The sequence below is a fragment of the Malus domestica genome, chromosome 05 (assembly GCF_042453785.1).
Source record: "Malus domestica chromosome 05, GDT2T_hap1".
NCBI lineage: Eukaryota > Viridiplantae > Streptophyta > Magnoliopsida > Rosales > Rosaceae > Malus > Malus domestica.
The window spans coordinates 20,727,639-20,870,776 of record NC_091665.1 but is presented as its reverse complement, the minus strand read 5'-3'; the positions used below and the strand labels follow the sequence as shown (position 1 = coordinate 20,870,776).

The 143,138-nt window shown below is 37.1% G+C and overlaps 9 protein-coding genes, 2 long non-coding RNA genes and 3 other non-coding genes across 26 annotated transcripts; 10 read left to right on the top strand and 4 right to left on the bottom strand.

The window, feature by feature from the left end:
• Positions 1-15,887: 15,887 nt before the first annotated feature.
• LOC114819099 (nucleobase-ascorbate transporter 4) lies at positions 15,888-25,079 on the bottom strand. 3 transcript variants are annotated; one of them, XM_070822362.1, is made up of 17 exons: positions 24,758-25,039; positions 24,107-24,204; positions 23,802-23,978; positions 23,482-23,582; positions 23,301-23,376; positions 22,968-23,027; positions 22,646-22,821; positions 21,855-21,951; positions 21,431-21,517; positions 21,284-21,342; positions 20,873-20,964; positions 20,698-20,775; positions 20,360-20,520; positions 20,148-20,262; positions 19,230-19,285; positions 16,935-17,138; positions 15,888-16,034 (listed from the first exon to the last, which is right to left on the bottom strand). In XM_070822362.1, the coding sequence occupies exons 1-17, from the start codon at positions 24,864-24,866 to the stop codon at positions 15,936-15,938; spliced, it is 1,845 nt and encodes a 614-aa protein (XP_070678463.1). In that variant the 5' UTR covers positions 24,867-25,039; the 3' UTR covers positions 15,888-15,935. The 3 variants fall into 3 exon arrangements, with proteins under 3 accessions (XP_070678463.1, XP_070678462.1, XP_028957972.1); XM_070822361.1 differs by lacking the exons at positions 15,888-16,034; positions 16,935-17,138; positions 19,230-19,285 and having other exon boundaries at positions 19,766-20,262; positions 24,758-24,958; positions 24,993-25,079; XM_029102139.2 differs by lacking the exons at positions 15,888-16,034; positions 16,935-17,138; positions 19,230-19,285 and having other exon boundaries at positions 19,766-20,262; positions 20,360-20,454; positions 24,758-25,046.
• Positions 25,080-40,478: 15,399 nt separating this feature from the next.
• LOC139196126 (uncharacterized) lies at positions 40,479-40,991 on the top strand. Its single transcript, XM_070821786.1, has 2 exons — positions 40,479-40,608; positions 40,774-40,991. Exons 1-2 carry the CDS (start codon positions 40,479-40,481, stop codon positions 40,989-40,991), a joined length of 348 nt encoding a protein of 115 aa, XP_070677887.1.
• A 13,020-nt stretch (positions 40,992-54,011) lies between these two features.
• On the top strand, positions 54,012-55,339 carry LOC103419998 (cysteine-rich and transmembrane domain-containing protein B-like). 2 transcript variants are annotated; one of them, XM_029103640.2, is made up of 3 exons: positions 54,012-54,282; positions 54,446-54,824; positions 55,069-55,339. In XM_029103640.2, the coding sequence occupies exons 1-3, from the start codon at positions 54,147-54,149 to the stop codon at positions 55,121-55,123; spliced, it is 570 nt and encodes a 189-aa protein (XP_028959473.1). In that variant the 5' UTR covers positions 54,012-54,146; the 3' UTR covers positions 55,124-55,339. The 2 variants fall into 2 exon arrangements, with proteins under 2 accessions (XP_028959473.1, XP_008356297.1); XM_008358075.4 differs by having other exon boundaries at positions 54,024-54,273.
• Positions 55,340-62,163: 6,824 nt separating this feature from the next.
• LOC114825223 (uncharacterized) lies at positions 62,164-63,079 on the top strand. Its single transcript, XR_003773876.2, has 2 exons — positions 62,164-62,312; positions 62,656-63,079. It is a non-coding gene; the product is annotated as an uncharacterized lncRNA (long non-coding RNA).
• A 6,108-nt stretch (positions 63,080-69,187) lies between these two features.
• LOC114825094 (glycine-rich RNA-binding protein 8-like) lies at positions 69,188-73,513 on the top strand. Its single transcript, XM_070821785.1, has 3 exons — positions 69,188-69,271; positions 73,169-73,242; positions 73,318-73,513. The coding sequence occupies exons 1-3, from the start codon at positions 69,188-69,190 to the stop codon at positions 73,511-73,513; spliced, it is 354 nt and encodes a 117-aa protein (XP_070677886.1).
• A 1,716-nt stretch (positions 73,514-75,229) lies between these two features.
• Positions 75,230-78,393, top strand: LOC103420000 (cysteine-rich and transmembrane domain-containing protein WIH2-like). Its single transcript, XM_008358077.4, has 3 exons — positions 75,230-75,630; positions 75,790-75,961; positions 78,145-78,393. Exons 1-3 carry the CDS (start codon positions 75,579-75,581, stop codon positions 78,188-78,190), a joined length of 270 nt encoding a protein of 89 aa, XP_008356299.1. The 5' UTR covers positions 75,230-75,578; the 3' UTR covers positions 78,191-78,393.
• Positions 78,394-85,651: 7,258 nt separating this feature from the next.
• Positions 85,652-93,118, top strand: LOC103419999 (telomere repeat-binding factor 1-like). Of its 7 annotated transcripts, XM_070822355.1 has the most exons (7): positions 85,653-85,980; positions 86,608-86,813; positions 86,927-87,113; positions 88,363-88,424; positions 90,644-90,704; positions 90,797-91,544; positions 92,590-93,118. In XM_070822355.1, coding segments are annotated over exons 6-7 (312 nt in total). In that variant the 5' UTR covers positions 85,653-85,980; positions 86,608-86,813; positions 86,927-87,113; positions 88,363-88,424; positions 90,644-90,704; positions 90,797-91,233; the 3' UTR covers positions 92,591-93,118. The 7 variants fall into 7 exon arrangements, with proteins under 7 accessions (XP_070678459.1, XP_070678456.1, XP_070678455.1 ...); XM_070822358.1 differs by lacking the exon at positions 90,644-90,704 and having other exon boundaries at positions 85,652-85,980; positions 91,150-91,544; XM_070822354.1 differs by lacking the exon at positions 88,363-88,424.
• A 2,352-nt stretch (positions 93,119-95,470) lies between these two features.
• LOC103428067 (uncharacterized) lies at positions 95,471-101,668 on the top strand. Of its 4 annotated transcripts, none has more exons than XM_008366160.4 (18): positions 95,471-95,759; positions 96,033-96,108; positions 96,379-96,472; positions 96,626-96,734; positions 96,809-96,847; positions 96,947-97,030; positions 97,153-97,214; positions 97,496-97,598; positions 98,023-98,163; positions 98,553-98,621; positions 98,713-98,769; positions 98,914-99,123; positions 99,369-99,452; positions 99,534-99,644; positions 100,143-100,213; positions 100,357-100,578; positions 100,728-100,821; positions 101,000-101,668. In XM_008366160.4, the coding sequence occupies exons 2-18, from the start codon at positions 96,048-96,050 to the stop codon at positions 101,315-101,317; spliced, it is 1,929 nt and encodes a 642-aa protein (XP_008364382.1). In that variant the 5' UTR covers positions 95,471-95,759; positions 96,033-96,047; the 3' UTR covers positions 101,318-101,668. The 4 variants fall into 4 exon arrangements, with proteins under 4 accessions (XP_008364382.1, XP_008364384.1, XP_008364383.1 ...); XM_008366162.4 differs by having other exon boundaries at positions 95,578-95,759; positions 96,631-96,734; XM_008366161.4 differs by having other exon boundaries at positions 95,602-95,759; positions 95,999-96,108.
• A 356-nt stretch (positions 101,669-102,024) lies between these two features.
• On the bottom strand, positions 102,025-103,985 carry LOC103428069 (LIM domain-containing protein WLIM1-like). Its single transcript, XM_029102137.2, has 5 exons — positions 103,526-103,985; positions 103,085-103,181; positions 102,920-102,966; positions 102,535-102,618; positions 102,025-102,416 (listed from the first exon to the last, which is right to left on the bottom strand). Exons 1-5 carry the CDS (start codon positions 103,661-103,663, stop codon positions 102,189-102,191), a joined length of 594 nt encoding a protein of 197 aa, XP_028957970.1. The 5' UTR covers positions 103,664-103,985; the 3' UTR covers positions 102,025-102,188.
• Positions 103,986-105,997: 2,012 nt separating this feature from the next.
• Positions 105,998-108,542, bottom strand: LOC139196425 (uncharacterized). The gene is made up of 2 exons (XR_011581331.1): positions 108,244-108,542; positions 105,998-106,361 (listed from the first exon to the last, which is right to left on the bottom strand). It is a non-coding gene; the product is annotated as an uncharacterized lncRNA (long non-coding RNA).
• Positions 106,103-106,174, top strand: TRNAP-UGG (transfer RNA proline (anticodon UGG)). Its single transcript has one exon. It is a non-coding gene; the product is annotated as a tRNA-Pro (tRNA).
• On the top strand, positions 106,771-106,842 carry TRNAP-UGG (transfer RNA proline (anticodon UGG)). Its single transcript has one exon. It is a non-coding gene; the product is annotated as a tRNA-Pro (tRNA).
• On the top strand, positions 107,966-108,037 carry TRNAP-UGG (transfer RNA proline (anticodon UGG)). The gene has a single exon. It is a non-coding gene; the product is annotated as a tRNA-Pro (tRNA).
• A 2,100-nt stretch (positions 108,543-110,642) lies between the features above and the next one.
• Positions 110,643-113,289, bottom strand: LOC114824828 (ADP-ribosylation factor-like protein 8a). Its single transcript, XM_029102135.2, has 6 exons — positions 113,028-113,289; positions 111,925-112,006; positions 111,785-111,817; positions 111,510-111,631; positions 111,122-111,283; positions 110,643-111,046 (listed from the first exon to the last, which is right to left on the bottom strand). Exons 1-6 carry the CDS (start codon positions 113,063-113,065, stop codon positions 110,929-110,931), a joined length of 555 nt encoding a protein of 184 aa, XP_028957968.1. The 5' UTR covers positions 113,066-113,289; the 3' UTR covers positions 110,643-110,928.
• Between the last annotated feature and the right edge of the window lie 29,849 nt (positions 113,290-143,138).

Below are 143,138 nucleotides of genomic sequence, written 5' to 3'. Positions count from 1 at the left end.
GCTCCCACTTTTGTAATCGCACCATTGAGGCACTGTTTAAAAAATACAATGTGAAGCATCGGGTTTTCACGCCATACCACCCTCAAACAAGTGGCCAAGCCGAAGTCTCAAATAGAGAAATCAAGCAAATCTTGGAGAAGACTGTTGGGCTAAACCGGAAGGATTGGAGCTTGCATTTAGATGATGCACTGTGGGCATATCGCACTGCCTACAAAACACCTATAAGGATGTCTCCATTTCGACTAATCTACGACAAGCCGTGTCACCTACCTGTGGAACTGGAACACAAGGCGCATTGGGCTGTGAAAACATTCAATTTGGACTTAGATGCTGCTAGAATGAATAAGAAGCTCCAACTGAATGAACTTGAGGAGATACGGAACGAAGCCTATGAGAATGCACGAATTTACAAGGAGAAAACAAAGGCATTTCATGACAAAATGATTTGGGGAAAAACGTTCTCAATTGGACAGAAAGTGCTATTATTCAATTCCCGTCTACGATTGTTCCCTGGTAAGTTACGGTCTAAGTGGATTGGGCCATTTGTTGTCACTAATGTTTTTCCCCATGGTGCAGTCCAAGTAAAAAGCGTAAGGAACGGCGATGAATTCAAAGTAAACGGGCATCGTCTGAAGCAATACTATAAAAGTGATGTGGGGCAGATTGTGGAAGAAATCCCACTCAGTGACGTGGGCCCTATCCAAGCTTAGAAGGAAGTTTCGTCGGTTGCAAGACGTTAAAGCAAGTGCTTCTTGGGAGGCAACTCATGAATTCAAATAAGGAAGATCTTTGAATTGCTCTACGATTAGTTTTGCGTTCCTAAAAACCTTCCATTTTTTGCAGTTTTATTTTGCCATGATTGTCATTTTTAATTGTTGCTTGTTTAATTGTTTTTGGTGTGGGTTTATTTTTGAAACATTGACAGATATGCAAGGTATTTTTACATTAAAATTCGTGGAAAATGAACAGGAGGCAGAAAAATACAAGAGGGAGCCGTCACAAAGGCTGCTTAGGAGAAGTCTTAGTAGTCGACAGAGCCCAGAAAGAAAAGGCACCAGAGGGTGATCATTCGGAGCCTTAGCAGTCGGCGGAGCACCAGAATGAGGAGACATCGGAGGTTGATCATTTGGAGCTTCATTACTTGGTACAGCCCCAAAAGACGAAGGCAACTGTTTTTGGAACAAACCCACAAACCTCTGATGATCAAGTAAAATCTGACCATCAGATTCCTGCATCTAGTCAATCTTTCTCTTCATGTTTGTAGCGTAGTTATGTGCGAGCCTGTGAAACTGTTTATTCTCGTGCTTGAGCCCTCTAATCTCCTGTTTGAGACTCATCACTTCAGCCGCCAAGGATTCAACTTGATGGGTTCGAGCAAATAGGCGTTGGGCCATATTAGACAAAGAACCTGCACACTGCACACTGAGATCCAAAGAATCCTTAACAGCTAACTCATCAGACATTTTGGAAAGTAGTCTGTTATCTTCGGGAGTGACAAGGTTCCTGGCCACTACCGCAGCGGTCATATCATTCTTCATCACCGAATCCCCAACGGTAAGAGGACCAGTAGAGGATATGAAGGATGGGTGCCATATGTTGTCTTGAGAAGGCATGGCTGCCTCTTCACTAAGGTTCAAGTCAAAATGACGGTCGGAGGGGCTAGACATTTTCAAAGGTGTTGAAGAAAGAAGAGGTCGGACAAATCAAGATCATAGAAGTGCAAGAAGGGAGTTTCTACAAGCAGAAATTCAAGTGTGCTTTGAAACGTACTGCGTGCCTCTATAAAAATCAGCACTCGACGAGATTTCAGAGATCGAAGAGGCGAGTTCAGAAATCGAAAAGGCCAATTCAAAAATCAAAGAGGCGCTAGCTTTCTCAAAAGCTGGGCTTGCTCAGAAACCACAGGCCAATCTTCTTTTCCGGACTTGTCCGCACTTGTCACATGCAACCTCTGCACTCGACGGAGCTCAGAAATCGAAAAGGCATTTGCTTTTCCAAACGTGTCAACATCTGTCACATGCACACTCAGCTTTACGGAAATCACGGGCAATTTGTCGAAGCGCCGATTTAAGATATCGAAGAGGCACCTGCTTTTCCAAATGTGTCAGCACCTGTCACATGCACACTCATGCCTTGCAAAAATTACGGGCAATCTGTCGAAGATTTCTGGTGAAGTAGAAAGCACGTGAAGTTTACTGTTCAATCATCCAACGGTTGCCGACAAGAGTGAAGAATATTACCGATTATTAATTCATATAAATGTCAACCTTCACCCTCCATAGCAAGGCAAACATACATAACCTTTCTTCATCTACGAGAATGCTTTCCCAACGAAGCCTCTCGAGTCACTCAGTGTTCCTTATTCCTTGGGGTACCTCTGCAAACAACTCATCAAAAGAAAAATTATTTCATATCATGAAGGTTAAAAGCCAGAGTATCTCATATCATGCTTTCTCCCTGTCCTTCTCCTTGTCGTTGTTTTCACCTACGGGACAAGGAGAAAGAGAGCAATCAGCCAGCACTTGGTATCAATCTTCCGATCTGGAACCAACTGCCTGGAACACCTTCCCGATTGCTTACCTAAGCTTGCTCTCGAGTACTCATTTTCAACATCTTATGCTTCCTGAAAAGCTACCACATCTGCCTGCAGAACAGATAAGGGAAGTGAAAATGATACCTCGAAGCATATGGAGACAATGTGCTAATTCATCCTCAGCTAGGGACAAGGAGAAAGAAAGCAAATGGTCGGCACTTGGACAGATTGAACAAAGAAACAGACCAACACTTCTACCGCGTGCCTGCCTGCCATGCAGAATAAACAAGCAGAGAAGAATGCAGACTGCACAATCAAATCAACCGAGCAGAAGGAGTCTGATTTGAAACCAAGGAACTCTCATATTCCTCGCTCAGAATTCCAAACCAGTTCGAGATCAAAGCTGTGGGAAAGTCAACAAAATCATCTATCTCCATAACCAGATTTGCATTCTTAAACTCTACTCTGTCTTATTTTTACTTTGCCATACTTGTCATGTTTATTCGTTGTTTGTTTGTTTGCTTGTTTTTGTGTGAGTTTATGCTTGAAACATTGAGGACAATGTTTGATTTAAGTGTGGGGGGGGGGGGTAACCAAGTTATTTTGCATGAAATTCGTGGGAGTTTATCACCCATTACTTCTAAGTGTTGTTCCTTGCTGTTTTTAAGTGTTTTTAAGGTGTTTTGGAGTGTTTTAGTGTGTTTTGACATAAAAATCCGAAAATCTCATAAAAATTTGAAAAATTGTTTTGAAAAACCCAAAAAGAGTTGTTTTTGTGTGTTTGTTTGTGTCTTAGGGTACCTTCCAACACAATGATGAAGATTTGGTTTTTAATTACATGACTGTTAAAGATAGTTATAAACATGGATGAAAATTTGATTTACTCTTTGGTGTATGCTTGGTTGTGGTTATAATTTATGAATTCACATGCAATCATAAAGGAAAAATCAGTTTTTGTAACAAGCTTGAAGGAAGGAACTCAAATGAACGCTACAACCTTGAGAGACTTGAGCCTAAACGTTTATTTGGAGAGTTAATAATCTGTGCACCATTGTTTTCTAAGGTCGTTGTATGATCTCATTATTCTTTGCTTGGTTGCTACTTAGAAGGCGTTTCATCATTTAGTTCCAAATGCTAGAACTCATGCCTATTTCATTCAAAGCATGCTATTGATTTGCATAACACATATTCAAAATGAAGTTGTGTAGTGACCACCAAAGCCAAATTGTCGTGACCCTATTTCATTATGTGTTTAAGTTGAACCCCATTGAGCCTTGTTAAGCCTATGTTCTTTGTTAACCCATACTATCCTTACCTAGCCTAGTTTTAGGACCATCCATACCTTTATTCTTGAAGCATAGTAAAGCATGACTTAAAATGAACTCCTTTTTTATCAATGTATTGCAAAAAGCAAGTGTGGGGGAAGTGATTCTTGTGTGTGTGTGTGTGGACCAAAGTCCTTAATAAGGCACGGGTAGAAAAGAAAAAAAGAGTGAAAAAAAGAATTGAAAAGAGTATGAAAAAGAGCTCTAAAGTGTTGTTTGTTAAAGAAAGGGTCCAAAACATTGAATTCGGCTCTAAGTGTTGCATGAATCTTCCCTTTGTATTTAAAAGTTGATTCATGCATTCTAAAGTGATTTCCAAGTGTCTATTTCATTGCTTTGCTTGCTATCGCTTTAAGCACGTATGTTATCCCTATCATTTCTTTGTTAGCCATTACCCCCAAGCCCTGTTACAACCCTTGACTTCAATCTTGAGTGTTGTGTGTTTCAATTTGTGGAGTTCGAAATTGGTATGAGCATATGGTGTCACTGGTTCTCGCATCTAAGTAGTAGCATTCCATTCATGAGATCATATCTAAACATGCTTAATAACTCTAGAAAATTGCTTTCTTTTGTGTTTACATCAATCTTCTCACATATAACTAGTGTAGGGTGTGTAGTCAGAAAATGTGTGTGAAAATAGAGAGTATCTTCTAAGGAATTGAGCAAATTCTCTAAGGCATGTTACTACATTCAAAACATCATTTTAATTGGTTAATTGTGAACTAGTAAGTGGTGACTGTGATTAAGTATGTGCTCAAGTGTAAAGATGACCAAAATATGTGGGAATGATGATTTTTAACATGTCATGTTTCATTCAAAATTCCTGAGGCAAATGTTGGAAGGTCTAGGTTGTGTTTTGTTTGTTTTGTTTGTTTTGTTTTGCTCGAGGACTAGCAAAAGCTAAGTGTGGGGGAATTTGATAGCAGCATATTTATGCAACTTAGTTTGCTTGTTCTTGTGCATTTATGTTGTTATTTCTTAGTCAATTATGTATTTTAAGCTATTTTCATGTGTTTGTAGGTCCTAATAACAAAGTTGGCAAGAAAGTGCATTTTGGTGCATTTTGGAGCAATTTTCGGCTGAAATGGATTGCATGCATATGGAGCAAGTTAGATGGATGTTTTTGGTGTTTTAAAAAAGGTTTCAACATATGCAAAAATCTGAATAATGAAGTTGAAGTGTGGAAGTGTGCAGATACATACACGTAAGGAACAATTTGAAAGGAAAAGAAGTGAAAGCTACCATTTGTTGGATTGTTTTACAAGATGTATTCACATTTCCAACAACTACAAACATAATTGCAAGCTGAAATGATGCATAGCATGTGGGTGAAAGTGTCTAGCAGCAGGTGCATGTGTGAAGAGGTGTAAAGTGGCCAAAAGTTGGTGTTTGCAAGATGAAATGATGAAAACATGCGTGTGAAAGTTGTCTAACAGCTAGTACATGTGGAATTGAGCTGGAACACAAGGCAAAGAGTGTAGAAAATCAAGTTTGAAGGCACATGGACAGCTCATTTGCTTGCACTCCATCCATTGTTGCAACAACCTTTCACATTTCCTTTGTCTACCATGTGCACAATATTCTTATCCACTCCTTGCACTCAATTGCTACACCATTCCTTGTTCCCTTCACCCATCAGATTTCATACAACTTTTACCTCCACTACATGCACTCATTGATGCACCATCCACCACATTTGGACTCTCATGTCGTGCATCATGACTCTTGCTGCACCTTTGACTCATTTCTGCACCATTCCACCTCCCTTTCCTTTCTCTACCATGTGCACAATCATTCATGTTCCCTACTTGCATTCATAGTTGCAACACCACTCCATTTTACCCCCATGCTTTGAATCATCACTTCACTTTAACCTTTCAATCATTTCAACACCACTCCATGCACACATTGCTGCAACACCACTCCATTTTACCCCTCCATGCTTTGCATCATTACTTCATTTTCACCCTTGAATCATTGCACACACCACCAATTTCCCCTCATTGCCGTCCACTTCCTCTATAAAAGGAAGTGTGTGTGGAAGCCATAGAGTTGAGTTTTTGTTAGAGCATTCACCACCATTTCAACACAACCTTCATCCAAACACATCCATTCATCTTCACATCCATTCCTCCATACAAACAAACCTTCAAACACTCACCAACACCTTGTGCTGTAGCAAAGGAAGGGAAGGAAAATGCTTAGACATGCTTGCTGTCCAACTTGGATCGTTGGAGCGTTTAGGTGTTTTCTTTCTTTTGTTTCCAATGTTTAAATTCATTTCCTTTCGTTTTGTTGTGAACATGAGTGGCTAAACCCCTCTTGGCTAGGGGTGATTTCAAAGCCATGATTATGTGTACAATATGATTTGATAAATTCCAGTTATGAACTCTTGAATCGTGAATGCAATTGGCTTAACTATATGATTGATAACTTATTTGTATTTGTTAATTAAGGGTCGACACTTAATTGGCATGCATAAATCCGATGCTAGAATATAAGAAAGTTTCACATAATCGTTACAAACTTATATTCATAAGTAGTGGAGGTCGTTTATAAACAATCACGTTAAGTTTAATTCTAGCATGAGTGACATGATGTCATAGTTGCAAGTGCTTTGTCAATGCTTATGATTTTCATTAAACGTAATGATCTTTGATTGTATCTCTATTATGTTGTCATGTAGAGAACTTTTGAAGAATGTTTTGGGTTGTCGAATGATGTCATCCAATCCAATAAAACAAGGGAAATCTAAGGGTTAACTAGTGATGTCACAGTTAATTTGGGGCATTGTCGTTCATAATTCAATGAAGTAGTAACTGGAAATCGAGTTGTTTGCATACATGTCATGTGTGGAGAAAAAGCCTCTAGCTATCACATCCATCATCTTATTTCTCAAATTCGTTTTACAATCTGTCTAGTTTTTCATACTTGTTTGTTTGTTTCAACTTCATCCAAATCAAAACCCCCTTTTAGTTTCTTGTTAAGTGTTTTTAAGTTTAGTTTTATGTTTTTGAGTCAATTTAGAGGTTATTAGCAAGCCCTCCTAATCCCCGGTCCAGAACGATCCCTACTTATACTTATACTACAATTGTCAAAAGAGGGTTAAATTTGTGTGTTAAGTTAATTTTCGCATCAATGTATCACCATTGTTTCGTATTACCTCGAGCAAACTGTTCATTTTTTGGCTAACTGTATGTTCAACCTATCGAGATTGCTCTTCAAGTCGTCTTCGAAGAAACGACCTAGTTGGGGGATCAGAGCCTTTACCACTATCTTCATCGCAGTCTTCCACTACTCCTTCAAGGAAGACACCTACGGTCTTGTTGGGAATTTCTGTGTTGCGAGGCTGGGTATCGAAACAAACTTCCTTTTCTCAGTGTGTTACACTTGCAGCCTCCGGCATCACAGCAACAAGAGGGTTTTGTGCATATGACAAATTTTGTCCGAGGCTCTGAACTGGTAGGTCGATCGTTGACTTTCCCATGATTGTTTTATTTTGAAACTATCGTGTTTCAACGGGCATGAACTTCGTAGTTTTAGCACTTAGTCCCACTAGGCGTGCCAAAATGTTAACCCAAAAAACTACCAAACCTACGTCGCACGCATACCGAGTAACTAATGAGCTAACTACGTCCTTCGGTTGTATACGGGCGTGCCAACTCGTCGGCTGATGAGTAAAATATGTTGATGTTGCGTTGAACGTACTGCTGACTTCTCGATCTCGCGATTACGACCGAGGAAGGAACACGTATCGGCCTTCAGGTTCTAGAGCCTGAAGACAAGACTGCTAGTCTTGCGAAGTTCACGGATTGTCAGCATCGGGTTCGGTTATGGTGATTATATTCGTAAGAGTATAAACACGTCGAACCGACTCCAAACTATATGGACACAAGTACTCAAAGAGATGTATGTCTTGATGGTGAATGTGGTTCGGCCGTCAAAATGCCGAACTCTGAAATTTACTTGTGAATATCTAATCATAAACAACTTAGCGTTCAATGTGTTGAGCCCAGTAATCTGTAACACCTTACTTCACCGAGAAGGCTAATGAGATGACCTCTACCAATAAGGATTCGAAAACACTTCTTGACCAAGACTTGGATAGGTAACCAGTCGGCCTCGATGCAGTGTTGTTTATCGAAACTAAAGGTGCTCCTCGATCAGCTGATTCTACGGTAACTGTGCTATTTATCCAAACTGAAAATGCCACCGGTTGCCTTCACAATGCTGTTTATCCAAACTGAATATGTGTCAGCGAAAAAGGAAAATAAAAGTCTTAAAGGTGTTTGAGAAGTTTGCGCAGGGCAATTTGTGTGTTGAACTAGGGGTTTTGAATGACGCACCCTTCCTATTTATAGCAGTCAATCTCATCTTGGCCGAATCAAAACTATACTCGGATTAGGATTCTTTATCCTAATCCAACCAGGCCTCGGCCAATCCTACCTCCACTAGGATTTTGAACCAAACTCCTTATCCAACCACCTTCACTTCTCAAATCTCAGCATCCTTATTCTATTAAGACTCCTTATCATACTAGGACTCGACGCATTCGCTCTGATCCATATTAATCATTCTTGCAATAAGACTTGACCGCCCTGACTGGGCAGCCCATGACCCCTGGCCGGCCCACAGTATTTTCGGAAAAGCTTCGGAAAAGCTTTGGACCAAACATAAACCTAATAATATTATTTTGGGCCCAAACAACTTATTGCGGATCAGAGCTATGTTAAAAAATAGACCAATTGCTTTGAAAACAATTTCCACAAGTCAAAAAATAGACCAAATGTTACAAGAATTAAAACTAGATAAAACAATCAATGTTTTACAACACCCAGAAGAGTCTCATGTGGAATCAATTTCTACAATTTGGGATTCAGAAAATGAAACTGAAACAGATTCCATTAGGAAAGTAGAACAAGCTTTTCAAAATCTTGAACTCAAAAGAATCACAAATAAACAAGTCAACCCAATAAATCTTACCAAAAATTGGTATCCACGGCCAACACCTCCGGATATTCAGTATGAGGAACGAAACATCCAAAATCAATTCTCAGTCTCGGGTGATAAACTCTATGAATGGAATATAGATGGTTTATCAGAACAAGAACTTTAAAAAAAAAATACAACACATCTCTATGGTTGCTAATAGTTATATTGCCAATCATAATCTCAGCCAGACTCAAGTTGTTGACCTTTTGGTCACTAAATTCACAAGAATGCTTCATTCCTGGTGGGAAAAAGATCTAATTAAACAATCACAAAATGAAATTAAACATGCAGTTAAAAAGGATGAAGATGGAACACCCATCTTTGATGAGCATATAGGACAAGGAGTCCCAGATGCAGTCAACACCTTACTCTTTGCCATCATAGAACATTTCATAGGTACACCCAGCAATGCACTTCCAGAATTCATGACCAACTTAGCAATCTAAGATGTCCAACCTTAAGTGATTTCAGATGGTACATAGACGTTTTCATGTCTAGGGTCATGCTTAGATAATATAGTAATCAACCATTTTGGAAAGAAAAAATCATCAATGGATTACCAAACCTTTTTGCTCACAAAATTAGAAATGTTTTAGTCAACAACGAAGGTATCATACCATATCATACCCTTACTTATGGAAATATTATTAATATTATCCAGAATGAATGATTGCAAATGTGTATTGATATGAAAATTTCAAAACAAGTAAATAAAGACAAATCAATAGCCAAATATGAATTAGGAACATTTTGTGAACAATACGGATTACCTCCTATTGCTCCATCCAACAAAAAGAAAAAATCAGAAGCCTACAATAAGTATCCAAATAGATACTCAAATAGGTATTCTAGTAGGAAACATCCCAAATACAACAAATTCAAAAACAAGAATTTTGAAACAAACAAATTTTATGAAAAACCCAAGTCTGGCAAGTGGAAGAAGAAACCCTCAGGAAAATCCCACTTCAAAAACCAAGAACAAAAATGAAATTGCTACAAGTGTGGCAAATTAGATCATTATGCAAATAAATGTCGAGTCAAGAAAACAATTAATCAACTGAAAATCTCTAAAGAAGAGAAACTACAGTTAATTCAAGTCTTAGAATTAAGGGACACAGACCGTAGTCATTCCGAAGACGATTTAAGTTCTAATTCGTCTTCTTCCAACAATTCTTCAAGTAGTCTTTCATCCCCCGACATTAAAATATGATGTATTGATACTTGTTGTAAAAAGATTTTAGTCCTCAATAAACAAGAAGAACAAGAAAATATTCTTATCGAATTAATCAATAAGTAGATGATCCAGAATTGAAATCATTCTACTTACAGAAGCTTAAGAAATTAGTCCCACAAGAAGAAACCAATACCAGTCAACCCCAAGTTTCCCAAAAAGTTAGCCTTAGCACAACCTTGGAAATGTTCAATAAGTCTAAAAAGGAAATTACAGTTAAAGATTTACAAAGAGAAGTCAATAAAATCAGAAATGAAATTAGGTTTCTAAAATCAGAAAACCTAGAAATTCGCACACATCTCAGTAGAGTCCAAACACAAATACTTGAGTACTTGTCACAATAATGACCAAAAACATAGTGGTTCTTCCTCAAGTCACAATTCAGACTCTCCGTCTGAAGAAAAATCATCAGAAAATTTAATCTTAGGACTTCTAAACAAGATATGAATCCAGAAATTGTATTCTAAAATCAAAATAATAATTGAAGACTTTTCATCTAGACACAATTGGTTTGATTGACTCAGGAGCAGACTTAAATTGTATTCAAGAAGGATTATTTCCTACTAAGTATTTTCATAAATCAATAGAAATACTTAGTGTTGCAAACCAGTCGCCAATGCAATTAAAATATGAAATTCCAAAAGCTCATGTCTATCAAAACAATGTTTGTTTCAAAACCCCAATTGTTTTAATCAAAACCATTTCAGACCCAGTTATTTTAGGACTTCCTTTCATAGCTCTCCTATATCCTTTTAAGGTACACCATAATCAGATAACTACTAGGATGTTAAGACAAAAAATCATATTTGAGTTCTGCACGGAAACAGACCTCAAAAAATTAAGGCAATTACAAAAGGATAGTATTTCAAAAATCATCAATTTAGTCACCAATAAATCACAACAAATTAATTTCTTAAATGAAGAAATTAATTACAAAAGAATTGAAGAACAATTAACAAATAAAAATTTGTTACAAAGCATTGACAATTTTCAAAACAAACTTGCAAAGGAAATTTGTTCTGATATTTCTAACGCCTTCTGGCACAAAAAACAACACATTGTCAAACTTCCTTACAATAAGGATTTTGATGAAAAGAAAATACCCACCAAAGCTAGGCCAATTCAAATGAGTCAAGAAGTTATGGAATTCTGCAAAACAGAGTTTCAGGAACTTCTTAATAAAGGAATAATTAAAAAAAGCAAATCACCATGGTCATATCCTGCTTTCTATGTCCAAAAGAATATAGAATTAGAAAGAGGAACCCCTAGATTGGTCATCAATTATAAACCCCTTAATGAAATCTTGGAATGGATACAATATCCAATTCCTAACAAAAGAGATTTGATTAAGAGACTAAGTCAAGCAGTAATTTTTTTCAAAATTTGATATGAAGTCTGGATTTTGGCTGATTCAGATTCATGAGGATGATAAGTACAAAACAACATTTGTCACTCCTTTTGGTCATTATGAATGGAATATAATGCCTTTCGGTCTTAAAAATGCACCCAATTTTCAAATTATCATGAATGAAATATTTAATCAATACAACTATTTCTCAATTATTTACATTGATGATGTTCTCGTTTATTCCAAATCGATAGATGTGCATTGGAAACACTTAAACATGTTTGCTAGGATAATTAAGTCAAATGGATTAGTTGTCTCAGCATCTAAAATTAAGTTATTCCAAACCAAGATTAGATTTTTAGGATACAATATCCACCAGTCAACCATTCAACCAATAGATAAAGTAATTCAATTTGCAGATAAGTTTCCAGATGAAATCATTGACAAAACCCAATTACAGAGATTTCTAGGATCCTTAAATTATGTTGCAAAATTATATCCCCATCTCAGAAAACAATGCAAACCTTTATTTGATCGTCTCAAAGAAAATCCTTCACCTTGGTCTTATACTCATACTTCCATTGTCAAACAAATCAAATCTCATGTTAAGACTTTGCCCAGTCTTGGCATTCCAACTCCCAATTCATTTAAAATTGTTGAAATTGATGCCTCTGAAATTTGTTATGGAGGTATTCTTAAACAATCAATCTTATCCGAATCTCCTGAACAAATTGTTCACTTTCATTCAAGAGTATGGAATCCAGCACAAAGTAATTACAATACCATTAAAAAGGAGATATTTTCTATGGTATTATGCATTAGCAAATTTCAAGACGATTTATTATATCAAAAAGTTTTAGTTAGAGTCGATTGCAAATCTACAAAATATGTTTTACAAAAAGATGTTCAAAACATTGTATCAAAACAGATTTTTGCACGATGGCAAGCCATATTAAGTATTTTTTATTTTGACATTGAATATATTAAAGGCAACCAAAATTGCATTCCTGATTTCCTAACCAGAGAATTTTTGTAGGGGAAGAATAACAGACAAAAGAACTTATCAAAGAAGGCTTCTAGCCACCCTACCACCATCAGTAAAATAAGAACCAAGCCCAGATTCTTCATCGGTTTTAGCCATTACCAACCGTTTTACTCCATTAGGTTCCACAATAGGAAACCTCAGGCCAAACTACCAAACACCACATCCAAATTATCAAACGACATTAGTCAATCAATATGATCCATATTCAACTTCAACTTTCCAATCTTCATCATCCCAATTAGCCAGTTACATTAAAACATCACCATATGTCAAGAAAAATCACAATGAATATCTTTTTAGCATCCCTTTCAACATCCAACAAGAACAAGCACCAGAAAAAAAAAGCTAAACCATTTTTTCTACCCAATTGTCATTTTCAGCCTACCAAATCATATAAAACTCTCAAATATTGCCAAGCCATTCTCAGTGAGACTGAATCCATTTCAATAAAACCACTTTATAGCAAACCCATGAAAACAAAATCCTTTACCATTCTCTTTATATTGGAAAGTTTTTAATAACCAGCATGTTCTCATTCCCAATAACCATTACAATTATTTTGATTACATTCAAGTATGGACTAACATTTTCCTCCATCAAATATAAGACTTTAGTCATTCATGGTTAATCAATTTTGACAAGAGTTTCAGGTTAAATTTCTCAGCATGGTTCCCAAAATGGTGGTTGGTTCATGGCCCAACAGCTAGCCTCTTACCAGAAGAACTCATGCAAGTCTTATCAGCTGGTTTCCAGAAGAAATTTGACAAAAGCCGATTTAACTACAGGATTACACTTCTGCCATTATTCATGGCCAAGTACAAAGTCCTATGAATTTTGAAGTGGAATTATGAAGTTGAAACCGGTGAAGTCTCCAGATCAAGATCAGTCAAGTGGTGGGATAAATTCAATCATCAGAAGATCATCAATCTGGTCCTCTCAGAGTTTCCCATCACTCCAGTTCCAGCTATTCCAGCGCAACCAATAATGGCATTACCAACCATTCCAGAACAATCTTTATTAGACATTAGTCTGTCTTCATCCCTCAAGGGAACAACTAAGTCATCCAAATCAACAAGTTCAAAGAAGAAAGAAATAATCCCAGCTCAAAGATTTAGCCCAACGGTTAATGGCAGAAGCAGCTTTGCGCATCCTCATAGCATCCAGCCAATTCAGCAAGTAAAAAATCTCAAGCAGCATATTATCAGGATTCCATGACCCATTCGATCTTTGAATAATTCAAACATGTGAAGACACAGTAACAAGGCATGTGACCCCAATAGGAAACATGTCATTTCCAGCACCGAAAGCAGTAGCCATCATTCCAGATTCCAGACAATTCACTATTCATGAATAGTAAAATCATTTTTTCACTATTCATCAGCAGTAAAAGCAAGCCATCATTCTGCTTCCCAACAGGAGCCGCGTGATTCAACAGTCATCAACTTTAATCATCATCTTTCAACTCAGAAGACAGCAAGATTCTCGGCCTCAATCATTCCACTCAATTATTTCCAGTCTATTAAAAGAAACCTCAAGTCTCATTCCAGGAGGGCTGAAACTTCTGCGTATTCTCCAACAACATAACAGAAGCAAAAATCAGCTTGTAATTTCCCAGTTTAAATTTGTAAACACTTTTAATTTTCAAATGTCAAGGATGCCTGCGTGCACCAATATCCTTTTTTTCCATTCAAATTTGCTGACTCAATCGTTAGTAAATCAATTATAAGTTTCTAAGTAAGTTTTCAATAAAACTTATTTTCAAATATATCTGCATCATTACTTTAAATTCATTATTTTCATTACAACTGATTTTGAATGGTATAAAATTCTTACTCACAGTCAATTCATCGAGTATCTCAAGTTCAAGGTAAACACCGATCAATCATTTGTTCAATTCTTTCTATTTGTTTATAACAGTTGGTTTCATGGCACGAGTAATTGGCATTAGCTCAATTGGTAAGAAATGGAGCATAAGTATAGTAGAATATAGTTAGTATAACCGAACTTGGTCAAGAAAAGAACGATAAGTTGGGGTAAAATGAGACAATAAATATGCTATCATTCTATCATTCGTCGCCCACTACCATGTGGGTGATGCGAGTGGCTAATGCAGCGTGGGATTAATGTGCATCAATAGATCCCTCCCTAATTATGTACATTCATTCTATTTTGAGCTATTCAATCTACTAACTAGGAAAAACATAAAAATGCTAAAAGTGAAAAGAATAGTGCAGGAATAACTCGTTTAAAATGTAAGCAAAATGTGCAGCTTGAATGCAAAAGTGAAACACAAGGGTTAGACCATCTCCAAATAAGATGTCAAATATGTCAAATATGGTTAAAAGACATTCAAATGTTCTCTAATGAATATGTCATATATGATGTAGCAGTTGAGTTATTTGACTCCTTACTCCTTAACTGTCTTTTTTTAAGCAAACAAAGGAGTTAAATATATTTAATTTAATTTTTTAATGCATGCGTCTCATTAACAACCAATAGAATAAAAACTAAAATTAATTTTGATTACTTTTTAGAAAAAATTACACATAGAGTATACTTTTAATACTTAATTATATATTGAGACAACACTTTTTAAACATTTCAATGAGAGACAAAAGTTAATAATGACATCATTAACTTATTTTCTTTGGAATGTAAATTACAAAATTACCCTTTAGAATGACAATTGTGTTAAAAATGCTTAAAAGATGAAATATTTTCATACCCATCTCTGTTACTCACTCCTATCTCTGTCCTTTTGGCTCACTTTCTTTCTTTCTCCTCTCTCTCCTCTCATATAGATTAATGGGTGAATCTCAGTTTACTACCCTCAAGTTTCATGGTTTTCAACATTTAGTACATGAAGTTTTTTTCATCCCAGAGTCATACCTAAAGTATTAATTTTAGGATAGTCTCGTATATCTGTTAAGTTTTCCGTTAGAACTTCTATTAACTGATGACGTGGTGCCCACGTGGATCATTATTGGGCGCCACATGTCAATATGGGCCCACTTCAATATTAAATAATTAAAAAAATACAAAAAAAAAAAACACATCCATCTTTTACCTCCCCCCACCCCCACCTCATCCCTTCCTTCTTTCCTCTGCAACCCCCACCCTCTCTTCTCTCATCTGCAACCCCCACCCACCCTCCCTCCCTTCTCTCCTCTGCAACCCGCACCACCCACCTTCCCTTATCTCCTCTGCATTTATCATCATCTATCATCCACTGTCAAAGAAAGAATTCGAAGATTTCAATTGGTATAAAACCAAAAACCCTAATTTCAAAGAAAACAAAATGATGAAATGAGAGGAACATGGCTAGAGAACACGGAACGAACGCGCAACCATGGAGGACCATTAAATGACGACGCCTCACACTCAGATCTCTTGCAAGGGAAGTGAAATTTACGTGATCGAAACGTCGCAATGGCGGACCTCGCGTCAAAGCTTCTTGACCCTCAGCCTTTGCAGCTCATCAACCATCGCACCCAAGCTCCCGGACGAATCATTATCGTCTCCCAGTTGGAATCGAAATCCCGGAATCCTGGAATCCAAATCTAAAATTACAAATTGGGATTCAAACATCAATCACATAATAAAAAAGGCCAAAATGGGCAAACCAAAAAAATAAATGAGGGAGTAACTACCTTGAGCTTGAAATAGAGAGGAGGAAGAATGACAATGCCCTTTTTCTGAAGAATTTTGCCAATGTTGTTTCTGGCCGTCGCTACCAACGTTAGGAAGATTGACTCCCACATCCCTCTCTCCCTTTCTCTCTCTAAAACTTTCTCTCTCTAAAAACAATAAAATTTGAATCTTTGATTTTGGTTTTGTGTTATTGTTTTGGTTTTGGGTTTAGATTTAAAAAGATGATTTGTTTGGGACCTAACAGCAAAACAACTCTGGGAAATGTCAAGCAAGATGGGTGGTGCGGGTTGCAGAGGAGAGAAGGAAGGGAGGGTGGGTGGGGGTTGCAGAGGAGAGAAGAGAGGGTGGGGGTTGCGGAGGAAAGAAGGAAGGGACAAGGTGGGGGAGGTAGAAGATGGGTGGGTTAATTTTTTATTTATTTATATATATGTTTTTTTTTTTTGTGTTTTTTTTTTTTTTTTTTAATATTGAAGTGAGCCCATATTGATACGTGACGTCCAGTAATTGTCCACATGGGCATCACGTCATCAGTTAATAAAAGTTCTAACGAAAAACTTAACATGTATGAGACTGTTCCAAAATTAACACTTTAAGTATGACTCTGAAACGAAAAAAATGAGACTATTCTAAAATTAACATTTTAGGTATAACTCTAGAACGAAAAAAAATGAGACTGTTTCAAAATTAATATTTTAGGTATGACTCTACGATGAAACAAAAAATTCATGTACTAGATATTGAACATCACGAAACTTGATGGTAGTAAATTGAGATTTACCCTAGATTAATTGACAAAAAAAATTCAGAACCTTACGATCGCTAAGATCGCTGCTGCCCCTTTCAAGCTCCTCGTCGTTGTTATTTTCCGAATCGAAAGAAACTGTTTCACTCCGCCGCCGGTCCATTGCGACACTTACAAAGGTCTTCATTCCTCTCCCTCTTCCTTTCTCTTTCGTCGCGAGAGCTTCGTTGCTGAACGGCTTGATTTGCTCCGCGTCATAGTACACCGATGGCTACGGATAATAACGATTTTAATGGTAAAAGTTAATCATGAAAATTGTTGAAATATTGTTTAATTAATTATTGAAAGTAATTCTGTAAAGTTATGCAGTCAACCGAAGGATGGTATGCGTGATGGAAGTAAATTGCTTCTGATTTTGTACCATCTTATATTTTACAGGTTCGAAAGATAATTTTCTCAATGGGTATTGTTGAGTCTTCCTAGGATATTGATGAAACTGCTAAAGAACCTTCTTATAAGTTGGTGATTTTTGCTTCTGTCTATTTCTATTTTGGCTTGCTTGATATATGGGTTAACAAACTTTTGCTGCTAGACGGGTTGTGGGGGTTGAGTTTTCAATGCAAAGTGTTTAAATTTAGCACTTGATTGAGTTTCCAAATTTGTTTTTATATCCTTATTTGACTAATCCTAATTGCGTTCAGTTTTCCGGGGTATGAAGTAGAAGCCTAGTTAATGTACCTTATTGTTATTATTCCGAAGGGTTTTTTTGTGTGCCTGTAGCATCAGTTATTTAAAATTAGACACTATTCGGAAGAGTAGAAGTATAACTAAATGAATTCTTCTTTCTAGGTGAGAACCCTTGTAATGTTAGTGGTGTACATTACAAATTAGAATCTATTTGCATTCTGTTTAAAAATTCTCATGAACGAGAGTTCATGGCAATTTTAATGGTTAATATCGACGGTTCAGATGCTTAAGAGGTAGCAATGAACTCAAAGTAAAAGTGTTTTTTGTTTTTGTAGGGAACAAATCCGAGTTTGGAGGCGATGATAGATACCAGCCTTGGTCATTAACTCGCCAAAACGAGTGAAATTATAACGCTAGCCCTTATCTATGGGACCTTGGGTTCAAAATTTATGTGCTCATCCATAATTGGTTGTAAATTGGTAAAAGCAATCCAGTGTAAATGGAAATTTATTGGACACACCCACGACTTGATAAACCAATACATAATCAATGAATTTTTGTAAATATTGTCATGTATGTAGTTTTATTGAACTATACAAATTAATTCTACTTAAAGTCTAAAATTATACAAACTGATTATACTAAAAATTATACAAAACTGATTTTGCAAAAATGATCGATGACTGAAATGGTTGAGGATTGATTGAACTAATTCTGCAAAATGGTCGAAGATGAGTTGAATTGATTATGTAAAATAGTCGAAGACGGGTTGAATTGATTTTGCAAAAAATGATTGAGGACTGATTGAACTAATTCTGCAAAAATTGTCAAAGACGGTTGAACTGATTCTGCAAAAAAAGTCAATGACTGGTTGAACTGATTCTACAAAAATGGTCGATGATTGATAGAACTGATTCTGCGAAAATGGTCGATGACGGGTTAAACTGATTATGCAAAATGATCAATGACCGATTGATCTTATTCTGCAAAATGATCGAAGATGGGTTGAACTAATTCTACAGAAAATGATCGATGACTTATTGAACTGATTCTGCAAAAATGATCGAAGACGGGTTGAATTAATTCTGAAAAAAATGTCAATTATTGATTGAACTGATTATGTGAAAATGGTCGAGAACGGGTTGAATTGATTCTATAAAAGTGGTCGAAGACGGGTTGAATTGATTATACAAAAATGGTCAATGATTAATTGAAACTAATTATGCGAAAATGGTTAATGACAGGTCGAACTGATTCAGCAAAAATAGGCGAGATCAGGTTAAACTGATTCTGCAAAAATGGTCAATGATTAATTGAACTGATTCTGCGAAAATGATCGATGGCAGGTTGAACTGATACTAGTAATAAAGGAAACAAACTGATTCTACATATAATTTCAAAACTAATTCTACAGAAATAGTCGAGCTTATGACACATATTAATTTGGTTGAGTGATGAGGGTTGAGTTTTATTAATAGCCCTAAAGCCTTAGGGCTATGGTTGGTATTTTAAAACATTGTTTCCATGTTTTTGGGCTGGGCTTTAGATGTTTTTGTGTTTTTGTCTTTTCTTGATATGTTTAAAAACTAGTGGAGTTCTTTGAAATATAGTGAAAGTTTTTGTGAATTTCACTGCACCTCCTTTGGCAGCAACAATAAGAAGCAAAACTGCTGACCACAAGAAACACGGAATTGACACCAGCGGCCCTGTGACCTGGATACCACTTCACCCCTGGAATCAAGAATGTGATTTTTTATTTTTTTTAAATACTTTATCAAAACAGAGAGATGAATTCGAACTTATAGCCTCTTTCAACTTTGGAACAAGAATTGCATATATTGATTTCTACGTAAATTTAGTTGATTTTTCTTTTTGGATACCAAAGTTCACCGCTAGTTTTGGGTTTGGATTCTTCTTCTCAATTGGTTACCTGGATTCTATTTTGCTTCCTGGGTCTGATACATGTAATCAGGACGCTAAGTAAACAGCCTCCCAATCAAATCATGCAACATCATGTGGAAAGTTAAAAACGTGGTGACGCATGATGGTTTTGAGACACTGGCACCTTACATCCTCAATTCATGCAAGTCTCTCATTTTCCTTGTTCTGGTGTAAATGTTTCACACCAGAACAAGGCAAAGGCATCAGATTAGTAGATCTCTAATGCCATAGAAAATAAATCCAAAACAGAAAGAACTAACAATTCCAATATATAAATTAAGTAGTTCTCTTTATAACATATCAAATTCTTGAAATATCAGTAATTAGATGTTTTCCATGATAAGTTTTCAGCTGTAAGAGCATAATTACAAGCTTAGAGTGTGTTCAACTACTGAATGGTATCCCCATTCTAAAACACTCCGGTACGTATCATTTTTTTCCTTTGTCACGCTCGACATCAAAACAAAAGATCCTCTTCCTTTTTAGTTTCCGCTATGAGAGCTTTTCATCGATCAGAAGTATCGGATGGAGTGGAACGCTGCTCAGCATCAAACTGAAGGGAAATGCCTATTGAGGTTGTAGGGCAGTGAGTAGAACTCTTCACTCCTGGTATCTGTGTTGTAATTCTGAAATTTTTCCCACCAGTGCCTACCACTGTCTCTCCGAGTTGTGCTGTGTCCACGGCTGACAGTTAAGTCCAAGAACAAAGCGACAATGATGCCAACGGTTGCTGGAGACGAGAAAATTACTTCAACGATATTGTTGAACTGCAGTTTCAAATAAGCAACATTCATGAGTTAGCAGAGAGTTATGTGTAAGACAACTTTTAAGCTGTGCAGATAAGTTGCAATTAAAACTACTCACCCAAATGGAACGAGTGTGAACAGGACCGCGATCAGAAATCAAGTGGTATTCATGAAAGTATTCTGTCACCGAAAGACCCATGAAGATAGAAAAGCCTACAATGAACATCGTCCTAAAGCTGTTTAGGTTGCAGAACTGGAGCAAACCAAGGCCAGCAGAAGCTGCACACCACTCAACGTATATCACTATCGACATTTCAAAATATAAATCTAATATGTGAACTCTGAAGGAGCATAGACACTAAACTGAGATATATTAAGTATTCAGTCCACATATACTCAAAAGTGGAAAATCAACAATACATAGTCATAATTATGATTTAGGAACGAAATGCTTACCAACATAGGCGAAGAGGACGCAATACAACGCTGCGAAAATTGGCATTGGTATCGAAGCAAGAAAAGCCCCAAATTTTCCTGCGCATGACATAATTAGTGATACACTCATACTAGATAATGCAAACAAAGTTATGAATAGTTTGTATTGTTGAATGAGTAAAACGGAATACTCTACCTAATACAGAGAAGAAGAGCATAAAGGCTGCTGATATCTGAATTACTCTCCGACTTCCAACCCGTGTCATTCCCAGAAGGCCAGCATTTTCACTAGAAAATAGGGTAGGATCATTAGATCACAGTTGCTTTCTCTTTTTCTTTCGGTTAACGATTATAGTTTCTTTCTTCTTTAGATGAGTTTTCTGTTAACGCAGAGTTCTACAAGCCTACAACTAAGGTGCCCACGCCGTCAATGCCTAAAACTAAGCAACCATGGGGCACTTGTAATATGGATTCAGAACAGTGATTCATATTATTGTTCTTCAAAATTATATGCAGACAAACTGTAAAATTGAGTCAGAGAAGCATAGGTCCTTATTCCATAATTATACAACAAAAGACATCATAATTGCATAAGTTAAATACTCACACTGAAGCAGTGGAGCCAGATACTGAGCCAAATATTCCATCCAGAAAAGTGCTTACGCCCTGAAATTTTACAAGACGAATTAAGTTTTTCATTGCCACAACTATAAAGATGTGAATAACATTAGAATTCAATCGGACCACTTCCTACCAGCCAGCCAACACCTCTGCTGATAACAGAAGGTGGTATAGGGGTGGCACTCCCATATCTTGACGCCGCAATAAATGTACCTGTAGACTGCCCCAAATGAATGGGGAGTAAAAATATGTCAGCGCGAATGAAAAGCAATGCGTATTCATTTTATAAACCTTTCACTGAGAAACATATTTCAAGTCAAAAGATAACATTAGCTTAAGATGAGAATGTCATATTTATTCTTCGCTTAAAACGTCAAGAGAGCCATCTATGAAGGCATATTAATACAAGTTTCCTCAAGAAATCGTAATAAAGATGTCTGGTCTACTTTATGTGTATATGCAAAATAAACATCTGCCTTTGTAAATTCAGTCTTGAATTATCAAAACTAGAATATGCAATTCATTAAAGAAACAAGAAAGAAATTCATAAGTCTTACCTCAATAATGGCAACGAAAGCCGCAGCCATCATTGCAAAAATATCTCCAGCATTAAAATCAGGACGCCCCCATTGAAACGGATAGGGAATCCTTATCCTGCATATGGTGGAAGAGAAACGTTATTGAATGGCATACTGTTTTATTAAAATCATGAATTACGTTACAATGATCCAGCATCTAGCAATGCAGGAGTAAACTTCTGGAGCATGAAACCAAGAGATAAGAGTGGACGTAATTGTTTATGGTGCCTCAGCAAGTGCACTATGATAATTAGGCTTAAGTTTGATCTTATAGTAACTCAAAACAGGAAGTTTTCTTCAGAACATGGAAAACACCCACAACATAATTGCGGAAACACGGTATAACTAGAACAGCTTTCTCTAACAGATAAAGGAAAATAAGATCCCATGGTTACTCAAAACAGGAATTGTTCTTCAGAAATATTGAAAAGCACGAAGATCATCATTGCAGAGTGCATAACTAGAACATGTTTGATTCTTTCAAATAATCCACCTCCAACAATTTCTCTATTGACCGTATCCTGTATTTGGGCTTATATAATTGCACATCTCAATTTTCATTGCAAACAAGTATTTCCCGCTGAAGTAAACTGTTATCGACAACTCTCTTACAGAACATTCATATGGGGAAACAAATCCATTAGCATTAGCCATGAATGGTTGAGCACTAACATAAAAAACAAAATAAAAAACATGAATGATCGATTGAAAATGTCAGTACAGGTGCTTCTTGCATGAAATGCAAATGCTAGCTAGAAGTTGAAGTTTACCAAGGAGCAGCGCTAATCAGCCCTGAACGATCAGTGCGGCAACTAATTTGAGTTGCATAAGATCTTTTCTTATACGCACCAGCTGCTGTCAAAATTTCTGCATATGTCCATACAATCGCAACTGTAAACAGTACGGCAAATCGACCAAATATAGGCGGTTTTAACCTCATCGTGTACTGCAGTAACGATAGTCAAATATCAGAACAGACTATTAGTAAGAGTAGATATGCATATTTTACATTCTATACATAATATAACATGAGATATTGAAAATTAAATTGAAGATGTCAGCATGAAAATGATCATTCAGGACATTGCCCACCTGTGATATGAAAACCACAAGGATCAGTGCTGGTAATCCAATTTCAACACATTTTGCCAGCTACAACCATCAAACAAAAAGAAAAAAAAAATCAAAACAAAGTAATGCCGACATGTAGTTGACAGAGAAGCTTAAAGGAGGTCTGAGTTAATATCAAACCCAAGTTTAAAGTAGTGCCTAAAAGCTCCCGTGATTAAATACTATATTTTTTTCGTAGAAATGACATTTGAGATTTAACATCATGAATTGACCACTAAAGGTTCCAACTTCCACTTTCTTACAAACCAATTATTTGCACTGAGCAGTAACACAATGATTGGTTCAGAATGTTACCTGAGGGAAACCAAATGCAAAGAACCCAAGTCCAGTAAGCGTTACAAGAGGAACTGCAGAGAGAGGACTAAGATACCTGCATCAAGCCACATCAATAATCAAGTTCTTTCTTAGACAAAGTAATAACTACAAAATCACATCAAGAAATTCTAACTTTGGCTTCACCGCCGATGCAGCTTACCTCCCAAAAATTCTCACAAACCCAAGAAAACCAAAGATCACCTGCAAGAGAGATGCAATCACAATTGCTCCTTGCACTGCTTTCATGGTTTCCTTAAACCTCTAAAGAAAACATTCGCAGATAACAATGAGCATATGTATGAAAAAACTCAAAACCCCAGAAATCATATGCATTAGACTCCCTCTATGTCAAAACAAAATAGTAAACTGTAGCCATTTTAATGCAAACCCTTCTTTACCATCCACACATTCTGTCCTAGAGTCCAACAGAAAGCTAAAATCAACGAAAAAAGGAAAATGTAAAAATTGTGGGACACCAACCCGGTGGGGGTCTATGTAGACATCGAACCTCCTGGACAAGGCAATGGAGACAACAGGGATGATGAAGGCATATGAGGCCCCCATGACCACTGGAAGCCGAGTCCCGAACCAAGTCTGCAAGAGTGTGTTGATCCCAGCAACAAAGAGGATTGTTTCAATCACTTTAGCCTTCTCCACCTATTAACACAAAAAACATAGAAATTTCTGTTAGAAATATAAACACTACGAGCAAATAAATCAGAAGTAGGAAACAAAAAGGTAACAACTTTTTTATTTGTAAATGTGGGGGTATAAGGAGGTCTTACATTGCCACCACCCATGAGAGGGACAAGTAATGTGGGGATGAACACAGTGGTCCCAAGCATTACCAGGAAATGCTGGAATCCCAGAAGTATGGCTTCAGCTGCATTCAATCAAACAAGTGTTAGCAAATAGTGCAACAAAATACAAACTTTTTAGCAGGAAACGAAGAAAAAATAGGAGGGAAAAGGAAAACAGAATATAAAATACAGGGAATCATAGCCAAAAACAAAATGCTTTAATGGGTGATTGGTTTCCCGGAAAATGCAGGAAAACGAGAAAAAGAGAGGGGTAAACTGAGAAAATTTTAAGAGATTCTAGAGAAAACACTGAAACACAGAAAGGGTAATTCATGCGATTATCGAGAGAGAACAAATAGCATGTTAGTATAAAGGAAGCATCTTTATCAGAGTTTGTTTCATTTTATTTTCTCACACACGCAAACTAATCTCTGGAAAACCATTTTCTTTTCTTACAACCCATTTTTTTACTTGGCAACCAAACAAAACTGACATTGCCCAAAAACTCAGAAAATGTAAAAATACCATCATAGAAAAAAATGGAAACTTTCTCCTATGATCCATGGTAAATGCAATGTGATGGAAACAGGTTAGTGCTCTGTGTGTGTGTGCACGTTAGAGAGAGAGAGGGGGTACGCCATGGGGGAGAGGATGTGACACAGAAGTCGACACCGGGAAGCTGGTCCTTGATGGGGTGAGGCTGGAAGTCATCTGTCTTTTGGGGGCCTCCTCCGCCGCCAGCCATGGCTGTTGATGGTGGAGAGGAAGGAAAAAGCTTGAACCTTCGAGGGGGAGGGGGAGCTCAAAAACTCAGAGGCTCTCTCTCTCTCTCTCTCTCTCTCTCTCTCTCTCTCTCTCTCTCTCTCTCTCTGTTTGCTCAGAGCTGTGTGCTGCGCGCTGTTGTGCGTTTCGGTCCTGAAAGCGTGACAAGAGTGTCGATGATCATTAAGTACATGCAATTAGAGGGAGAGATGTTAGGCACATACGTTATGACTTTTTATCCAAATCCCAAAACCATTTTTATCACCAACTTACTTACCAAGTTACAATTTTCTTTCAAGTTTCAAGACTAACACCAATGCTTTTGTATCTGATTTTACACTAATTACTTGGTTGACTATCACTCAAATAAAGTTGGATTTCATTCATGCGGATCTTGTGTATGTGGGACCTATCTTTATAATGGATAGAGATGTAACTGGTAAATATGAATGTAATTAAAAATAAATGTATGCACTCACTCTTTAATAATATTTAACTCTAAAATAAATACAACTGATTTGTAACTTCGTTGATTAAGAGTTTTCGTCCTTGCACCCGAAATTTCATGTTCAAATCTACTAAGTAAACATGCCATAGATATTTATCACAGTTTAACATATTATATAAAAAAATATTTATTTTCAAACTTTTCGTAAGCCATTTATGCATATTTGTGAATGAGAAATGGAGTATCGCTAAGCTTAGTTATACCTTGATCAGTTGTATCAAACTCTTGCAACAATGTCAATGGGTGTGATTAGTCTTCTAATTGACAAGGAGTAATGTTAGGAAAACTAATTTTGTAAACTAAATGATATTGAAGTTGATGTTTCTTAAGTATTGATTAACGTACTTATTTTTTATTGGTGACATGACACAAATTTAATCAATACAATTAGTATCCCTAGTATTATCCAATTTACAAGTAATGTATGATGCATACATTTTTACATTATATATTCTATTACGAGTATTAATTTGTTCCTTGTATTTATTTGACAATGACACAAATTTACACAATAAAAATTCCCATTAGCTTTTCAATTCCCACAAAATATTTTCATGATCCCAATCATTATTTTCTATTCTGAAATATGACCAGCCGGAATTGCAGAGCCAAATCAGTTTGCTTGGAGGGCCAAGAACTTTTCATTTTCTTCAAACTTCTGTGTTTGCTGGTCACGTGACCTGCACGCTTCCCTGAGAGAGCAGCCCTAGGGTTGTACGACTAGAGACCATCAGAGTCGTATCTCAGTGACAGACAGGAACTGTACGTTGCAGCAGTATATCATATCCTATTACCATGTCGGGGGACTTTTGGACTTTTATTGTCATATAATCCAGTAATTAATCATTAATTTCCTTTTTACTGGAAGTTTTTATTGTAATTTTTTATTTTGGGTAAATTACATAGTAGCCCCTCAGGTCTGAGGTCTATTTGCAATCTTATACAACATCTTTAAAACATTTCACTTTCATACCTCAAGTACTATTTTATTTCAATTTCATACAACCGTTACATTTTCCATCCATGGATCTGTTAAATGCTGACGTGGCTGCCACATATATGTCATGTGGCTGCCACATATGTCATATGGCTGCCAAATGTCTGCCATGTGGCAAATAAAATAATTTTTTAATTTTTTTTTAAAAAACCTGAAATTGGAAGAAAAAAAAAGGGACCGAACCCCTGCAACCTAAAAGAAGAAGGAGGAAGAAGAAGAAGAGAAGAAGAAAGAGGAGGAGGAGGAAGAAGAAGAAGAAGAAGAAAAAGAAAAAAAAAAGGACCGAACCCAAAAGAAGAAGGAGGAAGAAGAAGAAGAGAAGAAGAAAGAGGAGGAGGATGAAGAAGAAGAAGAAGAAAGAAAAAAAAAAAGAGAAGGGGACCGAACCCATAAGAGAAGAAGAAAGAGGAGGAAGAGAAGAAGAAAGAGGAGGAGGAAGAAGAAAAAAAAAAGGGACTGAACCCAGAAGAGAAGAAGAAGGAGGAGGAGGAGGAGGAGGAAGAAGAAGAAGAAGAAGAAGAAAAAAAAAAAGGGACCGAACCAGAAGGAGGAAGAAGAAGAAGAGAAAAAGAAAGAGGAGGAGGAGGAGGAAGAAGAAGAAGAAGAAGAAGCAAAAAAAAAAAGAATGATCGAACCCCCTGCAACCCAGAAGAAGAAGGAGGAAGAAGAAGAAGAGAAGGAGGAGGAGGAGGAGGAGGAGGAGGAAGAAGAAGAAGAAGAAGAAGAAGAAGAAGAAGAAGAAGAAGAAGAAGAAGAAGAAGAAGAAGAAGAAGAAGAAGAAGAAGAAGAAGAAGAAGAAGAAGAAGAAGAAGAAGAAGAAGAAGAAGAAGAAGAAGAAGAAGAAGAAGAAGAAGAAGAAGAAGAAGAAGAAGAAGAAGAAGAAGAAGAAGAAGAAGAAGAAGAAGAAGAAGAAGAAGAAGAAGAAGAAGAAGAAGAAGTCGGAAGAAGAAGAAGGAGAAGAACAGTCGGAAGAAGAAGAAGAAGAAGAAGAAGAGGAAGAGGAAGAGGAAGAGGAAGAGGAAGAGGAAGAGGAAGAAGAAGAGGAAGAAGAAGAAGAAGAAGAAAAAAAAAAAGAAAGAAAAAAAACCGAATCTGCAACCCAGATTCGGAGGAAGAAGAAGAAGAAGAAGAAGAAGAAGAAGAAGAAGAAGAAGAAGAAGAGAAGAAGAAAGAGGAGGAGGAAGAAGAAGAAGAAGAAGAAGAAGAAGAAGAAGACAGGTTTTTTAAAATATATATATATTTTTTTTTATTTGCCATGTGGCAGACATTTGGCAGCCACGTGGCATATATGTGGCTGCCACGTTAGCATTTAATAGATCCATGGATGAAAAATGTAACGGTTGTATGAAATTGAAATAAAATAGTACTTGAGGTATGAAAGTGAAATGTTTTAAAGATGTTGTATAAGATTGCAATAGATCTCAAACCTGATGGGCTACTATGTAATTTACCCTTTTATTTTTGTTTCTTAATTGAAGGAGAAAGAAAGAGAGTGAACGAGAACGTAAGAGTGAGGAGACAGAGAGGTTTAATTTTTAAAATTAGAGATGTTAAAATCACATGTACGTGATACTTAAACAAAAAATAAAAAAAAAGTTTGTTTTGTAAAATTAAATTACTGTCTTTAACACTAAAGGAATATATTTAAATATTTTTGTTTTTTAAATATAATACCATTTCTAATAGTATTATAATGAGGGATTTTAAATTTATAGAATTATAAATTTCATAAAATATCAAACAATTAATGTCAAAACTACAAAAATATTAATATTAATTGTAATATAATGAGGTGTACAAAGTCAATGGACTTTGTTCAAACTTTGAATACCATTAAGGTTTTAGTCAAAGAATGTTAAGGATTATGGACCGCATCCAAAGTATTCATTTCTTTTTTATTAAATTTTTTAATATTATTATTATTTCTCAATGTTATACATAATACCATTCAACTCCATAAAGTGTTATGGAGGGGGAAGAAATCTAAAAGTCTAATGACATATTATAGTGGTGGTAGCAATATTTTGGCTTGGAATATAAATTAGATTTTCATCATTGACTCGACAGGATTTAAGGATCTCTCTTTGTTTACTATTTACCTAAATTAGCGCAGCTGTGTTAACTCAATAATTTTTACTAGGGTCAAGTTATTTGAAACTGATTCTGCAAAAATGGTCGAATATAGTTTGAACATATTTTGCAAAAATTTTCAAAGACGGATTGAACTAATTCTACAAAAATGATCAAAGATAGTTTGAACTGATTCTGCAAAAATAGTCGATGACGGGTTGAACTGATTCTGCAAAAATAGTCTAAGGGTTGAACTGATTCTACAAAAATGATCGAGAATAGGTTGAATTGGTCGAAGACGGGTTGAACTAATTCTGCAAAAATGTTCGAAGACGAGTTGAACTAATTTTGCAAAAATGGTCGAGGATGAGGTTGAATTGATTCTGCAAAAATGGTTGAGGACGAATTGAACTGATTCTACAAAATTGATCGAGGGCGAATTGAACTGATTTTGCAAAATGGTAGAGAACGGATTGAAATGCAAAATGGTCGAGGATAAATCAAACTAATTCTGCAAAAATGGTTAAAGACGAGTTGAATTGATTTTGCAAAAAAATGGTAAAGGACAAGTTGAACTGATTCTGCAAAAATGGTCGATGACGGGTTGAACTTATTCTGCAAAATGGTTGAAGACGAATTGAACTGATTTTGCAAAAATGGTCGATGACGATTTGAACAGATTTTGGAAAAATGGTCGAGGACGGGTTGAACTGATTATGAAAAAAATGGTTGAGGACGGACGAGTTGAACTGATTATGAAAAAATGGTTGAAGACGGGTTGAACTGATTTTGTAAAACTGCAAAAATTGTCAAAGACGGGTTGAAATTCTGCAAAAATTATCGAGGACAAGTTAAACTAATTATGCAAAAATGGTCGATGACGGATTGAATTGATTCTAGTAGTAAATAATACAAACTGATTCAACATATAGTTTCAAAATTGATTCTGTAGAAATAATCGTGGATGTGTTGAACTTATGGCGCACATTAATTTTGTTGGAGTTGTGAGGGTTGAGTTATATTAATACCTTAAGGCCTTAAGGGTATGGATGATATTTTAAAACATTGTTTTTATGTTTTTGGGCTTGGTTTTAGTTGTTTTTATGTTTTTGTCTCTCATTGACATATTTAAAAACTAGTAGAGTTCCTCAAAATATAGTGAAAGTTTTTGTCTCTATATATAAAGCTCCCTTCTATTAATATGTAGTTTAAATTATCTCTTAAACACGGCTAGAATTTACTAAATCCAAAACCCAAGTACCTTTTTTTGTCACATATTTTTTAATTAGACTTCAGTCCTGAAACTTCATCGGCATTAGAGTTGCACTTTTTGTGCATAAAACCATTTTTTGGTAGTATTTTGTTAGTCCAAAGTTTATATTAATTTCCCCATATCAGCCTAAATTCAAACAACCATATTCAAAACCTCTCTAAAATCAAATGGGTACGTACGTGTGAGAGACATGATTTTAATGTCATTCATGGACGAGAAGAAATTACTTGTGTTACACACATAAAGAGTTAAACAATGTTATTTACACAATATTACTATTTTTTAAATCAGAATATCGCTACTCGTATATGCAATATATTTTTCATTTGTTCTTTAGTGACCAAAATATATTCTCTACACTAGAGTAACTTAAAAAAAATAAATAAATAAATAAAGGGAACAACTGATGGCGAATCACGATTATCCACTCTTGCCAAGCAGGAAAGAGGCTAGTTGGAAATTTCACCCTACTTTTGGCCCTCCATGATCAAGCTAATTCATAGTTTATAAAGTATTGAACCCAATACCTCCCTTTTCTCTTTCTTTTTTTTATAAAGCTTTTGTTCGCACTTTTCCATTAGACAACTTGTTGTGGTTACACAAGTAACTTTTTGACCTTGTTTTGTTTTAAAACAAGAAGAGTAGTGGTTGGTTTTTGCCAAAGTAAATGTAAAATGTCCATCCAAATTTTGTTTCACTTTTGCAATTTCTGAATTTTGATTGGTTGGATTTTAATGTATGGAGCAAGAAAGGAGCAGAGTCAAAAAGAAGGTATACCAACCTGTGCTCCTTTCCTTAAGTTGGGTTTATGTTGGTGATCTATATTCTTAATCCCATTTCCAAGTTAATTACCAAAAACCAAACCCATCTTTAACAAGAAACTCAAGACATTCTTCAGCTACCAGGAAATATACTTAAGTCTTTGTTAAGTGCCACAAGAATTCACTTTTTCAGCATTTTGGGTAGGAACTTAAAGCACTTAATCTAGTCATAAAGTTTTGGATTTGGTAATTACATATATTTTGGTTTTGGTTTTCGGTACAAACTCAAGGCACTTACTAAATTTAGTTGCCATATCTATCTCATTGAACCTTCAATACCCACTTTCGGTTTTCTATTTGGTTAACAAATACCCATTTTCTATAGTGAATGATCATGTGGGATATGACCGAGCCCAACTAACGGCATTAAGCTCGAGGCCTCTATTTATTTGGGTCTTTTTTTTTTTTTTGGTCATAAAGTAACTCATTGATAAAAGGAAGGAGGGAAAGCTCCAAAGCAGATGCAAAGAACAAAATAGCACGAGGACGTGGCCAGGAAAACGGACAGGGCAAAGGAAAAGAAGAAACAGTCCACCCCATGATCAGGGAAGGTTAAACGGGAAATTCAGTCTGTTGACAAATAACCACAGTTTCAAGAGAGAAACTTCAATAAGGTTGTCTTGACCAAGTTAATAGCTCTTAGACCGGAAAAAATCAACGTGGGATTGGGTGGGACAAAAATGTAAAAAGCCTGATGTTTTTGTCAGAGTTGTCTTGTAAATGACATGGTATGCAACCTTACTCTTGTTTTGCTCTAGTTTTAAGCAATTTCTGAATACACATAGATGTGGAATAAGTCATTGTTCTAAAAATCCCCGCCTAGCGCCGTCTAGGCGCTAAGCGGCTGGTCACTGTCCCAATTAATGTCTAGGCGTTTGAAAATTAAGAAATGACACCTAGACTTGTTGAGGCGCCCGCCTAGACCGCCTATGTACCCTCCTAGCTCACCTAGACCAGCCTAGAGTTTGCAACTGTTCCATTTCTTGTGTTGGCCAACAAGATTGACATCCCTTATACTTCAGCTGGCAAGGGGAAGGCCACAGTTATAATGGAAAATAATTTTCTTATTCGAGTTTGATCAAATTGATGGATTAAAGGAAAAGGATTTTCGATTTGGTTAGTCGGGCGGGGCCATGGGTAGAGGTGATGCAAGATGATAAAGCATCTTGGCATGATGTGTAAATTATTTAATTGTTTAAGGTCACTTTGGGTGTTGGATTTATTAAAGGCCTCAGCTCCTCTCGAAAAATAGGTTTGCGTATAAGCACAAACGCAGCAAAAGCCACAATTTTTCAAAACCAACATTTGCTGCTTTCGCTTTTTGGCTTTTTTCTTTTTTCACCCGAATTGTGAAAAGAAGCTGATTCTAGGAGGTTTACCAAACACCAAGGATACCCGCCTATAATCACAGCAGTACCAAACTGGTACTACTAGTTGTTAGGGGTGGGTTCAAAAAACCGAAAACCGAAAAAAACCAAAAATCGAACCGAACCGAAACCGAAAAAACCAAACCAAACCGAACCGAATTAATTAAATTAATTTTTTTATTTAATTATTTGTTTTGGATATTATTTTCTAAACCCAATTTGTAAGTTAAAATGTGCTAACCTAATGTGTTGCCAAACTTTAAGCTCAAAATATTAAAAAAAGGCCTATAAAAACTCTAAACCCTAACCTATTATTTCTCCGCCATATAAGGTTCCGGAACCAAACCTCTTCCCGAAGTACCTACATCCATCTCCATAGGTAGAAAACTTTGGGTGATTGGAAATGAACTGGTCAAGTGAAGTAGTTCGTTGATTCTGGGAGGATTTGGTTACTGTTTTTGGGATTCCTGTTACTCCCAAGATAAGAAGACTCATACCCGTAAACCTATACTCACTCAAAAGATAAGTACAACATCAAAAGGAAATCTGGGAATTAGCGTTGGTTAGAAAGTCCCAAGGCTGGAAAAGATCATGCTAAAGATCTACTTTGAAAAAGACTTTATCGGGAGTCAATCTTCCTCCTGAAGATCCAGCATGGCCACTAGCACGTTTGAAGTTATTAGTGTCATAAGGGACCAAAAGTGATTGTCCCTCAAATGACTTTCCTTTGAGTGTTACCACTTTAGCACCAGGTTGTCGTTCAAGACATTACTAGGATCTTGACAAAGTAAACTTTGTAGGAATTCCAAGAGAGGGTAAACTAATAGGTGCTACCAAAGAAACAAAACCATTTATGGTTTCCTAACTCGAAGGGTTGGTAAAAATGGTGGAAGAAAAGTGATAGGATTTATCAGAAAATCCTTGGTGAAACTCAACTCTTGATGCATTAGCCTGACTGCGGGGCTAGCAACTCGTTCCCTAAAATGGAAATTCCTTGGTAGGATGATTTTTCGTTTAAAGTCTAGGGGCGATTTCCAAAACGATTTTCAAAAATGACGATAAGTCGTCTAAAGTACCCAAAACTTAGGGAAAGTTAACACATTTTTCGTGCTCAACGAGGTGCCAAGATTCGAAAATTAGGTTTAAGAACCAAGAATGCTTACATCACACGTGTGATGAACGCGATACTGTCCAAATGTATGCTTTGATACCAAACTGACACACCCCGACCCGGAATGTCCACTTAGACTCCGAATCGAGTTGTGCTGGTTGACACCTAAAAGGTGATGAAGCCATAAAGTGTAGTATAGTGTAGTGTAGTGGACAAAGGATGTGAATAAATTTAAACCTAACAGTGCCTAATCAAAACAGTGTGCGGGTGAGTGGGATTGAACCGATTTCACACATGATGTCAAAGTATAAGACAGTATAGTAAATAGGATGAGGGTTATACCACTGAAGATAACCATCTCCTGAGATTTGCCATAATCCTCGTTTACACGTATACACAGCTACTAAATCCGGAGGGGTCAAAATCAAAGTTGAGTGGGTCAGAAAATAACGTTTTATAAAAACCTTTTCAAAACATTATAACCCCTCACCGTAAAACCAAGTATAGTTTCCAAAAATACACGTACTTTGTAATATAAGAAAATACTTATCGTAGCCTACAAAGTCTCAAGAAAATTCAATAAAGTACAGTTATCAAGGTAAGCACAATGTGACCGCAATCACATAATCTCTAAACAGTAAACACATTATAACGAATGTTCATTAACCTATGCTGACACACAAGTTCGTACAGATAATTTTTGAAACGAACAGGACTGGGTGTAATCAATGCGCTCTAGTACTACGATCACGTGAAGGCTGGCGTCTAAGCGCGACCACATACAAGTCGGAATTGCCTAAGGCAATCTGTACAACAACACTGTCACCTAACTTGGATCCAAGGCGAGCGAACTGTGCGGATGTAAACATACACGTGAAAGACTGGCCTTGGCCTTGGGACGAGTACTAACACTGGGGAGCAGTAATGATGAGAAAATAACATAAATATAATCATGCCATAACAATTCAATAATTCTAGTCAACAAAGTAACTTACATGCGCATCCCGTGGGATTATTTTAGCATTTCACAACAACACAACAGTTCTTGTAACATTAAATAATCATAGATGTAAAACATAATCATGGCATCTCACGTATACCTATGAATCTATAAGGTTCAAAATAATTTCCTAAATTCTGTCATTTCGCTACTTCATGTAATTTTAGTCTAAGCATGGCATACGTAGTAAATTCTTTTCAAAGTATAATTGGAAACTAGCAGGTACGCATATACTTATAAAAAGAAATGACCCACTCACAGTTACGTAGTCGAAATGAAGCCTCTGAGCCTTGCTTGACCCCGTACGTCCGCGGGATACGTTTCCCCTATATATGAAATTACTAATTAACTTAGTTTAATAACACATAAATGAAAACTCAAACATAGGGTTTGAATATACGAAATCGATCTACTCGACGTCATAGACCTACACAAATTGACAGAAGGTTAATCGGAGGCCAGACGCGTCGCCACATGCCGGCTAAGGCACGACCATATGCACCACCACGCGCAAGCAAGGCCTTGATGTCCGTCAGGAATACTCTGTTAGTTTTACGAAATATTCTGTTAAATAACTAATAGAGTTTAACGACATTACTTGACACCGTTAGAATATTTCGTCGTCTTCTCCGGTGGTCCTCGCCGGTCACCGCCATCTGAACTTGCCAGGATCTAGAAATTTTCGCCTGTTTCTGGGTAAAATTTCAAAGCTTCATATCTTCTTCATTTCTCAACCATTTTTCACAAAATTTATATGGAAATGAAGCTTATGAAGAGAAGAATGCGATTGTGCCTTTTGTTGGTCCAAAAAATGGATGAAGGTGGCCTAAAAATGGCTTGAAAGGTACCATCGAGGTTGTTTTTCCTTCAAACCTTCACTAAAGACCTCGGGGAATTGAGTGGAGGTTTTTAGACTTCCAAAAAACTTGTAACTCGCTCGTAACTCATCAAGGAAAAACTGAGCCAAGTCCGACCTTCCGAGTTCGACGTCCAAACTCGGTCAAACCATGATCCATGGGTATGGTTGTGTCCGTGGTGGTGATACGAGTTCGAAGGTATGGTTTTAAGGTCACATTGATGAGGTTTGAGGGTGGTTCATCCTTGTTGCAGAGAGAAAAAAATTCGGGGAAAGAGAAAGAAGAGAGTGAGAGTTGCTTTTTGATTGGTGAGGTAAGAGATGGAAGAGATGTGAGTGGTGGAGAGGGATTGGAGGGATTTGATTGGTGAAGGGAACGAGATCCACCAATTAAGGAAGGGATGGATTTTGCAGAATTTTAAATGTACAAAATCTATCCTCTTGACAGTGTTCCAATCACTGGTAATTTGTACGTGCGTGTACAAAAATACCTGTTGTTAAAGTACTTTAACGTAGCATAACTTTTTCATTACAGATCCGATTTGAGGCTAACACACGCTCACGTGTTCTTAGCGATGAGTACTAATTTAGTACGAAACCAGGAAGAAAAAACTAAAAGCAGAAAACTACGTCCACGTCAAATTCCACTTTTGTCTAAAAAGGGTAAAATCGTCAACTCACACCAACGGAAAAGAAATTACAGTGAAAAGTAGGGGCATGTCGTCACAAGAGAAGTATCACTAAACTTTAAAATTAGGTTGCAACATATGTAGATGTTTGTTTGTGCATATTTGAGAAAAAGAATTTTAAATTGTTACTAGTAAAGGTCACACACTCCATTTGTGAGAAATATAATTTTTATATTTCTCAAATATTATTTTTTTATGGTAGGCAAGCATTAGAAAAAAGAAAAAAAAAGTGTTGGCAGCTAAGGAGAGAGAAAGAGAAAGGGAGAGAGAATGACTTTAGATGGTAATGATATGGCGACATGGTTGTGAGGTTTAAAAAAAAAAGTTGTTTGTGCGAACTTACTTTAATGCCTACATTTTTTTTCTTGTCTAATTTTTTTTTTCAGTTATGTATTGAAGGTTATAATTGTATTTTTATTAGTTTTTTTATTTACAAAGGAAATCCTATTAATATATAGTTTAGATTATAAAATACAAATATTGTAGATAAACTAAACAAAAAGAAATTCAAGAAAACAGTTTTGTTTTTTTTTTTGGGTCAAACAAAAAAAGGTTAGTTCAAGTAGCACGTTAGTCAATAGTCTTTAGGGAAGAGGATCCTCTCCGGATCAATTTTGAAGGGATCCTAGGGATCCCTACATCTTAGTCATTCATCGTATATCGTGCGATTAGTTTTCATCAGGTACTATTTGTGTTTAATTTTAAATAAAAAAGTCAAATAATTTCTGACCGCACGATGCACGATAAATGGCTAAGATGTGAGGATCCCTAGGATCCCCACAATTTGGATCCGGATAAGATCCATATCCTTTTTAAACTACAAAGGCTACAAAATGAGTGTTTTTTTTTTTTTTTTTTTTTTGCTAACCACCCAAAGTGATGGTGGGCATATTAATTTCGTTTAGAATAGTTTCAATTTTAAGATTTGTATAATATATAGATTAAGTGAAATTCATCCAATGGTAATCAGTGGGATGGTGAAAAATATTTTTTTACAAAAGAGCGTGTTGAGATAAAAAAAATAATCCACCAAAAAAATTAAATTGGGCTCCGTTTCAAGAAAACCTCATTGATGACTAAAGCCCAAAAATCAAGCAGTTAAAGTTCAAATATGGATTAAAGCCCTTTTTCTGATAAAAAAAAAAAAAACAAAAAAACAAAAGTGGATAAAAAAAGAGTAATGCTAGAGAAACTAAATTTGTAGACTAAATTTTGTAAACTAAATGATATGGAAGTTGATGAGTGGATTATTACTTAAACGTTGATAAGCGTGCTCATTTCCTATTGGTCACACATCATTTAGTTTACAAATTTGGTCTCCCTAGCATTACTCATAAAAATAAATAAATAAAAGAAATAAATAAAAGAGTTGTTGCTCGACGCTAGAAAGAAAACTGAAATGGGAGTTTTCTCTTCTTATCTCTAAAAACTGCAACAGATAGTGGAGGTCGTTCCAATTCCACTACCCACACCCACGTTCTGACCCAAAACCTGTCATAAAAAGTCTATATAAGAGCAACTTCACCCCCAAAAAATGCGCTGGCACCCAGCCCATTTAATCCACCAATGAACAGTGACCGACCCCAATGAACAGTTAATTGGCCAAATGCATCTCCACCCTTACAAAATGCGTTGGTGCCCAGGCCATTTAAAATATTATTAATTTTTTATAAAATAATTAAAAAAAATAGTTTTAATTTCGGATAAGATTTTTAACCAATCTTGTCACGCCACGAGTCATTATTCGAAAGTACTATTTTGTTGATAGATTTCCAATAAGATTTTCTGATAGGAGCATATTTATGCGACTTAGTTAGCTTGTTTCGTGGTATTTATGTTGTTAGTTCCTAGTTATTTTAGTATTTTAAGCTATTTTCGTGTGTTTTAGGTCCAAAGGGCTAAAGTGGCAAGAAAGTGCATTTTGGAGCAGTTTTGGACTTGGAATGAATAGCACATGCATGGAGCAAGGTGGTTGGACGAAATTGAAGACGAAAAGAAGCTAGGATTATGCTTAAGTTATGAAGAAATTAATTCAAGAAAATGAAGTAAAGGATGCAAGCAAGAAAGAAGGAATGCTAGCCAAAGTTACCTTATTTTGTCCTAAACTTTCCTAATCCTACACCACTTAATTTCCAGCTGCAAGGAGGATCTCTAATTATTTTAGGACACTAAATAAAAGATTTTAGAAGCCCTAATCCCAGCCACAAAAGGGGTGTTGCATCACCTTTCCCTTTCCCTTTCCCTTGTCGTGCAAGGCATCCATGTCCCCTTCCTTGTTGCATCACCTTTCCCTTTCCCTTTCCCTTGCCGTGCAAGGCATCCATGTCCCCTTCCTTGTCCCCTTAACCTTTTCCTTGGATTCTGATTTGATTTAGAGTTAAACATCCTTCTACAATAATAAACAAACTTTATTTTTCTTTCCCTTTGTTTTCTGCCGCACCTTAGCTTTAATTCCCTAGGGTTTTGACATACTTTGCTATATATTTAAGTGTGTGCCACAGCCTTCAGATATCCATTCACTACCATTCATACTTTGAGCCATCTTCCAACACAATTCATCAAACAACCTTCCATCCCTACCTTGTGCCGCAGCAAAGAAGAAGAATGAGGAGCCTTGGACGTATTGGCTATTCAAGTTGGATTGCTGGACGTTTTTAGGTGTAATCTATCTTAGTTTTCAATGTTTAAGTTTTATTCTCTTTGTTTTAGCTGTGAACATGAGGAGTAAACTCGTTTTAGCTAGAGGAGACTTTGAAACCATGATTATATATGCAATATGAGTTGGTTATTTCCAGTTGTAATTTTGTGAATTATGAATGCAATTGAGTTAACTGTTTGATTCAGAACTTATTCTTGTATGTTGATTAAGGAGGCTTACTTAGTTTGCATGCATGAATTTGATGCTAGGATATAATGGAGTTTTACATAATCGTTACAAACTTATATTCACAAGTAGTGAAGGTGGCTGGTCACGATCGTGTTAAGTTAAATTCCTGGCATGAGTATCATGATGTCATAGTTACAAATGCCTTGTCAATGCTTATGATTTTCATAGAGCTTAATGATCTTTGCTTGTGTCTCTATTATGTAGTTCATGTAGGGAACTTGGAAAGAATAATTTGGTTGCCGATGCGTTGTCCTTCCAATTCAATGACTAAAGGAAAATTTGAGGGTTAATTAGTGATGACACGATTAATCTGCGGCATTGTCATTCCGGGTTTATTGAAAGAGTAACTGGAAATCAATTCGTATGCATATGTGTCATGTGTGGAGAAGGACCCTCTAGCTAGCCCATCATCCATTAATTCACCCAATTTCGTCCAAACTTTGTTTAAGTTTACAATCTGTTTGTTTTTATTTTAATTTCGTCCAAAACCCAATTCCCCTTGACTTGGTCATGTTTTTTAGTTAGAATCTGTCCAATTTTGTGTCTTTTAGTATTTTGAGTCAAGTTAAAGTTAGAATTTGTTCAAAGTAATCCCTAGTGTCTAGTTTGAGTCAGTTTCATTGTTTTGTGCAGTTTTGAGTCATTCTAGTTTGTTTTGAGTCTTTAGAAGTCTATTTAAGTGTTTTCAGCCTAGTTTTATGTTTTTAAGTTAGTTTTAAGTAGATTAGCAATCCCTCCTAATCCCCGGCCTAGAACGATCCCTACTTACATCTTTACTACAATTGTCAATAAGAGGGTTTAATTTGAGTGATGTTTTATATCACATCATTTTCAACCAATCCTAATGCACCATGTGTCACTATTTGTTTACAATAATTTAGCTAAGATTTCGATCAGATATTCAACCAATCTTATCACGTCACGTGTTATTACTAATTCTATTCCACATTTCTCGCAACTCCATCTCATTACTCGTAAGAGGGTCATGAGTAATTTGAACCCAACATTGATACAATGTAAAATCTTTGATGAGCTTCCACGAAGCCATTTTTTCCACAAAAAAAAGTATATGATAGCTTTGGTTGAAAGCGTTGAAAATATTGAAATGTGGTATAAGGTGGAAGATGATGGTTAGGTATTTATAGAAAAATAATAATAATTTTTTTTATTTTTTTCTGTATTTTTAAACAATTTTTAATAATTTTTAATTAGTTTTTATTAATTTAATTAATTGGAACCGTTGGATTTGAAAAATAATCAAATACAACAACCTAGACATGGACACGTGGCCAACGATCTTATTTTTTATCGTTTTGTGTTTTTTTTTCCGTTTTTTTATCTAAAATTGTGGACCGTTGATCTCAAGATCGGACAGCCCAGAACGTGCCACGCCACTAGCCGTTGGATTTGAATTTCAAATTTTTAACCAATCCTGTCACGCCACATGTCATTATCCGAAAGTACTATTTTTGTGGATAGATTTCCGATCAGATTTGAACCAATCCTGTCACGGAATTTTAACCAATCTTGTCACACCACGTGTCGTTATGCAAAAGTACTATTTTTGTGGATAGATTTCTGATCAGATTTTGAACCAACCCTGTTGCAGATTTTTAACCAATCTTGTCACACCACATGCCATTATCCGAAAGTACTATTTTTGTGGATAGATTTCTGATAAGATTTTGAACCCATTACGTTGCACCACGTGTCACTATCTATCTATAATCTTTTAGAATAGATTTCGATAAGATTTTTAACAAATCACGTAGTGCCACGTGGCATTATCCACAACCTCATCCTTTCTTTTTTTGTCCATATAAACCCTACATCCATCCTAATTCATACACCAAACTCAAACTAGCTCATAATCCTTCTTCACTGTTTTTAAATCTTGAGTTCTTACAATGTCTTTTTCAAGAAGATTGTATGAAATCGATGAGCAACAAAAAAAAATTGTTGGAAAAACAGGAAGAATCATTCAATCTCGAGGATGGTGAAGATGAGGCATTCGTAATGGAAGAGGAAGATGATGATGAACATAGAAGGCAGAGAGTTTCACATTCCCGTCTTGTCATGCAAGCTGTGGGTCAGATCTTCAAACCTAGACGTGCTGCAAACTTGGATAGAAAGAGGGAGAGACAAGGTAATGATCTCTTGGAAGATTATTTTATCCCCAACAGTGTATTCCCTGATCATATTTTTAGACGTCGTTTTAGAATGTAACAAAGTTTGTTCAACAAAATCATGACTGATATTTGCAACCATGATCCATACTTTGTGCAAAAAAAGGATGTTTTTCATGTTCTAGGTCTTCTTCCTGAGAAAAAAATTACTGTTTCTTTGCGGATGCTTGCATATGGAGCATCTGCAGATCAAGTGGATAAGATTACGATGATGGGAAAATCAACTGTTCTAGAGTCCCTGATGAGGTTTTGCTCCGCAATCGAAGCCCTCAACAACAATGAGTACCTCCGGAAACCCATGACAATCGACCTACGAAGGCTTTTGAAGAAGGGTGAGATGTGAGGCTTTCCTAGCATGATTGGAAGCATCGACTGTATGCACTGGACCTGGAAAAACTGTCCAAGTGCGTGGCAAGGAGCTTATGTCAACAAAAAAAGGAGCCAAAAGTATCATTTTATAAGCGGTGGCATCATTTGATACATGAATTTGACATGTTTTTTTTGGTGTTCCAGAGCTTAAAATGACCTCAAGTCCTTGCCCAATCTCTAGTGTTCGATGACGTGCTACAAGGACAAGCACCAAAAGTCATATATTGGGTCAATGGACATAAATACGATGAAGGATACTACCTAGCATACGACAATTACCCAAGGTGGACATTGTTTGTCAAAACAGTGCCACATCCACCAAGTGAAAAGGAAAAACACTTAGCAAGATGTCCAGAGGGGTGTAGGAAGGATGTGAAGCATTGTTTTGGTATCCTACAAGCTCGTTGGGCGATTGTCAGGGCTGCTGCTAGATTGTTTGATGTAGAAGTTCTTCGATCCATCATGATGATGTGTATCATTCTCCAGAACATCATTGTGGAAGATGAGTGTGATTATGATGCCATCGATCAATACGAGCCGGACACGATGAACAATTTCAGAACACGTATATATTGTGCTCATGATCGCATCGAAGATCCCGTGCAACATGAGCCATTGAAAACGGATGGATGTTACAATCAATTGATCATTGAACGGTACACTTCAATGCAACGACCATACATGCACTTAAGCCATCAAAGTGACTTGATTGAGCATTTGTGGGGATTGAAACAAGGTGAAGAAACTTAAAAGGAGCTTGTGGTCGAAGAATAAAGTTTTTAGTTTATTTGGTGTGTTTAAGTAATTTTATTTGGTGTGTTTAAATAAAGTACTAAAAATAAATAAGAAATTACATAAAGTACTAGAAATAAATAAGAAATTACATAAAGTACTAGAAATAAATAAGAAATTACATAAAGTACTATAAATAAATAAGAAATTACATTAAGTACTAGAAATAAATAAGAAATTACATTAAGTATTAGAAATAAATATGAAATTACATAAAGTACTAGAAATAAATAAGAAATTATATAAAGTACTAAAAATAAATAAAAAATTACATAAAGTACAAAAATAAATTAGAAATTATATAAAGTCAAGGTAGCTAGGATATGTGGTGCTAGGATCTTCGGTGCTAGAACCTCCTCCACTTGTTCCCTGGTTTCTTGCACGCCTCCTTTGCACCACGTCATCTTTTTCCGATGTCCAAAAATATTTAGAACTCAGAGACATTCCTACTAGAGGCTTGTTCATAGTGTCACGATCTGCTTGAGCCATCATTTTTTCTCTAAGGATCTCCATTTCTCGATTAAGTAGTTCTCTTTGTCTCTCATTAGCTGTATAACGTCTCTCAGTAGCTGCTAAGATTGCTTGCATAGTCGCAGCTTTTGCCTCATCTCTAGCCGTGTCCCACGCCATGGTTAGTTCACCTTGGCGACCAAGTTCATCCATATATTTTATGTAGTCATTCTTGGTAGAACTCTTTTTTTTCTTTGCCGCCCTTTTACCTTAAGGTCTAAGGGACTGACCAGCCAGCTCCGACATTACTTCAGGCGTCTTTTCCCGCTCTTCAAATGTATCGTCTTAATTTTGGTCGGGGTCTGCTTCTGACGAACTGTTTAGAGGGATGTCGTGCATGACAACTTTCTGGATTGGTTGGCACAAGTTTGTATCTAGGACAATCTTTGACAACATTCCAACATTCCCATCTGTTAAATGATTTGTTTTTGTTGTTCGCATTGTACCATGCTTGTGCTTGAAGTGTCTATAAAATGTGGGATAAGACAATATTATAAAATGCAAGTGTAATACAAATAAATATATAAAAATATTGATGTGGGTGGAATACAAATAAATAAATAAATAAAAATATTGTCACCTGATCTGCTAAACTTATGCCACTACTCAGATTAGTGAAAGCATGAGAGATGGCGTTTTTCCAACAAGTAAGTGAGTTGTTGAGTTTTTTTCCAATGACCTTGAAGATCTTGACTACCTCTTGTGTCTTTTCCAAGCCTCTAAACATTGTAGTAATACTACTCCAAAGTGCTCGCAACTGCATCTCATTACTCGTAATCGGGTCATAAGTAATTTGAACCCAACAATCACACAACGTAACATCTTCGATGACCATCCAAGTAGCCATTTTTTCCACACAAAAGTATATGAAAGCTTTGGTTCAAAGTGTTGAAAATATTGAAATGTGGTGTAAGGTGGAAGGTGTAAGGTGAAATGTGGTGTAAGGTGTAAGGTTGATAATATTGACAGAAATGCCCCTAGAGGTAAAGATTTTGACCTTCGTTGACCATTGTTTAGAGAGATGTATGACTTGTTATTTTGGTGTATTTGCGTAGTACGTGATGATACGAATGCGTAGGCACAAACGGAACTGAATTTGGAGTAACGATGAACATTTTACAAACTATGGAGCGTGATGGGCGTTTTGGTAAATTCACGTTATGGGAGATATTTTTCTGTATTTTCATTAGTGATTTTGAGTTGTGTGCCAAGTGGGGCCCACACCCTATCTCTCCATCTCTTCCGTGTCTCCCACTTTCTTGGCCTCTCTTTCATTAGTCACATTTTTTCTCTCTCTCTGCAAACGCAGAGATCACACGACACACTCTTGCCGAAACAGCAATCACCATCATCAAGACTAATCATGGACCATCGTCGACTGCCATGATTTTCTCTTTCATCCCTTACCTCCCCCTCTCATCCTTTTTTTCCCTCAAGCTCTCCTTATCTCTCTCACTCTAACTCTCCATCCATCCGTGAAACTCGCTGGACCACCACCACCATTCTCTACTACAAACTTCACCGCCACCATCGTCCCCTTCTTCCTTGTCTTGAACCCAGACTAAAACCTTAGAACCCCGACAGTGAAGGTCACTGTACTGTGTTTCTCTAACGAACCAACGGCGGATTTTTGACAATTCCCGCTAAGGTAAGCTTTGAAATCGGCAACAATCATCTTAGATCACTGTTTTGTACATGATTCTTGGTTTATTTGAGAGAAATGTCGAAGTTTTGGTGCAAATCAGTTCGGGAGAAACTCTCCCCAGTTTTCTAGTGAAAACTCGACGCCTTCGAGCCATTTTCCAGTGAGATCTGACCACGACTGAGGAAACCAATAGTACTATTCAAATCCTTGTTCTTGGATCTTCGTGTTGATATAATGGAAGGCTAGGTTTAGTTAAGAATTCGTGTGGTCGGAGTTAGGTAGAATCCCGATGGTTGTAGCAACAACCAGCCGAAGAAGAAAAGAGAAGAATAAGAGAGAAAAAAAAAAGGCCCAAGCTTGGATCCGTACCAGCCATCCCGACCCAAACCTTTGGGCCATTAACCCATGACCCATTAAACCCGGTTGGCCAAATTACCAAATGGGTTAAGAATATTCTGTGGAATATTCTCTAGAATATTTTTTGTGTTGACTTTTTCGGAAACCCTCCTAGGATAATTTTGACGTCCTGAGTCTGTTTTTGACACCTATTTAGTGAAATTCGAAAGTTTTAACATAATTGATTGTTGACTTTTTACGAAAATTGCTCAGGACCCTCCTTAGCGTATTTCGACGTGCTGATTCCGAATCCGCCGTCCATTTCTTCAAATTCAAACATTTTAATTAAGTTTTACTAATGGGTCTCAATATTATGTCTAGGTGCGATTACTATTGGAGACTCCGGCTTCCTAGCTCGAACGGATGTGACATCGCAAGTAACTGTGAGTGGGTATTTTCTTTTATATAGTGTGTGTGTGTGTATATATATATATAATTGTTAGTTTCCATTTATACATTTCATAAAGAGTTTCTACAATACACCTAGATTAGCGTGACATTCATAAGATTTAGCACATTGATAGAAATTATGAAGTTATGCTATGTCCTACGGGATGCACAGGTATGCGCATTATTATTGATGCCATAACTATATTTACAGCTATGAATGATGTTATGTTGACTAGAGTTATCAAATCACTGTGGCATGATTATATTTATGTTATCTGCTTATCGTTTGCTGCACTGGTGTTAGTACACACCCAAGCTAGGGCCAATCTTTCACGTGTATGTGCACATCGCACCGTACATTCACTTTGGATACATTGTAGGTGTCAGTCCTGTCCTAGATTGTTATAGGCAATTAGGACTCGTATACGCTACGCATAACGCTAGTCTTCACATGATTGTAGTACTAGAGCGTAAATCATTATTACACCTAGTCTTGTTCATGTTAGAATATCTCTGCATGAACTCGTGTGTCAACATGTGTCGATGAGCACTTGATATGATATGTTTGCTTATACGAGATTATGTGATTATGGACGACATGTGTTATTTACAAAATATTGTGCCGTGTTGAATTCTGGAATTTTGTAGGCTACGGTAAGTATTTTCTTACTATACGTAATATGTATATTTTGGAAACTGTACTTGTTTTACGGCGATGGGTTATTATGTTTTCGAAAATATTTTTACAAAGCTTTATTTTTAGGCCCACTCACCCTTGTTTTTCGCCCCTCCAAGTTTTAGTAACTAAACTTTCGTATTGACAAGGATTCTTGGCAAATCTTGGCACTGGAGATTACCTTTGATGGTATAATTCTCATCATTCCTTACTGTACTTTACTTATGCTCTGACATTGCATGTGAAATGGGTTCATTCCCGCTCACTAGTGCACTCTTATACTTAGGCACTTTTAAGTTTAAATTAATTCACATCTTCCATATCACTACACTTTATGGCTTCGTCACCTTCGGGTGATGGCCAACACAACTCGATTCAGAGTCCAGGTGGACATTCCGGGTCGGGGGTGTGTCAGAACATGATGGTTAGGTATTTATAGAAAAAATAATAATAAATTTTTGTTTTAATTTTTCTATATTTTTAATCATTTTTATTAAGTTAATTAATCTGGACTGTTGGATTTGAAAAATTGAAATCCAGCAGCCCTAAATTGGACACGTGGCAAACGGTAAGAATTCTGACATATTTTTTTAATATTTTTTTTATGTTTTTTGGCCGAAAATTCTGGACCATTGATCTAGGAATTGGATAGCCCAAATGTTGCCACATCATTAGCCGTTGGGTTTGAAATTCAAAATTTTTTTACCGTTGGAAATCCAACAATTCATAAAATTAGCCATTGGAAATCCAACGGCCAAAGGCGCGCCACGTGGCCTATGTCCCGCACCCCTTTAGTGCGGGGCCCGCTGTTTGTTGGTTGTCGAGAACCCGCGCGTGTTTTCCATGCACCTGACGGAAAAAAATATCAAGCCTTCGCTAACGTCAGATAGGTTGGTTCCTCACTCAGTCAATTTTTGGCTGGCTTACAAACTAGCTTGGACTTTAGGCTGGGTGCCAGCCTATTTTTTAAGGTTTTGGGCTAGCCTCTTAGAGAGGGTTGGAGCTGTTCTAAGACTTGTCTTGGTGAAGAAAAAAAAGTGGACCGAAAAACAAGAAACTGCAGAAAAGTACAATGTAAGTGGAAAATGATGAGCTACACAGAGAGGAAATAAGAAAAAAGGGCTTAAATAAAAAGAAGGAATATGAATCAGACGTAAAGAAATACAAGGCAAGAATAACTAAAAGAAGGTAAAAAAGGATTGAGATCCTCTCCAGATCAGTCACGTAGGGATTTTGCAGATCCATTGATCGCAACTGCACGATATAAATTCAACGGTCAAAATTTATTTATTTTTTAATTTGTTTCACGCAAAACGAGGTCATCTTCTCTCTCTTTTTCTGCTACTTCTTCCCCTTCTCTCTTCCCATGTCTGCAAAAAAAATTAATTTTTAATTTTTTTATGTTTTTTGGCCAAAAATCTTAGGCCGTTGATCTAGGAATCAAACGGCCCAAATGTTGCCACATTATTAGCCGTTGGGTTTAAAATTCAAAAACATTTTACCGTTGAAAATCCAACAGTTCATAAAATTAGCCATTGGAAATCCAACGGCCGAAGCACGCCACGTGACCCATGTCCTGAGCCCCTTTAGTGTGCCTGCAACGCGGGGCTCGTCGTCTGTTGGCTGTCAGGAACCCGCGTCCACATGCGCGTGTTTTCCATGTGCCTGACGGAAAAAAAATATCAAGCATTTACTAACGTCAAATAGGCCGATTCCGCACTTAGTCCATTTTTGGCCGGCTTACAAACTGGCTTGGACTTTGAGCTAGCCTATTTTTAAGGGGGGGGGGGGGGGGTTGTTTTGGGTGCTAACCTATTTTTTTAGGTTTTGGGCCAGCCACTTAGAGAGGGCTAGAGTTGCTTTAAGACTTGTCTTGGTGAAGAAAAAAGTGAACCGAAAAACAAGAGACTGCAGAAAAGTATAGTGCAAGTGGAGAATGACTAGGTACACAAAAAGGAAATAAGAAAAAAGGGCTTAAACAAAAAGAAGGAAAAGGAATCAGAGGCAAAGAAATACAAGGCAAGAATAACTAAGAAAAGGTCAAAAAGGACTGAGATCCTTTCCGGATTAGTCCCGTAGGGATCTTGCAGATCCATTGATCGCAACCACACAATATAAATCCAACGGTCAAATTTTTTTTTTTATTTGTTTCATGCAAAACGAGGTCGTCTCCTCTTTTTTTTTTTCTGCTGCTTCTTCCCCTTCCCTCTTCCCATGTCTGCAAGAATTCTCTTTTCCCACGTCTGCAAATTCTTGCTCCAAATACTCAAATTTCTGCAGCCCAATGATCAAAAGGGGGGAGACAGAGAACCTTGGAGAGTGGAGACAGAAAACCTTGGTTACCAGAAAAATTGAAGGAAACTCATAATCTTAAACCACTCATAAAATTTCAAAACTTCGGAAATTTCATTGATTAATTGGCAACGAAACGAAGCATAACAGGGAAATGAAATGAAGATTATACCTTTAGAGGCGAAAAGGAACTGACATGGCGTGAAGGGAGGGACTTTCAGGGAGACAAAACGGAGTCTCCGGAGAAGGAATAAAGCGGACGACGTGATTGCAGGAGAAGAAATTTTTGGCCGTTGGATTTATACCAACGACTTTGATCAATGGATCTGCAAGATCCCCACGGGACTGATTCGGAGAGGATCTCAGTCCGGCAAAAACTATCATTTTATTTTCCTTTGTTCCTTTATCTTTGGTCTTGTCCCATATTTGCGGAAAAGGTATAAAGAGAGGGGTACTTTGCGACACCCTCAACCCTCTCTACCTCTCACTTTTCCCAAAGAACCAAAAAGCTTTATAGCACTTACTGGCAGCCACCGAGAAGACAGAGGAGAAGATGAATTAATCCCATAGCGGTCTTATCCCTATGTCAAGAAATCAAGTATGCATGCTCACCAACGGCAATGGAGTCCCAGACCATCCGAAGTCTTTGGGTACTCAGAGAGGTTTCAAAGACTCGCACAGCAGTTCTCTTTCTCTCGCTCTCTCTTCCTCACTCGGTACCCCCAGCCTGGCAAATGCAGCAGCAACCTCTTGATGCTCCGTTCTTTCCCTCTCTCTTCATGGCCAACGACAGCAAGGATGAACTCAAAGGGAATTCCCCTAAGACACCAACACTCTCAGATGCAGAAATAACCCCAAATCGGCACCATGCACCACCACCTGCACTGTTCCAATAACCGTTCTCCGCTCTTGCCGTGATGCCGCCGTTGCCCAGCGATGGTTTCGAGGTTCGTCAACAACGTAAGGACGTTTTAAACAAGGCAACATCAGTGACAGATGCACACGCAGCAAACACCGAGGACATTTGCCCGGATAGTCACTGACTTCTTCCCTTTCGGTCGCAATGTCATCGTTGCCCAGCCACCTGCTCCATGCCTAGCCTCCCGCGTCGATCCGGAAGCCGTTTGCCAATCAGATAACCTAGCATGCAACTTGCTTCTCAGCCAACAACAACAAAACGGCAACATTACAGCAACCATTCCGTTCCCGAAACCGTTCTTCGATCTGCGAGTTCGCACCCACAATAGCCTTTCCTTCTTTGCCTAACGTTACAGCAACCGCCGACATCAGACGGAAGCCCAAACGGAAGTAGAAGTCGCGCCACGTCTCCAACCGTCGTTTCCGGTGGTCTTCCAGATGGAGCTCGTGCACTATGCGACTTGAAGGAGATGGATTTAATGATGCAGTGTCGCATAATGGTGGTCTTCCAAAAAGAGTCTGTGCACTATGCGACTTGAAGGAGATGGATTTAGTGATGCAGTGTCGCACAAAGCCAGAAGAAACAAAAGAAAGTCGCGTCAATGGAGGAAGGGATCAACAGCTGCAGCTGCCACGTTGTCGGCACCTTCAACTTCTCTGCAATCATTCACCAAGATCCTAGTACCAGCAGCGACATCAACAAAGAAAAGCACTACCGTCGCTGCGCCTTTACCGTCATCAACACCCTGCAACCTAACAGAGATTCTTTCCAAGACATGGCGATGTCTCTAGCACTACCCTACCGCTGCACCAACTCCTCTGAACCGCTACAACATGTCCAAGCTGCTCGGGTGCGCCAGAAAAATAGGCACCGAAGCTGATGACGGCAGCGGCACCATTGTGATCAAGCCCTTGGAGTTGCAGAGTCTCGAAGGCAGCCACGGAATCCCATTTGTCAAGAGCCCAAAGACGAAAAATTGCTACTTCATCATTGTGCCAATTCGCCGTCTTCAATCCGCGAACCTAACAAGCAGATTCGCAAGCCCTTCAGCGAGTATCTTCTTGTAACATATAGTTGTTGTACCTCTCCCAAGAAGTTGGAAAATATTGTGACCTCCAAGAAACAGACAAAGTAAGACCAACCCCAACTCTCCGTTTTCCCAAATTTGAAGATTTTAAACACTACAACAACAATAAGCATGAACACGCGACATGGAAAAGCAGCAGCAAGCATGAATCTGCAGCGGATGAAGACAAAGAAAGTAACTCGTCCCCGTTGTCCGTCCCTCCTAATGTGCAAAGTGTGCCATGTAACAGCTGCTGTCTAAATTGCTAATGGAAAGGAAGGCCATTTCCTTACTAGCAAAGAGTGAAGAAAGAATAGAGTTAATAAGCTTTGCTACAGGAGTAAGATTCTCTCCCCTCATATTCTCATCTTCCCTCCCCTCTTCTCCTACATTGTTTTTTATCTTATTGTCTCTATAAAAAAAATAATATAAAATGTTGACATGATTTAACGGTAACCGTTCAAGTAGGAGGAGAGAGAAGGGAAAAGAAATTAGGAGGGGAGAGAATCTTCTTTCCCTCCAAAGTATCGGGGATAGTAAGTTGAAGGCTTCACCAAACCAAAGCAAATAGATCACTGTTTGCATAAAGGCTTAATGTCAAAAGTGCAAGAGCAAAGCGATCCTCTTCGGATCCCTTCCACCAATTCACATAATCAATTAATTCAGACTTTTGAAATTTGATCAAACGACTAAAGTTATTATAACTTTGAAAGAGACTCTTTGCTTTTAGCCGTTAAATCAAATTGCAAGTACTCGAATTGATTGATTATGTGAATTTAATGGAAGAGATGCGGAGGGATTCTTTTCCTTCTATAAATGCCTAAAGGCATTGATAAAAGTGGAGTTCTGCCACTTGCTTTTATATTTCCATTAGACAATATGACAGCAGGGACTTATGTTATTGTGCAAGGATAAAAGGGGAAAAGGTTCCGGCAAGGATCATTTTCTTGGAGATCTTAGAAATCTCGTAATTGTGACTGTTCATCGTATATAGTGTGGTTAGAAATTATTTAAAATTTAAAATTAAATATAAATAGTACTTAACAAAAACTAATCGCATGATATACGATGAACAATCATGATCACGATCACGAGATCGTCAAAATAAAAGGCAACAACGAAGTGACAGGCACGGAGACAAATTGATAGAGGTCCCAAGACAAAGAAAAGGAAGGAAGAAACAAAATGGGCAACCCCATCTCATCGAAACCATAAAAAGGGGGAGAAAAGAAGTGTAGCAAGACAAGTCAAAGCACCATCAAGTTCCCTTTAAAAAATCAAGGCCATGCCCAAACAAATCAAGTGAATATGACATGGCAATAAAAATATTCAATTCTTTTTGCCAAAAGTGGAGCACATCCAAAACCACCAAAATGCACCATGCAAAATATTAGTCTGATTGCCTCCAAATCATGGGGCTAATTGAATAAACCAAATTCTAGTGGTACAAAACCACGAAAATTCTTCAATGGGTCACCCACCCATTCAATCAAATTCCAAATTCGTTTGAGCCAAATTCATTCGAAATCAATACAAGGGCTCTAAAACCCTTCCAGATTGTTATACTCAAATTCTAATTAATGGGTCATTTGCCTATTAATTATTCAAATTCCAAATGGCATGAAGCCGCATCAAATTTTAAATAGCACAAAGCCACTTCAACATTCAAATGACACGAAGCCATAACAAATACCGAATAGCACGAAGCTGTATCAAATATCAAGTGCTCCTTGCTTGCACGAGCTGAAACTGCACAAGGCATCAAAATCCCAACAAATACATTTAGAACTATGCCGGTTTGATTCCGCCAAGGATACGTAGGCAATCTAATTTCACATTCTAGACATAACTGCAAAACCAAAACACCAAATCGAATCCCTGGTTCATTCAACCAAATTCACCTAGATAGATCAAACAAAAAAATCCTTTTAGTGGGTCATTCACTCACTAAAAATCCAAATACCAAAATCATGAACTATGAGTGACTTGATCCCTTAAAAGGGTACGTAGGCAATCTAGGGCTTGACCTAGATACAGTCGCAAAATCAAACAAACATATCAATCCTCAAATTTCATATTTTTCATGTTAGAATCAAAGGGTATTCCTTTCCCAAAAGAAGAGTTGTAATTAATAGGCGCGTAGCCTAGAATGGGTTGAACTCAAATTAATGAAACCCTCTTCGTAAAGATGAATAAGGTGAAATTGTGTTGAGTGAATTATTTGTTCTCGTAACAATTTTTGCTCCAAAGAGTGCATTTTTGCTTATTGCCCTAAAGTAGTGGTGATGATCACCACCATATTAATTTATGGTTAGATTAGTTTAAATTTCAAAATTTGTTTAATAGATAGATCAAATCAAATAAACCACCACTTTAGGGCAGTGAGAACAAACTAGATCATGCCTTAATCTTTTTTATTTATTTACGTAATTATGAAATTTTATTTTAAAATTTCAAAATTTGTTCTAGTTATCAATGTTTAATTAGGCTAAAAGAAAAATTCTAGCCCGACACTTAATACTACAGTTTAATAGTAGTTATTAATGTTTAATTAGGTTAAATAAAAAATTTGTGAATATCGAGTTCGATACCAATTCATTTTCTTATCTCTCATGTAAATATATTGTTGTATTCCAATTCATTCCTTTTCCTTTTCTAATCGAGCCATTGACAAAGAATTAAGTTGTACAATGAACGGAAAATCGAAAATTTTCATCAAAATTAAAAGGACAAGTACGATTGTGATCACCTGCCCACATGCTATTGACTCATCAACCACATTGATAAACCCGTTTTGTCTCTAATTATTTAACATGTTTAATGAAATGATTTAAGCTCACAGCTCACTGAATCCAAATAGCAGTTCAAACTTCACAGCATGTACATAAACTCATTTATCTCTATTCAGTAATATAAACTCATTTATCTCTATTTGAGTTTTTCGATTCCAGACACGACATGTTATCATGACTCGAAGGATACACATATATAAAATGTGACGAATACAGGACTAACACGACTAAAACATGATTAACACTGCTCCCACAATATGTACCAATAAAATTATAGAAAAACTAATGAAAATGGCTTGAAAACTTTGAGTTTTAACGAAAATAACAAAATAAAGGGTAAAGTGAATAGTACCATGATTAATTTTTTAGTGTAAAAATATGGTTTTTCGTTAAAGTTCCCTAAAATTATATCTTTTCTTTTTATTATTATATAATTTGTTTTTTTTTTCTTCAACGATATAATTTGTTTGGATATAACTCCAACAATTTCAAATAGAAATAAATTTTGCACATCCATTTTGACTTTCAACATACTTTTTCTTTTAGTTGTTCGATTGAATAAGTCAAAAGATAATTAAGAGCTAGAATTAAGATGAGGGGTGCAAAATGTGAAAAAAAAAAAAAAAATTGTAAAAATCACTCCTATGAAAAATGGAGATGTATTTAAAGCTCCCTTTTAGAATAACTTTACGACAGCTTTTCCAAAGACATTCACTTGGGTATTGTTTGATATGCAGACGGGACGGGACGGGACGGAACGGAATGGGACGGGATGGGACGAAACAAGACGGGACGGAACGGAGAGGAAGCAAAGATGCCCTCAGATGGAAACAAGGAGGAAGAAGGAGACGGAGATGTTATAATTTTGTGTTCCACGGATGTGGAATGAATCGTTCCCGGGGGTGAGACAGAATAAAAATTCACCCAAAATTCGTCTCGTGGAATAGAGCGTTTCACCCGTTTTAGGCGCACCAAATGTGGGACGAAACACCTCGTCCCACTCCGTTCCGTCTCATCACACGTACCAAACGGTACCTTGCATCACATCATGGATAAATTTTTAGTTGTGACAGGAACATGGATGGTACACCACGTGTTTTTATGCAAGTGGTGGAAAATTTTAATTTTTAAGTTATTAATCTTTTAACATATATAACCCACCATTTATATAGGGACACTTGGTGTACCATCTTGTACACCATGTGTGACGGTCACACTGAAAAATCTCTTCACATCATGCACAAGTGCTCTCTCAACAATACAATAATGTTAATCATTGTTAAAGAATGTGAAGTCTCAGATCGCAAATCTAAAAGAGTTCAATACAACTTATATATTGAAACAGTTTCAAAGCGTTAAAATTCTCATGTAAGCCATCAAACACAAATTTTATATCTTCCATTTGCATGTTCTCACTTTAAAAGAATCCAGCGTGGCAAAATTAAAACAGAATTTTGTTAGCTGCGCGCTATTTACTGTAGACTAATTTGAATTAACAAACTTCCCTAGATTTTGGATATTGATGGAGATAAATCTCTCTTTGTTCCTTGACCAACAAAAGCTCACCTCCTATCTTTTTGCATTAAAAGCAAGAAATTACATAAGGTAAAATTTTCATTAATCAACAAAATCGATCTAGAGAACACCAACAATGAGTGATCACAACCAACACCAGCCTCCTCCTCCTCCTCAACAACAACCTCCTTCACAGCCTCCCAATAATGTTCCTCCTCACCAGCAATCTCCCAGTGGTGTTTCTGCTCCTCCTCCTCCTCAAGGTTCAATAGGTTTCTCAAGATTTGGTGTTTGATTCTCCTCTCCCTAATATCGCTTGTAATTCATATTTTTCCTTGAATTCGCATGCATTAGTTGGAAATATAACCTTGAAATTTATATATTTCAATAACGGGTTCGTTAATTTTGATTTGGCTTTTGTAAATACTGGAATAGGTTATCCACCACCACCTGAAGGGTATCCCAGGGACATTCCTCCACCACCTTCATATCCCCCGCAAGGATACCTCCCTCCACAAGGGCAATCTCCAACTCATGGCTATCCTCCTCCAGGCTATCCTCCTCAGGGTTCTCCACATCGTGGGCATCTTCCTCCAAATTCTCCGCCACATGGGTATCCTCCTCAAGGCTATCCGCCTCCAGGTTATCCGCCCCAGGGTTATCCTCCCCAAGGATACCCTCCCCAGGGCTACCCTCCTCCCGGATATCCTACGCACGGCCATCCTCCTCCAGGATATCCCCCTCATTATCACCCCCAACCTGTCCATCATCAGCAAACCAATACTAGTAGCAGCACGGGTTGTTTGAATGGCTGGTATGTTTACGCCTCTTCTTCTTTTTTTTTTGGTTCTCTTTGTATGGACGCATACGAAAATGTGTTGGCTCTTAACTAACGATCAATGACATTTTACGTGACTTAATATTTACAATTTCCTCACCCATTTTATACAAACTTCTGCATGATACTCTATATTTTGCATGATGGTATCTTAAGAGGATAGATGAATTAAGTGAATTCTCTAAATATTTTTTTTCTTTCAATTTTATAAATGGTGCAGCTTGGCCGCTCTTTGCTGTTGCTGTATGTTGGATTGCTTATGGGGAGGAATGTGATTGAAGTCTTATTTCATCGGAGAATATTCTGTAAAAAATTATTCTCCTAAATGTAGTTGCCAAATATTTCTCTATTATTTAGGTTTTGTCTATTCTTCTAGAGTGTCAATTTGCACTTCCTATAAACATATGACAGTAAAAAAGGGAGTGTGGTACTATTTATTTTGAATCTTTTAAATAAATTAAATTTGGCCTTGTTAGGCTATTGATCAGGAATCAGGAGCATGGATAGAAATTAAAGAGATGGAGAAGGAATATCTATCTGTGACTGTGAGCAAATAATATGCTCTATCTAAAGCTTGAGGAAAAGCCCTCACTCGCTTGACAATGTTTATAAAAAGTTTTACACCAAGTTGAAATATAAATAATAAAATTGAAGAGGGGAGCAAAGTTCATATCTTCATGGAGGATAGTTGTAAAAACCAAAAGAAAAATATTAAGAAATTTAATTGTTGAATTATATATTTTCAAATGAAATTATTTTTATAATATTCGAATTTCACTAAAAAAATAAGCTTTCTGGATGACCATGTAAGCCTACAATTTTAGCTAAGAAATAAATTTTTGACGGGGAAAAACCAACTTTAGCCGGCAAAGACCAATTTTTGATTTCCCGACCCGCGTTCCATGGCCTCAACGGGAACCCTACATCAGAGCTCACGTCGAAGCCTGCACCGTAGCCGGAGGCTACCCTTCCGATGGGCCGGCAAGCCCTAGATGCGCAAATCGCCCATCTTGTTAACCATAGTAGAAGATCATTGAGAAACTTACAGAGAAGAAGATAGAGGCGTAGAGAAGAAGATAATAGTTTGAGAGAGAAGTCAAAGTTTAGAGAGAGAAGGAAATCTTTTCATATATTTCACATAATGTTTCTGAGTAAATACAATCCCACATATATTGGATGAGATCTTATTACATGATCCTTATCTTCTAACTATATCTCTTATCCGTACAAGATAGACTAACCAACTCTTGTAATCTAACCTTTGATATTATGACAAATGTCATAATCCTGATGGTTTAGTTATATACTCTAACATCCCCCCTCAAGCTCAGGTTTGGAGAAACCAAGCATGAGGTTGGAACAATGTGTACTGAAAAGAGGTGCACTAAGCCCCTTAGTAAGGATATCTGCAAACTGTTCTTGGGAAGAAACAAAATGTACTAGAAGCTTCTTGCTTGCCACCCTTTCACTAACAAAATGAACATCGATCTCAATATGTTTGGTCCTCTGATGTTGAACTAGATTGAAGGAGAGTGCAATGGCAGACATATTATCACAAAACAGAACTGGAGTATAAGGAATTTTGATCTGCAGAAATGTAAGCAACTGTTGAATCCAATCTAATTCTGCAGTTCTTGAAGACAATGCTCTAGACTCAGCTTCGGTTGATGATCGAGATACAGTTTGCTGCTTCTTTGAAAACTAAGAAATGGAGTTGTTTCCCAGAAAGACAACTAAGCTAGTAGTGGATCTCCGATCATTAGGATCCCCAGCCCAATCAGCATCACTAAAGGCTTTAATTATCAACTCACCTCTGCTATAAGTAATCCCATGTGACAGAGATCCTTTAAGATGCCTCAAAATTCGTTTTACTGCAATGAAATGAGATATCATAGGTGCTTGCATAAACTGACTAACCTAATGCACAGACAAGGCAATGTCAGGTCTCGTAAAAACAAGATATTGCAGAGCACCAACAACACTTCTATAAAGGGCATGATTATTAAAGGGATGTCCATCATCCTTAAGAAGCCTATTGTAAGGCAAACATGAAGTTGCTACAGGTTTAGCATCCATCATCTCAGTCTTCTTCAACAGATCAACAACATATTTCGCTTGAGACAAAAATAAATCATTTGAAGTTCTAGAGATTTGAATACCCAAGAAAAAATGTAGAGAACCAAGATCCTTGATATCAAATTCCTTAGTCAAATCTGTAATGACCTGTTGTATTGCAGAAGTGGCACTCCCAGTAATTATAATATCATCCACATATAGGAGAAGAATCACAATTGAGCCATCAACATGTTTGACAAACAGTGAGGAATCAGAATAAGTGTTTGTAAAACCCAAGTATGGCAAAAACTGAGTAAACATGTCATTTGAAGCCCTTGGAGCTTGTTTAAGTCCATAAAGAGACTTATGTAATTTACAAACCAAGTAAGGATGTTTAGAATCCATAAATCCTGGAGGTTGAGACATATAAACCTCCTCTTGCAATATGCCATGAAGAAAGGCATTCTTCACATCTAGTTGTCTCAAAGGCTAATTTAATTAAGCTGCAAGAGTGAGAATCAATCTGATAGTTGTCGGTTTTACAACGGGGCTAAAAGTTTCTCTACAATCCAACCCTCTTCTTGACTAAAGCCATTGGCAACTAGCCTAGCTTTGTGTCTAACTATATTCCCATCAGCATCCCTCTTAACTTTAAACACCCATTTACACCCAACCAAATTCTTGTGAGGTGGAAGATAAACTAAACTCCATGTTTTCTGTGAATAAAGAGCATTGAGTTCTTCTTGCATTGCATTAAACCACAGTGGAACCTTCAAGGCAGACTTGTATGTAGCAGGCTCGGTAGTAGTCAAATCTACCACTGTTGAACTATTTGCATAAGCAAAGAGAGCTTTTTTCTTCATAATCCCACTCTTAGATCGAGTTTGCATAGGATGTAGATTCAGTGGTGAAATTTCAAGAACAACTGAAAGACTTTCAGAACTATACTCAGGTACCACAAGAAGTGGAAAACCTTGTATATCAATGGACTGTGGTGGGATGGGTGGTTGAGGTAATGAATTATGTAGTGGTGTTGAAGGATGAACTGTTGGTGGTGTAACTAGGACATTTTCCAAGTTAGGGAACACAACAAGTAAAGTGGTAAGAACACCAGCTTGTGTTGGACACCGTGATTTAGAACTAAAAGATCCATCAGGAAAATCAATTTCATTGAAAATGACATGTCTTGATATGTATATTTTCCCATGGTTTAGTTCATAACATATGTAACATTTATAAGTGGACGCATATCCCAAAAAAATGCATTTTGCAGACTTAGGTTGTAATTTGTTGCTGTTATAGGGTTTCAAAAGTGGAAAGCAAGAACATCCAAAAACTCTAAGATGGTGAATTTCAGGAATGGCAAAATACAAAAGTTCAAATGGTGATTTACTTAGGAGAATTGGAGATGGCATTCTATTTATCAAATAGATGGTTGTTTGACATGTAAAAGTCCAGAATTTAGAAGGCAAATTGGCATTTTGTAACAATGTTATAGCAATTTCAACTATGTGTTTATGTTTTCTCTCAGCCAAACCGTTCTGTTCAGGGGTATAAGGGCATGATTTATTATGAGAAATGCGTTGTTTTGCAAGAAAATATTGCATAGGTTTACCAATGTACTCCCCCCCCCCCCCAATCACTCTGTAATATTTTTATTTTTGTTGAGAATTGAGTGAAGACAAATTGATAAAAAGAGACAAATACTGAACAAATGTCTGATTTATTGATTAATGGAAAAAGCCAACAAAATCTGATACACTCATCAACAAAGATAGCATAGTATTTGAAACCATCAACAGATACACTGGGTGCAGGTCCCCACAAGTCATTATGCACAATTTCAAAGGGTATTACAGACTTTGCAGAAGCAGGAGAGAATGGAAGTTTACTAAATTTTCCTTCTAAACAACTTTGACAAACAATAGGAGACACATTTTGTTTAACAACAACATTAGACTTCCTAAGTATAAGAGAAGTAATGGGATTTGAAAGGTGACCTAGTTTGCAATGCCATAAGGTTGAATTCACAGTATGTCTAAGGAAGGCAATAGCTTGATTAGCTTGAAATTGAGGTGATTGGTGTGATTGTAAAGTAGGGAAAGAAGGAATTGGATATAGTTCATTGTTGCAGAGCCCTTTATACAAGATTCTCCTTGTGGCCTTGTCCTGAATCTAAAAGCAATATGCATCAAAGATCAACCAACAGTTGTTGTCAAGACATATTCTATGAACTGACATTAAATTATGAGACAATTTTGGCACATAAAGTACTGAATTCAATTTAATAGGCTGTAAAGATGGCCTAAGAAGTGAATTCCCAATGTGAGAATCTTGCAAACCTTCACCATTTGCAGTTTGAACAATCTCATTTTGTGGATATAGAGATGCAAGAGAAAGATTGCTGAGATCATTTGTCATATGATTGGTTGCTCCAAAATCAGTCAATCAAACTTGTGGAGAGACTTGATTGGACATTGCGGAAGGCATGGAGGGCATGACATAAGAAGTAGAGGCATTCATGGATGGAGAAACATTTTGAGACATCATATTCATCATAGGAGACATGTTGGACGGAACCATATTCATCATGGAAGGCATATTGTTCACATACTGTGACTGCAGATAACCAAGAAAAGTAATGTGCACTGCTGTCATTTGAGATTGCGGAGGTCTGTTTTTATTTCTATAGAAACAAGTCTTGGCAGTATGATTGTCCCTATCATAAATTTGGCAATTCTCAGAAGATTCAGTATTTGTATAAACACATGTGGCAGCAATGTGACCATGTTGATAACATAATTGGCAGATGACATTAGGAGATGATACACCATTATTACTTTGAGAATGATTGCCAAGAATGCCAGGTGCATAATCATGAAGAACAGGTTTAGAATTATAGTATCTTTGTCCTTGATGATTATAAAAATTTTGTCCTTGAAAATTCCCATTTTTACCTTTGCCCTTGAACTTAGACTTGAAACCTCCCTGAAATCCAAAAGAAGAAGCACCATAATTTCCATGAAACCCATTTGTATTTTGAAACCCATAATTGAAACCTCCCTGAGAAGCATAAGAAGAAGCACCAGAATTAGAATCATGGTTCTTTGCATACATTGCAGTAGGAAATGACAGACATTAGCTACTCTCAATAATGGCTTCCTTTGCAAGTAATTGAGCACGAAATTCTTTAAGAGATTTCACATTTTCCCTTCCACAAATTACACATATAAATGTATTATACTCTGAAGACAAATCATTCAAGGCCAAGATAACAATATCCTCATCCTCAAAATTAACCCTTACTATAGCAAGGTAATCTCTTATTTCTTTAATCCTTTGGAGATATTGGGTTCCAAAATCTGCACCTTTCTTGATAGTTTAAAGATCAGACATGAGTTGAAAGATTGAAGTTTTACTAACAGTCGAGAACCGTTCTTGAAGTCGAACCCACAAATCTCTAGCACTGGTACTACCAATGACACAAGAAATGGCAACAAATGACAGTGTTGCAGTGATGAGTTGCATAATAGCCTTATCATGCATCTTCCAGACTTTGTATGCATCTGATTTGATTCTTGAATTAGAAGTAGTGGATGTAACCTCAAACTCACTTGAAGCAGGAGATGAGAATTGGGAAGGACATGAATTTGTACCATCAACAAAGTCCATAATCCCATAGCCTTCAAGCATCAATTGCATCCGAAAATGTCATTGAAGATAGTTGGAATCATCCAACTTAACCGACACTGAGGATGAGATAAAAGAAATTAACCCAATTATCAGAGACTGCAAAATTTGCAGTTGATTTGCCGTGACCATTATGAAGATTTTTCTGTAAGAAATAAGAACAAACACTTGGTAGGCAAGAAGTGACAGACACGAGACACATAAATGGGCACGAGAAAAAGCCCAAATTTCACAGAGAAATCACAGAGATACAAGAAATGAAGCGAAAGCAGAAGAAACCAGAATCGAAGAAGCAATTATGTTGTTTGGGCGATTGATACCATGTTAACCATAGTATAAGATCATTGAGAAACTTACAGAGAAGAAGATAGAGGCGTAGAGAAGAAGATAATAGTTTGAGAGAGAAGTCAAAGTTTAGAGAGAGAAGGAAATCTTTTCATATATTTCACTTAATGTTTTTAAGCAAATACAATCCCACATATATTGGATGAGATCTTATTACATGATCCTTATCTTCTAACTATATCTCTTATCCGTACAAGATAGACTAACCAACTCTTGTAATCTAACCTTTGATATTATGACAAATGTCATAATCCTGATGGTTTAGTTATATACTCTAACACATCTGCAGGGGTAGAGCCTTAAGATGGAACAAACCATCATCACAGCTCTCTCGACAATCGAAACACGCATCTTGCTAGCGCAGATGCTTGAGCAACTGCCATGGCCTCAAGTGGTCCCAGGGAGGGGTGCCTTTGCCTGGTTTAAGTACTAGACGAAGTTCGCCAAGCCTTGACGGGCTATCTCAACATAGACACCAAATATGTCCGGCTACATTACAGGCTGGTTTGGTATTGCTGTGCTTTGAAAAAAAAAACTGTTTCTGCTGTGTTGTGAGAATAAGCAGCTGTAAAATAAAACAGCAGAATGTTTGGTAAACGTTTTTGTAAAAGTGCAGTATTATAGTGTTTGGTACTTTTATGTAAAACGGCTATGACTATGTGAAATGACCAAAAGGAGTATAATACTAGATGTGCCATTAATTTAATTTTCTTAATAAATAAAGTTGAATTACTAAATATACTTTATTTTTAAAAGAAAAATATTTTAAACTTTTTCTTAAATATGAATTAGTATGACAAACTACTTCAATTGAAATATTTTAAACTGAATAGGTATGATTCATTAGTACAATATTGTTAATATACTTGAAAATAATGCATTCATTAATCGAGATTAGGTGCAAACAGAACCGACCTTAACCAACAACCCACACTTTATGCGCTATGGTACACAAACACATACAATTTACAAAGACATGCATATTTGTGTTTGTGTGTGTCTCTGTATCTCTTTGAATAACTTTGGTTATTCAAAAATGGCAATTGCGTGTCAACTGCACAACCAGTGGCTAATGAAGAATAAAACCGATAATAAACTAAACAGTGGTGATCGGTCCACATATAAACTAAACGGTGGTGATCGGTCCCCTGATTTTATTACCTTAATTTCCAAAAAAAAAAAAATAGAAAAAGGCACAATGGGAAATTTCCATAAATGGGAAAGAAATTTCTCAACCTTTCCTTTCTTGAACAACCAGCAGCGCCCAACTCTCTCTCTCTCTCTCCCCTTCTCTTTCCAAAATTGTTGGCTTTCATTGCTCTGCAAATTTCCTTGTAGGACCAAAACTTCAGATCTGAAACCACCCCAACGAAGGTAAACAAAAAAACAGATGAAAGGTCCAGTAATTAATTTATGTATGGTTTTCCTTTTTTCTTCTTCTTCTATTTATGGTAGATATGAAATATTGGACAGTTGATTGTGGTTGGTGGGTTGATCTAGGTTTTGTTTTACTTATTTAGGTTTGAAATGCTAGGGTTTGTGGTCAATAATCCTTAAAATTATCAGAAACCCAGAGAATATAGGTAGTTTTTTAGTTTGTGGACATTTATATATATATATATATATATATATATATATATATGTGTGTGTGTGTGTGGAAATTCGAAATGGTTGGTTTATTTTATTTTACTTGAATTATTGTTTCTGAATTCTGAAGGGGTAGGAAGAATTGGAGAAAATGATGAGGGAGAAGATCAAGATCAGGAAGATTGACTACTTGCCGGCAAGGCAGGTGACCTTCTCAAAAGAGGAGAATAGGGGATTTTGAAGAAAGCTGGAGAGTTGTCGATGAGAACCCATGACATCGCCTAGCAGATGAAGGCGGTGCATAAGGAGATGCCCACCACCGTCAGGCTGTCCGAGTACTTGAGGAAGGATGCCGAGCCTAGAGAACGAGAGAGATCACTGAGAGAATGAGAGAGATCTAGGATTGAAATTTTCTGGTTCAGGTTGTGCGAGAGGCAATCTGAAAGTGTAAGGAAAGGAGGGCAATTTTGGGGTTATTGAAAAATTCATTAAAGATTTACTGTTCACCCTTGTTTTTGGAAGATTTGCAGCTTTAGGTTTTGAGCTTATTTTCATCCACAACTTTGAAATAAAGTTGATTTTGATAGTTTACCAAACAGCAAGAACCCTTTCTACTTTTTTTTATACCCATTTTTTTTTAAATCATCTCAATTCCACACCAAGGCTACCTTGTGGAAGCCGAGCGCATCAAGAGAGATTACGCTATATGGCTGCTCGACAATTATCGTTTATCATATGTATTTTAATTGATTAGGTTGTTGAAAATAGTATTCAAAAGAAGAGAGCGGAAGAAGGTAGAAAATGAGTTGGAAAGTGAGAGGATTGATGCGTATATAGTATTACGTACACATAGCACTGGAAAAGGGTAAATATATACCAGAGATGACGACACCGCCACGAACCTTATCAATTTATACATGAAAGAACGTAGCACTTGGGCCAATCTAACCATTTATTTTGAGGACATCACATCAACAAAATAAACATTGACAAAGGGGTTTTTTCAAGTCAATTTTTGTTGGCATGTTGTTATTCATGTATGTGTTGATTTGATTTTTTTTTTTTTTTTTGGGTAAATGTGTTGATTTGATTAATGCAAGTGTTTTTGGCATTTTGCCCTTACAAAAAGCAATTGACAAAGAAAAAGAAGAAGGATAGTATGTATGCAATAACACTATGAGTCAAAGAAGTGAGACATGTGAATTGTATGGAGGTAAATAACAATTATGTGACTGTTTTTTGCTGAAAAATTGTGTAACTTTTTCGTATATTGTTCATTACGAAATAAGGAAGAAGAGGAAGAAAGTGTAATATATGATCTCAACTATTCAATTTTGTTCCAAGTAATAAAGTTGTTTAGATATTGGAGAAAATTAAAAATTCATTTTGAGGAGGTCTTTCTCATTCTCTAGCTGAAATTTGGATACCATTTCTCAAGATTGCTTTTGGCATTTTGTCCTGAAAAAAAAAAGCAATTGGCAAAGAAAAATAAGAAGAATAGTATGTATGCAATAACATTATGAGTCAAAGAAGTGAGACATGTGAATTGTATGGAGGTAACCAACAATTATGTGACTGTTTTTTGCTGAAAAAATTGTGTGACTTTTACATATATTGTTCATTACGAAATAAAGAAGAAGAGCAAGAAAGTGTAATATATGATCTCAACTATTCGATTTTGTTCCAACCAATAAAGTTGTTTAAGATATTGGAGAAAATTAAAAATTCATTTTGAGGAGGTCTTTCTCATTCTCTAGGTGAAATTCGGATACCATTTCTAAAGATTCCTTTTGGCATTTTGCCCTAAAAAAAAGCTATTGACAAGGAAAAAGAAGAAGAATAGTATGTAACTATGTATGCTATAACATTATGAGTTTAAGAAGTGAAGCATGTGAATTGTATGGAGGTAAGCAACAGTTATGTGACTGTTTTTTGCTGAAAATTTGTGTGACTTTTTCATATATTGTTCATTACGAAATAAGGGAAGAAGAGGAAGAAAGTATAATATATAATCTCAACTATTCAATTTTGTTCCAAACAATAAAGTTGTTTAAGATATTGGAGACAATACAAAATTCATTTTGAGGAGGTCTTTCTCATTCTCTAGGTGAAATTCGGATACCATTTCTCAAGATTACTAGCGCCACAAAGTGGCCATATAAAGCCACCCTCTTGAACCTTGAGTTATTTTTAGATTTTTCCCATTTGCATGTTAAAATTCACTTAAGCTATCAAATACCAATTTCACATCTTCCATTTGCATGTTCCTAACCTTAAACAATCCAGCGTGTCAAAACTAAAACATAATTTTGTTAGCTGCTATTTGATGGAGAGTAATTTCTTTTGGTTCCTTGGCCAACGAAAACACATCTCCTAGCGTTTTGCATTAAAAGCAAAAAAATTACATAAGGTTACATTTTCATTAATCAACAAAATCGATCTAGAGAACACCAACAATGAGTTATCACTACCAGCACCAACCTCCTCCTCCTCCTTCTCATCAACAACAACCACCTCCGATGATGAACCTCCTCACAAGCAATCTCCCAGCGGTGTTCCTGCTCCTCCTCCTCTTCAAGGTTCAATAGGTTTTCCCTTATTATGTGTTTGGTTCTCCACTTCCTAATATCTATAAAAGAAAATAAATATTCCCTTGTTTTTTTAGCCTAATAGACTAATAATATTTCTTCAATTTTCATGCATTCGTTGGACATATAACCTTGAAATTTATATATTTTTAATTTTTTTCAATAAAGGGTTCATTAATTTTGATTTGGCTTTTGAAAATAATAGAATAGGCTATTCACTTTCGCCCCCTAATATTTCAGGCCCAAACATTGCCGCCTCGCTTCTTAACCTTCGACCATGGATAGTGGCAGAGCCAAGATTTCGACTTAGGAGGGGTCTCCCACAAATGTTAGGAAAAAAAATTAAACGGATAGTATTTGCAAAACTATTAACCAAAACATCATAGTATATAAATTGACAAAACTACTTTCATTGTTCTTTGGACTCTTTGGAGACGACGACTCTAATATCTCAGGTTGTAATTTTATTTTGAAATACCTTTCCATAACTGAAAACTGAAAAATGTAAATTGACTAACTTTAAATTATAAGAAATATGAACATATATAGTAAATTTTACAAACTAAAACAAATTAGGCAATTAATTAAAAGAAATTGCAAGACGTCAATTTAGTAAGAAAATAACCGTAATTTAGAAACAAAAATTGCAAGAGGGATTGAGAGTAAAATGCATACTTTGGGTTGTAAGTCAACTAACTAAACTTCAATTTCTTTTTCTTTGTTGGAATAATGGAAGTAATCTTCTAGTCTACAAAACAAATATTATTTGTTGAATTAATTTATATATAGAGATGACAATCTATATAAAATTGACAAATTCCAAAGAATTAAAGATGAGAACCTGTGGAGATTTGGAGTTCATGCTCCGCCATAGTTGCTACTCTGGTGAGACAATGTGAGAGAACAGAAAACGAGAGTTATATGATGGGACAAGTGAAATCATTTTGTTTCAAATAAATTTTTTTTTATTTTTTTATTTTTTGGAAAAAAATATTTATTTTAGGGTAAAAGACTGTTTACTACCATCATGTTTCGTGGTTTTCAACATTTAGTACATCAAGTTTTTTTCGTCTCAGAGTCATACCTAAAGTGTAAATTTTGGGACAGTCTCATACATCCATTAGTCAAATTGTTAAATGTGCCATTAATTGTGACGTGGTGCCCATGTGGACAATGACTGGGTGCCACGTGTCAGCCACATTTTTTTTTTCTTTTTTTTTTCTTCTTTCTTCTTTCTTCTTTCTTCTTTCTTCTTTCTTCTTCTTATTCTTCCTCCGACTGCAACTTTTTTTTTCCTTTTTCCTTCTCCTTCTTCCTTCCTCCTTCCTCCTTCCCCTTCTTCTCCTTCTTCCTTCTTCTTCCTTCTCCCTTCTCCTTCTCCTTCTTCTTCCTCCGAATCTGGGGAAGTTTCTTTTTTTTTTCCTTCTTCCTCCTCCTTCCTCCTTCCTTCTTCCTTCTCCTTCCTCCTTCTTCCTTCCTCTTCTTCTTCTTCTTCCTCCGAATCTGCCCAGATTCGGTTTTTTTTTTTTTTTTTCTTCTTCCTTCTTCTTCTCCTTCTTCCTTCCCCCTTCCTCCTTCTTCCTTCTTCCTTCCCCTTCTTCTCCTTCTTCCTTCTTCTTCCTCCGAATCTGGGGAAGATGAAGGTTTTTTTTTTTTTTTTTGAGGAAGATGAAGAAGAAGGAAGAAGGAAGAAGGAAAAAAAAGGGAAGGAAGAAGGAGGAAGGAAGAAGGAGGAAGAAGGAGAAAGAAGAAAAAAAAAAGTTGCAGTCGGAGGAAGAAGAAGAAGAAGAAGAAAGAAGAAAAAAGAAGAAAAAAAAAAGCCGAATCTGGGTAGATTCGGAGGAAGAAGAAGAAGAAGAAGAAGAAGAAGAAGGAAGAAGGAAGAAGGAAGAAGGAAGAAGGAGGAAGGAGAAAGAAGAAGGAGAAAAAAAAAAAAAACTTCCCCAGATTTAGAGGAAGAAGAAGAAGAAGAAGAAGAAGAAGAAGAAGAAGAAGAAGGAAGAAGAAGAAAAAAAAAAAAAAACCGAATCTGGGCAGATTCGGAGGAAGAAGAAGGAAGAAGGAAGGAGGAAGGAGAAGGAAGGAGGAAGAAGGAGGAAGAAGAAGAAAAAATAAAAACTTCCCCAGATTCGGAGGAAGAAGAAGGAGAAGGAGAAGGGAGAAGGGAGAATGAAGAAAAAGGAAGAAGGAGAAGAAGGGGAAGGAAGAAGAAAAAAAAGTTGCAGTCGGAGGAAGAAGAAGAAGAAGAAAGAAGGAAAAAAAAAACGTGGCTGACACGTGACGCCCAGTTATTATCCACATGACCGCCACATCACAATTAACAACAGATTTAACAGTTTGACTAACGGATGTATGAGACTGTCCCAAAATTTACACTTTAGGTATGACTCTGAGACGAAAAAAACTTGATGTACTAAATGTTGAAAACCATGAAACATGAGGGTAGTAAACAATCTTTTACCCTTTATTTCATTATTGAGAAACGGAATGAAGAGATTGTGTAAAAGTTTATATCAATTAATTATTTTAATATTGAAAAGGGGGCCAATTTGATTGGAAAGTGCACTGGAAATGGTATAAGCCACTATGCTACTAATAGGATATAGGTTTGAATTACAAAAGTTGGACTGGGAAGAGGGCCGGACGGTTTTTTTTTTTTTTTTTTTTAAACAAAGGTAGGGTAGGCCTAGGACTACTATGGTCCTTTGGTCCCTCCGCCTCTAACCATGGACATTTGGCCAGAAGGTTTTGAAGAAGCGAAACTCTTCCAACCACCCACTCACCAACGTTTATTGCATCTGGTTCCTGTATCCACGCCATTATGCCTCGACTGCCACAACTTGCCACATGTTAAATCCTTACGGTATCCTTTTGTCTTCGATCGTTTCATGCACTGCATGCTCTAGTCGTCCAAGCCGTCGAAACGTCCTTCATTAATTGACGTGCCTAAAAAACTGAGACACATCATACCCATGTGTAGTGGGACGCCGTGAAAACGGCTTAGACGCTTTATATTTTGATGATTACGGGGATTTATTTGGGATTTTCTCAATTCTCCAAAATAAAACCCTAAATCCTCCCATTGTCTTGCCTATAAAACCTCAGAAAAAAAATTTCCTCACGCTTTCCATATTTCACCTAGAAGCTCTGCACATTTGCATCTAGGCCTTCAAATTTCCAGAAAACTCAACTTGCTTTTCTATTTTTCTAGCAATCTCTAAATGGCTTCATCAAATAACTCCCAACAAACTTTTATGAGCTCCAGAAAACCAAGGAATCCATAGGTCGCCAAACCATCAAGTTCTTCAAATTCCCAAATAAAGAATCAGCAACCTACTAATTCCTTGACCCACTTTACAAAGACGCCATCCCAAACTCCATTGTTACGCTGATGAAGGCAAAACTCCTGAGAACTACTATTCTAAGGTGGTAACTGGGCTAAGTGGGAAGATACTAAGCCCTAGGTTACTTGGCCTTGGGCCCTAATTGCCTGAGCCACATAGGTTTGACCAAATGGAACACCATTTCGGTAATGACTAGAAGAGCCTAGCCTCTTCGGCGCTATCAAGATCTTGACCATCAAGATTAACATGGACCAAGAGCTTTTGATGGCGGCTCTTAACTTTTGGAGCCTAGCCACCAACATAATGATCCTTCCTATCAGTCCCATTATCTTCACAATCCTATACATCATTGCTATCATTAGCACCCCCCATATCCGTTGATGCCACCCTACCCTCCTTCCAATACAATCTGGAATTGAAGACCGCATTTAAAAAATGAGTCGTCGAATTCCTAAAAAACATAAGGTTTTCTTATTCTATTGGTACAACAAGTTTATCTTATGTTCGAAGTCTAACAAGTGCATGATCGAAAATATGTAGCACTGGAAATCTGTCAGGTATTGGCCCTCAGCCCTGCCATTCTCGCTAACTTCTTCCACTGCCTATTCGACATCACACTGGAGGGATGAAGCCTCACCAGCATGGCCCTCTCTAAGTCTTTCAATTGTGGCTACAAACCTACTTCACATCGTTAAGGCCTGACTGCCCACCCTTCAAAAGGGACGAAGCGATGGGCTTTCAGCTGACGCCACTTCTGGTTCTAGATCATTCGGCAGAATACATCTACTGGTACAACACTAAAGAAGAACTTCATGTACGCTGCTAAAGACCTTATCCCAACTCCCTAAGACTTCTAACCTTTGAATGGGATGACAAGGTGGACGTCGTGATCCAGCCGAATTAAGGCCCATTCCCATTGATCCGCGACTTGCCATTTGGTTATGAGCTAATGGGGTATCATCAAGGCTGCCCCATTCTTCTTGTGTCGTCTCACTCCCAATTGGCCCGAACATGGGAGGAACCATAATCGAATAAGGATTGCGAAAAGCCACATGACAAGCACACCAACAGGTGCACATAGTTCAGACTTCGGCTATGCTCCCCTGAGGTGGGGTGTCGTCCCACTCTTTCCAAAGACGCCCTCTTCGCGTTGGTGTTAACTACACCTTGACCAAGGTCTTTGAAGAGCGACCAAAGAAATCCGCCACACTGAAGCCAAAAGAAGTTATACCATAAACCACCCTTCATATGTTTTCCTTAATTATTTTAATACTTGGTCAATTCTAACACTTACTTCACCGTAGCCGGCTGAACTTTGAAGGGCTTTGAAGTAATGGTCATGGTAGCTACCAAGAAGAATGCTACTCTTCTGCCAAAGAAACTTTCCAAAACTTCAGTCGTTGTCCTTGCGTCGGCCCCTTCTTCGGCCAATGCCCTCTAGTTTTTTAGTCTCACAATATATAAGACAAGTAAATGATGAAATTGGGATTCCACCATAAAACCAATTGGCAATATGGGGAGTAGCCCAAGACCATATAAGCACATAGCAAACCTTGTCCCTCACCGATGTGGGACAACTTTCAACGCGCCCCTGCATGTGTGGCGGATTTTCAAGCCTACATGTGGACAACAACTGGGTGACGTGGAGCGCGTGTGGCCGTTTGGCTTTACACGAGGACAACCCGCTCTGATACCATGATGAAATTGGGATTCCACCATAAAACCAATTAGCAATATGGAGAGTAGCCCAAGACCATATAAGCACATAGCAAACTTTTTCTCTCACCGATATGGGACAACTCTCAACAGTAAACACAGAAAATCCCTAAGTCATTATGCTCTTCGCAATCTACCTCGCAATATAAGCACTAGATTATTCAAGTTTGGTTTGGTTGGATCTGTTTTCCAACCTAAAGCGTGAATATTAGAAAACAAAAGCTGCATCTTTTAATAGAAGGCTGCCTGAACATCATCACTAAGAAGGTAAAATTCCAATCCAATCTGTAAAACTACAAAGCCTCCCAACAATAAATTGAAAAAGCTAATTATTTTCTTCATATACTACTAGTAAAACGTATTTTTCTCGTCAAATTAGGTTACTTATGTTTGCGATCAACTCAAACATATTCATCATTTGTGTCATATATTCATTTTCATGTCAAGAAATGGTCCCTTTAAAAGGAAAACTAACGAAAAGTCCAAAAAAACTTTAGTTTTAATGAAAAATGACAAATAAAGGTGTAGTGAATAGTACCAAGAAAATGTAAAAATGTGATTTTCCGTTAAAAGTAAACAGTATCGGGAGTGATTCGTTAAAACTCCCTTATTTAAACCTACTAACTTTATGCGAATTTTCTTGCACAAAGTAAAAGTCCTACTTCGACATCTTAGAAAACTAATTACAACTTATATTAAATTGTTCCTTCTAATTTTATCGAACCCTTTTGCATACCACATCTATTAATTAAGTGGAGACAATATTGATTGTCAAAAGAATATGTGACGATTTCAATGTCATTTAGTGTTAATCATATCATTCTGGGATTATATTGGGTGACGATAAAATCATCACTTATAAGTTTGATATGAGACTAAAAACATTGGTCACTGACTTTTTTATTTTGTGATGCTTATTCCGTCACTTACAAACAGAATATGTGACGAAATTAGCGCCACGTAAAAGAAAAATATATGGCGACTCTAACATTCGTCACATAAACTATCGGTGACGCTGTATAGGTGACGATAATTGTGACGCTGGAATTTCATCACATATAGTCAAATGTGACGAATTTTCATATTTGTGTGACGAATGTTTGTCGCCACAAAAATCCTGTTTTCTTGTAGTGTGGGTTTAGTGGTGGACCTTGCTTGCTAAAGCCAAGTGCAGGTTTCGCATAGCAGTATAACCTTGAAATCCGAGTGTTTTATTCCCCCGTGAGTATTGAAAAAGAATGCAGAACTTGTCGAACCAGAAACAAAAAATAATATTGAATGAGATGTAACTTTTAGAAGAAAAATGCAACAATTAAAAACACTAAGGCATCGAGGTTCTGCCTACATGCAACTATGCAATTCCACCATTTCGATTCAATTTATAACTCAAATGAGATACAAACAAGAGAGTCTCAATCCAAAGATATGGCAATTAAGTTTTCCCAATATAAAAGCGTTTGATGATTAACTCTCCAATGTAGATGTTCAAAACACATAAAGCTCTTTCAATTCCTTATAGAAATAATCCCAAAAATAATTTGTACTACAACGACAAAATATCAAGAAACTACTCCGTCGAAATCATACCAATCTGCCAATTTATTCAATTGACTAATAGCATGAATATTGAAACAAAACCATGATTGAACCTATGAATCATAACTAACATTCATCAATCCGAAAATAGAATAAATAAGAAATTTCCTTGAACATCCACTAGGTAAAATTAACATTGAAAATCTGAAATAGAATTGAAATATTAAAACTACATAGTCATAGTATAGGTTTCTCCCCTAACCTTAGCTAAGGAGATTAGTTCTCCATAAACGAAAAGTACAGAATTCTAAGAATTGAAAACAAATAGAAGGCAGAGAGGATAGAGCTTCCAAATGGAACCAAGTATTCGCCCTTGTACGGAAATTGTCTTAGAACCCCAAGAGAGATACCAGGACACGGAGACCCGAATCCATTTCTTTTAATCGCACATGAATTCCCGCTGAAGGCAAATATCATAGAATCAAAAATCGTTGGCTCCCTATCTCCTCCGCGTGCTCTAATTTCTCACCCTACAATGTTACCGGCTAGATTTTACGCTGTAAGGCTAGGGGCACTTTTCAAATGACTTGAAGCACTTTTGATGAATATGTTTTTTAAACCAATTCTTAGTAAAAATCTAGTGAATGTTGAAAAAACACTTTAAATACTTTTGGAACCCAAAATCAATTTTACCAAAAACGTTTTCAGTCATTTTAAAGGACTTGTAAACGAGCCATGAATTCCCTCTTCTCTATTTGCTTGGCATGTAAATTGCAATAGTTATCTAATTTGGGTATTTTGTTTCAGGAAAATTACATAGTAGCCCTTCAAGTTTGAAGTCTATTACAACCCCATACAATATCTTTAAAACATTTCACTTTCATACCTCACATACTATTTTATTTCAAAATAATACTTCCGTTACATTTTTCATCCATTGATCCGTTAAGTGCTAACGTGGTTGCTACATTTGTGCCACGTGGTTGCTACATTTGTGCCACGTGGCTGCCAAATGTGTGCCACGTACATGGCAAAAAAAATTTATTTTTAAAAAAAAAGACCTGAATCTTCTAAATAAATAAATATTAAAAAAAAAAACCAAAAACAAAAGCTGAAAAACACCTCCCCGCAACCCCAACTTCGTCTTCCCTCCCTCCCTCCCCCACCCAACTTGCAACCCAAAAGAAGAAGAAAAAATAAACCCATTTTCATCTTCCCCGACCCCCCTTCCTTGTAACCCACCCCTTTCTTCCCCCTCCCGTCTTCCCCAAACCCACCTCACCCATCCTCCACGTCCTCCTCTGCACCCACCCGCGCACCTACCCTCCGCACCCACCCTCTTCCCTCCTCTACACACTCCACTCCTTAAATCCACACTCATTGGGGAAGACAGGATCTGGGTTGCAGGGAAAGGGAGATGAGATTTTTTTTGTTTTTTTTTTTCTTTTCAAGGTTGCAGGTAGTGGATGCGAAGGAGGAGGTGGAGGATGGATGCATGGTGGGTTTGGGGAAGACGGAAGGGAGAAGAAATGGGTGGGTTGCAGGGAAGGGGGGGTCGGGGAAGATGAAGATGGGTTTTTTTTTTCTTTTTTTCTTTCTATGTTGCAGGTTGGGCTCGGGTAGGGGGGAGATGGGAAGATGGGTGCGCGGAGGAGGTGGAGGATGGGTGCGGATGAGGATGTGGAGGATGGGTGGGAGTGGTTTTGGATTTGGGTTGTTGGGAGGGACAACAGATGGGGAAGATGGTGAAGGGGATGGGGTTTCGGCGGGCGGTCGGGGGGAAGGGTGGGGTGATGGGATCTAGGTTTTCTAAGTTTTTTTTTTTTTTTTGGTTGAAGATTTAGGTTTTTTTTAAAAAAAAAAATATTTGTTTTGCCACGTGGCACACATTTGGCAGCCACGTTAGCGCTTAAATGTAACGGATGTATTATTTTGAAATAAAATAGTACGTGAGATATGAAAGTAAAATGTTTTAAAGATGTTATATGAGGTTGTAATAGACCTCAAACATGAAGGGCTACTATGTAATTTACCCTTTTGTTTCATAGCCAAGGCCTAAAATATCAATGATATCGGAAATACCGGTAGTCCAAAAACAAGGAAATTTAAATGGAAATATCGGGATATTATCGATATCGATAAAAATTGAATAAAAACCACAGAAATTGTAAGAAAAACTTGGAAATTTTTATTGAAACTTTGCATGATGTTTATTTAGTCAATTATCTATTAATTTATCACAAAAAATTGGAAGGAAATGCATTGCATGATGGATTTAACTGATTTAAGTTGATTATATAGCAAGCTGACAAACATTGTGATTGTAGAAAATATGTAGTAATTAATTAAAGAAGTTTAAACACACCATAATCATTTATATATAATGAATTAGTACAATATTTTTTACTTTATACATTGCATAGTAAGATACATGAGTGACTTAGTACCACATAGAGTTCATATCAAGATCTAAAATATCGATGATATCGGAAATATCGGTAGTCTAAAAACACGAAAATTTCGATGAAAATATCGGAATAATATCGATATTTTAGACCTAACCCAAATTAAATATCCTCTTACTTTTTACCGAGATTGCACCGCCACTTTCCCAACGTTTACTTATTTATCTTCATCATTCAACTCTTATGCTCCTGCACATGCAAAAATAATACCAATATTTAGAGAGAAGTTATACAAATCAATCTTTTATACCTATTAAATTAATTGTAAGCATTAAAGCGCAAAATCGATTAATTATTAAACAAAAGCACTTTATGTGTACAATGAATGCGAATTAAAATGCACTTTTAATCAATTATCAAACCTCGGTATGTAATATTTGGCTTTTGTTCTTTTGCTCTCTTGAATTAACATAAGAGAGAAGCTTGGCTCCTTAAGATTGAGGAGTCCTCCTCAAGACATCTCGTGGCCAATTCACAAAACTTCATGTTTATGATTGAAACCATTCATATTATAAATCATTCTACAAAAAGTTCATTAAACTAAAGTCATTTAGTCACTCAACTATAATAAATAATGGATGTCAGTTCGTAATAGGTTTATTAACACCGATCATTTATTTTAGGGAGTTTTAACAAAACACTATCGGTACTGTTCATCTTTAACAAAAAACCACATTTATACATTTCCCTGGTACTATTTATTATACCTTTAAAATGGCTTTTCATTAAAAATGAAGTTTTTTTGGATTTTTCGTTAGTTTTCCTTTTATTTTATATATTGCGATAATTAAACAATCTCATTTTTTTGCTCTAAACTTTTACATAAATAATATTTAAATGATGATTTATATTACGAACCGTTTTAATCATAAACATGAAGTTTTGTGAATTGGCTACGAGGATCTTGAGAAGGAGTTCCTCCTCAAGAACAAGTCTTTTCCTTGATAGAAAAGGTAATGTCACAGGGGTTCTCAGTTATGCTTCAGAGTTCTAGAATGCTGAATTTTTTTAACACTTCAACCAAATAAAATTTTGCCGATTTGCTAAAAAAAATTAAAATTAAAATTTGAATGCAGGCGGGCACAAAACAAACAAACCTCCCTTTCTCTCCTTGCCCCAAGTAAAACCACCCTCCTCCTGATTTACTGCCTTCCAAATTTATTTATTCGGAGGAAAAAATAAAATTGAAAACGAACACCCGTTCCCACATACAGCCTGTCCACACCTCTCTGTCTCTCTACATCCACATTAAATAACGTCTCTCAACTTATTCCTGAAGCGAAAGAGTAACAACAACCCAAAAACAAAAGAAAAAGGCGACTTCGAGATATTTTCTGGGTTTTTTTATTTCTTCCGACTTTTTAATTTGTTAGCTATTGCAATCCATCAAGAACACCGCCAACAATGAGCTACTACAACCAGCAGCAGCCCCCCGTTGGCGTTCCTCCACCTCAAGGTAAGCAGACTTTGCATGTTTGGTTTTTTTCTTGATTTTGTTTAGATCTGTAAAAAAAATGTCCTGATAGTTTGATTATTTTTTGAATTCTGTGACATGGGTTTTGTTCTGATTTGGTATTTCTGCCACTTTTGTTTGTGTAAATTGTAATTGGAATAGGTTATCCACCGGAAGGATATCCCAAAGACGCTTATCCGCCGCCGGGATATCCACCGCAGGGATACCCTCCACCTCAGGGGTACCCCCAAGGGTACCCTCCTCCCTACGCCCCTCAGTACGCCCAGCCTCCCCCTCAACAACAGAACAACAGCAGTGGCCTCATGGAGGGCTGGTATGTAATTTCCTTCCCTTTCTTGACCTCCTTTTTACTTTCTGTACTTCGCTTTGTAAAATTTGTGAATCTGAGTTTTGAGTCTTGACTCAGATCTGGCTTGGTCTTGTTGAGTTTTGCACCGAGTCAACTCGGTCCCTGGTTTGTTGTCCTTTAGTCAAACACATCTTACAACTCTTTTCTGAAAGAGGAAATTGGTTCGATGGTCCTGAAATTATGACTCAAATTGTAGCACTAGTCCCTGAATTAGGAATTCATTAGAATCTGTCCTTGACTTTGCCAAACTATCGAGCTTTGCTTCTTTATAACTCGTTAGATTTTCTGTCAGTACGCTCAAGTAGGAAGATATCGGATCCAAAATGGTGTTAATGTGGATGCTGGGATAAAATGTTTTTTTTGAGAAGGATGCTGGGATAAAATATTAAGAAGAAAAAATAATCTAGCTTATTTATTATTTATTAAAATAAAACTAAACAAAGAAGAAAAAAGGCTAAATTGTAGCAAAGCTTCATGATCGATATCACGAGCTTAGTTTTTCTTCTTGTACTCTACTAATAGTTTCTAATAGTTTCTCCTGCTCTCGAATTATGTTATTTGTTGCACTAGTAGTATTTTTGTTAATTCCGTCACTTGAGGGATAAAATAGGAATTTGGTAACAATCAGAAATTGAATATTTTTAATAGAAATACTTGACTCAAGGATTTAGGAGAAACTCCTTAAAAATATCTATGTGTCCTATTCACAAATTTCGTGCGATTTGAACTTCTTAAGTTTTAACTAAATTATCTTGGTTTTAGTTAATTAAATCCAACTTCTCCTCCCCCAACCCATCTTTCTCCTTGAAACTTGTGTTCACAATTCCTTTTCAAGCATCTCTGAGTAAAGATCTGTTGCAACTTGGAACTCTCCCTCTTTTAGCAATCCACTAATTAGTGGAGTTTATGCTTTCAAATCACGTAGGTTGTGGTTGGGGATCGGTTCTCGGTGGGTTGTGATTTTTTATACAAATAATAAGACAAAAATGAATAGTAATATAAAATATTGACGTAATTTAACCGTGACCACACAATCAGGAGGACATGAGAGGACACGGAAACAAGGAGGACCGACAATCCTTGTCCCATAAGTACTCCAATTTCCACTTTCTAGAAAAATGGGTTCACATGAATGGTCCTAGTCTTGGGAAAAGGATCCTCCTCAGATCATTTTCTTAGGGATCTTGTGTGACCGTTCATCGTATATCGTGTAGTCAGAAATTATTTTAAAATTTAAAATTAAATATAAATAGTACTTAACGAAAACTGATCGTACAATGTACGATGAACGGTCACGATCGCGGGATTCCTAAGATTCCTAGGAAAACGGATCCTCTTCCCTAGTCTTGGCCAGAGCCCATGGCTTTTGTTCCCAAGTTACCCTTTGTCATGGACAGGGACTTCCTTATCCTTCATGGCATTCCAAACTAATGCACGCGAGAAGGTTGAAATTCATAACATTGCGTTATTCGTCTAGAAGAATGCAGTCCATTAATTATTGTCATTTTTATCTATATATTACATAAGGGAATTGTTATTAGCACTTTAAAAATTTCATTCTACACTCCAAACTTTTTATATCAGGAAAGAAAAATACACTTGTGAAAAGTGTATAATGAGATTTTTGGAAAGCCAATAATAGTTCCTTTACATAAATCTCAGAATTTAAACTCATTCAACGATAATAATGGGATGATGATGTTTTTCGTTTGGAATGTCACAATAGCGTACTGTAGTTAAGTCCAGTATTCATGTCATCAGGGTCAAGGGTAATCCAGTCATTTAGGTAATGTTTGATGAGGGTCAAGGACAATCCAGTCATTTAGGTAATGTTTGATGATCTTGAGGTTGTACTTACGACAATAATCTTCTGGAGTACACCTATAGAATGTTGTCGTTTTTGGATAAGTACTATATTGTCTGATTATTTTTAAGGAAAACTAATGAAAATGACTCGAAAACTTTGAGTTTTAACGATTAAGAACAAAATAAAGAGTAAAGTGAATTGTACCAGGATTGATTTTTTAGTGTAAAAATATGGTTTTTCGTTAAAGTGAACAGTACCGAGAGTTTTTTTTAAAAGTTCTCTTTTTTTTAAGGTGCAGGTGCATTCCCTAATTAGTTATCCGATTTTATGAATTTTGCAGTTTGGCTGCTCTGTGCTGTTGCTGTCTGCTAGATGCTTGCTTTTGAATGGAGTTTTGGATCAAAACTATGAAGTGAAAGTGAAAGTCCATTTGATTGGATTGTGAACAAAATTTGATTCCCTGATTTGGGCTGTCAAATTCTTCTATCTGTTACATTGTGTAGTTTTTGTTTTTTTCCTTTTCGGTTTTGAACAAAATTTTATTTCCTGATTTTCATAAATAATATGAACTTCTGCTTGAATTGTTAAATGTTGCATTGGTTTATATCTTCCGTGTGCTTAATGTGTTTCTTGTTGTGATTGCTTCATGCATGTGCGGCTGATCCTAACATAATTCTCATCAATGATGGCAAAAAAAAATTTAATTTTGGGGTGTAGAGGTATTCGGTTTGAAGGTTAAAGTAGGAAGTTTAGGGAGATTTGGAAGTTCTGTACAGGAGTACGACATTGGACAACTATGGTTTTATGGCAGCTTTTAGGCTTTTGGCTTTGCTGGGTTTTATTGATGTGATGGGTTGGATTTTGCTTTTGGGATGAGAAAGAGGTGGGAGGAATATTTCCTCTGAGCTGGAGGAATGTTTCCTCTGAGCTGGAGGAATGTTTCAAGTGATGCTTTGAAAAATGCTTTTACTTTGAGGAGGCTGTCATGGAATCTCACATCAAAAGCAAGGAAATGTGTGGAATTAAATAAAAAAGGGGAGTAAGGTTTTTTATTTTTTGGGGTAATGAGAGTGCATTTCTTTTAACAGCCCAAAAAGGCCCCAATACAAAATGTTCCCAACAGCAAAATAGAAAATACATCAGCAGCCCAAAATGTAGAAGAACGTAAACCCTAACATCAAGCCATGCACCCGCACAGCCGTGCCGGTCGCAGCCACGGGTGCCGAAGAAGACGTCACCACCATAGAAACAAGTTAAAAGACAAAGAAAAGAGCAGTCATGCGAAAATAAGGACATTGTCACGCACATATTCAATCGACCAAGTGAATACAACATGATCCTGAAATCCCAGCTCCGTCGAGCCACTAATCTGCAGCCCATCAATATGCGGCTGAGATGGCTGAGGACTGAGGAGGAGGGAGCAAGGTTAGAATAAGTACAATTCAGAACATGGGAAAATGCTTTATATTCGAGTTATTTTGAGAATGAATTAGAAACATATGGATTATGATACCATATTTGCTCACCGTTCAAGCATCCATAGTGATCAGATAGTGCGTTTGTTTTCCCTCACTAGCTTTCACTATACTAGACTAGCTTTCATGAGACTAAGAGAGATTCGTCTAGACTAAACGCCTCTCTATACAGTCTTAGTGAGACAACCCTCAAAATTGAGCGGACTACTCAGACCATCTCTACCCTCCGCAAGTTTTGGGCTTTCGTTCTTGCAATCTTCAATTCCCAATGCTTCAGTGATATCATGGATGCCCAATGCTTCAGTGATCATCATGGATGCCAAGCTCTTGTGACCGCCGTGGATGCCAAGCTTCAATTCCCATCTCGGCGAGTTTTGGGCATCTTCTTCTTCAGTCTTAGTGAGACAACCCTCAAAATTGAGCGGACTACTCAGACCATCTCTACCCTCCGCAAGTTTTGGGCTTTCGTTCTTGCAATCTTCAATTCCCAATGCTTCAGTGATATCATGGATGCCCAATGCTTCAGTGATCATCATGGATGCCAAGCTCTTGTGACCGCCGTGGATGCCAAGCTTCAATTCCCATCTCGGCGAGTTTTGGGCATCTTCTTCTTCTTCTTCTTCTTCAACCTCTCCCATCATTTAGAGACATTGTTTTCACTTTTTGTTCTTCAACTTTTAATCTCTTTTACATTGGTTGTTTAGTGCCATGTCTTAAAAATTGGGAAATTCTAATGGAAAATACTCAAAATATATGGTTTTATGAAAAAGAGAGTAAATTGGGACGGTATATGGTTTGCTGTTTGCTTAAGTGTTCTTCTTCTTCTTCTTCAACCTCTCCCATCATTTAGAGACATTGTTTTCACTTTTTGTTCTTCAACTTTTAATCTCTTTTACATTGGTTGTTTAGTGCCATGTCTTAAAAATTGGGAAATTCTAATGGAAAATACTCAAAATATATGGTTTTATGAAAAAGAGAGTAAATTGGGACGGTATATGGTTTGCTGTTTGCTTAAGTGTTCTTGCAAGGAAAGTTGGTTGTATAATGTGCACTCGATTACAACAATGTTCTAGAGAACTCTACTTGTTGCACTTCAAAACCCAGGATATTGTTGAAACTCAGCTTTTTGATGGGAAAGGTTCAGAATTCAGGATTTTGACTCTTTGGTATTTGACATAAGATCTAATTTTCGCTTTCCTTTTTATTTATAGAGTGCATTTTGAGTTTTATAGACAAGAAAGTAGAAGTTTTCATTATTAAAACTAAAAACTAAAAATTTAGTTCTAACTAGTTAGGTACTGCATCAAACGTTTCACAATTATACTACTACTTAGTCCATGCCAAGCTAATCTAACATGAACCACATGCTTTTGCCCTATTTTATTCAATTTAGTTGAATGCCATCTAAAGTCAACCGAGCAAAATGGCTTGACACTAACTTAAGATGTTTGAGTATATCTTCATATTAATAATTGGAAATTTGTGATTAAGATTGTATTTGCTTCCATATTTGTACATTCCTTATAAATTATACTTGAATTTTTCAAAATGCTTTTCGTACCTTGTGAAAAAATGAAATACAAAGATAATAACACAGGAGTGCTCAAACAATAATTAGTAACATAATTAATATGACATTAACTACTTTCTCTGGCATGCTTCACAATGTTTTTTGTAATCTAAACTGTTTATTTTTCCGTCATTACTAATCATAAGTCATCCTTGTAAGAGTTCACTCAAATCGAAAATGGTTTGTTACTTGATTTTTATTGTGAAAATTTCTTTTTTTTTTATTAACAACACTATGTTTCTATTTATCACGTCACAATTAGATAACTAAATGATTTTCTATTACAATGAGTTTTTGCAAAAGCGTACTAGATCCATTGTGGATGTTCTTGCGAGAAAGGCTAGCTAGGTGTGTGGTGGACGGGCTGGGAGTTCCTATTGATGGAAGAGGGACTCTAAGTGATCACGAGCAATAGTTAAATAAGTCCCAAGTTCGAATCGCCATTCTCTCCTTCATTGAAAAAGAAAAGAAAATATTGAAAATTTAGGATGCCCTGGTTTTCATCCTATCAATTTATTTCAGTTGCATGTCATTCAAATTAACCATGTTAATGACTTGACTCAAACCTAAGATGTTTGAGTTTATTCTTGTATCTTATAATTAAAATTTTATGATTAAGATTCTATATTTACATTTCTTATTAATTCTATTAAGTTGAATGTCATTCAAATAAATCGTGTCAAATGACTTGACACTAACCTAAAATATTTGAGTTTATCCTTATATCTTATATTTGGGAATTTATGATTAAGTACATATTCCTTATCAATTCGATTCAATTGAATGTCATTCAAATTAATCATGTGAAATGGATTGACACTAACCTAAGATGTTTGAGTTTATCCTTATATCTTATAATTGGAAATTTATTATTAAGATTTCAAATTTATACATTCCTTATAAAATACATCTGAGTGTTAGCAAAAACAGAAAGAAAAAAAATTATGGTTCCTCAAAATACTTTTCATACCTTGTGAAGAAATGAAAGATAATAATAATACAAATAATAATTATCATAACGCATGGGGAATTGGCGAATTGCAGATAGTTTGTTCACTATAATGGCCAACTACATCTACGTATCAAACTCATCGTATATAAACAATTTTTGTATCTGTAAGTCGAACATATATATAAGAATCTTTCTTAACCACATGAAGACAATTATTAATTAGTAAACCAAATGCTAGTCGCTTAACATCTACTTTTTGTGATTTTATGTTTCTAGCATACAAGAAAAAGTTGAAGTTTTTATTTGAGACTAACTAGATCAGATTATTTGAAGGGACACTTTGGATGCGGTCCCTAACTACCAATGTTCTTTGACTGAAACATTTGTGATTTTTAGTTTTTGATCGAAGTTCCTGATTTAATGTAATAATGTATTTTTATGTAGGTTATCATATTTTTAAATTAAAAATGAAGTTATTTATATTAATGAGATTTCAAATAACATGCATAATTATGGGATTAAAAATATTAAAGATGAATTATACTCTTCAATATGTTGTGTGTGTACACACACACACGGGCACATTTATCAAAACTAACCAAAAATTTATTGTACCAAAACATGGGTACATTTTTCAAAAGCACAAAAAAAAGGATATTAGGCTTAATAACATTATTAAATTTCTTCTATTAAACTTGACCTTGACATGGATACATTCTCAAATCAACGAAATAGAATGTACCCATATAAGTTTAAAAAATGGATTAGAGAAAACATTGAATGAATTTTTTTTATAAAAAAATGGTTACATTTTATATTAAAAAAAGGGTACATGTATCCCAATTTTACGGTTTATATAATTTTAATAAGTAAAGCTATGAAAATGCCCTTCAAGGCAAATTGTTGACTTTTGTTGACTACCGTGTCGTGTCATGTAAGGTTTGTTTTCTTTGGCGTATTCTTGTAGTACTCATCACTATGGATGCGTGGGCGCAAACGGAATGCAATTTGGAGTTATAACGAATGAGATATTAACGTTTAAAGTTGAGGGTAAAATTGTAAATTAATAAATTCTAGAATGCTTTAGATTTTTGGACAAAAATCTGTTGGAGCCACATGTGTAGCCCAGATTAAAGAAAAATGGTGATAGGCAGTGGAGATAGGAAATTAAGGAGAGAATGAAGGAGAGATGAAGGCAAATGGGGAGAAGAGAGAGAAGTGAGTGACGAATAGGGGGAGAAAAGAAAGGAGGGGAAAGGAGAAAGGGAGAAAGCAGCGGATCAGGAGCTCTCCCCTTTGACTCGTTTTGAAACCGTGACCCGGTTCCTTGACCCAAATTTCTACACAATTCCATTGCCATTTCCGTCAATTTTTCCGACGATTCAAAGGAACCACTAACAGGAGAACAACCCATCATCATTTCCTTTTCATTTATGTCCAAGTTAGACGAGATTGGATCCATGTTTTATGAAGATCAACCCCGACGGTGCCGTGGGTTCTTTAGCGAATCGTTGTCGTTTCTGCAAGCTCTTCCGTCAACCATCACCATCTTCAGGTGTCTTTAGTGTCTAGGAACAAAGCCCAATCAACACTGTGGGCAGCGGAGCGACGGAAGGGACGAATCGAAGTTCACCCTTTTAGGGTTTCCAGAGGTTCGTGGCAAAATTTGGGCTTTTCCCGGCCAAATTGGCCTTAGTCACAGGTATGAAAGTTGTTTCACTCATTGAGATCTTTATTTCTATGAAGTTTGAGAATTTTTAAAAATAGTTGAATTTTTCGACGAGTCGGGACGGCCGACCGCCACCAGTGGCGGCACGTGGCCAGTGGACCGCCAATGCTATTTTACGATAAATCGATATATTGATCTCAAATTTGATATCCATATGATGTGATTTGATTATTATGAATCTAGTTTGATTAAGGTGCGTTACTTACTAAAAATATGAATTGACGATCCAATCGTTGGATCGTCACCAAACTTTAATATGTTGTAGTACATAATATTTGAGGATCATGGGAACTTACGGATCAGGAATCTGACGCACGGATCTTCCCAAATTGGATTTGTAAGTTCGTAAAATAAGACGTTGACCGCCACTTGAATTTGCAATTGGCGGAGCTCCAACCATTGGATCATAATGAAATTTTAGGATGATATTTTAAAAGCATAATGTGGATCCTTGGAAGTTATTGATCCGAAATCCGAGGAGCGGATCTTCTGGATTGAGTTACGTAAGGTTGTAGACCTACCAACTTTGGTCTCAAATCATTCTAGAACGTCCTTAAGGATGTGTTTACGTAAGTTATATATATTCTATTGATAAGAATTCTGAGATGTGATTTGATAATTGTTCTAGGGGCAGATAGTTCGGGACGCCTCGATATTCGTGCTAGGGAGTTGTAGCGTGAACTCCAGGTGAGTGGGCTTTTGTTTTCTATATATATGTATATATGCTTTACGATTTCCAGAAATTGTTTTTAAATGAATTTGTGAATTAAATGCCATGTCAAGGATGCATTATATCTTAGTATTTGCATTAGTATAGTTTTGCATAATATGGAATGATACTGCAGAGGCCTAGGTAAGCTTTAGGTGAGTACATTATGATGATAGTGGTTGCATTGTGTATGGTTATGCATAAATGTATTTAGAACTCATTATCCTGCACCCTCGATGTTAGTGCTCCGCCCGAGGTAAGGGCTTAACCTTCACGTAATCGTTCACCTCTCGCACCGTATGCTCACCTTGGATCCAAGGCAGGTGCCAGCTTGTCGTACAGACCACATAAGGTGGTTCCAACTCGTAGGTGACTTGTGATACTTCGCACAACCTTCACGTGATCGTAGCACTTGAGCGTATTTATTTACAGCCAGCCTGTCGTACAGACCACATTAGATGGTTTCAACTCGTTTGCAGGAATTGGTTATGAGCTATAGATTCAGCCTTATAGGTCACGTTAGATGACTCCGGCTGATATATTATTTTATATTGATTTACATCACCTGGCTTACATAGACACATACTTTGGTTTTCATTGCTTTCGAGCCTGATTTCTTTATACGTATGTATTATTATTTTTTGGGAAATTATACGGGTATTACGGTGATGGGTTATTATTTTTGGAAAGAGAAATGGTTTCAAAAAACTTTGTTTTTGCCCACTCATGTTTTCTGTTTTTCGCCCATCCAGGTTTAGCTGATGAAAGTTTGTATTAACGAGGATTCTTGACAAATTTCAGTATAGGTGGCTATCTCTGAGGGTACAATCCTTACCCACACTATTGTACTTTACTTATACTATGACATTGCGTGTGAAATGAGTTCATTCCCGCTCACAACACACTCTTGTCATTAGACACTTTTAGGTTTAAATTTGTTCATATTTTCCACATCACTATACTTTATGGCTTCGTCACTTTCCAGGTGTCGGCCATCACAGCTTGATTCGGAGTCTTAGTGAATATTCCGGGTTGGGGTGTGTCAGTACATTTTTAACAAATTGGTATATTTAAGAATGGATACATATATTTTTATAAAAATTTTATAAGTACAAACTTATTACAATTTAATTTTTTATATAGGAAATGTTTGAATTGAAAATTAATTAGGAGTTTAATAATATTTCAACATGTTTAAATGAGTCCCAATGGATACATATATTTTTATAAAAATTTTATAAGTACAAACTTATTACAATTTAATTTTTTATATAGGAAATGTTTGAATTGAAAATTAATTAGGAGTTTAATAATATTTCAACATGTTTAAATGAGTCCCAAGTTTGAAACACCATCATCCGCTGAACAAGAAAATAAAACTTGGAAACTATGGATGCCCTAATGTGTGGCAACAGATAAATAGCTCCGGACCCGCATGAGTGGCCTTTGTGTACGTGTCACTACCATATCAAAGTAGAACGGAACTTGCTTGTCACTGTTGGCCAGCAATACCTGAAACTGATTTTTCGTGTCGATCCGCAAAAATCCCAGGTGGACGCGAGAGAGCAGCAACCAACGCCTTCGCCTTCGCGCCCCGCCCGGCCGCCGCCCCCCCCGCCCGCGGGCGCCGGACCCTCTGAACTGAATTCAAATCAAATCTCAGAGCCCCTGAATATCGAATCGAAATTAAACTTGGAATCGAATTCAAACCATAATTCGGTGAATTAGACGACTATTTCTGGTAATTGTCTGTGCCTTAATCCCCTTTCCCTTCGTGTAATTTCGATTCTTATTGTCTGGATTCGTGATTTGAACAAACTTGTGATATTTGATTGGGAAATTGAATTGTATGGGGTTTCCCTTTTGAATAAGTATTGGGAATTTAGGGTTCGTTTTGTTTGTGGGATATGAAATTTCACATTCTGCTGTTGAATTTTGTTGTGGATGCTTTTAGGTTTGAATATGAATCTTATTATTTTAAAATAGAGTATTAAGTTACAAAATTATTGTTTTTATTATGTAAAATTTGGTATTTCTGGTGTCCACATTTGAGTATTGAGGAGTAGTGGGGAAACTTTACTAAACTGTGATACAGCTTCAATGTGTCAATTTTTTTAAATGTTGAATGAAACTGTTGATTTGTTTGTTTTGGCCTTCAAACAAGATACTTTACAATCGTTGCATTTCGAATGCATCAAAACAAATGTGGATCTGAAATTCAAATCCTAGATCCAAATACAAACCATGTTTGAAGGCGTTTATTGTAATACAATTTTACAGTTGCTTCTGTTTGATTATAACGTTTACTGATGTTCGTTTTTTTATTTTTGATGTGTTTTCTTATGTCAAGTTTTTTCCTTGGGTGTAGGCTCTAATATAGACCACTAAGGCTTTGCAGATTGATTCTCTGGCAGAGTTCCTCTGTGGGTGCTCCTAAGCAGAAATGGACGGCAGAAGAAGAATCAGCCCTTAAAGCTGGAGTTATTAAACATGGTGCAGGAAAATGGCGGACCATACTTAAAACATCCAGAATTTAGTGGTGTTCTGTATACTCGTTCAAATGTAGATCTTAAGGTAAGGTTTCTTTTAACACTATTTACTTGTTATCATAATACTCATGATGTTAGATATGAAGTTCACTGATGCTTTTATCAATTTTTACATTATTTTGTATCTATCGTGGGTAGGATAAGTGGAGAAATATGAGTGTCATGGCAAATGGATGGGGCTTTCGAGAGAAGGCTAAGAAAACACTTAGAACTCTATGGCTCTCAGTAATGTTGCTCAAAGCGATGATGAAAACATGGAAGCTAAGCCTATTTCAATTTCCAGTGGGACCCAGCAGATTTCTGGTCCCAGAAAATCTATTGTGAGGTTAGACAGTTTTCTTGACTTTCGAATTCATTGCCATTCTCATACTTAAATATTGCCCATCTGAAATATTCTGTTCAGTTTTGAGACAAATAAGTCTTGTGCGATTCAGCAGGTTGATTTGTTTGTTAATGTTATTCATGACATTTTGAAGGGTTTAGATTGGTTAGCTGTGTGAGATTAGTGACTTCATTTTAAAATTGGAGGACTGATTGAACTATATGAAGATATAAAAAATGGAATGGACCCAGCATTGCATCTCTCTTGTTAACATGTAGGAGATTTTGTTTGTTATACTCATTAAGATTAAGAAGTTCACTAGTTGAGTTCTCTTTTTAAATTTTTCATAATTTGAAATGCTAAATAATGGGGACAAGTAATCTTATATGTTAATTTGTAGTTTACTGTGGACTAATTATATTTTGTGGTAAACAAGTTCACTAGTTGAGTTCTCTTTTTAAATTTTTCGTAAACTGATTAAGGTAAATATATTTTGTGGTCTAATAAACGTTGTGTCCTATATATTTAGCTTTATGGTCTTTTGGTGTTAGATTATGTGCTTTTTGTGGAACAAACAATTAAAGACTTCTTAATGTGCATGGAGTTGTTATTTTCATGCACTTACAAACAAGTTGGATTTAAAGGGTCAGAATTGTTGCATGCAATGTGGTTTTTGATTGTTGTTCGGTAATTAATCAAATGATGTGCACATACATAAAAAGGTTAGGTTTTCCGAGGTTTGTCATCATATTGGAATGGGTACTCCAAAAACAAGGATCATATGGGAATATGCTGCATGCCTAGCAGTATATAACACTTCTAAAATAGTTGTGGATTTGTTCAAACTAAAGTATTCTTAGATGAGGGTGGTTGGCTTAGTTGTGTTTTTTGGAGTACTAGAAAGTTCAATAATGGGGCCAAAGGGGTATGGGTGATCAAACTGCCACTTTGGGTGTGGGAGCATATGTTCACCTTAACTGGAGCTACACGTGCCACATGATAATAATAATTTTTAATAACTGTCAACTTACGCTCTACATGAAGGGAACACATTTTCATAGGTGATTGGCAACTTCATACTTGTTCTGATTGAAATTCCCTTACATGGTAATTTCCAGATTTAATTAATGAGGTTTAGAAGATAACTAATTAAACAGTCTTGCTGGTTTTTTTATCCTAGATTTTCTCTGATTTAATCATTCGAGATCTGATTGATCACTTGATAAATTGCACTTTTCTATGGTCCATGTAGTGCCTTTTGCCTCGGTTTTGGCAATCTGGTCACTGCTTAACATTCCATTTGTACGAGTGCAGGTAGGTTCTTCTCTTATGCTCTCTAAATTCAATAAAAATAGTTTTGCGTGATGTATTTCCTGTAAATCTCCCGAACTTTTTCTTTATTTGAATAAAATCGGTATCTGGACATCTTGAATTAAAAATAATTTTATGTTTTGAGTCATACATTATCTTCCTGTTAGGTTTTTGGCTCAAAATTAGGATGATGCAATAAATTAGGTTTCTATTACCTATTTGGTTTTGGTGTCCTATTTGGGTTTGGTTTTGACTTCTTAGTTAGTTTCCTTGGTGGAGAGATTTTGTTAATTACCTATTTGATTAGGATTTGAATTTATTACCTATTTGAAGAGCTCGCACTTGGTGCGATGGCAAGTGCCTTCGCCCATGAGCGGTAGGTCTCGGGTTCGAGACTTGGGAGCAGCCTCTCCTTAAATGGGGATAAGGCTAGCTGACATTCACCTCTCCCAGACCCTGCGTAAAGCGGGAGCCTTGTGCACTGGGTACGACCTTTTTTTTTAGGATTCTTATTGTAACCTAAGTCCTATGCACTATAAATAGGACCTTAGGGTTAGTGTATTTAGTGTGGCTCATTTGTTTGACAAATTTGGTGAGAGTCAATTTGTGAGTTTGTGAGTTCGAGGGCAATTTGGGAGAATCTTCTCTGTTGGTTTTGGGTTCTCTACTCGTTTGGTTTAGGGTTTGTAATTTGTGGGATTTGGGTTGTGAGAGTTTAAACACTCTTTTGTAATCTCCATTTGTTTAGTGAAATTCCTCGCTGTGCTTTGCTCGTGGACGTAGGCTTTACGCCGAACCACGTAAATCTCTTGTGTTAGTTTGAGATTGTTTGTTTTAGCTTTCACCTACGACGTTGATATTGGTACTTTGTTAGAATTCGCTTCCGTTTGCGCATAAAAGTACAACACTTCCTTGGTTTTCCTGCTTTTCTCGGTCCACCTTTCCTCTTTATACCTAGTTGTCTCCCTCCCCTTCGTGTTTTCATTGTTGGATTTGGTGAGAAGGCCAAAAAACAAAGTTGGGAGAGAACACAGTGCTCTTGCTTTGGGGTGAAGGATGCAGAGGTCCAAATCGGTATTTTTCTTTTCCATGCATTCGATTCTCTCTTTCCTTCTATTGCCTACCCCACTTCTCCTCCTCCCCTCCCCCTTATTGGATTTTCTATTACGGTTTAGGGCTTTAAGATAAGCATTTCAGTCCAATCTCAGCTTCTGTACTGGTTCCATGATATAGGTTTAAAGGGGGCTTAACCTGCTGGTTTCTGATACAATCGGTTTATTCTTATGTTTTTAACTTGTTTCGTGGTCCCATTTTTCATGTTGACACCTATACAACAACAACAACAACAAAGCCTTTTCCCACTAAGTGGGGTCGGCTATATGAATCCTAGAATGCCATTGCGCTCAGTTTTGTGTCATGTCCTCCGTTAGATCCAAGTACTCTAAGTCTTTTCTCAGGGTCTCTTCCAAAGTTTTCCTAGGTCTTCCTCTATCCCTTCGGCCCTGAACCTCTGTCCCGTAGTCACATCTTCGAACCGGAGTGTCAGTAGGCCTTCTTTGCACATGTCCAAACCACCGTAACCGATTTTCTCTCCTCTTTCCTTCAATTTCGGCTACTCCTACTTTACCTCGGATATCCTCATTCCTAATCTTATCCTTTCTCATGTGCCCACACATCCAACGAAGCATCCTCATCTCCACTACACCTACGTGTTAATGCTTCACCGCCCAACATTCTGTGCCATACAGCATCGCCGGCCTTATTGCCGTCCTATAAAATTTTCCCTTGAGCTTCAGTGGCCTACGACGGTCACACAACACGCCGGATGCACTCTTCCACTTCATCCATCCAGCTTGTACTCTTCCATTTCATGTTGACACCTATAATTGGATTTATTTTTTACATGGTAGTACAATGATTTACTGAGATTTTCACCTTAGTTTTTCTTAGATTTGGTAGATAAAAAAAAAGGGCTTTATATTGACGGTTTATTGTTCCCCAAACTTTGAATGCAGTGAAGATATTGGTGATTTTTATTTTTTTTTGTCAAAAGAAGATATTGGTGATTGAATTGTGTAAAATTCTAATTTATTCCATGTATTAAAGGTTTATTGAAATCATCATATGTGAGCCACCCATATCTTCTTATTTGATACCATACTCTACCAAACCAACTTTTACATATGTAAATGAAGCATTATGAAATGATTTATGATTCACAGCTTCAAGAGAGTTTGGCTATGGCTTGAGAATCTTTGATCACATTGGACAAAAAATGGAAAAGTAATGTCATATTCTGCTTATAAATATGATTTATATTTGGTTATCTCTGATATTAAATATGGATATTGATGAAAATATTTACAATGTAAAAGTAGTGTTGATGGAAATCAAGAAAATATTGATATCTGCGGAAGTTGGATGGAAATTTTGAATGAAGTGTACTGTGTAAGAAAAAAAAACAGCCTTTTTATCTAATGCTGATTCTTGGTAGAAGGAGAAATATCGAGGATATTATGATACTTAATGCTTGCTGGTACTTGGATATATAATTTACTTAGAAATACTGTCTTGTTCATGTGCTTCAATTGGGATTTTCATTTAAAAAAAAAGAAAGGACACTAGTTGAAGCCATGATATTCCTCAAGAGATGTTAACCCTGGAATTGAATATGATTAGAGTTGTTGGAGTTTGATTTTATTTCTAGTTTGGGTTTTTGTTTTGATAGGTAAAGCGCAGATTCAGGTGCACCTACTCCAGCGTTTTATGAAAAAAGAAGAAATTCATCAACGTATCCTTTTGAGGGGAGACAATGGCGTCTCCTTTTGAGGGAAGACAATGGCGTCTCCTTTTGAGGGAAGACATGGCGTCCCTAAAATTTGACAATGATGAGGCTATCCTGATGAAAGCCCAAATTGATTTGGAGCTTGCGAAGATGAGGACTATGACCCCCGAAGAAGCTGCTTTAGCTGCTGCTCAAGCAGTGAAAGATGAAGAAGCTGCCATTGCTGAAGCCGAAGAGGCAGCCAGGGAGACTGAGGCTGCTGAAGCTGATGCAGAAGCAGCACAAGCTTTTGCAGATGCAGCTATGAAGACACTAAAGGAAGAAATGCTGCGAAGATGGTAAAGTTCACATAGCATATTATCTTTTTTACAGTGAATTTATTGTCTTGTCTTGAGTTGAAATGCTTAAGTTGTGAGTTTATAATCTTGGCTTGAGTTTATGCTTGCTTTTGGCAAAAAGACAAGGCTTTTTAGCCAAAATGGTCCCTAAAATTTACATAACTCATTACTTTGGTTCCTGAGATTTGAAATCAATAGAAGTGGTCTTAGAGTTTGTCCACCGTCAATCATTTTGGTCATTCCTTGAAAAATTATGTTAAATAAGGACCAAAATGACAAAAATACCCTCAATTTAATAAACAATGGGCATTTTGGTCATTCCATGAAAAATTATGTTAAATAAGGACCAAATGACTAAAATACGCTCAATTTAATAAACAATGGGCCAAAATGATTTGACAAAATTTGAGGGTATTTTTGTCATTTTATCTTTATTTAATGGAGATTTTTCAAGCAATGACCAAAATGATTGGTGGTGGACAAACTCAGGGACCACCTCTATTGATTTCAAATCTTAGGGACCAAATTGAGGAGTTACGCAAATTTCAGGAACAATTTTGGATAAAAAGCCAATAGACGGTAATTATTCTCCACAATTGAAAATTGCGTGTGCAACCTGGGCCGAATGCAAGATAACATGATGACTATACATTACTTGGTTTTTCTTTTTCCCCTGAATTCAACATCTGCTTGGTTCTCTCTCTCAACCAATTCAGTCTCCTTCCTTGCACAAAACCTCTCTCTTCGTAACTGCACTCCAACCAACAAAGATATTGTGTATTTGTAGATGCTTGTAATATATATGTGTGTGTGTGAAGCGCGTAATGTAACTTTGTTGTTGGACTCGAGTATGTATCTGGCTGTTGTTCTAGTTCAGCATTTATTTTTTTGTTTAATGATTATAATGAAGCCACACATGCCCACAACATTTTCTCTCCATCGTTATTAGTCTAAACAGGGTTTACGGTAATTGGATTGTAACTTTGTCTCATTATCTCTACCAAGCTTTTGAATTTGATTTTACTTTCCTGTCAATATATGCCAGATGAATCGTCCCTGATTGAAGTTCGAAACATGAAAGAGCAATGAACCAGAAGTTTCTTGGGACCGGCGCATGTTTCATTGTAATTGTAAATTATGTTATCAAATTCACCTACACAGAGATGGGTGATTTGTATTTTGATTAGTTTCATTGTAGGAAGGTAGGTATTGAGACCCGTCTGGTTCATGGCAGTTGTTCATTTCCTTTTGCAAACCATAAATCTGCATTGTAACGCAGAAAATTAGGACTCACAGTGGGATAGAAAAGTTTTTTGTAATTGTCTTGTTATTTTTTCTTTACCTTGTTTTTCTTGGCCTTAAAGAACGGAGGAGGCGGCTATCACTTTTATCTTCGAAGGTGACTCTTGCGCCGCCCTGCTCTCCGCCCGTTTAGAGCGGGGTCTTCCCTACTAACTCGAGGGCTTAGGGCATGCTGTCATTGGTTGGGTTAGTTCATTCATATAGCAACAAGATGTATATGCTTCTGGATCGTAGTGTTTAGTCTGATTCAATGATATAGTTTTTGCCCCCACCGTTTTGAGCTTATATTTATGTTATTATGACGATTGCCGGCAATACAGTTGGAATATCGCAACGGTTCCGAATACTGACCTTAGTTTTTCTCCCGACAACAAAGACAGAGACTACAATTTAAAAATTTTCAAAATTCTTTGTTAAAAAAACAAGAAATTCAAAATTCTAATTTTACGGATTTCTCCCCAAGGAACTCAAAATTCCAATTGAATATCATATTAAAATGGCGAATAAATTTTTTTTTGTTTTGTTTTTTTGGTTGACAACTGGGCATGGCCCTGAAAGAAAAAGAAAGATTACAATACAAGATCACGACGAGGTCATGAAACTTCAGCTATATCTGCAATTGGTAACCAATGACAAGAATGAGGAGCTTGCTCAGAAAACTCTGAACCTAAACTGCATGACAAACCTAAATGAGCCAAATCATTAGCAACAAAATTCTTTTTACGATAGATATGATGAATTTCACCAAACCAGTGTTGGTGCATAAGGGTACAACAATTCAATACTAAACTTCCTAGGGGGGTGATTATCCACTTTTGCATTTGAAATTGCAAGAGCAAAATCTGATTCTACCATAATCTTCTTAATTTCATTATTCCATGCAAGTTGCAACCCAATAAAAAGAGTAAACTGTCGGTTTACCCCCTGAACTTTCACCTCACTTTCGATTTCCCCCCTGAACTTTTCCATTGGAAAATTAAGGACTCAAACTAATTTTTTTAGCCAATTTGCCCCCTACCGTTAGCTTTTCATATATTCCATCCATATTTCCGTTAAGTGAGACCATATGCACAACATGTGAGGGTAGTTAAGTTATTTCACTCTTAAAAATGATTAAAAACTGAAAATAATAAAAAAAGCAAAACTTTCCCTCTATTTTTTCCCGCTAATTCCTATCCTCGATTTTATTTTTCCCTCTCATTCCTATGCATGAGAAATGACATATGGTGTTATTGTCTACCATTTTTATTTTCTCTAACAAATTAATAATTTGACAAATGCTAATGGTGCTATTGTCTCCAAAGCAGTGCATTAATATAAGAAACCCTAGTCTTTTTTATGGACATGTTTCTTATATTAATGCACTTCTTTGGAGACAATAACACCATGAGCATTTGTCAAATTATTAATTTGTTAGAGAAAATAAAAATGGTAGTACATGCTTAAAAAAAAAGATTAACTTAGGTACTTATGAAGACAATAACACCATATGTTATTTCTCATGCATAGGAATGAGAGGGAAAATTAAAATTGAGGATATGAATTAGCGGGAAAAAATAGGGGGAAAATTATTATTATTATTTATTTTCAGTTTTTAATCATTTTTAAATTGAAATGACTTAACTATCCTCACATGTTATGCACATGGTCTCACTTAACGGAAATATGGATGGAATATATGAAAAACTAACGGTAGGGGGCAAATTGGCTAAAAAAATTAGTTTGAGTCCTTAATTTTCCAATAGAAAAGTTCAGGGGGGAAATCGAAAGTGAGGTGAAAGTTCAGGGGGTAAACCGATAGTTTACCCCAATAAAAACACCCAAAACTTTATCACATAGAATCTCACCTCAACCAAGATGGGCACAAAAACCAGAAACCCATGCCCTCGACGAGCTTCTAAGGACGCCATCAGCACCATTGAAGTTGGCCTCCCCCTTGCGACATCAACATTAAGCTTTACCCAACCCTTAGGAGGAGGTTCCCAATGAAGAAAAGCATGTGTTCAAAGGGATTTTACTAAAGAAATCATATTTGCTAGAATCCAATATTTCAAATGGGTAATGATCATAGATTTGGGATCATTAAGGGGAGAAAAATCTTGTTCAAAAATATTTTTGTTTCGCCAGTGCCATAGAGCCAACAGGTAATGCAAAAAAAAAGTCTCCATTCCAAATTATCCAAGACTAATATTTTGAAAGAGAGATTATTTTGGAACCAATTAGTAGTACATGCATTAGTAAAAAATTGATCAGGAACAAGGAAACTTCTCCAAACTTTAGCAGCAAAGGAGCAGTCTCTAAAGACGTGAATAATTGATTCAAAATCACCATCACATCTGCCACATGAAGGATTGTCCAACTCGTTGAACATTGGTCAATAATTTGTCCAGCAACACAAGCCAAAGAAAAGAGAGCACTTTAAGGGGAAGATGCAACTCCCAGATAAAACTCTATTGCCGCTTAGTATTCATAGTAGCGTCTAAGTCCATCACATAGGTAGACTTCAAAGAAAAGTTACCATCACTAGTTAGTTTCCATATACACTTGTCTGTCGAGTCACCAATGCTATAGATATGAAATGTAGCAAACGTCAGTATAGTTGGCGAAGAGAAAAATTTAGAAGAGGCCCACAATTTGACCAATAGTCAGTCCAAAATTAGAGTAAAAAAATTTCAGAATCCAGTGCACTACATTCTTTCTACACTAATATATTTTTTTCGTATTTAGACCCAGTAATTATGTCTCAAATAAAAAATAAAAGACAGAGACGAAACACCCACCACCCCAGCCTTCTTTCAGATTGAGTTCTTGCAGCGAGCAAACGAAAGCAAACTCCTTCTCCTCTCCGCTCCTCTCCGACCTTGAATCTGAATTCCTCCCGTTGCTGTTGTCGTTGTTCCTATTCATATTCAGGTAACACTAAAAAGATGAAGTCTTTCCCTTTGTTTCCAACCCTTAAATCTAAAATTATTCAATTCCAATCGTTTTCTCTTACGTTCAAGTATTCTTTTGAATTAAATTATTGATCTTGGTCATTTTATTCTGTTGAATTTTGGTTCGTGGGCTTCTTGCAATATCCAAATTGTGAAACGGGGTCGTTTTTTACTTGGGAATCATGTTCTGCGAATGGGTTGGTTATGGTAATTGGTAAGTTTATTGCCTGATGCTTTTAAGGTTTGACCTCAGCTTCTGTTTCTGACAATGGATGAAGATTTAAGCGATAAGGAATCGTTGTTGGCTCGAATTCATCAGCTCGAAAATGGTGTGTGCTAATTTTATTGTGTCATCAATCTCCAATTTATGTTGTTGTTGTTGTTGGTTTTGTTTTTCTTTCTTTTAAATAGAATTGGTCTGGCTATTCATTATGCTACGCTAATTCGGAAGTTGGTTTTGTGCGGTCCTGTATATTGCAAACACATAAGTTGCGCTTCTGTATATACCGTGTTGTTCAGTTTGTGACCCTGAGTTGGATTTTGGTGTCTAATCTATACTAACATGAAAGATAATATATGTGGATTATAATGTTGTGCAGAGCGTGATGAATTGCGCAAAGACATTGAACAACTGTGTATGCAACAAGCTGGTCCAAGCTACCTTGTTGTGGCCACTAAGATGCATTTTCAAAGGTATAACTTCCGTCCCCAGTCAATACGATCAAGTTGTTTTCCAGTCTTTATAGTGGAGGCGGGGAAGGGAAAATTTGTCACCCATGGCCCCTGGGGTGCTACGATGAAGAAAACTATAAATGTGTTTTGCATTAAAATTTAATGTCATATTAGGACAGCTGGCTTGGAGCAGGAAATTGAAAACTTGAAAAAGAAGCTAGCTGCTTGCACCAGAGATAATGTGAATCTTCAAGAAGAGCTTTCGGAGGCTTACAGAATCAAAGTGAGACCTTTAACTTTCTTCCCTTGATAGTGTAACTGCTTATGAAAGCTAACATGTGTGCTTTGTACCTTCAGGGCCAGTTGGCTGATCTGCATGGTGCAGAGGTTGCAAAGGTCTCTCTTACACGAACGCTCTTTTACATCTCAATAATGAATGCAAATTAATTTCATGGTGGCGTTCTTGGGTCTTATATATTGAATTTGTTTGCCTAGAATGTGGAAGCAGAAAAGCAGCTTAAATTTTTCCAGGGCTGTGTGGCTGCAGCTTTTGCTGAACGAGATCATTCAATAATGGAGGTTAGGGCAGCTGTCCTTTATTTTAAGCTTATTTTCTGCATGTATGGCACTTATTAAGTACTTTTTTGCTTGGGGTATTTATGAAAATCAAAGTTTTAAATATGTTATGTGGCTTATCACAGGCTGAGAAGGCTAAGGAAAAAGAGGAGCTCATGTCAAACAAATTATGTGATATAGAGAAGAGGTATCTATTAGCCACTGACGAATAGAGAATTGATTAGAAGCAGCAAATGTTAGAAAAGAAAACCAGAATAATATCTCTCCCAGAAATGTTATACTTTTACTTTCTTTAATCTTGGCTTTCTGTATCCTATATGTTGGGCATCTACTTGTCATTGCAGGAACTTGTGGTTAGGCATTTTCGTTATTTCCATAATTGTTTTGAGCTATAAAGCCAAGATGAAATTCTGATGCAAGTGAAAGCATACTTCTTTCATGATGATGTGCATCTTTTTTGTGATACAGGTTCGAAGAACAAACTGCAGATTGTTCTGAACAGAAGAAACTTAATGATAAACTGAAAAGTGATTTAGCAATGCAAGAAGAGAAGATTGAAGCTTTCAAGAAGGTGATCCTGGGTTCCCTCCCTTTCACTTTCTTCTTCCTCCCTCCCTTATGTTATCCATGTTACCTATATAATGTTCAAATCATCAAGCATGGTGACTTTCTGAATGCGTGCTTCTGAATCATGAAGAAACATCTGATGTATGTTCGTAAGGATGTAAAGATGTTACTTGGCGAATCAGATACTAGCATTTAATTGCACTTTCAGTCCCAAACAATCAGCAAGTTATCTTTCCACTAATATTTAGCAAATAGAAAGCATATTGCATGGTTTTTTGGAGACGTGTGTGCGCTCAAGGTATAGCTAGAACTATGTTAACATTGACCATTGTTCTTCAGTTTTATTCTTTTCCTTTTGTCCTATTTCACTTAGTTTGTTTTGAGAAAGATTTGGCATGGTTCTTATGGAGATATTATGTTCATAACAGGTAATCGATAAATTTTATGAGATCAGGCAGCAAAGCCCTGAGGGATGTGAGAGTACAAGTTGGGACAGAAAATGTGCATGCCTTTTGCATGATCCTGCAGAATGGTGGAGTTTCAATGATGCTTCAACATCTAAATATATTGTAAGTTTGCATAACCCTCTACTTTTCATTCTCGTGAAGGGGTAAATGGGTAACGATATCAAACATTATAAATTCATGATAACCTAAGTTTGAGTTACTGGAGACAGTAGATCTAAAGGATTAATTTAAGAATTGCCAAATATTAAACATCTCTTTGCTGAGGAAATAAAAACATTAGCAACCATATTCGACAAGTATAGATTGACTGTTCTCTCTGAGAACCTTGTGAATCAAATAGAATATTGTCGTCTTGTTTAGTTTTCCAGATTGAATTGACATCGTGCTTGCATTTGAAAACTTTTGCCTAATTTATTAAAAAAAAATTGCGGTTGTCACTAGATTAAGATTTTATGTCCCGTATGCAACTTGAGTAACTTATCCTCAGACAGAGTGCATTAGAGGAAGAGCTCGAGAGGACAAGGAAATCTGTAGATAATCTTCAAAACAGGCTACGGATGGTAAGCAACTTGCTTCGTACTTAATAGCTTTGCATTGCACACTAATTTTTATGGTCTATTTTCCAAAAATTGATCTTCTTGTGGCATGTAGGGCTTGGAAATTGAAAATCATTTAAAGAGGAGAGTTGGTGAATTGGAAAAGAAAAAGGTAATTTCTTGCTTGAAAAAATTAAACCGAAAATCATTTAGTTCAATCTCAATTTCTTTCTCTCTCAAAAAAAAAAAAAAAAAGAATTATAAAAAAAAAATCTCAATTTCATTCTTACTGTAAATCTGGTGGGCTTACATGCAGATCCTTACAGATAAAATGATAAAACATGAGATTGCAGAATTGCATCATTACCATTCTCAGCATAGAGTTCTCATCATGAATTTACTCAACGAGGGAAAGGCTAGTATCAAATCAGTAATTGATGCTATAGAGGAAAATAGTAGGCAAATTTATGCAACCAGACTCGAAAGGCATAAAACTACTGATGCTGACCCCCAATTGGTATCCAAGGTTTGTTCACTGCACCCTAATAGAGGAAACTGCTTACTATCTCAGTGATGTTTGACAATAGACATCTTTGTGGACTTTCATTGGAATTAGTGCTTCCTTTTTTCTGATTGACTCCAAGCCAAGCACTGCTTGAAAGAGTTTTTTTTCTTTGTGGTTGGTGAACTCAAAAGAAGTTCTGAGGATGTAATTGATCTAATTTTCCACCTACATTTTGTCACTCGTGATATCTTCCATACTGATTGCAGAATAGTGGTCCTGACTCATCAGAGTTTGTGGCAGTTAGAGGAAACGATTACTCTGAAGCCCTTGCACAGGCATTGCAAGACAAGGTCTTTTGGTTTATCTTTTTTTTGAAATCTGATAGTTCCTAATTTGCAGTTGCTCTTTCTTTAACCATAAATATTTTTCAGGTGTCAACGTTATTACTTCTTTCACAGCAGGAAGAAAGATATTTACTTGACAGAAATGTGAATGCAGCTCTTGAAAGAAAAATAGAAGAGCTTCACAGAAACTTACTGCAGGTAGCTTCTTTGAAGTGCCATCTGTCAGATTACTTGTTTCTCTCCAGTCATCTGAATGTAACTAAACCGATCTGCTCATTAGCTCAGTGATGTTGTATGCAATTTCCTGGTAACTCATTAAATTTTTTGTGAAAGACTGCACTATAGGTACTGTGTTATGCGGAGCTAACAAATTGTGAAATTTCATGTGGATGTTTGTAATATACTTGTGTGTTAACTGTAAACTTTGTTGTTAATTTGACCACTCACTCTAATATGGGATCTTCATTTCATACTAGACAAACATTATCTATTGGTGTTATCACTATGCCACATAATGTTCAAGCATTTCAATGGTGACCTCCAGATACTTCCATCTTATTGTGTAGTTTGATATTTCATTATTTGCATGAATATTTTTGGTTCACAGATGAATTTCCTTGTTCGATGCGACCTTAAAAGTTTTGTACAATTTTTGGATTCACTGATGAACTGTCCAATTATTTCTTTTTGGTTCAGGTTACCAATGAAAAAGTAAAAGCTCTAATGGAGTTTGCACAATTGAAGCAGGATTATCATCAGCTTAAAGAGTCAGATTTCTGCCTTACTTTTAGAAATGTTGGCATTATAGATGTGTTGTTAATTTTTCCTTTGTTTGAGGGTAACTTTCTTCGTTGCCTTTTAGTGATTTTTTGCTTAACTTACTGAAAGTACTATCAATGATCATGTGCAGGAGAATTGGTCAAGAGAGAAATAGAGAAAATTTGCGTGCAGAAATTGGGGATAGGAAAGTAATTACTCATGAAAGGGATGGAAGGCTAAAAAGTTTGTTGAAGAAAACGTACTTGAGTCGTTGGGTTGGTAATGTAGACTTTAGGGGACGTGAAGCTGCAAGTGGCCTAAATGTCGAGGGGAATCTATCTGGCAAGAGGTCCGATAGCATGGAGTTTGCCAGGTTTGTGAATATATTTTGGGTAAATTTGAGTTGAATGATACATACTGTAGATGTGTGTTCTTGACATGCATCACCGTTGATTTAGCCACTGACATGATAGTAGATATGACATCAAATTCCTTTTTCTTCCACATTTTTTGTCTCCTCAGAATGAAAATTGAAATAGCAACACTTCAAGAAAGCATGGGAAGTATGGAGCATCTGACTACTACAGTTCACAGGCTTCGTCTATCCCTTTCAAAGGTCTGATGGAAGTTTATGATGTTTTTGTTTTTTATATGGCGAACTTTCACTCTTAATTATTTAGTTAATCACTAGCATTGAAACACTGTTCATCAAAAGCTAGTCTGTTTAGCGGGTTTGCATTGGTCTACCATATGAAATTAATGTGTTTAGTGTTTGTGCTTAACCTACTTTATAGGTCAAAGAGTCGGTGACTTCTGGAAGTACAACATTTGCTAGCCTATCAGAAACTATCAATGACATTATTAACGAGGCAAAACTAGTGAAGACTGCACTTAGCAGCTCCCTACCGATTAGTTGGTCAGCAGATGAAGACGTTGAATTCAATGGTCAGAGCATCCGCAATGAGCCTGGTCATGCTTATTGGGAGCCCAGCCATGAGAAGATAGATTCTGTTTATGCTGCTGGACTTGAGATGGTGGAGCTCCTAATACTTGCAGCACAAATATTGAAAGACAACATGAACAAAAATGGTTCTCAACCGAAACAGGAGTGATCTACTTTAACTTCAGTTATGGTTCATCATGACGGGTTAGACGCCAAAGCATAACTGTTATCTTTGAACAGATTCATGCTAACGAGAGAGTCGGATACAGTGACGATTCTTCAAGAAGTAGAAAATTAAACTCAGTCGTTGAGGGCCAAAAACAGGTTCATGCAGCATCTTGTCATTGTACATTTGTAACCGGTTGCATTGTAAATGTGATTTCCTTTTGAGTGATTAGGGATTTCAGTACTCCTGTGAACACACATGGATGTATTCATCTGTTGCTCATGTACAGTATGGGTGTAGCAATAGCTGAACCAAGATTTATGGCAGAAGGGTATGGATGCCTTTACATATTAACCAATATCTTCATCAATGTCTTGCAACGGTAGCCGCCAGTTTCAATCTTTACCGGGAGTGAGTTAACCGGCCTGGGTGATTGACAGGAAAGTTGCGTCAGTGTCTCGTTACTTCTGGAGCTCTCATATGATATGAACTCCAGAGACGTAAAAGTTATGGAATCGTTCTGTTTTGCAGATGAATCATAATTGACCCGTGTTGAAAATTTTGTTTTTGGGATTTAAATGAGATATTTTTCATGTGTTAGACTGCGATTTGTTGTTAAAAGAGGAATAACTCTATACGTAAGGAGTCGAGCAGTGTTCTTTTGAAGCACGTGTTAAAGTAGAAAGAAACTGAAAAATAGCGACGACAAATGTTTTAAAATGCTGCAGTAAAAACCGTCAAAGCAAACCGTTCATACCCGAATACATTCAATCTCGCGATACATCCGAGTGCCCATGAATAATGATCAAGAAACAAAACAAGACATACCAACGACATAAATGGTGGAAGTCACACAAGGAGAAAGAGATGGTGATCATGATTCAGCAGCAATCTCCATATGAGTGGCTTGCTCAGTCATTGTAAGCTTTTCGTGTTCGTTCTCGAGCTGGCTGTAATTTCCTTTCTCCTTGAAGAGTTGGATGTGGTGGTGTTTGCAGTAGAGCTTTCCTTCATGTGCAATGTAATTGGATGGGCTTATGGTGCAACCTCCATGGCTGCATTTGAAGCAACTCTTGTGGTATGGAGTCCCGTTGACGGAAACCTTTGGAGTAACATTAATTTAATAATTTAAGATTTTGTTCAAAAGGGTTTGAATGCAATCAATGGAAGAAAATTTGAGCTTTCATATAATGGTAGCAAAAAATTACGTAGGTTTGTACCTTCTCAATTGGATAAACAGTTTTCTCACAGCCCACACATTTATCTCTGGTACCGGCAAACAAGTTTGAGACTGACTTGGCATTCTGCAAGAGTCAGATTTAATTCTTATTAGCAACACGCTTTAGTCCTTGACATAAATTCTTTGTGTATGACGTTAGTTCTTTACTTTTTTAGGGCATGAATTGATACAGTCTGTAATGCATCCATAACATGTCGGCATGTTTTGTTGGCAATAATAATGGTATCGACCCTTATCAATGACATATCAAAAATACGTTTTTTAATATACAAAGAAGGGGTGTCTGTCCCATAACTGGAGTATACAGTGAGGAGTTGTATTCTGAACCTTCAATTTTATCTCACTTGGCAAAAGAGAGTTTTTACCTCATTTTCCGTTGAAGGTCTTGCTGGCTTTACGACTTTTGGTGTTCCTGAAACAAAATTAACAAAGTTTTGTTTTTTTTTAGGTTCCTTAAGAGTAAAAATTCCCAGCAAAAAGAGGTATAAGATAAAAGAGTTTAACAGAGGTAATTGTTTTTGAGATTTTACCTTCAAAACTCTTGTCCAGGCTGCCAGTTCGCTTGAAGAGTTGATCATAGTGAGGCCTGCAGTAGAGAACCCCCTCAAATGAACAATAGTTGATGAGCTGCAAATGAAACAAAGAAAAAAAAAAAGAGAATATTACTGAATTTTCCTTATAATTCAACAGGATTTTCGCTTCGAATTTGAGCAAAACCATGTAATTCCAGGTATTTTAATCGAAGCACATGTTGGCAATAAAAGTAAAAGTGAAGAATAATCGTTGATTAGAGCTCTTGATCTAATTGTATTTTTCGTATCAACATTGTATGAAGTCTTAGGTTTGAACTCCACAGAATGTTGATTAGAAAAGAAAGGAAAACGTGAAAAGGAGCGAGAGATGGCATACAATACGTGCATGCATGGAATTAACACAACGAGCAACAGTTCATGTAAAAGTTAATTTTGTACCTTGAGGGTACTCTTGCAGTGGTGGCATCGGAAGCAGGCCTTGTGGTAAATTCTGGAATCGGCGGCCAACCGATCAACCAGATACACAGTCTTTTCGCAGGCTGTACACTTTTGCGTGGTGCTTGCAAAGCTTGCCATGGCCTCCGGCTTCCAACCCACAACCTCAACTCACCACCACCAACCCTTTGAAATGAAGACCAAGTGAGAGAAAAGTGAGAGAGGGAGAGAGAGCCTGCAGCACCCTAGCTTTCGTTGTCCTTAACCAGTTTTTTGTTTTCCTTAATCCTTCTATGTTTCACTCCCCTAGTTATTTATTGGAAACTGGAGAGGGGGAGGGAGATGAAAAGTTGTGGGTGGGAGGGAGTTGCGGGCGACTCCTAAGCAAAATTTGTAGATAAACGGATGGCTGTGGCCATTTGGCAATCATGCTGTCCGAACTTAAAGCAATTCCATTCCATCCAATATCCTTTCTAGCATTTTCCTTTATATATGTTTTACTATGTCTGCTTTTTTTACTATTTTTCGTATAATTTCGAGATTAATTTTACCATTTTTAGTAGTTTTGCGGAGAAAATATTGCCAGGCTACATTTCTTTTTGTAAATTCTCTTTTCAGCTTCTTGTGTTAATTATGTTTACGATTCTTCAATATTATTTCATGATCTTTTATTTTATTTTATCAAATGATAGATTTGTTAGATTAGATATTAGATTAGAGAGTTGACGGCGTTTGAACCATGCCATAGTGCAAGGACAACACTTCTATCCACTACTATGGTATCCACTACTATGGTAGGGTCACTTGCTATATCATTTGATGATTCAAATTCATCTAGTCATTTGACTTTTTATCCAATAATAGATGAACCATGTTCCTCAATTAAACAATGTAATCATGACAACATAATCGAACGGTTAAACGAATTTTGATTTGGTTGATTTTCGGTAGAGATGATTTTTTAAAAATGACAGAAAATAAACGTTTCACATCATCAAATAATATTATTGAATCTTAAAAATAAAGGAGAAGGTAACCATTATTTATCTATTCTTTATCAACTTCATTTCAATCTCACTTCTCTCCGTAAAATTCAAATTCCACATCTTAACACTATGAACTTGATTGAGTGTCTGAATTCTATCAAATCCGTCAAAGAGGTGTTAAAATGCTAATGTCAAAGACAAAAACAGTGTTCACCCAAAAAAAAAAAAGACAAACAGTAGGGTGATGGGCCTAAATGTACTCGATTGCTAGAATTTCATCATGATGTTAGTTGTGACATAATTGGGGGAGTCAATTTCTAAGAGCAACTCCAGCCTTGCATGTAGGGTGGGGGACAGGGGAGAAGAAAGGGCCCAAGGGCCTGTCAATCAGCTCCAGCCATGAAGAGCCCGAGCTCGTGGAGAAGGCCCGAGCAGAAGGCCTGTCAATTTGTGACAGCCCGTGAGCCCGAGCTCTTCACCCATTTTTTATTTTTTTCTGTCAGGCGCGTGCACCCCACTCTCGCGTGGGGGCGCGTCGCTCGACAACTTTTCAGAAAAATCAGGCGCCTTTTGCAGTGCTCTCAATTACCGTTGGGAAGCCACGTGGCTTCCCATGGTCCGTTCGATATCAACGGCTCCTTCATTTGGACCGTTGGATCTCAACGGTAAAAAAAATAAAACAAATCTTATTTAATATCAACCATTCGATCTGAGATCAACAGTCGATATTAATATGCTTTATAAATAAAGAAAAAATAGTTTAAAAATTAAGAAAAGTTACCGTTGTGACATGTGGCACAATCTGGAGTGTTGGAATTCAAATTTTTTTAAATCCAATGGCAGAGATTAATTATTTGAATTTTTTTTTAAAATGAAAAAAAATCTGAAAAAATTGTAAAAAATCTGAAAAAAAATTTGTAAAAAATTGTTTTTACTTTTCTCTAAATACCACTTCTTCTCCATCTACCTTACACCACAATTTCATATTTTCTCAACCACCTTCAATCAAATTCCTATCTTTCTCTCAAAGTTTCAATCCAATTTTTTTCCACAAAATGACTACTGACACGTGACGCAATTTTGAACGAGTTAAAATCTGATCGAAATCTATCGTCAAAGATTCTCAAAAGATAACGACACGTGACACGATGACATTGGATAAAAATCTTATCGAAATCCATCGCTAAATAATTGTTTTTTTTTTATAAAATGACACGTGGCGCAACGAGAACGATTGAAAAAATCTTATCCGAAATTACAAATAATTTTATTTTGTATTATTTCAACAAACAAAAAAAACTAATATTTTATTGCCTATTGCCAGGGAGGAGGGCTCCAAGGGTGGAGATGCAAATGACAATTACTGTTCATTAATGGCAATTACTATTCATTAAAGGCAGTTACTGTTCAAAAGGGTGGATTCAATAGTGGATTGTCAGGGGAGGGCTCCATGGTGGAGTTACTCTCAATCAACTAACATCATAGCCTCTACACAAATTCTTAAAACAGATAATTTCTTTAAATATCCGTACACAAATTTCATAAAATACTTAACTTACAAATTTCACATGAAAGAAAGTGAATCATCAGTAGAGGGCATTTGGTCTAGTGGTATGATTCTCGCTTTGGGTGCGAGAGGTCCCGAGTTCGATTCTCGGAATGCCCCTTTTTGTGTTACCTGTGGCTATTCTTTTTCGATGGAACATTACTCTTCTTGATTTGGTTGCGAAAGATGAAGAGTTCAGTACTTGGATGTCATTGATAAGGCTTGGTGCACCGTATAATTCTTGCTTCCGACTACTTGAGGCTCTTTCAGGAAATGCCCTACCTCAAACATTTAGATTTTACCACACCTGCACTTCAACACAAGATGTTAAGTTTAGTTTTCTGAACAAGTTTTGGTTTCTTAGCGAAAACAGATCGGAGCTACCTTTAAGAAATATTAGCAAAACACGATTGAATGCGTAACCTAGAGAACCCTAATTGTAGCACAGATAGAAGCATTCCAATTGCTAATTTATACAGATTTTCAGAACCAATGTATCGATACTTAATGCTAAGCTACTAGTATTTTAAGAAGAATTCCACATTTTACTGTATCAGTCATATAACTTCATGGGAAACACAACATAAGAGGTCAGACACCGTATCCACAAGAAACAAGTATATGGCAATAGGAGACACTGGATCAATGCAATAGCATAAAAAACCATTCACAGATTTAAGATAATTACCATTTCCACGTGTAAATGTTGATTGTGAGGGTATTTGGTCTAGTGGTATGATTCTCGCTTTGGGTGCGAGAGGTCCCGAGTTCGATTCTCGGAATGCCCCTTTTTTTGTACCTTTTTAGGTTTTATTTTAATCCTAGAATCCTGTTTCATCTTAGCCAGAAATCCACACATAACGCCTAACAAAAACTCGAACAGAAAAAAATTGCAAAACACTTGAAACAGAGGATCAGATATTATCAGCCACAGAAAGTACTAACTTAATCAATCAGGCCAATCAGCTAAAGCCAACAAAAACATGAACAAAAGTTACGTAAACACTAGCAGCACCCGTTATGACAAGTAAACATCATTTAGCTGATCCGAAAATGTGGCCCATACAATGTTTTACTCCTTTTTTTTATTCATATAGGATTGCTCTCCCAGACCCTGCGTAAAGCGGGAGCCTTGTGCACTGGGTACGACCTTTTTTATATAGGATTGCTCTAAACATGTTGCAAGAGATAAAGAGTTCGATTTCTTGAAATGCCATTGATATCACACACACGGACTTAAATCAACTCACGACACCTAGTAATCCGAAGACGCTGTTTCCAACACCAGTTTTGATGCTAACTGAACTAAATATTAGTAAGAAACCATTAGATCCGCACACTAGCTAGAGAACCCTACTTTACAATTGTACCACACAAAGCATCGGTGTTCCATTTGTTAATTTATGCCGATTTTCAGGACCAAGGAGAGTTAATCAATACTTTGAAGTCCCTAGTGAATTTATGCTAGGGGGCCAAAGGTTTCAAAATTCCACATTTATACCCATGAGCCAAGAATAGCATTCCCAAGATTGTGCTTTCCAAACATGGGATGGGGAAGGGAATTTCAAAGTCATTCTCATGATCGTAATCCGTGAGCTTAACTAGCGTGACTACCTCATCCCTAGGGCACCCAACTTTCGGAGAAAAACTTGGGTAGGGCTACGAAACATGTCATTCCTTGGACACCTCTCACAAAACCGAAGCCCGTCCCATGTAAGAGCTGCCCTAGTCGTAACGAAGTTTCACTCTAATTCAGGGTATTAAAGTCCAACAAAATATCCATAAGGAACAAGTAAACAAAAAAAAAAAAAAAAAAAGGAAGCAACTGGATCTGGATGAATGCTACTAATAAAAGAAAACAAATCCTAGATCAAAGTAATTATGCTTTGCAGGTATTATCTGGCATATCGAGGGCATTTGGTCTAGTGGTATGATTCTCGCTTTGGGTGCGAGAGGTCCCCAGTTCGATTCTCGGAATGCCCCTTGTTTTCAATTTGATTTTTCTTTTCATTTTCCTACTTTTTGATTTGCCTCATCGACCTCAACGGAGAAGCTCAAAACAGAGAACTCAAATTTACTCTAAAAATATGAAGTAGCATGTAAATATTAGAAACAGATACTTTTCCGAATTGAAATATTTAACCAATTAAAAAGCAACCCAAATAACTTATTAAGCCACCCTTTCTTACCTGAAGAAAGTTTCAGTTTTACCGGTTTGGAATTTTCCGATGACTGATTTTCTCTCATCATCTCCGGAGTTCATGAAATGCACAGCGACGAGGTGGAACACCAGCAAGAGGAGAGAGAGAGAGAGAGAGAGAGAGAGAGAGAGAGAGAGCGAGAGAGCGAGCTTGGTGAGTGAGTGGTGTTGGTTGTGGGGGGTATTGAGCTCAAAAGGGGTTTTACCGAGAAAGGAATCTCTCCACTGTGGCCTTTGGACTCTGTTTGCTTTGGCGCCACGTGGGCGTTCTTTACCCTTTAATCTCTCTCGCCTCTCAAGCGGGAGACGGTCAAGTTTATTTTAATTTATTCCTTGATGCTATTAGAGCATTTTCACTCATAAAATCCTCATGGACTATACTCAATTCAATCCACCAAATTGAATAATAATTGGGTGTAATTAAGGTATAAAATATTGATGATATCGGAAATATCGATAGTTTAAAAATACGAAAATTAAAATGGAAATATCGGGATATTATCGATATCGATAAAAATTGAATAAAAACCACGGAAATTGTAAGAAAAACTTGTAAATTTTTATTGAAACTTTACAGGATGTTTATTTAGTCAATTATCTATTAGTTTATCACAAAACAATTGGAAGGAAATACATTGTATGATGTATTTAACTGATTTAAGTTGATTATATAACGAGCTGGCAAATATTGTGAGTGTAGAAAATATGTAGTAATTCATGAAAGAAGTTTAAACACACCATAATAATTTATATATAATGAATTAGTACAATATTTTACACTTCATACATTGCATGGTAAGATACATGAGTGACTTAGTACAACATAGAATTTCTATCAAGGTCTAAAATATCGATGATATCGAAAATATCGGTATTCTAAAAATACGAAAATTTCGATGAAAATATCGGAATAATATCGATATTTTAGACCTTGCATGTAATGAATAGTAACTATTCAAGATATTTCTACTTTTAAAGTAAATAGTCCAAACAATTTATATTAACATGTTATTATTTATTATTATAAAATAATATAAAGTAAGTTTATTTTTTATTTTGAATAATAATAAAAGATTGCTTGAAATATTTGAGATATTAAAATATGGTGTAAGGTAGAAGAGCATGATTATGTATTTATAGTTATACTTTTAATTATTTTCAATAGAGCCGATGTCACCATAACATCAACATTGCATCACATGACCCAAAGGCTGGGCCAGACAATTGTTGACTAGGGACTAATTGGGCTCCCCCGGAGCCCAATGGATGGAACAGGCTGGAGACCAATTTTGGAGGGTGGAGGGGATTATGCTGCCTATACGAGATGCTACCAACATTTTCACTTAGATTTTCTCTCTTTATATAATCTATTTTTTAAATTACTCTTTACAGATTAATTTTTCCAGAATCAATTAAATTAGAAATCGTTTAACATTTTTATTAATGTTGTCAAAATTTCAATGCTTAAGCGACAAGCATGGTTCGCGTAATTATTGAATTATCATTAGATGACTAAACAATTTTAAATTTAATTACTTTTTTGCACAGATGATCTTTAAATAGTGTAGATAGTTTCAATCATCAAGTGACATTGCAAGATTAAAAGGAGAGTCAAGAATGTTCAAATGAGAAGGTTGCTAGTATTCTTCAATTATATTGAGGTCAAAGTGCGTCAAGCCTCACAATAAATAAGCAGTAGTTGGTATTGAACACGTTAGTTTTTTAAATTTAGAGCCTCACTTATATTAAAGGAATGCTATGTACAAAAAAAAAAAAAAAACTTGTTAAATCTCAATTATAAACTAAATAACAATTATACTTTCATTTTGGACTTCCGCATACACTGACCGGCTAAGAAGATATTATTGAGTTCATTCTCAGTATTCCTACATAAATATCTCTCAGTTTAAGTTTTTACTTTTTTTTTTTAACGAAAGATATTATCTTTAATAAGAGAAGAGGGATGAGCTTAACCTCATAATAGGCAAGCAATAATGTAGTTCAAACTAATTTTTGACGAGAATTGAACCTAAGACCTCTCTTCTCATTTACAAATGAAGAGGAATACCACTAGATCGTAGTACTAAGTGACAATTTTTACTTAGCTTTTGAAAGGTATACATTACATTTTTTCTCTCTCTCAGAAACAGATTTAAACGCATGTAAATCGGCATCTTTGGATATAAAGGTATACAATACAGTATTGGGAAATTAATGCAAAATCGACATCTTTGGATTTAAAAATTTCGGAATTATTGTTAATAACCATTTGACCTAACCTCAGACGACAACGTTGAATCAAAGGTTTTTTTTGGGACAGCTGAAGTGTAGGTAATTTGTAATTAGCTAAAAGTTTAGGATATATTCTTAATTATTGAGTTGCACTACTTTTATCTCACTCAAATTTTTTGACCAAAATAATATATGCAACAACTCAATTCTGTACATTACAATTCACAGAGTCAAATTCTATACATACATAAACTCAAATCATAGTGTCTTCCAACACATGTTTACCAAAACAACACTATGCCAAACACATAACACAAGACGATGATGGATGGTCAGATATCAACAAACCAGACTGAGCAAACAACGATAGTCACTTCAAAAACGGATTGAAATCCACACTCTCTTAAATGGAATAATGTCATCGGTGCGAGTAGGAAAGAACTCAATTTTTTGACTTCGAATGCTTTACAAGCCAATCAATGACCGTATCAATGTTGGTAGAGTTCTTGCAGGATATCATGAAGCAACAAACTTCTCTGTCGGTGATGGACTTCAGATCCCTGCACGGCAGAAAACGATGCTCAATACACAATTCATATATAAAATTAACACAAAGTATGAAAAGGTTCACTTACATCTCTTCTGTCAAATCCTCTTTAGACAGAGCTTCCTTTTTGTCAATCTTGTTACCTAATACCAGCAGTGGAATACCATTTAGCGACGACTTACTCAACAAGTCATGAAGTTCTCTTCTTGAGACTGGCAAGTTATCATAATCAGCAGCATCCACAACATAACTGCAAAATGAAGAAAGTCAAGAAAATTTAACAGGAGAAAATTGCTTACAAAAGATAAAACATCTTATGGAAGACCGGCTATCACATTTCTGGATGTGTAAAGAAAATACTAACAATTCTAGTATCTGACCAGCAATAACCACATGTTTACTGTAGTATCTGGAAAAGAAAAAGGGAACACCTGAACGATACGCCTACAAAATGTAAAATGTAAAACAATACATACACGATAGAGGAAACTGCACGGCAATATCTTTCCCACATGCTTCGAAACCTTGGCTGACCACCAAGATCCCACAACTTTATTGTGACATTCCCTTTTGTTACCTTCTTCATATTGAATCCAACCTGCAGACAAAACAGATGCCCTATGAAAGATATCTAAAGAACCGATTAACCGTAAAAGATAATTGTGGCAATACAATGACAAGATTTGAAGAAAGAAATTTTCCTAGAAACAGAGTTAAACGCATGTAATGAATTCTTGAAAAAATGACATACCGTCGGGATCATGTCTTCACTATATCCACCAGTCTAAGGATAACATCAAGAAACAAAATAAGCCATCAGCATCAAAACGAAACAGGGACATATGAATTACAAAATATATTTCACCAGAAACAAACAAATATTTTACTTACTGCAATAACATTTACAAGCGATGTTTTCCCAGCGTTTTGAAGGCCTATTAAGGATAGCTCCATTTCTTGCTTGAAAAAGAGGCTACAGGAGGGGAGAAAGAAAGCATACTAATAAGTCATTTAAACTGAAAGACTCTAAAATTTTTACTTTTGACATCAGTCTGTCTAACTTTATGCATACATTGGTTCACTAATAAACAATATGACTGGTACAATAAGTAAAGATAGCAGTTAGATACACACATTAAGTTATGTTTTAGATTCAGTGGCTTCTTAGCTGATCGAATTCCAGGCACGTAAAACACCAAAAACTAATCCAGGAAACATGAAGGAAAAGCACGGACCGAAGAAATTAAAATCTTTAGCAGAAGATGTTACTCAAAGAAAACGGGCGAGTATGCTAATTAAATAACAATCATATGGCAGAACATACGCTGAATAATGCTAATTCACCACCAGAACACATCCATTTTTTTGAACAAACGATATATCTACAGGGGTAGTCTTAGCCTCACAATGGACTAGCAATAATGTGGTTCAAATTCGTCTTTGGCAAGAATCGAACATGAACTGGGGCGATACATATCGACACACATACACCTATATTACTACACGATCGAGGGCCAAAGAGAACTGAAAGAATCAAAATATACTTCTACGCTAAAAGGTACTCCTCTCATAAAAAAATCGACATATTTTCAAGTAAAACAAACAAGCAGAAAGATTGGTTTTCGATTAATCCAATTGTCAATCATGTCTAGATTCAAAAGTTCTTCACAATTGAAATTTAGAGACTCAAAGCTTCAGCTCTATCTTTTTTTTTCCCTACTTTTTTCTCATCAGCCAAACATAAACCAAGAAAATCTAAAATCTCTCGAAAAGAATGCAGTATTAACGGAATCAAACTGAATAGCAAAAACAAAATTCGGTTTAGCGGGAAAATCAATTGTCCCCGCTCCACCACTATTAAAACTGAAAAAGATTAAAATTTTCATAAAATTCAATCCAATATTCTAATTTCCCAGACTTTCTCAGCATCAAAGCTACAACTACAAGAACAAATTAATTAGAACCAAAATATTAAAAAAAAAATATATCTGTACCTTCGCAGCCAATTGAGAAAAGCTTCCCACAACCCCATTGAGGAGGAGCAAACTCAAACACCCAATTGAAGAAACAATTGAAATTCGCTTTCGATTCTAGGGTTTCAATCGATTTAAATTATCCTTATTGATCTCTCTCTCCGTGTGCGTTTGGAATTCCTTCATCAACGAAATTATAACAACTTTTGGAAAAGATAATTTGAGGAATGTTCACTTTGTTATCCCACGCGCCTTGTGAGGAGTGACATACACTATTCGAACTATTGGAGGCCAGTGGGGACTTGGGCAGTTATAAACACGCGCGTCTGCGAAAGTGAGAAAGGTTTGTGGTGTGAAAATTTTGAAGCTGGGAAGCGGGTAAACGACGTCGTGGTTGGTTTGTGAAGGTTTAATGAAATTTGACGAGTCCAGGCTAGGGCTGGGCATGGTGCGATTTTACTTTCAAATGCGAATTAGAATTATGAAATATCAACGGTTTAGTTCGGTGCAGTTTTATTTAAATTTATTATTAAAATCGTATGCTTCGTATCACACTGGTTTTGGTTCGATTCATGTTTGTTTACGGTTTCAAATACTAAATCATTTGAACACCAAATCAAAATGGTATTCAAAGTTTACTTGTTTGTTTTCTTGTTTTTTGCATGCTTGCATTCTAAAACCGGCTATAACACTAGATGAGTGTTTCTATGGTTGTCTCCTAAATGACTCAGACACCAAAGAAAGAACCTTGCAAGCTTGCCAATTGCATTGAGAGCGTTGATGAAAAACTAGGGTATTTGGTAAGACTTTGGTGTAAAAGCAAGACAATAGTGAAATCTTCAAGAACGAAGCATCGCAACTTTTTAATATGACTCGAATGGTTCGGATGTAAGGAAGGCTTACTGCAATTGCCTGATTGATCTTTATGTGAATCTCGATCTCTTGGAGAGAGTCTGTGAGCTACAAGTTTTTGGGTTGGCAATCTAAGAAACAATTCAGTATAAAATGGATGAAGTTGTGGTGCTGTTATTTTATTTTGATGGGGTTATCCATGTGGCAAATTTATGAGCCATATATTAAGGTTGCGTTGAGTGCATATGAAACATGTGTTATTTGACATGTTACCCATACTTGTAGTGGACAATGCATAAAATTCATTTTTTTAATTATTGCATGCATAATCAAAGAACAATGTTGGTATTCCTATCAATTGTACGATGATATTTTCATAAATTCAAAGGAGACATTATAAAGCCAAACCTTTTTCATGAAGATTCTTATCTAAATCTCGTAACATTACGCATCTCACATTATGCGAGAGAGTTGAAAAAAAAAATTGAGCCCCAAATTATTTCGATTATTTGTGTCGATGTAAATTTCTGCTGTCTCTAACCTTGACGAAAATGTACCTGCAAAACAATCAACCACCTTTGATTAAGGACCTAAGCCTAATGCGCCCATGAGGTTTTGGGTTGGGGGGGGGGGGGAGGGAGGGCGGATGAGGGGGTTAGGCTAATGGATCTCCAATGCCTAAGTTAGTTTATCTGAGAAGAGTAAAGTGCTAATGGATCTTCGATGCCTAAGTTAGTTTCTCTGAGAAGAGCAAAGTGTTTAGAGCTTTTTAGGGTAGCAAAAGCTTGCCAAAATTTGGTAGAATATGGGGTATATATAGGAGGAGAGGGTCGACCATGGTGTTAGGATTTTACCCTACACATGGAGGCATCCTATTGGCCAAGATTTATGGACAAATATTCTTTAGATATTAAATAGGAAATAATATCTTGAGATAATGGAGTAATTATCTCTAATTTATATAAATTGGGATTACTTACTTGAATGAAGTCAATCTTCAATTGGGAATGTATTAAAGATAGGATTTGGGTAATTAATCCTTATCTTTAATGCTTTGACTTTTCCTTGCCAATGACAAGTGAGCTGTATTCAGCTGCTGGGACCTTTAAGGGTGTGAACTGCGTGTGGTAGTATTTGAGGAGCCTGCCCATTTAATAAGAGCAATTTGGTCTTTCTTGAGCAAAAAGTCTATGTGTCACCTCTAGAATTTTTGAGATTATTTTAGGCTCCACAAATGCCCCCACACCTACTAGGCTACATGTAGGAAAAAGGCAATATGTGTAGAAATCCCAAGCTGCATGGGCTTGTAGAGTTGTTTCCCAACTAGGTTTGAGCTTGGTGCGGGCCAAGCATAGAAGAGTAGGCTAGGGCTTGCTATAGTGGGTGGAAGGCAGAAAGAGACTGGCATGGGCCGAGTCTCTCTTGCTGGCAGGTTGGGCGGGGAGGCCTTGGGCCCTGGTAGGCGCGAGAAAGATGTGGCAAGGGTTTGGGCCATAGGGCCTGGTGTGTTGTTGGGCTACTGCGGTTTGGGCCCGTGCTGGAAGAAAGAGGGAGTGAGGGCTGGGCCTTTTTGTGGTGGTGTGGGTGAGCTAAGCCGTGGGGCTTTTTTTTGCTCTTCTCGTGAGCTGCCTTCTAAATTTTTTCTTCTTACTTTTTACAGAGATTTTGAGATGTCTTCTTCTTCCAATCTCAAAAGTGACGAATACCCTCCACCTTTGTACCATCAAGGTGGTTCTTCCAGCAAGGTGGGCTACTTCAAAGTTGCACATGTCAAGATCAATTCTGATAAGCTGTTTCGGGATTTTCTTAAGACATACAAGCATGCGATTTCGTCAGAGGTTCGAGTCAAGCGGGTGAAAGATGATAGCAGCCAGAACCGTGCGACGAGGGTTTGCACATGTCAAGATCAATTCCGATAAGCTGTTTCGGGATTTTCTTAAGACATACAAGTATGCGATTTCGTCAGAGGTTCGAGTCAAGCGGGTGAAAGACGATAACAGCCAGAACCGTGTGACGAGGGTGCCACTGCTAGGAAGAGGGCTATCAATTTCCATCCGTATTACTTCGTGTTGGGATTTACTTTTCCCATGCTGCATCTTTTTCAAGAAGTGATATTCTCCATGAAATGCACGCCTGCTTAGTGTTCATCGAATGCAGTTCGCACGATTGTTGGGTTCTCGAACTTGAGTAAGTTCATTGATCTTAGCTTGATCATAAATGAGTTATGGTACTTCTTTGAAGTCGGCCACAAGGAAGGCGTGGGGTAGCTGAGATCTCGCCATAGGCTGGTTGATGCTTCCTGCAAAGGTGATCATGAGTGGGTGAGAGATACCTTGGAGGTAAGTGGAGAGTGAGAGTCTGACTTCTCTCTTGATATGCTTGTTTCGATTGTCTTTATCAGTGAAAAGTAACTACTTCATTCATGGCCTGCTTGAATTTTTGTTAAGCTGCTCCATGACTTAAGTTTATTGATCGTCATTCTTACTTTGTGTAGATTCGGAATTTGGCTCAATTCCAAGAACTTTGACAGATATGAAGAAAATGCATATCGCCTTAGGAATTTCTACTAAGTACCGTGAGTGGTGCTAGCTGCTTAGTCCTTTTCGTTGGGAGAAATGCTAGCTGCTTCCAAATGAAGAGATAAAGCGGATAAAGGATGAGGCACTTGCTCGCCCCATCGCTACTATAGAGCTTATTGCCAATAAGGATGGGAAGAAGAGATTTTCCTCCCCTGCTTGTGAGCCTTTGGTGAGAAGAAGCCAATGACTTCTTCTGTTGCTTGCGGGGGCTCGTCTGCTGCTGAAAAGCTTGTCACCGATCTGACTTCTCCCAAGGGGACGAAAAAGCTCGTTGAGTCTTAGTGTAACGCCCTGTCTCGCCTCGCCCCGAAATATATGTTTTTGGGAGTTAATTATAGTAGGCCCAACTTACAATCATAGTTAATTTATTTCCATTAATCACATTCCTCTAAGTCAATAATTAGAATTCTTACAATCTATCCATATTTTCTTAAATGTTAAAACATATCTTTAAATTAACATTTGAATTCACTATCATTAGTCATTATTCTCCAAATATTTTCCTTCATCCCATGTAATCCATAACCATTAATCATTTACCAAAACATACAATTTCACTTCCTATTTAGAAGCATTTCCTTCTCTTAGATAAAAAATCCATCTAAATGTTAATTCTCAATTATTTAATCTCACTTGTTGTATGGCTGCATCTAACGTCTAGTTAGATTGCCTATGTACCCTAAACAGGGATCAAGCCATTCGTAGTTCACATTTCTAAAATTCAAACCAAAACCGAATATATTCCTTTAATCCAACATATACCACAATTGTATTAATATTCAAACCACAACAGTTAGGTCTCAAAAGCGTTATTAGAATAACAAAATTCACATAAAAACACAATGTCGGCTCCCTGACCGTGCGCCGTAGCACTCGCCGCTGCCAGTGGCAGCCAGCCACCCCGGCTCGCCAGAAAATTCAACTATTTCTAAAAATTCTCAAAAATTACAGAAATGAAGATCTCAAAGAGTATAGCAAACTTTATACCTGCGGCTAAGTCCAATTTGGCCTAGAAATGCTCCAATTTGCCTAGAAATGCTCCACTTCGATCCTTCATCTCAAGTGTTCCGCCGCCCCTCTAGTTGTTTGGGCTTTGTTTCTAACATCTAGGGGAAGGTTTTAGTGGAGGAAATTGTATGAAATCATTTCACAATTTATGGATTTTGGGCAAAATCTCCCACGACACCCATTAAGATTTTTGTACCAAAATACCTTCAAATTTCCTCAAATTTTTGGTGGAATAGGAAGAGAGAGGTCCAAGGTGATGATTGGGAGTGATTTATAGGTCTAATTCGTCGAAAAATTGGACAAATAATGGCGAGGAACCGCCGGCTTGTACAATCGGGTCACACGGGTCAGACTCCCCGATCCCCTGTGTCTTTTTCTCTCCTTTCTCCTCCCAGTTCCCTCTCCCCATTGGTCCCTCCCACCTCAATTCATTCCTCCTTTTCCTCATTTCTATTCTTTTCTTTTAATCACAACCATACATCATTTATTTTTCTCTTCAATCAGCCACACACGTGGCACAACTTATGGCTCCAGAATGTGATTAATGGAAATAAATTAACTATGATTGTAAGTTGGGCCCACTATAATTAACTCCCAAAAACATATATTTTGGGAGCGAGGCGTGACAAATGGTATCAGATTAAATGATCATATTCTATGAGATGCACTATTCTTGAGTCTTGTTGGTGTGAATTATGACATGCATTGTGGTTGCATTAATTCATATTTTTAGGAACAAAGTGGCATTCATGTTTTATATGTGAAATACATATATTAATTGTATTATGATTGTGGTGCAATTTCCTTGGTAAATATGAAGGTTTCGTTAATGGGAATTGTGATTTGCGTTTATATTGCATTATTTCATAAGTTCTATGAGTATGACGGAAATTATGTGGAATGCATATATTGTGAATTATGATGCTTTGAATTGAATTGAATGAGAGTAGGAAAATTTTAAAATATCGTATTCATGTTATAGCTTCGAAGATGAGCATTTGATTAAAGTTTTGGATTAATTTTGAATTAAATCGATATTAGGCTGTGCATTATGAAAATGTTGAATATTAAGGTGATTGTGATTGAGGTGGTGATAAGTAGATGGAGAATTTGTATTATACTTGGCACTTGAGAAATTGAATTGGGCAAAAAGGCCAGTGGATATGTGAGATTGGGCGAGAAAGACCCGTGAATGTGAAATGGGGCGAAAAAGGCCATGGATGTGAAATTGGGTGGAAAAGGCCCGTAGATGTGAAAAGAAAAAAAAAAGAAGAAGAAAAGAAAAGATAAAAAAAAAAAAGAAAAAAGAAAAGAAAAAAAGAAAGTGTGATGTGTATTGGCTAGATATATTACAATCTTTTCCAACCTACTAGTCACTATTAGGAATCAAAGAAAAGATGATGAAATCAATGTTCTGTTAATGATGAGTATGAATAGAAATTTTAAAATCTTATAACCAATAATTATGGTTGGAAATTTTAAATATTTATGGATGATGTGGTAATTTACTGATGCAAATTATATAAGCACACAAATTAAACCCTCTTGTTGACAATTGTAGTAGAGATGCAAGTAGGGATCGTTCTAAACCGGGGATTAGGAGGAATTGCTAAAACACTTGAAACTGACTCAAAAATGTAAAACTAAGTTTAAAACACTAAACTAGATTAAAAAAGACTCAATATAAACTTACAAGACTCAAAACTCACTAGAAAGACTCAAAACAGCACAAATCAATGAAATAGACACTAAACTGACTCTAGGAAGTTATTTGGACAAAAATAGGTTTTAACTTGACTCAAGACACTTAAAAACACAAATCAAAACAGATTTTAACTAATCTAACACTTCAAAGTAAAGGGGGATTTGATTTTGACGAATTTGAAAACAAAATAAACAAGTTGTAAACTAAAACAGATTTTAGACGAATTTAGGGAATAAGGTGGATGATGGGCTAGCTAGAAGGTTCTTCTCCACACATGACACACTTGCAAACAAAATGATTTCCAGTTGCTTTTCAATAAACTACGAATTCTCAACGCCCCAGATTAACTGTGAATTGCACTAATTAACCCTCAGATTTTCCTAATTTCATTAAATTGGATGATTGCATACAACAACCCAAAGCATTCCCCACAAGTTCCCTACATGAATTGCATAATAGAGATACAAGCAAGAATCATTAAGTTCTATGAAAATCATAAGCATTGACAAGGCACTTGTAACTATGAATTGCATGAAACTAATGCCAAGAATTTACTTAATGCAATTGTGACTAACAAACTTCACTACTTGTGAATATAAGTTCATAACGATTAGGTGGAAATCCCTTATATCCTAGCATCAGATTTATGCATGAAAATTAAGCGTGCACTCTCAACCAACACACACAAATCAGTTTTAATTCAAACGGATAAGTAAATTGAATTCACAACTTATGAATCACAACTGAAAGTAATCAAATCATATTGCAAGCATGAACATGGTTTCGAATTCCCCCCTAGCTAAGAGGGGTTTAGTTCCTCATACTCATAAAGCAAAGATAAACAAATTTAGACATTGAAAACAAAAGAAAGAAAACACCTAGACGTTCCAACGATCCAAACTGAACAACAAGCACGTCTACGAACTTCCCTCCTTCCTCTTTGTTGTGGCACAAGGTTTAGGGTCAGGTTTTGGGGGTTATGAATGGTGTAGAAGGATGGGGTTAAGGCTAGGATAGGTGTATGGTGCGGCAAGGGGTGTTTTGGGTCAAAAACTATGGAGAATGGTGAGGGATGGCTACGACAGAGAGGGAAGAATGATTTCTGGCGTGAATGGGTGAATATGGAGGGTCTCTCTGTGGCAAGAGTGAAATATGAGTATATATAGGCACATAAAACCCTAGGGAAATCAGGTTAGGACTTGGACTTAGCAGAAAATAAGGATTAGGGCCCAAACAATCAAAATCTAAAGGGAAAAGGCTTAAAAGGTGCGGCAGATATGTAGGAAAGGGATTGGGCTTCTAGAATGCCTTGCAAGGCAAGGAAAAGGGTTTCTAGAAGGGCTTAGGTGCGGCAAAGACTCCTAGGTGCTTTAGAACCTTTGTTTTGTGTCTTCCAATGCTTAGGAACCTTTAATGTTGCTGGAACTTAAGGCCATTCAGGTTCAGGAAAGATGAACCCAAAATAGGAAACTTTAGGCTTAACTTTCCTACTTCAAGTAGGAAACCTTGTTTTAGTAGGAATCTTCATTCTTCTAGGAATCCATCTTCAATTAGGACTCCTTCGTTGATTAGGAATCCTTCTTCAATTAGGACTCCTCACATCTTCAAATCTTCAATTTCGTCCATTCCTTTTGCTCCAGACACGTGATATCCAATCCAAGCTCAATTTTGCTCCAAAAGGCTCCAAAATACATTTCTTTGCATACTTTGCCCTTAAAACCTGAAAACACATGAAAGTGGCTTAAAAGACTAACTTAACTAAAAAAACACAACGTAAATGCACAAGAACAAGCTAACTAAGTCGTATAAATATGCTCCTATCCTTTACCGAATGGGAATGAAATTATAAACAGTGGTTGTGATTTGCCCATTATATTTAGAATGGTGGGTAGACATGAATGAAATTATGAAATGAAATTTTGAGTTTGTTTAATAGAAATGATTTCCCAGCTGAGTTTTTTCGTTGGATGAAAAGAATTGACTAGAAAAGTTTTTAATATAAATTGTTAGTTTAGTTTTCCATTAACGAATTATGGGTGAATTTATGATATTTTGTTAGCTATGATAGCCATGACTTGGAATTTGACATTTAATTTTGTTAATGTGCGAGAAAACAATTGGACCTCTATTAGTTTAAAAGAAGAATATTGGCTCTAATCAATATGATTGTGCCTATATGTGCATTTTTTGAATTTTGTTAGAGAAATATTTCGTATTATCTGCACATATGGTTAATAATAAAACGCATGCCACGTGTGTGTGATTATGGATGCCTTAAGTTCAAATACAATAGATGAACATATTCTCAAGTTCAACCAATATCATTGATTGATTGAGGCATGTTTAATTTCAAGCCTTGGTTTCTTTATAATTAGAGCGTTTAATTGTCCTTGAATAGCTTTTGGAGCTCTCTGTCTAGTTCATGCTCCCATGTGGGCAGCCCTCATAGAAAGAGTTCAAGAACGTATATATATTTGATTCCCATGTTGTAAAACAACGGGAAGGAAAAGAAAGAAAAGAAAAGATAAGGTTTTAAATTTTGCCTTGAGTAATTAAGTAAATTGCGGAAACAAAGGAAATCAAGAAATGAGATTTTGATTTCATTCCATGGTAACGAAAAATTTCGGATCTTTATTCTATTATAGTGACAATGATTTTTGTTGGAATTTTTGCTAATGTCACCTTTAGTGGTTTGGTTTGACATTGTGATAATTCCTTAGCCACTGACGATTACAGCTAGAATTGATGGGGAAGTTTGTAATTATAATTTCGATTGGTTTGGTTACCACAGTTATAAATTTTCATTGTTGAATTGGTTATTGTGAACCAAATTGATGACGAGCACTTATTCTCGTGGCCATGCGATAAACAAGGTTTAGTTTTGTGGCCAATAGAGTTTAGCATATTTAAATTTTCCCTTTTAATTGATGAAATATGAAAGGTATTCTGAAGGTGCGAGTCACACATTTATTATATTTGTGGCTGCACTTTAAAGTAAAATTAAGAAGAAAAACGATTGAAAGAAAGATTTAAAAGGCTTCAAATTTTTACTATGGGCAATTTAGTTAATTGCGGAAATGGAAGGAACCATAGAATGAGAATTTATGTGAGTGGTGTTGCGAATTTGGTTTTAATCTTCCTTCCATTAACCAGTGAGTGTGATTGAAAATTTCCAATGAATTTGGTTGAAATTTCTGATATTCAGTTTGTCAATTATATAGTTTTGGCTTGAAATTTTGAGATTCTACTATGTACTAATGGGTGACTTAGAATTTTGATATTTAATTGACCGAAGATGGTTATGGCTAGAATTTATGTGAATCGTGGTTATTATGCTAGTATATATCTAGCCAATGGTTGATGTGGTTTGATGTTTTGGTATTTATTTAGCCAACGAGAATTATGGTTTAAGGTTGATATTTATTTTGCCAATGAATGTGGCTGGGAATTTGAGAGTGTGGGTGAGAATCACAATTATTATTTGTTGGATGCTTATTTTGGAGCCTAAATAAAATTGTAGACTGAGATTATCATATATGTTTGTACCATACTTGACCAATCCCGAAACTATTGAGCACCGGTCAACGTTATACTGTCAAGGACCCAGAAGAGTTTCCTTCCAACTAGGAGGCCAATCACAGCGCGACACGTGTCGACATCAGAAGCCAATTATAGTGTGACACGTGTTAACATCAGAAGCCAATCACAACACGACACGTGTCAATGTCAGAATGAAACTAGAAACTCTCTTCTATAAATAGAGATCATTCTCTCACAATATTTCCTAATGTCATTTGTACTAAATCATTTACTAGTACTCACTAAAGGAGAGCTTGAACCTATGTACTTGTGTAAACCCTTCACAATTAATGAGAACTCTTCTACTCCGTGGACGTAGCCAACCTGGGTGAACCACGTACATCTTGTGTTTGCTTCCCTGTCCTTATTCATTTACATACTTATCCACACTAGTGACCGGAGCAATCTAGCGAAGGTCACAAACTTAACACTTTCTGTTGTACCAAATTCCTCACTAATTTTGTGCATCAATATTTGGCGCCGTCTATGGAACAACACTTATTCCCACTCTCTTCAGCTTTGTTAAGCTGGTTTCCACCATTCGTACACTCTCTTTTAACCAGGCATCCTTTTCTAACATGGGGAGCGAAGGAAGCCATATCACACAGAATGACACCCCTCTTGCACCTGGTGCGAAACAACGAAGGAAGGAACAAAAGATTCAGGCTAAAGTCGATGAGCTGGAAGCTCAGAACAACAAGATAGCGATGAAGAATGAAATCCTCCAAGAGCAGTATGAGAAGGTCTTTGAGATGCTCCACGAGGCTAGATATACTAAAACACACTAGCTTATCACACCTGTGGAAGTCAACCATCAACTGGGTGCCCCCCAACAAGAAGGGTCATTTGCTATCGACATGGGTATTCCTGTTGAGGAGCGAGCTACTCATCGAAATGGCGACCAACATGAGACTTCTCTTAACCTAGCTGCTTCGACCCGAAGCAGGAGGAGTGGAGGAAGGCACCTCCTTACAGAAAGAGTGGAAGGATCGAAAACTATCTTTCACGACTGTCGAGACTTCCTAAAGCAATGTCGAGACAATCCTATCCATGTAAGCTCGAAGATCAATGACCCAAGGGTCTCTAAAAGACTCGATCCCCTCCTATGTCCCATGCCAGCTACCAATTTGGGAAAGGGAAAACAAGTCATAGAGGAAGACAAAGGTATAGGGGACTCAGAGATGTTCCGACAGACATACCTTGAATGTCAGTACGACGAGTCCAAGGAAAAATCACATGCTCTTGATCAAACTTTCCTACTTCCAAGAAGAGATGGAAATTTACGAAAGAAAGCTCCAGTGGTACATGACTCCACTCAGGACCCTCTTGTCTTACAACTTCTTAAATAAGTAAACAAGTTGAAGGCCGAACGACAAGCTGAGATACCTGATTGGAACCAACCTAGGTCTGGCTCTCTTACAAGGAGGATCATCGACACTCTCATTCAAGCAAAGACAAAGCAGAAGCTTAGCTTGCAACTTTATACTGGAAATGAGGACCCGATTGAACATCTTAACCTTTTTGAATCCACCATGGCATACCGGATGCACACCAACGAAGAGCGATGTCTTCTCTTCCCCTCCACCTTCTTTGGCGGAGCTCTAAACTGGATTGCCGTCTTTCACCTAAGACGGTAGACCCATTTGAGGAATTAAGGAAACTGTTTGTTTCTCAACACATATTCCAGACCGATCACTTGCACTCTGCGGATGACTTGTACACTATTCGCCAGAAGCCAGACGAGTCATTGCGTATGTATGTTGGCCGTTTCAGCCATGAGTATTCCCGTTGTGCCGAGGCAGACGACAAGACTGCCCTTAAAGCCTTCATGGCAGGCCTACATGATTGTTTCTTCAAGTACATGATTAATGCCAACACTTGGAAGACTTACTCTGAGGTGATGGCACATGCTTATAACCATGCCTCCGCTAAGGCAAGGACATATCAAGGGAAACCCCCCACATCCACCCCTTATCAACAAGTAGAGAGTGAAGTCAGATCCAACCAAATGAGAAGACTTCGACCTTCCAAACGGCAGCGGTGCCTCACTCTGCCTTACTTAATACTTCGCCAAGTCAACATACATATCAACCTCAGGGTAAAAGGAAAGATTTCCATCCTCACCAGTCTTATTTTAGTAAAAGAAGTAAGGGACACTATCACGATAACCAAGGGTATCGCCACGATAATGCCCGCCCCCAGGCAGTCAACATAGTGGGCCAAGCACGTGTCAGGACAGGCCATACCCCGAGGTATGAGACATACACACATTTGAACGTCACATGCGTGGCCATTTACCCTAGCATAACACACCTGATACCGAAGCCAATGCCGAAGCAGTCTGGTTACAAGCCCACGAAGAACACAGGTACGTTTTGCTGCTACCACAAGCATAACAGCAATGACGGCGAGAAATGTATCACCCTTCGTGATCATATTGAAGCTTTGGCGCGTGAAGGAAAAATTGATCGATTCCTTTTTCACCCTTCAAGGGATAACCGTAACCAACGCTAAGTGAATGTGATATATTCCATAAGCGGTAGCACACCTATATCTGAATCTTCCAATAGGGCCATGAAAAATAGCGAACGAGCTTTAAGGCTTGGCTACCAAGTGTTTCACGTGGAAGACATCAGGGGAGGCAAGTATCAAAAGCCTAATTGGGATTCAATATGTTTCTACCTTGAGGAAGAAAGAGGTATCATCTACCCTTACAACGACCCACTGATCGTAGAGGCTCACATAGCCAACTTTGAAGTACGACGAATCCTGGTAGACATGGGGGCTTCGGTCAATATCATGTTTGCTGAAGCTTTCAAGGCACTTAATGCAGTTGAACACTTGTTCGATCGCTTGATTTCTCTTCTGATAAGCTTCTCCGGTGATATCATGCAACCTTTAGGGAGCATACACTTACCTTTCACCATTGGTACATGCCCTTACACAGTTACCATTACCACTAACTTCCTGGTGGTTGATTGCCCAACGGCATACAATGTCATCTTTGGACACATAGGCATCAATGATCTCAAGGCCATGGTATCCACACATATGTTGTTGATGAAATTTCCAACCTCCTATGGCAATGGTTACATAAGAGGAGATCAACTTAGTGCACGATCTTGTTACAACACTTCGGTCAAGCAACAACATCTGCCTGTGCCCAAGGAAACCTTTTCTATACATGACCAAGTCATAAAGACCAGCTCAGACGAAGACAACTTGGATCTTCACGGTGGCAACAGTCAACCCGACGATCCTCGAGATAACTCTTTCACCCAGCAAGCACAACCCGCTGAAAAACTGGAGAAGGTTTCTCTATCAAAAGATTATCCGGATAGCATGGTGAAGATTGGCACCACTTTGTCCCCACCCATTCGGTTGGCATTAATCTCTTTTTTGCAAGAGAACACTGAGGTCTTCGCCTGGTCATACGAGGACATGCCAGACATCTCTCCCGATATCATATGTTATTGCTTAAACATTGACCCCAAGACCAAACCTGTGAGATAGAAGCAAAGATCCTATGACGCTGAACGGTACAAGGTAATGAAGGCAGAAGTTGAAAAACTCAAAGGCATGGGCTTCGTCTGCGAAGTCAATTATCCAACGTGGGAAGCAAATGTTGTCCTTGTTAAGAAGAATCCGACCAAGGAAATTCTCTCGCATCAAAAGGTCTTGTGGAGAATATGTGTTGATTACACTGACCTAAACAAAGGATGCCCGAATGATAGCTTTCCTCTTCCTCTCATAGACAGACTTATAGACTTTACGGCAGGGTGTGAACTCCTGAGCTTTATAGATAGACTTATAAAGTCATGCATTCGGCCTAAAGAATGCAGGAACGATTTATCAAAGACTGGTCAATTCAATGTTCGCCGAACAGATTGGGAAGAGCATGGAAGTTTACGTTGATAATATGCTAGTCAAGAGCAAACATGCTGACCAACACATCACCAACCTATCTGAAACTTTCACCATTCTGAAGAGGTATCGAATGAGGTTGAACCCCAACAAATGTGTCTTCGGCGTAGGCTCTGGCAAATTTTTAGGCTTCATGATAAGCCAACGAGGCATTGAGGCTAATCTCGAGAAGATCAAAGCAACCCTCGACATGAAGGAACTGGTAACTTCAAAAGACATCCAGAGCCTTACTGGTAAGGTGGTAGCCTTAACTAGGTTCATCTCTAAGGTCACAAACAGATGTGCTCCTTTCTTTAAAGCACTTAAGGGAAGTAAGAAGTACATTATATGGACTGATGAATGTGCTGAGGCATTCAAGAACCTCAAAGACTACATGAGTCAAGCCCATCTGCTCTCCAAACCTGAGGTTGGTGACACTCTCATTATCTATCTGTCGGTATCAGCTTTAGCAGTAAGTTCTATTCTCATTTAAAAGGATGGTAATGTCGAATGGCCTGTCTACTACCTAGCAAGTCCTTACAAGATGTGGAGACGCGATACTCCAACATTGAGAAATTGGCTCTAGCATTGTTCATGTCTGCTCGAAAACTTTGCCCTTACTTCCAAGCACACTCCATCATCGTGCTTACCAATCATCATCTTTGACAGATACTCTAAAGTCCTGACACTTCCGGGCGAATGATCAAATAGGCGATAGCATTGGGTGAGTTTGACATCTTCTACCAACCAAAGCCAGCTGAGAAAGGCCAAGAAGTGGCAGACTTCATCGCCGACTTCACATATCCTGTTGACATTGTTTCTACGCCTAAAGAAGTGGTTTCATTACCCTTGGAAGCTCAGAAAATAGAACCAACAACCCCAGCATGAAGTTTATATGTTGATAGCTCATCCAACCAACAGGGTTGTGGAGCAGGACTAGTCCTTACGACCCCTGACAAAGTGGCGATGGAGTATGCTCTTCGTTTCAAATTCAAGGCGTCGAACAATGATGCCGAATATAAAGCCCTCCTAGCAGGCTTACGTTTGGCCAAACACCTTGGGGTTAAACGAATTGATATCTTTAGTGAATCCCAATTGGTGGTTAACTAGGTCACCAATAACTTTGACGCTAAGGATAGCTCCATGGCAGCATATCTGGCACAAATACAATTGTTGCTCAAGCACTTCCACTACCAGATCACCTAAATTCCTCGAGCGGCAAACATTCATGCATATACTTTGGCTCGACTTGCCTGAGCAGTGGAAGACAAGATTGGGAGAAAAATTCAGGTCGAATTGTTGGTAGCACCAAACACCATGGCTGCGGAAGTGTGCAACTTACAACAGGGGGATAGTTGGATTACCCCGATTTATAGATTCCTTCCTCATGGCACCCTTCCAAATGACAAAGTCTAAGCTGAGCAGACTGTTACTTGATCATTAATGACCAACTTTACAAGCGGGGTTTTAACCTACCATACCTAAGATGCCTTACGCTCGTAAAGGCAAAAACTGTCATTCGGGAAATACATGAAGGAGTCTGCGGAGATCATGCTGGATCTCGATCCCTAGCACACAAGGCTTTTCACCAAGGATATTACTGGCCAACACTCCACCAAGATGCCATCAGAATATCCCGCTCATGTGATAAGTGTCAACGCTACGTAACTATTCCTCACTCCCCTCTCAAGCCGCTCATTTCTATGATCAGCCCTTGGCCCTTCGCCCAATGGGGACTTGATTTGATCGGCCCAATGCCTGCATGGAAGGGCAAGGTTTGCTATGCAATCGTTGCAGTTGACTACTTCACAAAGTGGGCCGAAGTAGAACCTTGGCAACCATTACTGAGGCAAAAATAGAAGACTTCGTATGGAAGAACATCCTTTGTAGATTCGGCATTCCCAATGCGATAATCACTGACAACGGGCAACAGTTCGATAACAATAAGTTCAGGATGTTCTGGTCCAAGTTCAACATCAACTTATGTTTTGCCTCCCCAGCTCATCCATAGTCTAATGGACAAGTTGAAGCCATCAACAAAATAATCAAGCGAACTTTGAAAACCAGCTTGGATAAGGCTAAAGGTTGTTGGCCATAATTTATACCCCAAGTTCTTTGGTCATATCGCACTTCGTATCGGACATCAACAGGAGAAACCCCATTCTCACTTGCCTTTGGTACAGAGGCAGTTGTCCTAGTTGAGCTTGAGTAAGCAACGTTCTAAGTCCAGAACTACATGTAAAGTGAAAATGACAAATAACTTACCCTCAACTTAGATTTAGTCGAGGAACACAGAAACCAGGCTCACTTAAGGAATGTCGCCTACAAGCAGCGCATCTCCAACTACTATGACTCAAGGGTCAAACCTCGTTCTTTCAAAGTGGGGGACTGGGTATTGAAGAAAAGATTACTCTGCGACAGAGTCCCGAGTGAAGGAACACTTAGTCCAAACTGGGATGGATTGTTTGAAGTTGTTGGCATCAGTCGCCCTGGCTCCTACAAGCTTAGAAGCTCCGATGGCAAGACCTTTGGCCATCCATGGAACGTTGATCACTTGAAGTACTATTACAAGTAAACTCACATTGTACAAGTGTTAAGCTTCAGCCCTTCGGCATCCTATGTAACGAAGACTATTTGGCATGAATTCAATAAAGAGGTGATTTAGACAACTCGGTCCTAATCCTTTTACATTCCTAGCAATGAAACACTTGGGTTCAAAGCTTCAACATGAATGCTTTCAACATGAAACAAAGTCTAAGTATATGTCAACAAGACTATACAAATAAACTAACAGCTTCACAGTATATTCGTTCAATCATACATTCCAACACATTTATACATAAGCCAACTGTGCTTTGAAAAGGTTCAACATACTTTGTGTCATTCGACACTTGCTACAATGTGCCTAGACACCTTGCTCTTATTCTTACCAACCAGGTGATGAAATGTGAAGAAAGAACCCATCTTCATGCCACCAACCAAGTGATGAAATGTACAACCTGTACTTTCCTTCATGTTACCAACCAAGTGATGAAATGTACAACCCATACTCTAATATCATTTGGCAACTTGCCACTCATGCCACCAACCAGGTGAAGAAGGAATTCCTTTTTATGCCACCAACCAGGTGATGAAATGTACAACCCGTACTCTCCTTCATGCCACCAACCAGGTGATGAAATGTACAACCCGTACTCTAATATCATTTGGAAACTTGCCACTCATGCCACCAACCAGGTAAAGAAGAAACTCATCTTCATGCCACCAACCAGGTGATGAAATGTATAACCCGTACTCTCCTTCACGCCACCAACCAGGTGATGAAATGTACAACCCGTACTCTAATATCATTTGGCAACTTGCCATTCATGCCACCAACCAGGTGAAGAAGGAACTCATCCTCGTGCTACCAACTAGGTGATGAAATGTGATGAAGGAACTCATCTTCGTACCACCAACCAAGTGATGAAAGCAACTCACCATTCATTTCACCTACCAGAAAATGAGTGGTACAACTTGCATCTGCTTCAAACATTTCTCCTCTGTAACAATGCAAACACTACAACTCGTAGAAAGCTTTACACACTCTTGATCAAGACAGTGTGAAGCAAAACCAATTTATGGTACCTACATGAGGTTCATCAAAGGAGTTCAACCACAATTCTCAAAAGCTTCACACACTCTTGATCAAGACAGTGTGAAGCAAAACCAATTTATGATGCCAACAAGAGCTTCATCAAAGGAGTTCAACCACAATTCTCAAAAGCTTCACACACTCTTGATCAAGACAGTGTGAAGCAAAACCAATTTATGGTGCCAACAAAAGCTTCATCAAAGGAGGGCAACCACAATTCCCAAAAGCTTCACACACTCTTGATCAAGACAGTGTGAAGCAAAACCAATTTATGGTGCCAACAAAAGCTTCATAAATGAAGGGCAACTACAACTCGTAGAAAGCTTCACACCTCTTGATCAAGATTGTTCGAAGCAAATTCAATTTATATGGTTCGTCCAAACCTTTGACTACTATAAGGTATGGCTTGCATCACAATCTCTTGCTTAACAGTGTGGAAGCAAAATTTGTATATATTGTCTCTCCCACATTTTCAAATTTCTAGTTTCCAAAAAAAAAAAAAAAAAAAAAAAAAGGGAAATTCAACAAAGCTTTATCAATGGAGAACAATTACAAATTCTCAAAAGCTTCACACTATCTTGATCAAGATAGTGTGAAGCAAAATCAATTCATGGCACCCAACAAAAGCTTCAACTCCAAAGCATCACCTACAAAGCTTCAACTCCAAAGCTTCACCTACAAAAGCTTCACCTGCAAAGCTTCAACTACAAAGCTTCACCTACAAAGCTTCAACACAAAAGCTTCACCCACAATAGTTTCACCTACAAAAGCTTCACCCTTAAAAGCTTCACCAACAAAAGCTTCATCCACAATAGTTTTAGCTACAAAAGCTTCACCCACAAAAGCTTCACTGACAAAAGATTCACCAACAAAAGCTTCACCGACAAAAGCTTCACCAACAAAAGCTTCACCCACTACAAAAGCTTCACCCACAAAAGCTTCACCCACAAAAGCTTCACCCACCACAAAAGCTTCACCTACAAAAGCTTCACCCAACAAAAGCTTCACCAACAAAAGCTTCACCAACAAAAGCTTCACCCACTACAAAAGCTTCACCCACAAAAGCTTCCCTACAAAAGCTTCACCCACAAAAGCTTCACCCACCACAAAAGCTTCACCCAACAAAAGCTTCACCCACAAAAGCTTTACACTATCATGATCAAGATAGTGTGAAGCAAAATCAATTTATGGTACCCAACAGAGCTTCAATACAATACGTTGAAATGAAGCAAAACTTATTATTGATATCTCCGATAAGTTACAAATATATACATATACATGAGTCAAAATAAACAAACAAGAGGGAGCCTTCACAAAGGTTGCTTGGGAGAAGTCTCAGCAGTCAGTATAGACCTAGAAAGAGAAGGCACCGGAGGGTGATCATTCAGAGCCTCATTACTGGACAGAACCCCAGAAGGAGGAGGCATTGGAGGTTGATCATTTGGAGCTTCATTACGCGGTACAGCCCTAGAAGACGAAGGCAATAAATGCCTTTGGAACAAACACACAAGCCTCTGATGATCAAGTAAAATCTGACCATCAGATTCTTGCATCTGGTCAAGCTTCCTCTTCATGTTTGTAGCATAATCATGTGCGAGCCTATGCAACTGTTTATTCTCATGCTTGAGCCCTCTAATCTCATGTTTGAGACTTATCACTTCAGCCGCCAATGATTCAACTTGGCGGGTTCGAGCAAATAGGCGTGGGGCCATATTAGGCACAGAACCTGCACACTGAACACTAAAAGCCAGGGAATCCTTAACAGCCAACTCATCAGACTATTTGGAAAGTAGTCTGTTATCTTTGGGAGTGAGAAGGATCCTGGCCACCACCGCAACGGTCATATCATTCTTCATCACAGAGTCTCCAACGGTAAAAGGACCAGTAGGGGATAAAAAGGATGGGCACCATATGTTGTCTTGATGAGACATATTTGCCTCTTCACCAAAGTTCAAGTCAAAACGACGGTCGGATGGGTCAAACATTTTCAGAAATGATGAAGGAAAAATGAGGTCCAATAAATCTCTTAAGTAAAAAAATAAGGGGAAAATTCCTACAAGTAATAACTCTTTGAATGTACTTCTTGCACACAATTGGTGCCCTTATAAAAGAAAGGGCAACATGGTCGTTGGTTCAAAAATCGAAAAGGTACCACTCTCTGGATTTCGAAGAGGCATCACTTTCCACACACAACACCAGTTTCTCGGGTACCACAGACAACTTTGCCAAAGATCTCTGACAAAGTTTAGACATAAAAATTTTGAAGGTCCAGCTACCCTACTATTACCCATAAGGGTAAAGGAACAACACCACTCTTCGGATTTCGAAGAGGCACCGGTTTCCACACGCAACATCAGCTCCTTGGGTACCATATATAAATTTGCCAAAGATCTCTGACAAAGTTTAGACACATAAATTTTGAAGGTCCAGTGATGCTAAAATTAACTTAACACACAAATTAAACTCTCTTTTGACAATTGTAGTATATGTATAAGTAGGGATCGTTCTGGACCGGGGATTAGGAAGGCTTGCTAATAACCTCTAAACTGACTCAAAAACATAAAACTAAACTTAAAAACACTTAACAAGACTCACAAGACTCAAAGCAAACTTAAAATACTCAAAACAGCTTAAAACAACCAAATAAACTTAAACTAGACACTAGGAATGACTTTGGACGAAAATTAACTTTTACTTGAATCAAAACACTTAAAAACACAAACTAAAATAGATTCTAACTAATTAGACACACTAAAGTAAAGGGGGATTAACTTTTGGATGAATTTAAAATAAAAACAAGTAACTAAAACTTAAGACAGATTTTGGACGAATTTGGTTGAATTAGATGGATGATAAACTAGCTAGAGGCTCTTTCTCCACACATGACATGTATGCAAACGAATCAATTTCCAGTTACTCCTTCATCGAATTATGAATGACAATGCTCCAAATTAACTGTGACATCACTAGTTAACCCTCAAATTTTCCTTGTATTATTGGATTAGATGACATCATTCGACAACCCAAAGCATTCTTCAAAAGTTCCCTGCATGACATCATAATAAAGATACAATCAAAGATCATTACGTTCAATAAAAATCATAAGCATTGACAAAGCACTTGCAACTATGACATCATGTCACTCATGCTAGGAATTAAACTTAACGCGATCGTTTATAAGCGACATCTACTACTTGTAAATATAAGTTTGTAACGATTATGTGAAACTTTCTTATATTCTAGCAACGGATTTATGCATGCCAATTAAGTGTCAACCCTTAATCAACAAATACAAATAAGTTATCAATCAAATAGTTAAGCCAATTGCATTCACGATTCAAGAACTCATAACTGGAATTTATCAACTCATATTGCACACATAATCATGGCTTTGAAATCACCCCTAGCCAAGAAGGGTTTAGTTCCTCATGTTCGCAAAACAAAGATACATAAACTTAAACATTGAAAACAAAGAATGAAAACACCTAAAAACGCTCCAACAATCCAACTTGAATGGCAAACACATCCAAGGGTCCTCATTCTTCTCTTTGTTGCGACACAAGGTGTGGTTTGATGGGTGAGTGGTAAATTATGGTGGTGGATGGATATAGGTGAGTTATGGTGAAGGGTGGATGGGTGGACTGTGTTGATAGATCTCCAAATCTCCTCCCCCTTGGCTGTTACACACACTTCCTTTTATAGAGGAGTACACGGCATGAGGGGGGTGTAAAATGGAGTGGTGTGTGCAGCAATGATTCAATGGAGTGGTGCTGAAATGATTCATTGAAGGGGATATGGAATAGTGCTGCAATGAGTGCATGGAGTGGAGGTTAAAGTGATGAAATGGTGCATGAAATCTGATATGATGGAGGGGACAAGGAATGGTGCAGTAATGAGTGCATAAAGTCGAGGTTAAAGTGATGAAATGGTTCATGAAATCTAATATGATGGAGGGGACAAGGAATGGTGCAGTAATGAGTGCATGGAGTGGTGGTTAAAGTGATGAAATGGTGCATGAAATCTGATATGATGGAGGGGACAAGGAATGGTGCAGCAATGAGTGCATGGAGTCGAGGTTAAAGTGATGAAATGGTGCATGAAATTTGAAATGATGGAGGGGACAATGAATGTGCACAACATGGGTGGATTTCTGCACTATTTGCCTTGTGTTCCAGCTCACTTCCACACGTCCTAGCTGTTAGACAACTTTCACACACATGTTTTGCATCATTTCATCTTGCAAACACCAACTTTTGGCCACTTTACACCTCTTCACACATGCACCTGCTGCTAGATACTTTCACACACATGCTATGCATCATTTCAGCTTGCAATTATGTTTGTAGTTGCTGGAAATGTGAATACAACTTGTAAAGCAATCCAACAAATGGCATCTTCCACTTCTTTTCCTTTCAAATTGTTCCTTAAGTGTATGTATCTGCATACTTCCACACTTCAACTTCATTATTTAGTTTTTTGCATATGTTGAAAACCTTTTTAAAACACCAAAACGTCCATCCAACTTGCTCCATATGCATGCAATCCATTTCAGCCTAAAATTGCTCCAAAATGCACCAAAATGCACTTTATTGCCAACTTTGTTATTAGGACCTACAAACACATGAAAATAGCTTAAAATACAAAATTGACTAAGAAATAACAACATAAATGCACAAGAACGAGCTAACTAAGTCGCATAAATATGCTCTTATCATCCAGCTACCCTACTATTACCCACAAGGGTAAAGGAACAACACCACTGCTTGATAACTGGAAATTCCCTATGTGTGTCAACCTCCGTGCTCCGTGGCAAGGGAGAATGGCAAAAATGCCCAACCTTTACTCACATTCGAGAAAACACTCCTAACAAGATTGCTTGCTCAAAAATGGAAGAGGCACCACTCTCCGATTCTCAAGAGCCAGACTCCCAACAGGATTACTTGCTCAAAAATCAAAGAGGCACCGCCCTCTGAATCTCGAGAGCCAGACTCCCAACAGGATTACTTTCTAAAAAATTGAAGAGACACCGCTCTCCGAATCTCAAGAGCCAGACTCCCAACAAGATTGCTTTCTAAAAAATCGAAGAGGCACCATTCTCCAAATCTCGAGAGCCAGATCCCCGACAGGATTGCTTGTTCGAAAACCGAAGAGGCACCGCTCTCAGAACTTTAAGAGCCAGATTTCCTTGGATAAAGCTTGTCTGCAATCTTCACACACAACATCAGCTTTCCAGATACCACAGACCACTTTTTCAAAGTGCTCTGACAAAGTTAAAACACGTGACGCTTGCAGCTCCCACTACATTGCTCTGACCAAGAAGGGTAAAAGAATAGCATTACTACTTGTTGTTAGGGAGACTCCTATATATTTTGACCTTCATCCTCCACGGATAGGCATACCTGCAAAAATGTTCAACTTTTCCTCATATCTGAGAGGGAACTCCCAACGAAGCCTCTCGAAATACTCAGCTTTCTTCCCCCGCAATAATACCTATGCAAACCAGCCGCACCAGAGCAAGAGTATCTTATATCATCGGGGTCAAAAGCAAGAGTATCCCATATCATGCTTTTTCCCTGTCTTTTCATTTGCCCTTGTTCTTACCTGCAAGACAAGGAGAAAGAGAGCAATCAGTCATCACTTGGAATCAAGCTTCCAGTCAGGAACTGACTGCCTAGAAACCCTTACCTGATTACTTACCTGGCATTGCTCTCGAGTACTCATCTTCAACATCTTATGCTTCTTGAGAAGATACCACATCTGCCTGAGGAACATATAGGGTAAGTGAGAAGGATACAAGGAAGCATGTGGAGACAAGTGTAACAGAACACGTGCCGATACATCCACTACTTTGTCAACAGCAAAAGTATTCCATATCATCAGGGTCGAACGTACTCTAGATTTGATGGACTTGTTTTGACCTTCAAATTCTTGAGTCCGCCTTATACTCTGGAGGAAACCAGAAAATCCTCCAGCTCAATTCAAGAATAAGCCTGTGGAAAGTTACTTCTTCAAAAGTAAAAATATCTCATATCATCTATTCTCATTTTTCTTCTCTTTATCCTTCATGCTGCCTGCAAGATAGTGAGAATGAGAACAATCAGTCGGAATTCGAAATCAAACTTCTGATCTAGGACTGATTGCTTGGAGCTCTGATTGCTTACCTTGTCTGTCACCTCTTTCGGCAAATCTCCTAGCTCGGCGACTTGGGGGACTCATGCTACATTGTTTGTATCGTGCTTGACCAAGCCTGAAACTACAAGTAAGCTTCAAGTGAAATTGATACATTACCTTGTGCATCTCCATCGGTTAAAGATACCACCCCTGGATGGAGGAAAATTACTTTCAGAGAAGATGCCACATCTATCTATGAGACAGATAAGGCAAGTGAAGACGATACCACACTTCGGTACTTAGAAGTTTTGTGATTACTCAGCGGTTTGGATCTTGTAAGTCCCCAACTGAGAAGCTTCCCTCATTCAGGAACTTAGGGGAGCACTATTTGTACCATACTTGACCAATCCCGAAACTACTGAGCACCGGTCAACGTTATACTGTCAAGGACCCATAAGAGTTTCCCTCCAACCAGGAAGCTAATTACAGCGCGACACGTGTCGACATCAGAAGCCAATCATAGCACGACACGTGTCAACATTAAAAGCCAATCACAACACGACATGTGTCAATGTCAGAATGAAACTAGAAACTCTCTTCTATAAATAGAGATCATTCTCTCACAATATTTCCTAATTTCATTTGTACTAAATCATTCACTAGTACTCACTAAAGGAGAGCTTAAACCTATGTACTTGTGTAAACCCTTCACAATTAATGAAAACTCCTCTACTCTGTGGACGTAGCCAATCTGGATGAACCACGTACATCTTGTGTTTGCTTCCCTGTCCCTATCCATTTACATACTTATCCACAGTAGTGACCGGAGCAATCTATCAAAAGTCACAAACTTAACACTTTCTGTTGTACCAAATTGCTCACTGATTTTGTGTATCAACGATATCATTCACCATTAAAGGAATGGTGGAAATAATTCTAATTCATTTTCGTTATTCGATGGTTAAGATCTAGGGGACGAGATTTATTTTAACGGGGGGTGAATGTAACACCCCGAAAATTTTAAATACACATGAATTACATATTCATCATCAGGAATATGTGGAAAGAATCGAGAATTTATATTAATTTATTGAGTTTAGTCGTAAATTAAACTAGTTTGGAATTTTGGAAATGTGAACTGCGAATGGCTTGATCCCTGTTTAGGGTACGTAGGTAGTCTAACGAGACGTTAGATGCAGCCATACAACAATTGAGATTAAATAATTGAGAATTAACATTTAGATGGAATTTTGATCTAAGAGAAGGAAATGCTTCTAAATAGGAAGTGAAATTGTATGTTTTGGTAAATGATTAATGGTTATGGATTACGTGGGATGAAGGAAATTATTTGGAGAATAGTGACTAATGATAGTGAATTCAAATGTTAATTTAAAGATATGTTTTGACATTTAAGAAAATATGGATAGATTGTAAGAATTCTAATTATTGACTTAGAGGAATGTGATTAATGGAAATAAATTAACTATGATTGTAAGTTGGGCCTACTATAATTAACTCCCGAAAACATATATTTCGAGGGCGGGGCATGTGAAATAATTATTTCAGAAAATAATATCGGTGATAGGCCCAAACTAAACTCTTGTTTAATTAACTACAATTAAACACAATTCTTTATGTACATTTATTAACCACACATCAAATCGTTAACCAAAGTTTACTTACCAAAAACATAAGATGAACCTTGATCTTATTCACCAAATTTCTTTTCATAGTTCAAGTTCCCAACAAAAATTTATCTCAAATTATTTAAGAAATTCTTAATTTCTCACAAAACCTATAGCTAAATTTATTTGACCAAACAGAGGTTAAATTTATACTAAACACCCAATCCCTTTTCGTCCTTCAAATTTTCGATAAAGGTTTATCTTAATTATTTTTAAGGCTGCATCTAACTCCTGTTAGACTGCCTATGTACCCTTGAACGGGATCAAGCCTTTCGTAGTTCACCATTCAATCTTAATCCATTTCCAATTATATTCCAAATAAACGAAATATCCAATATTAGTTCTAATGATTGAATCACCTCCAATGGATATCAAATTCGTACTTAGAATATCCAAATTTGTACAAAATGATAAAATTGGCCCACTGGCCATGCACCACCGTGGGTGGCGGTTTCCGGCGAATGGAAACCCCAAATTTTGACCAACACTAAAAATTACCAAATTTTACAGACAAGTAGATCTCAGTGAGGGGGGAAATTTTAATACCTGTGGCCAAGTCCAATTTGGTTGGGAAATACCCCAAATCGTCCTCAAACTGCCGAAAAACCCTAAAAATTGGTTGTTTCAATCCATCACTTCCGGTGCTCTGCCACCCCTAAGGTGGTTTGGCCCTTGTTCCTAGGTTCAAGGTAAGTTCAATGGTGGTGGAGATCGAAGGAATCCGTTTCAAAAATGGCGGATTGAAGATAAAGGACCCTCGCACCCATCGGTGTTGGTTTCACCAAATTCAAACCAATTTCATAAATTTTGGGGTGGAGTGGATAGAGGGAAAGACTAGGTTCAAAGTATGGATCATTTTGGCATCGGTCCCGCCGTCAACGGTGGTTGAAATTTGAAAATCAGACAGGGTCGGGTTGGCAGGTCATAGGGGATCCGATTTCCTCTCTCATTTCTCTCTTTCCTCTTTCATCTCAGCCACCCGCGTGGCACTCCAATTGCTCTAGATTTTCTGGAGCATTCTAAAATAAATGGGAAAATGACTATTTTGTCCTCAACTCCAATTGTTAATAACTTCTTCGTTATAATTCCGTTTCATGAACAGTTTGCTCCTACGTGCTCCTGAGATCGAGCTCTATTCAAAAATATAAATGGTGACCTCGAACGGTTTACAGATTTTAATTAATTAATTTCCAACGATGAAGTTACGAAAATGAATTAGAACTATTCCACCATTCCTTTAATGGTGAATAAAATCATAATCTTAGTCTACGATTTTATTCAGGCTCCAAAAATAAGCAAATCAACGAATAATAATCAGGATTCTTACCCCCATTCTCAGATTCCCAGCCACATTTATTGGTAGAATGAATATCCACATCAACCCACAATCCTCATGGCCTAAAATAAATACTAGATTATCAAAGCGCATCTACCATTGGTTAGGTAAATACTACCATAATAATCAAAGTCATTGGTAAACCATTTACCAACACTAGCTATACCCCACTGTTACAACAATTCGTCCTTATAATTTCTAGTCACACTCACGGGTGATACCAACATCATAAAATTTTTGCCATACTCAATACTGGCAAAAACAAATATCATAAATTCCAGTTATAACTATCGTAGGCCAAATATATATCATAATTTCAAGCCATAATCATCAGTGGCTAAGTACATATCAAGACTTCAAGCCAAACCATTTGAATTGATAAATCAAATATAAAAAATTCCAACTAAAATTATTGGAATTTCAAACTTAATTACTCACCACTATATATTGAAATAAGATTTGCAATACCGTTACCATGGAATGAAATCAAAATCTCATTCTATGATTTCCTTCATTTTCGCAATTAACTAAATTACCCATAGTAAATTTAAAACCTTATCTCTTTTTTTTTTTTTTTTTTTCAAATCTCTCTTTCAATTGGTTTCATCATCTAAGGAAGAGAAATTTAAATATATTACAACTCTATTGGCAGACAAATTAAACCTCATCAACCACATAGCCACGAGAGTACATGCTCATCATCAGTTTTGTTAGCAATATCAAATCTAACAATGACAACTCATAACTGAAGCAACCCAACCAATCGAATATGTAATTATAACTTTCCCCATCAATTCTTTTCATCAAATGCAAAAACTCAACTGGAGAAACATTTATATTAAACGAACTCAAAATCTCATTCCATACTTCCATTCATGTCCACCAATAATAAATGAAAAGATCTTCATGGTGAAAGATCTTTTCACCATTCCAATTAAAGTGATCAAACCATAACCACAGTGTATAATTTCATTCCCATTCGATAAATCATCATGACTTTAATAAATATTAAAATTTCCAACCATAATTATCATTGGCCACAATATTTTAAAATTTCTAGCCACAATTATTATTGACAAAACAATGATTTCCTCTCTTTTTTCTTTTATCCCAATCAGTGACTTGTAGACTGGAAAAGGTTGTAATATACCTGGCCAATATACATCACACATTTTAATCGCTTCAATGATTTGCTCTCACATCCCACACATGGAGCTTCTCCTTGGAAACATTGGGTCTCTGTGCCCATTCAACCATTCCTTCACATTTTTCGGGTCATTTTGCCCAATTCATCGTTCACGAGCCACTTTGCCCAATCCCACATCCTCAGACCCTTTTGCCCAAATCAAACATTCCTCCCATTCCACGGGCCATCACGCCCAAATCAACATCCACGGGCTTTTTTTGCCCAAATCAACATTTCTCAATTGCATAGGTATAATATGACTTTTCCATCTACTTGTCACAACTTCATAATCATCATAACATTCAACATTTTCATAACGCATAACATAATATCAACTCAATTCAAGATTAATCCGAGACTTTAATCAAATACTCATATCCAAATGAATTCATTTACATTCAATTAAACCAATTCACTTCTTAGGGATTCACAATATAAGAATTTCACATGACTTCCTCATTATTCAAAGAACTTAGGGAATAATGCAATATCAATACAAATCATAATTCCCACTACCGAAACTTCATAACCACCATGAAATTTGCACCACAATCACAATGCAAATCATATATGTATCACACACACACACACACACACACACACACACACACATATATATATATATATATCACTTTATTCACAAAAATTATGAAATAATGCAACCACAATGCATATTATAATTCACACCAAAAAGAACTCGAGAGAGAATATTGCACTTTGTAGAGCAGGATCATTCGCTCTGATACCATTTGTAACGCCCTACCTTGAAATAATTATTTCGGAAAATAATATCGATGATAGGCCCAAACTAAACTCTTGTTTAGTTAACTACCATTAAACACAATTCTTTATGTACATTGATTAATCACACTCCAAATCTATAACCAAAGTTTACTTACCAAAAACATAAGATGAACCTTCATCTTATTCATCAAATTTCTTTTCATAATTCAAATTCCCAACAAAAATTTATCTCAAATTATTTAAGAAGTTCTTAATTTCTCACAAAGCCTATAGCTAAATTTATTTGACCAAACAAAGGTTAAATTTATATTAAACACCCTATCCCTTTTCTTCTTTCAAATTTTCGATAAAAGGTTTATCTCAGTTATTTTTAAGGCTGCATCTAATTCCCATTAGACTGCCTACTTACCCTTGAACGGGATCAAGCCTTTCGTAGTACACCATTCAATCTTAATCCATTTCCGATTATATTCCAAATAAACGAAATATCCAACATTAGTTCTAATGATTGAATCACCTCCAATGGATACCAAATTCGTATTTAGAATATCTAAATTTGTACAAAATGGCAGCATCGGCCCACTGGCCATGCACCGCTGTGCGTGGCGATTTTTGGCAAGCAGAAACCCCAAATTCCGACCAACACTAAAAATTACCAAATTTTACAGACAAGTAGACCTTAGTGAGGAGAGCAATTTTCATACATGTGGCTAAGTCCAATTTGGACGGGAAACACCCCAAATCATCCTTGAACCGCCGGAAAACCTTAAAAATGGGTTGTTTCAATCCATCACTTCCGGTGCTTCATCGCCCCTAAGGTGGTTTGGTATTTGTTCTTGGGCTCAAGGGAAGTTCAATGGTGGTGGAGATCAAAGGAATCTGTTTCAAAAATGGCGGATTGAAGATATAGGACCTTTGCACCCACAGGTGCGGGTTTCACCAAATTCAAACTAATTTCATAAATTTTGGGGGTGGAATGGATAGAGGGAAAGACTAGGTTCAAAGAATGGATCATTTTGGAACCGGTTCCGTCGTCAACGGTGGTCAAAATTGGAAAATCTGATTGGGCCGGGTCGACTGGTCATAGGAGATCCGGTTCTCTCTCTTTCTTCTCTTTCCTTTCCCTTCCGTTCCTTGTTTCTAGATTGGGCTGTCCCAATCCCTCATCTCTCCCCTTTCTCTCCTTCCTTTTTCATCTCAGCCACCTACGTGGCACTCCCATTGCTGTAGATTTTCTTGAGCCTTCTAAAATAAATGGCAAAATGAATTTTGTCCTCAACTCCAATAGTTAATAACTTCTTTGTTATAATTTTGTTTCATGAACAGTTTGTGCCTACACACTCATGAGATCGAGCTCTATTCAAAAATATAAATGGTGGCCTCGGACGGTCTACAAATTTTAATTAATTAATTTCCAAACTTCACTCTTTGTAACTAGATTAATTAAAATCTAAATTCAAATACATTAATATAAATTCTCGAAATAAAATAAAATCTCAATAATACAAATACGTAAATTATAATAATTTCCAGAAACAAAATTTTAAAATTCCTCAATTAAATTTTCATAACCATAAATCGATTTATTTTCAATTTTCTCCACATATTCATAATGATGAATATCTATTTCATATATTTATATTTTCAGGGTATTACACTTAGCCTGTGAAACCTGTTGCTCCGAAGGTAGCCACGACCATTGCTGAGAGGATTGCCCAGCAAAAAGGTTCAGTGCTGCCCCTGATGTCTAGGTTTGTGTAGAAGCGTGCGTCTGGAGCTAAGTCTAGTTCAACTTTTGAGAGGCTCGCCG

What these genes read in the sequence shown, in the direction of transcription:
- LOC114819099 (XM_070822362.1), bottom strand. Translation starts at nt 24,866, where the DNA reads ATGGCTGGCGGCGGAGGAGGCCCCCAAAAGACAGATGACTTCCAGCCT. An exon ending in CACATCCTCTCCCCCATGGC is followed by an intron (nt 24,205 to 24,757) that starts GTACCCCCTCTC and finishes GATTGAATGCAG; the next exon opens with CTGAAGCCATACTTCTGGGA. An exon ending in GCTCTTCTTCTCTGTATTAG is followed by an intron (nt 20,776 to 20,872) that starts GTAGAGTATTCC and finishes TGTCATGCGCAG; the next exon opens with GAAAATTTGGGGCTTTTCTT.
- LOC139196126 (XM_070821786.1), top strand. Translation starts at nt 40,479, where the DNA reads ATGGAAGAGGAAGATGATGATGAACATAGAAGGCAGAGAGTTTCACAT. An exon ending in TAGAAAGAGGGAGAGACAAG is followed by an intron (nt 40,609 to 40,773) that starts GTAATGATCTCT and finishes TTCATGTTCTAG; the next exon opens with GTCTTCTTCCTGAGAAAAAA.
- LOC103419998 (XM_029103640.2), top strand. Translation starts at nt 54,147, where the DNA reads ATGAGTGATCACAACCAACACCAGCCTCCTCCTCCTCCTCAACAACAA. An exon ending in TCCTCCTCAAGGTTCAATAG is followed by an intron (nt 54,283 to 54,445) that starts GTTTCTCAAGAT and finishes ATACTGGAATAG; the next exon opens with GTTATCCACCACCACCTGAA. An exon ending in ACGGGTTGTTTGAATGGCTG is followed by an intron (nt 54,825 to 55,068) that starts GTATGTTTACGC and finishes TAAATGGTGCAG; the next exon opens with CTTGGCCGCTCTTTGCTGTT.
- LOC114825094 (XM_070821785.1), top strand. Translation starts at nt 69,188, where the DNA reads ATGGGCTTTCAGCTGACGCCACTTCTGGTTCTAGATCATTCGGCAGAA. An exon ending in ACACTAAAGAAGAACTTCAT is followed by an intron (nt 69,272 to 73,168) that starts GTACGCTGCTAA and finishes TCAAGGTTGCAG; the next exon opens with GTAGTGGATGCGAAGGAGGA. An exon ending in ACGGAAGGGAGAAGAAATGG is followed by an intron (nt 73,243 to 73,317) that starts GTGGGTTGCAGG and finishes TCTATGTTGCAG; the next exon opens with GTTGGGCTCGGGTAGGGGGG.
- LOC103420000 (XM_008358077.4), top strand. Translation starts at nt 75,579, where the DNA reads ATGAGCTACTACAACCAGCAGCAGCCCCCCGTTGGCGTTCCTCCACCT. An exon ending in TGGCGTTCCTCCACCTCAAG is followed by an intron (nt 75,631 to 75,789) that starts GTAAGCAGACTT and finishes TAATTGGAATAG; the next exon opens with GTTATCCACCGGAAGGATAT. An exon ending in AGTGGCCTCATGGAGGGCTG is followed by an intron (nt 75,962 to 78,144) that starts GTATGTAATTTC and finishes TGAATTTTGCAG; the next exon opens with TTTGGCTGCTCTGTGCTGTT.
- LOC103419999 (XM_070822358.1), top strand. Translation starts at nt 91,234, where the DNA reads ATGGCGTCTCCTTTTGAGGGAAGACAATGGCGTCTCCTTTTGAGGGAA.
- LOC103428067 (XM_008366160.4), top strand. Translation starts at nt 96,048, where the DNA reads ATGGATGAAGATTTAAGCGATAAGGAATCGTTGTTGGCTCGAATTCAT. An exon ending in CTTCAACATCTAAATATATT is followed by an intron (nt 98,164 to 98,552) that starts GTAAGTTTGCAT and finishes ATCCTCAGACAG; the next exon opens with AGTGCATTAGAGGAAGAGCT. An exon ending in TTCACAGAAACTTACTGCAG is followed by an intron (nt 99,645 to 100,142) that starts GTAGCTTCTTTG and finishes TTTTTGGTTCAG; the next exon opens with GTTACCAATGAAAAAGTAAA.
- LOC103428069 (XM_029102137.2), bottom strand. Translation starts at nt 103,663, where the DNA reads ATGGCAAGCTTTGCAAGCACCACGCAAAAGTGTACAGCCTGCGAAAAG. An exon ending in CCTGGACAAGAGTTTTGAAG is followed by an intron (nt 102,967 to 103,084) that starts GTAAAATCTCAA and finishes ATTTTGTTTCAG; the next exon opens with GAACACCAAAAGTCGTAAAG. An exon ending in GACCTTCAACGGAAAATGAG is followed by an intron (nt 102,619 to 102,919) that starts GTAAAAACTCTC and finishes TGACTCTTGCAG; the next exon opens with AATGCCAAGTCAGTCTCAAA.
- LOC114824828 (XM_029102135.2), bottom strand. Translation starts at nt 113,065, where the DNA reads ATGGGGTTGTGGGAAGCTTTTCTCAATTGGCTGCGAAG. An exon ending in CGTGCAGTTTCCTCTATCGT is followed by an intron (nt 111,284 to 111,509) that starts GTATGTATTGTT and finishes TTCATTTTGCAG; the next exon opens with TTATGTTGTGGATGCTGCTG. An exon ending in GAGGATTTGACAGAAGAGAT is followed by an intron (nt 111,047 to 111,121) that starts GTAAGTGAACCT and finishes TCTGCCGTGCAG; the next exon opens with GGATCTGAAGTCCATCACCG.